The sequence below is a fragment of the Coregonus lavaretus genome (assembly GCF_964263955.1).
Source record: "Coregonus lavaretus genome assembly, chromosome: 31".
NCBI classification, from domain to species: Eukaryota; Metazoa; Chordata; class Actinopteri; order Salmoniformes; family Salmonidae; genus Coregonus; species Coregonus lavaretus.
The window spans coordinates 34,046,256-34,190,434 of NC_140018.1; the positions used below are offsets into that span (position 1 = coordinate 34,046,256).

A 144,179-nucleotide genomic window follows, 5' to 3' on the forward strand; every position below is an offset into this window, starting at 1 on the left:
AATTTGCGTACTCCAGTGCTTTTTGGGCTGATCATTAGTGCTGAGCGATTAGTGCTTTTTGAGTTAAGTTTGGTTTCAGTTCGATAACAAAAAAATAATCACGAGTTTTGATTTCGGTTTCGATTATTTTTTTAAACATTAAATGCACTATGCATTATGTGAGTTGAATTCTGTAACAACACAGAATAAAACAATTAACAAAATCCCATGATGGTAGTGACTGCCCATGACTGCTTGTCACTTACTATAAACTGTGTGGTTTGAGCCCTAAATGCTGATTGGCTGACAGCCGTGGTATATAAGACCATATATCACTGGTATGACAATTTTTTTTTTTACTGTTGTAATTATTTTGGTAACCAGTTTTTAATAGCAATCAGGCACCTCAGGGGTTTGTGGTATATGGCCAATATACCACGGCTAAGGGCTGTATGAAGTACAGTACATGGCCTGCTCGTCGAACATCTCATTCCAAAATCATGGCCATTACCATGGAGTTGGTCCGCCCTTTGCTGCAATAACAGCCTACACTCTTATGGGAAGGCTTTCCACTAGATGCTCAAACACTGCTGCGGGGACTTGCTTCCATTCAGCCACAAGAGCATTAGTGAGGTCGGGCACTGATGTTGGGCGATTAGGCTCGCAGTCGGCATTCCAATTCATCCCAAGTTATTCTACACTGATCTCGACAAACATTACATTTATATTTACGTCTTTCAGCAGACACTCTTATCCAGAGCGACTTACAAATTGGTGCATTCACCTTGTAGCCAGTGGGATAACCACTTTACAATATATATATATATTTATTTATTTTTTGGGGGGGTGGGGTAAGGGGGGGGGGGGGGGGTAGAAGGATTACTTTATCCTATCCCAGGTATTCCTTAAAGAGGTGGGGTTTCAAGTGTCTCCAGAAGGTGGTGAGTGACTCCGCTGTCCTGGCGTCGTGAGGGAGCTTGTTCCACCATTGGGGTGCCAGAGAAGCGAACAGTTTTGACTGGGCTGAGCGGGAACTGTGCTTCCGCAGAGGTAGGGGGGCCAGCAGGCCAGAGGTGGATGAACGCAATGCCCTTGTTTGGGTGTAGGGACTGATCAGAGCCTGAAGGTATGGAGCTGCCGTTCCCCTCACAGCTCCATAGGCAAGCACCATGGTCTTAGCAGATGCAAGCTTCAACTGGAAGCCAGTGGAGTGTGCGGAGGAGCGGGGTGACGTGAGAGAACTTGGGAAGGTTGAACACCAGACGGGCTGCTGCATTCTGGATGAATTGTAGGGGTTTAATGGCACAGGCAGGGAGCACAGCCAACAGCGAGTTGCAGTAATCCAGACGGGAGATGACAAGTGCCTGGATTAGGACCTGTGCCGCTTCCTGTGTAAGGCAGGGTCGTACTCTCCGAATGTTGTAGAGCATGAACCTACAGGATCGGGTAACCGCCTTGATGTTAGCGGAGAACGACAGGGTGTTGTCCAGGGTCACGCCAAGGCTCTTCGCACTCTGGGAGGAGGACACAACAGAGTTGTCAACCGTGATGGCGAGATCATGGAACAGGCAGTCCTTCCCCAGGAGGAAGAGCAGCTCCGTCTTGCCGAGGTTCAGCTTGAGGTGGTGATCCGTCATCCACACTGATATGTCTGCCAGACATGCAGAAATGCGATTCGCCACCTGGTTATCAGAAGGGGGAAAGGAGAAGATTAGTTGTGTGTCGTCTGCGTAGCAATGATAGGAGAGGCCATGTGAGGATATGACAGAGTCAAGTGGCTTGGTGTATAGCGAGAATAGGAGAGGGCCTAGAACTGAGCCCGGGGGGACATCAGTGGTGAGAGCACGTGGTGTGGAGACAGATTCTCGCCACGCCACTTGGTAGGAGCGACCGGTCAGGTAGGACACAATCCAAGAGTGAGCCACGCCGGAGATGCCCAACTCGGAGAGGGTGGAGAGGAGGATCTGATGGTTCACAGTATCAAAGGCAGCAGACAGGTCTAGAAGGACAAGAGCAGAGGAGAGAGAGTTAGCTTTAGCATTGAGGAGAGCTTCCGTGACACAGAGAAGAGCAGTCTCAGTTGAATGACCAGTCTTGAAACCTGACTGGTTTGGATCAAGAAGGTCATTCTGAGAGAGATAGCAAGAGAGTAGTTGTTGACATCGGAGGGATCGAGTGTAGGTTTTTTGAGAAGGGGTGCAACTCTCGCTCTCTTGAAGACAGAAGGGACATAGCCAGCGGTCAAGGATGAGTTGATGAGCGAGGTGAGGTAAGGGAGAAGGTCACCGGAGATGGTCTGGAGAAGAGAGGAGGGGATAGGGTCAAGCGGGCAGGTTGTTGGGCGGCCGGCCGTCACAAGTCACAAGATTTTATCTGGAGAGAGAGGGGAGAAATAAGTCAATGCATAGGGTAGAGCAGTGTGAGCAGGACCAGCAGTGTCATTTGACATAACAAACGAGGATCTGATGTCGTCAACCTTCTTTTCAAAATGGTTGACGAAGTCATCCACAGAGAGGGAGGAGGGGGGAGGGTTCAGCAGGGAGGAGAAGGTGGCAAAGAGCTTCCTAGGGTTAGAGGCAGATGCTTGGAATTTAGAGTGGTAGAAAGTGGCTTTAGCAGCAGAAACAGAGGAAGAAAATGTAGAGAGGAGGGAGTGAAAAGATGCTAGGTCCGCAGGGAGTCTAGTTTTCCTCCATTCCCCATTCCATGTTCTGTGAGTTCGCAATGAGTCGTCAAGCCACGGAGCAGGAGGGAAGGACCAAGCCGGCCGGGAGGATAGGGGACATAGAGAGTCAAATGATGCAGAAAGGGAGGAGAGGAGGGTTGAGGAGGCAGAATCAGGAGATTGGAGGGAGAAGGATTGAGCAGAGGGAAGAGATGATAGGATGGAAGTGACTGCCCAGGAGAGAGCGAAGGTTGCGACGGCGCATTACCATCTGAGTAGAGGCAGAGTGAGTAGTGTTGGAGGAGAGCGAGAGAGAAAATGATATAAAGTAGTGGTCGGAGACTTGGAGGGGAGTTGCAGTGAGATTAGTAGAAGAACAGCATCTAGTAAAGATGAGGTCAAGCGTATTGCCTGCCTTGTGAGTAGGGGGGGACGGTGAGAGGGTGAGGTCAAAAGAGGAGAGGAGTGGAAAGAAGGAGGCAGAGAGAAATGAGTCAAAGGTAGACATAGGGAGGTTAAAGTCACCCAGAACTGTGAGGGGTGAGCCATCCTCAGGAAAGGAACTTATCAAGGCGTCAAGCTCATTGATGAACTCTCCAAGGGAACCTGGAGGGCGATAACTGACAAGGATGTTAAGCTTGAATAGGCTAGTGACTGTGACAGCATGGAATTCAAATGAGGAGATAGACAGATGGGTCAGGGGAAAAAGAGAGAATGTCCACTTGGGAGAGATGAGGATTCCTGTGCCACCACCCCGCTGACCAGATGCTCTCGGGGTATGCGAGAACACATGGTCAGACGAGGAGAGAGCAGTAGGAATAGCAGTGTTTTCAGTGGTAATCCATGTTTCCGTCAGCGCCAAGAAGTCGAGGGACTGGAGGGTAGCATACAAACCATTTTTGTATGGACCTCGCTTTGCGCACGGGGGTATTGTCATTCTGAAACACAAAAGGACCTTCCCCAAACTGCTGCCAAAAAGATGGAAGGACAGAATCGTCTAGAATGTCATTGTATGCTGTAGCGTTAAGATTTCCCTTCACTGGAACTAAGGGGACTAGCCTGAACCATGAAAAACAGCCCCAGACCATTATTCCTCCTCCACCAAACTTTACAGTTGGCATTGGGGTTGGTAGCGTTCTCCTGGCATCCGCCAAACCCAGATTTGTCCAACGGACTGCCAGATGGTGAAGCGTGATTCTTCACTCCAGAGAACGCATTTCCACTGCTCCAGAGTCCAATGGTGGTGAGCTTTACACCACAACAGCCGACGCTTGGAATTGCGCATGGTGATCTTAAGCTCCCGATGAACAGTTCTTGTGCTGACGATGCTTCCTGAGGCAGTTTGGAACTTGGTAGTGAGTGTTGCAACCGAGGGCAGACAATTTTTACTCGCTATGCGCTTCACTCCCGGCGGTCCCATTCTGTGAGCTTCTGTGGCCTACAACTTTGTGGCTGAGCCGTTGTTGCTCATAGACTTTCCACTTCACAATAACAACACTTACAGTTGACCGGAGGAAGATCTAGCAGGGCAGAAATTTGACGAACTGACTTGTTGGAAAGGTGGCATCCTATGACGGTGCCACGTTGAAAGTCACTGAGCTCTTCAGTAAGGCCATTCTACTGCCAATGTTTGTCTATGGAGATTGCATGGCTGTGTGCTCAATTTTATACACCTGTCAGCAACGAGTGTAGCTGAAATAGCCGAATCCACTAATTTGAAGGGTTGTCCACATACTTTTGTATATACAGTGCCTTGCAAAAGTATTCATCCCCCTTGGTGTTTTTCCTATTTTGTTGCATTATAACTGGTAATTTCAATGGATTTTTATTTGGATTTTATGTAATGGACATACACAAAATAGTGCAAATTGGTGAAGTGAAATGAAAAAAATTACTTGTTTCAAAGAGTTCTAAAAAATAAATTACGGAAAAGTGGTCAGTGCATGTGTATTCACCCCTTTGCTATGAAGCCCCTAAATAAGATCTGGTGCAACCAATTACCTTCAGAAGTCACATAATTAGTTAAATAAAGTCCACCTGTGTGCAATCTAAGTGTCACATGATCTGTCACATGATCTCAGTATATATACACCACTAAGCAAGGGGAACCACCAAGCAAGCTTCACCATGAAGACCAAGGAGCTCTCCAAACAGGTCAGGGACAAAGTTGTGGAGAAGTACAGATCAGGGTTGGGTTATAAAAAAATATCAGAAACTTTGAACATCCAACGGAGCACCATTAAATCCATTATTACAAAATGGAAAGAATATGGCACCACAACAAACATGCCAAGAGAGGGCCGCCCACCAAAACTCACGGATCAGGCGGAGGGCATTAATCAGAGAGGCAACAAAGAGACCAAAGATAACCCTGAAGGAGCTGCAAAGCTCCACAGCGGAGACTGGAGTATCTGTCCATAGGACCACTTTAAGCTGTACACTCCACAGAGCTGGGCTTTACGGAAGAGTGACCAGAAAAAAAGCCATTGCTTAAAGAAAAAATAAGCAAACACGTTTGGTGTTCGCCAAAAGGCATGTGGGAGACTCCCCAAACATAGGGAAGAAGGTACTCTGGTCAGATGAAACTAAAATGTAGCTTTTTGGCCATCAAGGAAAATGCTGTCTGGCGCAAACCCAACACCTCTCATCACCACGAGAACACCATCCCCACAGTGAAGCATGGTGGTGGCAGCATCATGCTGTGGGGATGTTTTTCATCGGCAAGGACTGGCAAACTGGTCAGAATCGAAGGAATGATGGATGCCGCTAAATACAGGGAATTTTTTTAGGGAAACCTGTTTCAGTCTTCTAGAGATTTAAGACTGGGACGGAGGTTCACCTTCCAGCAGGACATTGACCCTAAGCATACTGCTAAAGCAACACTCGAGTGGACCTCATTCCAATTGAGAATCTGTGGTATGACTTGCTGTACACCAGTGGAACCCATCCAACTTGAAGGAGCTGGATCAGTTTTGCCTTGAAGAATGGGCATAAATCACAGTGGCTAGATGTGCCAAGCTTATAGAGACATACCCCAAGAGACTTGCAGCTGTAATTACTGCAAAAGGTGGCTCTACAAAGTATTGATTTGGGGGGGTGAATAGTTATGCACGCTCAAGTTTTCAGTTTTTTTGTCTTATTTCTTGTTTGTTTCACAAGAAGAAAATGTTTTACATCTTCAAAGTGCTAGGGATGTTGTGTAAATCAAATGATACAAACCCCCAAAAAATCTATTTTAATTCCAGGTTGTAAGGCAACAAAAGAGGAAAATGGTGTGTATATATATATATATATATATATATATATATATATATATATATATATATATATATATATATATATATATATATATATGTTTTACATCTTGGTGTGGACACCAGAAACAAAATTGTAGACCTGCACCAGGCTGGGAAGACTGAATCTGCAATAGGTAAGCAGCTTGGTTTGAAGAATCAACTGTGGGAGCAATTATTAGGAAATGGAAGACATACAAGACCACTGATAATCTCCCTCGATCTGGGGCTCCTGTCAAGGGCTGATGTGGATGTGGTGTTGGAGTCAGGCGCAGGACACAGAAGCTTAGTCCAACAGACTTTACTTGTCAGAAACACGACAATACAAAATAACGGGCCTCAACAACAACGGAGGCGAGCGATTACGCATACTGTGCGTAAATACACAAAATACAAGAGATAAAGCAAATAGTGTATCCGTACTCTAAATATACGAGAGCAAAATACACAGCACCAACGGACAGGCGGACAACAACACACAACTACAAACAAAACCAAAGGAAACTTATATGTGACATAATCAATACGTGATATAGAACAGGTGCACTAATCAGACAAAACCAAACAAACACAGATAACATCAAACAGTAGCAGCTAGTACTCCGGGGACAACGAACGCCGAAGCCTGCCCGAACAAGGAGGAGGAGCAGCCTCGGCGGAATCCATGACAGCTCCACGCAAGATCTCACCCCGTGGGGTCAAAATGATCACAAGAATGGTGAGCAAAAATCCCAGAACCACACGGGGGGACCTAGTGAATGACCTGCAGAGAGCTGGGACCAAAGTAACAAAGCCTACCATCAGTAACACACTACGCCGCCAGGGACTCAAATCCTGCAGTGCCAGACGTGTCCCCCTGCTTAAGCCAGTACATGTCCAGGCCCGTCTGAAGTTTGTGCATTTGGATGATCCAGAAGAGGATTGGGAGAATGTCATATGGTCAGATGAAACCAAAATATAACTTTTTGGTTAAAACTTAACTCGTCGTGTTTGGAGGACAAAGAATGCTGAGTTGCATCCAAAGAACACCATACCTACTGTGAAGCATGGGGGTGGAAACATCATGCTTTGGGGCTGTTTTTCTGAAAAGGGACCAGGACGACTGATCCGTTTAAAGGAAAGAATGAATGGGGCCATGTATCGTGAGATTTTGAGTGAAAACCTCCTTCCATCAGCAAGGGCATTGAAGATGAAACATGGCTGGGTCTTTCAGCATGACAATGATCCCAAACACACCGCCCGGGCAACGAAGGAGTGGCTTCGTAAGAAGCATTTCAAGGTCCTGGAGTGGCCTAGCCAGTCTCCAGATCTAAACCCCATAGAAAATCTTTGGAGGGAGTTGAAAGTCTGTGTTGCCCAGCGACAGCCCCAAAACATCACTGCTCTAGAGGAGATCTGCATGGAGGAATGGGCCAAAATACCAGCAACAGTGTGTGAAAACCTTGTGAAGACTTACAGAAAACGTTTGACCTGTGTCATTGCCAACAAAGGGTATACAACAAAGTATTGAGAAACTTTTGTTATTGACCAAATACTTATTTTCCACCATAATTTGCAAATAAATTAATCAAAAATCCTACAATGTGATTTTCTGGAATATTTTTTCTCATTTTGTCTGTCATAGTTGACGTGTACCTATGATGAAAATTACAGGCCTCTCTCATCTTTTTAAGTGGGAGAACTTGCACAATTGGTGGCTGACTAAATACTTTTTTCCCCCACTGTATACACAAAATACTCTAATTTCAAAAGGGGAAGATTTCTTTTCTTTTTTTTAAGATTAATGAAAAATAAAACACTGATATACCTTCATTATATATACAGTGTTTTATTTTTCATTAATCAAAAAAAAATCTTCCCCTTTTGAAATTTGAGTATTTTGTGTAAATCGCTGACAAAAAACTATTATTAAATAAATGTTAATCCCACTTTGTAACACAATAAAAATGGAAGAAATCAAATAGGGGTGTAGACTTTCTACAGGCACCAAACCCCCTATTGGCTAAACAGGCTAAATAAGTGATTAGGTAGAAACACTTGTTCATTGACTTACTGAAAGTATTCTATTGTAATTGTAGGCTACTTGCTGATAGATTATTTTAAATATTATTGCAACAGTAGGCCTACCTATTCAATAACCTCACATGGGGTTACTCACCACAATCCATTGAATAAATAATAAGAAGTTCATAATTTGGCCTTGCATGGACGAAAATATAGCCACTGGAAGTGATGCTGATAAATTGAAATAAATTTGCCACATTTTATAATTAAAATTCCTGTCTGTACAGAAATAAATGAAATCATTAAAAATACTAAACCAGAGAGCATAATTTAGCCACAGAGAATGAGTAGCTTCTTTTAAAAAATTGCTATGCATTGTTTTGTCACATCACTTAGCGCATTTTGATTAGATTTTGATTAGATTTCATTTAACTATTTAAAATACATAATGATGCCACACCAGGCAACATTTACATACAGTGATTCAAAAGGCACTCGCACATCTGAGCTATCTTTGTTGCAGGTGCATGGTAACAGTTCATTAAGATGAGAATTAATAAGAGACCCACACACTGCTCTTGCTAGTATCACCGCTCCCCAACCAAGCCCTACGTATTGGTCTTTCTTATTTTTTCACAACAATTTCATAACAAAATTGCTGAGGATTATATACACAAAAAGTCAAGACTTGTTTTCATTGTGGTCCTTCAAAAGCACATAGGCCTACAGTCGGGAAGCCCTCAATTGGGCAGCCCACACAGCAAATATCAAACAGCTGATTGTTGAGTTGTGGTTGTCATTGTGGCTGTAAATTAACAGCAGGCAGAAGCTAAAAGGCCTTCCACAATATTTCAAAATACAATTGCGCGAAAAAACATTTTGGATCAGTGATTGCCACTGGAAAGTTGGTGGACTATTATTTCCTTGTCATATTGTAGAATGTCTCCACTCTTTTCATTGGCCTATGCTATTGGTTTTAAGACAGTGTCATTCGTTTTATTGATCTCAGTATGTCAGTGTCAGAGTAGCCTGTAATTTTGGTCATTGTTGTGGTATTACATTTTTTTATTGTAATGTCTCCAGTCATGGAAAATGACGTAGAATAGCATGGATTTATTTTAGAAAATGCCTTTTTTTTTGTACTGGCAAATACGATATGTGCATGCAATGTTTTATTATAAGTGTTTTTTTTTTTTTTTTTTGTTTTTTTTTCACACCTCTGGTTGCAGCAATGCTCACACCATTTTGTTTCACCAAGCTGTTGAACAATAATGTGATGAACTGAGATTTTAACTTTCACTGGTTACCAGTACCACCCAGTCAGAATAAATAAAAATGACCCAAAAAATGTTGGTAGTCAATTTCCGATTTCTATACTTTATTAAGAAAATGTGATGAATCAATGGCAGATGATAAATAATTCCAACTCAAATAAATACTTATCTTCAAATCAATCTGAAGTGAATAAATCAAAAAGAGTTTCAATGAACTCAGTGAAATGCTTTTAAAATCTGTTAAACATTTACAGTACCATCTCATAATGTTTCAATCAACTCATTTCTCTACAACATAAAGATTATTCAGTAAATCACTAACTTGTGATCCACATAACCCTCACCAAATATGCTCTATGCTTGAGGATGTCCATTCCCAGCGGACAAAATGTGCCATGTGACGTCATAACGATGTTGTTTTCTGGTTATAAATTGGTTTTCTGGTTGAGGAGATGGCAAATAAGCAGATTTAAAACCAAGTAAAGACATATTTTTTCATGATGTCTAGACATCATATTTTGGTTGTTATCACAGCCAGATGTAGACATATTTTTCTGGATGCTAAAAAGGCATTTAAAAATCAATTTTCAACTAACTGAACCAAAGACAAAAGACATCCTAATGTCATGATTGTAACCCCTTTTGCCTGCTGGGTTACAAGCCAAACTAACCAATACCCTGTGCAAGTGATGTCATCTTACCTCATACTTCCCGGGGTTGTCATGTCCCATGTTCCAGGTCTTTTGAATGGGCTTCAAGATTATATCATCAAATTTATGAAAACGCAGTCATTTAAGATGTATATAACATTATATTCATATTTGTGTATTTTTTTACTCATACCCGATGTCTTTTATCAAAATATTTGACACTCAAGAAGTAAGACACCGCCTAAAGTTAGAAAAGTCTAATTTGAACTACATCTCCTGCAGTGTTGTCAGCATGCTGGTACGTGCCTGCTCGAGAACAGTAAGAACCCGTTAGTTACAAGCCGTTTTATGTGGTTAATATTAGATTGTGTTTTTGTTTTTTTACTGAGCGCTTGTCAGCCAGTACTTTTTGAAAATGCAAAAAAATTGAAAAATTTAGACTTGTAGTTCAAATGAAATGGTTGTAACTATTCGTCTTTGTGCTTCTTCTTCTACACATACGCTGAAACCCGGCATATGGTAAGTCAATTCATATGAAAATACATATACATTTTCATATGAATTTGACGATGCAAATCTGAAGCCAATTATTAGCCTACAAAACAAGGATCCCGGAAGTAAAAATGCATGTCACTTTCATAGGGTTTTATAAATCTCCCTATGACAACATTTACAGTGAGGGAAAAAAGTATTTGATCCCCTGCTGATTTTGTACGTTTGCCCACTGACAAAGAAATGATCAGTCTATAATTTTAATGGTAGTTTTATTTGAACAGTAAGAGACAGAATAACAAGAAAAAAATCAAAAAGAATGCATGTCAAAATTGTTATAAATTGATTTGCATTTTAATGAGGGAAAAAAGTATTTGACCCCCTCTCAATCAGAAAGATTTCTGGCTTCCAGGTGTCTTTTATACAGGTAACAGGCTGAGATTAGGAGCACACTCTTAAAGGGAGTGCTCATAATCTCCGTTTGTTACCTGTATAAAAGACATCTGTCCACAGAAGCAATCAATCAATCAGATTCCAAACTCTCCACCATGGCCAAGACCAAAGAGCTCTCCAAGGATGTCAGGGACAAGATTGTAGACCTAGGCTGGAATGGGCTACAAGACCATCGCCAAGCAGCTTGGTGAGAAGGTGACAACAGTTGGTGCGATTATTAGCAAATGGAAGAAACACAAAATAACTGTACATTTCCCTCGGCCTGGGGCTCCATGCAAGATCTCACCTCGTGGTGTTACAATGATCATGAGAAAGGTGAGGAATCAGCCAGAACTACACGGGAGGATATTGTCAATGATCTCAAGGCAGCTGAGACCATAGTCACCAAGAAAAGAATTGGTAACACATTACGCCGCGAAGGACTGAAATTCTGCAGTGCTCGCAAGGTCCCCCTGCTCAAGAAAGCACATATACAGGCCCGTCTGAAGTTTGCCAATGAACATTTGAATGATTCAGAGGAGAACTGGGTGAAAGTGTTGTGGTCAGATGAGACCAAAATCGAGCTCTTTGGCATCAACTCAACTCGCCGTGTTTGGAGGAGGAGGAATGCTGCCTATGACCCCAAGAACATAATCCCCTCCGTCAAACATGGAGGTGGAAACATTATGCTCTGGGGGTGTTTTTCTGCTAAGGGGACAGGACAACTTCACCGCATCAAAGGGACGATGGACGGGGCCATGTACCGTCAAATCTTGGGTGAGAACCTCCTTCCCTCAGCCAGGGCATTGAAAATGGGTCGTGGATGGGTATTCCAGCATTACAATGACCCAAAACACACGGCCAAGGCAACAAAGGAGTGGCTCAAGAAGAAGCACATTAAGGTCCTGGAGTGGCCTAGCCAGTCTCCAGACCTTAATCCCATAGAAAATCTGTGGAGGGAGCTTAAGGTTTGAGTTGCCAAACGTCAGCCTCAAAACCTTAATGACTTGGAGAAGATCTGCAAAGAGGAGTGGGACAAAATCCCTCCTGAGATGTGTGCAAACCTGGTGGCCAACTACAAGAAACGTCTGACCTCTGTGATTGCCAACAAGGGTTTTGCCACCAAGTACTAAGTCATGTTTTGCAGAGGGGTCAAATACTTATTTCCCTCATTAAAATGCAAATCAATATATACAATTTTTGACATGCATTTTTATGGATTTTTTTGTTGTTATTCTGTCTCTCACTGTTCAAATAAACCTACCATTAAAATTATAGTCTGATCATGTCTTTGTCAGTGGGCAAATGTACAAAATCAGCAGGGGATCAAATACTTTTTTCCCTCACTGTAAGAGCATGACATCTATAAGAATAAATTATGTAGGTACCAAAAACTCAGGTGAGTAAGCATCAATTCAGTTATTCAATTATATCTAATGCACTGGTATCCAGTGCCCTAAAGCATACAATAATGTTATAAAGTGCAGCAGTAAATACGATTAGACTGTCTACTACAGTATACACAGTGAGCCCACATGCACTGAGTAAAACCCTATCATGAAAACAAAACAAATGAATAACAAACATACAGTAAAACAATTATATGGATGAAAAAAAGCATTATAAAGAAAATTACAATACTTTTTACAAAGTATGATAGGTCTTGAAGTTTGAGAGTAAGATAAAGTAAGTAACTAAAGCAGATCAAAAGTCTTCGGCTTGAAACTGAACTTCAGTTACAGACACGAGACAGAGTCGACTGAGTTTTTAGAATACTTTAACAGAAAAAATAGGTTCTTCCCTAGTAAGTACATTGGTTAAATAGGGTATCCATATTATCAATATATTTACATTTATTTTATTGATGACTACTGGGAGTTTTTATTGATGATTACTGGGAGCAACACGTCATATCTCTTTATTATTTGTGAAAAATAAAAACTTCACTCACCAAACATAAAATCAGGTGTGGCTTATCATTATGCACAGTTTCTTAAAATTCATAATCCTCTGTTTCGCATTAAAATATGTCTCTCACAGTGTAACGTCCTCTTATCATTCAAACAATCTCCCAATATCGAAGATCAACAACTTCAACCTTAAATACGGTAAAATGTGAAAGGATGCTGAAAATATTGCAAGGATATAGTTCAGGGGTTAAGTGTCAGGGGAAATCAAATCACCACAGGATAGGGATCCCATGAGGACTGTTAGTTGAGCACGCCTGATTTAGATATTCTAAAATAGTGCCAGAGTATTAGAGTCCTTCCATGTGGTAGACAAGAGGTGGGGCTTGGTTTTATAAGCATTGCATCCTCCAGGCCTCTAGATGGAGCTGCGCCGCTTGCTGTGTCCTAGTCTGTATGGGGTGAGACTGTGTAGGCCCGTGGACACAGAGCTGATGGTGGAGTGGGGGTGGTGCATGCTGCAGACGCAGCCATTTGAGTGAAGGGGGTGGAGGGGGTCGGAGGAAAAGGCCTCCCCCTGCTCCATGTATGTGTCCGAGGTGGACAGGTCCCGGGCGATGATCATGGGGATGGAGTACTGTAGCTTCTCCCTGCTTTTGTACCACAGGCAGGAGCACATGGACTGGAAGTGGAGCACTTCCGCGTACACGTTACGCAGCCCCCGTCCCGCTCCCCCCATACCACTGTTACCTGGGCCTCCCCCTCCTCCCCCTCCTCCCCCACCACACCCTGAGGCAGCTGAGGAGGAGGAGGGCAAGTCGGGGGCGCTGCGCAGGTGGTTGTGGCCTCCCACCTGGCCGTTCCGGGAGAGGATGGCGCGCTGCTCGGCGTCCCGCTTCTCGTCCTCCGCGTTCATGGTCATGAAGCGCAGCACGACCAGGTTGAGGAAGGCTCCGATCACGGTCAGGCCGGTGAGAATGTAGATGAAGCAGAAGGCCACGTACTTGGGGTTGGTCTGCAGAGCGTGATCCTTCTGCAGTGCCACGTAGTCCCCGAAGCCGATGGTGGTGAGCGTGATGAAGCAGTAGTAGTAGGCGTGGAAGAAGCTCCATCCCTCGAAGTAGGAGAAGGAGAGTGCTCCAATGCACAGCGTGCTCATGCAGGAGATGAAGCCAATGGCCACCATGTTGACCATGGAGACCTCGGTGCGCCGCATGCCAAGGCACTTCTTCAGGCGGTGCAGCAGGTAGCGCACCAGGGTGTTGATGCGCTCGCCCAGGCTCTGGAACATGACCAGGGTGAGAGGGATACCCAGCAGGGCGTAGAGCATGCAGAACACCTTCCCTCCATCCGTGCTGGGGGCTGCATGGCCGTACCCTAAGACAGAGAGAGAGACAGGAGTAGAGAGTCAGTGGGGTGGAACAGACTAAATGAAGTCAGTTGAGTTATTCAATTGAGTTCGTTGAGTTACTTAGTTGAGTGAGTGAGTTGCGTTAGTTAGGCAGTCGAGTTAGTTGAGTTACTTATATAGTTGAGTTAGTCATTTGAGTTAGTCAGTTGAGTTACTTAGTTGAGTTAGTCAGTTGAGTTGGTTGAGTTACTTAGTTGAGTTACTTAGTCAATTGAATTAGGGTTGAAGGTCGAGAGTGCCATGGTTTTGAAATTCAACACAATTTCATATTCTTAAAACAGTCCATCTGATTAATTTTGAGGGGCTCCACAATGGACAGCGGCAGAATGCAAGGGAGTTATGAATGTGCAGCAGTAGTGGTGGTGAGATTGGCTCAGTGTTGATGTTGTGTGGGAGAGAGACCTTGAATTATTCATAACGAATAATCAGTCTCTCTGATGTTTGGCAAGTATAGACCACTAAGGACAGTTGCTTCTAATTAGCCACTTACATTGGTTTGGATGAGATGGACTTGCTATCAATATGAATGCTCTCTCTTACTGAAGGAAGATCAGTTAAGGGTATTGTTCTTGATCATTTTACTGCTAGGTGTACAAGGTTTGTATCATTAATTACACAGATACTGCATAATGGAGATTTTTGTTTTGTTTATGCTAGGGTGTTACCAGGCCAACTGAACAGGCTTTGACATGATTGATCCAGGCCAAAGAAAGGCAGAAGAGAGACTCCCAAATTAAGCAGAGAGCCCAACTCTAGTCCAAGCAATAATGAAATATGATTTTACGATTAGCACAATTCTTTTAAAACTTAACTTTTAAAAGATCAGAAACTGATTTTTGTGAACTTGCACTTACTGATAGAGCCACTTAAAACCACTTGGAATGATAGAATAAAGGGTTTTTCAACACTTCACAGCAGTTCCTAAGAAATGACTCATTCCATGGGTACACCAGCTGAACTGACCACTCGTTCAGTGGGTTTATAAGCATGAGCTGCCATGCACCCTGGCACATTTCAGGTGAAATATCATTCAGGTTGAAAAATCTACCTTTAACCGATTATCAAAAGTGCAGCCAACCTCCATCCCACACACATCCCGTCCCCCACACGTGTAATTTAACATGGTTGTCAAGGGAAATATATTTCCACGTGTGGCGGACCAGTTAAATGCAAGAGCCTTGCAACCCGGTGTTAGATAACAATGGCGCCGGAAAAGACTGTCCAATTGTTTGAATGTAATTACTTTGCTGTTTCATTTAATTTCAAGGGCTCTAGTTTTATTGTCACACCAACCTGTGCGGATAACTCAACTGTCTCTCTGAAGGCAAATTAGTTTAAATCCTCACCCTCCGCTCTGCCTTGAAAGGGAAAGCCGTCCTGGGCTTTGGCTCTTCCTCTCTGAAGTGAGAAGCCATAACTTTAACCTCCTGACGACACTTAGCTATTTTTAGTTTAATCTACTGTACATTAAAGCATTCATCTTCCTATCCTGATACTTCTCATGTTATTTTCAGATAAGTTTTCCATCTCTATCTTTCTTCACCTTGTCCTATAGGGCAGATGAAGAGGCTTTACGGTGTCCTACACTAACATACTTTTAAGATAATTTACAGCATGTACAGTGAGGGAAAAAAGTTTTTGATCCCCTGCTGATTTTGTACGTTTGCCCACTGACAAAGACATTGTCATGAGCCCTCTCACTCCACCGGGTTACCACCTTAATTTGTTTCCACTATCTTCCACTCTGCTCACCACTCTCTCTACTCAGCCTAACTAGCTCCACCTGTCCCTGCTCTGCTCTGCTCTAATTACTCTGCCAGCTGCGCTGCATTACCCACTAACCTCTCCCAGTATTTAAAGCCCTGTCTTTCAGCTCTCCTTTGTCAGATCGTCTGCAAAGCTCACACCCGGAACCTGTTTGCTCGTGCTTCTGGCTCACCCTTGTTTTGTGACCCCGGACCTGCCTGATTCTTGGATACTCTTCTGCCCCAGGAATACCAGACCTGTTTTCTGCCATAACGACTCCTGACTACTCTTCGATCCCGGTAACTCTGACCAGCCTTCTGCCTTGCTACAACGTATTTGGATTTCCCTTGAACTGTACTTCTGCCTTGTTTCATCCGCCCCGTTGTGTCTGTGTTTCCCCCCCCCAGGACTTCTGGACCACCCACCACCGGCGTCATAGGACGCATCGCTGCCACTGGGGGGGGCACAGACCCAGCACATTGGACGGAATCCCTGTTATTCCCAGTAACCCCTGGAGCCTTCACTCACTCCCTACTTCCCTTTTCCCTTAAGTTTTAATAAACTTTCTGGTGTGACGCAATTGTGGTCCTCTGGTCGTCTGTCTGAACCGTGACAGTACGATCTGACCATCATGGACTCAGCGCACACTTCCCCCGACATGGAAACCGACGAACCTGAGCAACCCACCGCCATGCTACGCCTGGAACACACTGAGAGAGGGCTAGCCCGCATGAGCGGCGACATCACCTCTCTGCTTCAGGTCGGCCACCAACAGCATCAGCAGTTCCAGCAGCACCAGCAGCAGTTCCAGCAGCAGCAACAACAACTCGCCATGATCATCCAACTCCTCACCAACCTTACCCCAGCCACTCCGCCCACCGGCCCGTTTCCAGGCAGTCTGCCCACCAGCCCTGCCCCCGAGTTACCTGCCCCGGTCATTGCAGCCGCTGCTCCGGAACCCAAGATTGGAAACCCCGAGCGGTTCAACGGCGATTCAACCCAGGTCCGGCCATTCCTTACTAGCTGCCGACTTCAGTTCTCCTTGCAGCCAAGGACCTTCGCCACGGAGGGGGCTAAAGTTGGGTATGCCATCACTCACCTGACGGGCCGAGCCCGACTCTGGGGAACAGCAGAGTTCGAACGTCAAACCCCCGCATGTGCAACCTTCGACCTGTTTGCTGAGGAGATGCTGAAGGTGTTTGACCTGGATTCACCAACCGCAGAGGCGTCTCGTGAACTGTTCAGTATTCGACAAGGCAGACGTACAGTCGCAGACCATTCCATCGACTTCCGAACCCTGGCAAGACGAAGTTCTTGGAACACACCATCGTTGGTGGACGCGTTCTTCCATAGCTTGGCTGACTATATCAAGGACGAGTTGGTCTCCCATGAACTGCCTTCCACTCTTGATGAAGCCATCGCACTGACTGTCCGGATCGACAGAAGGATACAGACCCGTCGTCGTGAGAGGGGGCGCCAAGGTCCACCAACTACCGGCATTCGGAGAGATCCGACTGGGCTCCTGTCATCTACTGCCACTCACCCAAGTCAGCTTGATCAGTCTGAGCCTATGGAGATTGGGCGAGCCTCTCTCACTCCTGCAGAGCGCCAGCGCCGCTTCACCTCAAACCTCTGCCTCTATTGTGGAGGTGATGGACATCGTGTGGTAACCTGCCCTTTAAAAGCCGAAGCTCACCGGGCATAGGGGGAGTCCGGTTGAGCTCAATGACCATCCAGTCCTCCGACCGCAAACCCCTGCTGCAAGTTCACCTCCGCCTCTCTGACTCAACTCACACCCTGGCTGCTCTGGTGGATTCTGGCGCCGAAGCCAACATAATGGACATCAAGCTGGCACGCCAACTGGGACTGGAGAACCTCCGTTTGACACCTCCTATTCCTGCCCGGGCACTGGACGGACACTTACTCGGATCGGTCACTCATGTCACGGCCCCGGTCTCGATGGGTCTGTCCGGAAACCATCAAGAAACTATCCAGTTTCACCTGCTCCCCTCTCCAGGCCAACCCCTCATCCTGGGTTACCCATGGCTCCGCCGGCACAACCCTCAGCTCGACTGGGTGACCGGGGTGATCAGGGAGTGGGGAGAGGACTGCCACCGAACCTGCCTGCTTGCTGCCGCACTACCCCCTCGGCCAGTACCTACTAACTCCGCTCCTGACCTCTCCAATGTCCCAGAATGCTACCATGGTCTCAGAGAAGTGTTTAACAAAGCAAGAGCCACATCTCTGCCCCCTCACCGACCGTACGACTGTGCCATCGACCTCCTCCCTGGAACAGCCCCTCCAAAGGGCCGTCTTTATTCGTTGTCTGCTCCTGAAAGAAAGTCCATGGAGGACTACATCAATGACTCTCTGTCCGCAGGATTAATCCGTTCATCTTCATCTCCTGCTGGTGCTGGCTTCTTCTTTGTGGGGAAGAAGGACGGATCTCTTCGCCCCTGCATCGACTACAGGGGACTCAACGACATCACAGTGAAGAATCGTTACCCTCTGCCTCTGCTCACCTCTGCTTTTGAGTTGCTCCAGGGAGCCACTGTTTTTACCAAGTTGGATCTCAGAAACGCTTACCACCTAGTGCGGATCCGGGAGGGAGATGAATGGAAAACCGCATTCAATACACCAACAGGCCACTACGAGTATCTGGTTATGCCTTTTGGCCTCACCAATGCTCCTGCTGTGTTCCAGGCTCTAGTGAATGATGTACTGCGGGACATGTTAAACAAGTTTGTCTTCGTTTACCTGGATGACATCTTAATCTACTCCAGAAACCTGTCTGAACACACCCGCCATGTCCAGCAAGTCCTTCATCGTCTTCTGGAGAATTCCCTCTACGCCAAGGCAGAGAAATGTGAGTTTCACGTCAAGACAGTGGCCTTCCTGGGGTACATAGTGGCAGAGGGAAGTATCCAAATGGATCCTGCCAAAGTATCAGCAGTCACTTCATGGCCAGTTCCGGAGAACAGAAAGAAGCTGCAACAGTTTCTGGGGTTTGCTAACTTCTATAGAAAGTTTATCCGGAACTACAGTACCGTTGCTGCCCCTCTCACTGCTCTAACCAGCACCAAGCAACCCTTCACCTGGACCCCAGCAGCCGACAAAGCCTTCAGTACCCTCAAGGTAAGGTTCACCTCCGCTCCCATCCTCCAGATGCCTGATGTGGACCGGCAATTCATTGTGGAGGTGGACGCCTCGGATGTGGGAGTTGGTGCTGTGATTTCTCAGTGGGCTGCGGAGGATAGGAAGCTCCATCCCTGTGCCTTTTTCTCACGTCGGTTGTCCCCCTCTGAGTGCAATTACGACATAGGGAACCGAGAGCTGCTGGCTGTGAAGCTTGCCTTGGAGGAGTGGCGTCACTGGCTGGAGGGGTCCACCATTCCATTTCTCGTTTGGACCGATCATAAGAACTTGGAGTACATCCGCACGGCCAAACGGTTGAACTCCAGGCAGTCCCGCTGGGCCCTGTTCTTCACCAGGTTTAATTTCACTCTGTCATACCGGCCTGGATCACGCAACACCAAGCCAGACGCCCTCTCCCGTCAATTCCAGAAGGATGACACCCCCTCCAAGGATCCTGTGTCGATTCTGCCAAGTCCCTGCATCGTAGCAGCTCTGACCTGGGCTGTTGAGGAACAGGTGCTGGAAGCTCTCCGTAACCAGCCAGGTCCCAGCACTTGCCCAGCTGACCGCCTTTTTGTCCCCGAAAACCTGAGGTCCCAGGTCGTTCAGTGGGGACATGACTCCCGCCTAGCTTGTCACCCTGGCTCCACCCGCACTTACAACCTGCTCGCCCAGAGGTTCTGGTGGCCCTCTCTGAGAAAGGATGTACGGGAATTCGTCCAAGCCTGCCCCATCTGCAACCAACACAAGTCGTCCTGCCAGCCCCCAGCCGGATTGCTGCAGCCCCTGCCTGTGCCCAGACGTCCCTGGTCTCACATCGCCCTTGACTTTGTCACGGGGCTGCCCCCTTCAAGTGGCATGACCGTCATTCTCACCATAGTTGACCGATTCAGCAAGATGGCACACTTCATTCCCCTCCCCAAGCTCCCAACCGCCAAGGAGACCGCCCAGGTGGTCCTGGAACACGTCTTCCGGATCCACGGACTGCCAAAGGATGTAGTTTCTGACCGTGGTCCACAATTCTCCTCCGCTTTTTGGAAGGAGTTCTGTCACCTGCTGGGAGCCACAGTCAGTCTGACTTCCGGATTCCATCCCCAATCCAATGGGCAGTCAGAGCGGGCAAATCAGGAGCTCGAGAAGGCACTGCGATGCATGACTTCACGCAACCCCCACTCCTGGTCGCAGCAATTGACATGGGTGGAGTACGCACACAATTCTCTGACCTGCTCTGCCATCGGTATGTCCCCTTTCCAATGTGTTTATGGATACCAGCCTCCTCTATTTGCCAGCCAGGAAGGGGAGGTTACTTGCCCATCTGCACTTGCTTTTGCCCGTCGATGTCGCCGCACCTGGTCACAAGCCCGAGCCACACTCCTCAGATCTGTTGCCAGCTACACTACCGGGGCCAACCGTCGGAGAATTCCTGCTCCCACCTACCATGTTGGTCAAAGGGTGTGGTTGTCATCAAAGAACCTGCCACTCAGGGTGGAGTCGCAAAAGCTGGCACCTCGGTTCATTGGCCCATTCCCTATCATAAGAGTGATTAGCCCAACTGCTGTCCGGCTCCAACTGCCTAATTCCATGAGGGTGCACCCCACTTTCCATGTGTCTAAGATTAAGCCCATTCATGAGAGTCCGCTGGTCCCTGCTGCGCCTTGTCCTCCTCCTCCACAGCTCGTCGATGGTGGTCTGGTTTACACCGTCCGCCGCCTGCTTCGGTCCAGACGGAGGGGTAGGGGTCTCCAGTACCTCATTGACTGGGAGGGCTATGGACCTGAGGAAAGGACCTGGGTGCCAGCTAGTCGGATTGTGGATAGGACTCTCATCACCGCCTTCCACCAACGGCATCCTGATCAACCTGCAATCCGTAGGGGCCGCCCCAGAGGGGTCCCTAACCGTCCTGCCCGCTCGGCTTCCTGTCCTGTGCCTGATCCTGTCTCGGGACCTGTCCCATCTCCCGACCACGGCCCTCCGGCTTCCTCCGAGGATGAGGACGTTCACTCGGACCGTTCGGAGGAGTTCTAGCCCTCCTCCGGCTCCCCTCCTCCCGCCCGGCGTGGTGTTGCTCTTGGGACTTCTGGGGCCGTCCCTTGGGGGGGGGGTTCTGTCATGAGCCCTCTCACTCCACCGGGTTACCACCTTAATTTGTTTCCACTATCTTCCACTCTGCTCACCACTCTCTCTACTCAGCCTAACTAGCTCCACCTGTCCCTGCTCTGCTCTGCTCTAATTACTCTGCCAGCTGCGCTGCATTACCCACTAACCTCTCCCAGTATTTAAAGCCCTGTCTTTCAGCTCTCCTTTGTCAGATCGTCTGCAAAGCTCACACCCGGAACCTGTTTGCTCGTGCTTCTGGCTCACCCTTGTTTTGTGACCCCGGACCTGCCTGATTCTTGGATACTCTTCTGCCCCAGGAATACCAGACCTGTTTTCTGCCATAACGACTCCTGACTACTCTTCGATCCCGGTAACTCTGACCAGCCTTCTGCCTTGCTACAACGTATTTGGATTTCCCTTGAACTGTACTTCTGCCTTGTTTCATCCGCCCCGTTGTGTCTGTGTTTCCCCCCCCCAGGACTTCTGGACCACCCACCACCGGCGTCATAGGACGCATCGCTGCCACTGGGGGGGGCACAGACCCAGCACATTGGACGGAATCCCTGTTATTCCCAGTAACCCCTGGAGCCTTCACTCACTCCCTACTTCCCTTTTCCCTTAAGTTTTAATAAACTTTCTGGTGTGACGCAATTGTGGTCCTCTGGTCGTCTGTCTGAACCGTGACAGACATGATCAGTCTATAAATTTAATGGTAGGTTTATTTGAACATTGAGAGACAGAATAACAACCAAAAAATCCAGAAAAATGCATGTCAAAAATGTTATAAATTGATTTGCTTTTTAAAACATGACTTAGTACTTGTGGCAAAACCCTTGTTGGCAATCACAGAGGTCAGACGTTTCTTGTAGTTGGCCACCAGGTTTGCACACATCTCAGGAGGAATTTTGTCCCACTCCTCTTTGCAGATCTTCTCCAAGTCATTATGGTTTCGAGCCTGGCTGTCAGGGCGTGTTGTAGGTGTAGTGTAGGAATCAAACGCAGGACGCAGACTGAATGTTCCAAAGGCTTTATTTCTGGCCCAACACAGGCAACAGGACAACTAAGCCCGACAGCAAAACCCGCACGAAGGCGAAAGGTAAATGCGCACTAACAGGTGCGACAAAATGTAACGGTGCACACACAAGTGCAAAATAAGCTCCAGCACAGTGGAGAAATACGCTCAACCGAGCAAAACACAACACTGACGGAAACAATCACACACAACACTAGACAAACACAACGAGAAACTTATAGGACACTAATTACGTCAAAACAGAAACAGGTGTGGAAACAAACAGACAAAAGCAAACGAACATGAAACATCTAGCGGTGGCAGCTAGAATTCCGGAGACGACGAACGCCGAAGCCTGCCCGAACAAGGGAGAGAGGCAGCCTCGGCCGAAACCGTGACAGTACCCCCCCCTTGACGCGCGGCTCCAGACGTGCGCCGACTCCGGCCTCGGGGACGACCAGGGGGACGCGGCGCAGGGCGCGTCGGATGCCTCCGATGGAACTCCGTCAGGAGCGACGGGTCCAACACGTCTCTCCTCGGCACCCAGCACCGCTCCTCCGGACCGTACCCCTCCCACTCCACTAGATACTGGAGACCCCCCATCCGACGTCTCGAATCCAAGATGGATCTCACGGAGTACGCCGGTGCCCCCTCGATGTCCAACGGGGGCGGAGGAGTCTCCAAGATCTCATCTTCTTGGAGTGGGCCCGCTACCACCGGCCTGAGAAGGGACACATGGAACGAGGGGTTAATACACTTATACTCCACAGGTAGCTGTAATCTATAACATACCTCGTTCAACCTTCTCAGGACTTTAAATGGCCCTACAAACCGCCGACCCAGTTTCCGACAGGGCAGGCGGAGGGGCAGGTTTCTGGTAGAGAGCCAGACTCGATCACCAGGTGCGTACACCGGTGCCTCACTGCGGTGGAGATCAGCGCTCGCCTTCTGACGTCGGAGGGCCCGCTGCAGGTGGACGTGTGCAGCGTTCCAAGTCTCCTCCGAGCGCCGCGCCCACTCATCCACCGCAGGAGCCTCGATCTGGCTCTGCTGCCAGGGTGCCAGAACCGGCTGGTAACCTAACACACATTGAAATGGAGTTAGGTTAGTGGAGGAATGGCGTAGGGAATTCTGGGCCATCTCGGCCCAGGGAACGTACCTTGACCACTCCTCCGGCCGGTCCTGGCAGTATGTTCTGAGAAACCTACCCACATCCTGGTTTACGCGTTCCACCTGCCCATTGCTCTCCGGGTGGTAACCCGAGGTGAGGCTCACCGAGACCCCCAACCGCTCCATAAACGCTCTCCAGACTCTGGAGGTGAATTGGGGACCCCGATCAGCCACAATGTCCTCGGGTACCCCGTAGTGCCGGAACACATGGGTAAACAGTGCCTCGGCAGTTTGCAGGGCCGTAGGAAGACCCGGCATGGGGAGCAAACGACAGGCCTTAGAGAACCGGTCCACAACGACCAGGATGGTAGTATTCCCTTGGGAGAGGGGAAGGTCTGTTATAAAGTCCACTGATAGGTGGGACCATGGCCGTTGTGGAACGGGCAGGGGTAGCAACTTACCCCTAGGTAGATGTCTAGGCGCCTTACACTGGGCGCACACCGAGCAGGAGGAAACATAAACCCTCACATCCCTTGCCAACGTGGGCCACCAGTACTTGGCACTAAGACAGTGCACTGTCCGGCCGATACCCGGATGTCCAGAGGAGGGTGACGTGTGAGCCCAATAGATCAATCGATCCCGAACCTCGAGCGGAACGTACTTCCGACCCTCCGGGCACTGTGGTGGACTAGGGTCGGTGCGTAACGCCCGCTCGAGTTCAGCATCGACCTCCCACACTATCGGTGCCACCAGACACGACTCAGGCAGTATGGGAGTGGGCTCCACGGACCTCTCCTCCGCGTCATACCGCCGAGACAGCGCATCTGCCTTGCCATTCTGTGACCCAGGGATGTACGTGATCTTAAAAGTAAACCTGGTCAAGAACATACTCCATCTTGCCTGGCGAGGGTTCAGCCTCCTCGCCGCCCAGATGTACTCCAGGTTATGGTGGTCCGTCAAAATGAGGAAAGGGTGTTGAGCCCCCTCAAGCCAGTGCCTCCACACCTTTAGAGCCTGTACCACGGCTAACAGCTCCCTGTCCCCTACGTCATAGTTCCGCTCCGCCGGACTGAGCTTCTTAGAATAAAAAGCACAGGGGCGGAGTTTAGGTGGCGCGCCAGACCGTTGTGAAAGCACGGCTCCTAAACCGGCCTCCGACGCGTCCACCTCTACTTGGAACGGCAAAGAGGGATCCGGATGCGCCAGCACCGGGGCCGAGGTAAACAGGTCCTTCAGCCTCCCAAACGCCCTGTCCGCCTCGGCCGACCACTGCAGACGCACCGGACCCCCCTTCAACAGAGACGTGATGGGAGCTGCCACCTGTCCAAAACCCCGGATAAACCTCCTGTAGTAATTTACAAACCCCAAAAACTGCTGCACCTCCTTCACAGTGGTTGGTGTTTGCCAATTACGCACGGCCGACACCCGGTCTACCTCCATCTTCACCCCTGACGCAGACAACTGATAACCCAAAAAGGAGACCGACTCCTGGAAAAACAGACACTTCTCTGCCTTCACATACAGGTCGTGCTCCACCAGCCTCCGCAACACCCTGCGCACCAGGGCCACATGCTCGACACGGGTAGGTGAGTACACGAGAATGTCATCAATGTACACCACCACCCCCTGCCCCTGCATGTCCCTGAAGATCTCATCCACAAATGATTGGAAAACTGATGGAGCGTTCATCAACCCGTATGGCATGACCAGATACTCGTAATGGCCCGAGGTGGTACTAAAGGCTGTTTTCCATTCATCACCCTCCCTGATGCGCACCAAGTTGTACGCGCTCCTGAGATCTAATTTCGTGAAGAAACGCGCCCCATGCAACGACTCAGTCATGGTCGCAATCAGCGGGAGTGGATAACTATACTTCACCGTAATCTGATTGAGACCACGGTAATCGATGCACGGACGCAAACCACCATCCTTTTTCTTCACGAAAAAGAAACTCGAGGACGCGGGGGAAGTGGACGGCCGTATGTATCCTTGTCTCAGCGATTCGTCTATGTAAATCTCCATAGCTTTCTTCTCCTCCTGAGACAGAGGATACACATGGCTCCGTGGGAGCGCAGCTCCTGCCTGGAGGTTTATCGCACAATCCCCCTGCCTATGGGGTGGCAACCGCGTCGCCCTCGCCTTACTAAACGCAATAGCCAAATCCCCATACTCAGGTGGAACGTGCAATGCGGGCACCTGGTTTGGACTCTCCACCGAGGTAGCCCCTACGGAAACGCCCAAACATCTACCCACACACTGAGCAGACCACTCCATCAGAGCCCTCTCCTGCCACGAAATCGCTGGGTTATGGGTACTCAACCAGGGCATGCCCAGCACCACCGGATACGCAGGAGAGTCAATCAGGAACAGCTGAATCATCTCCTGATGATCCCCCTGCGCACACATCCTAAGTGGCGCCGTGACCTCCCTGATTAAGCCCGTACCCAACGGACGACTATCTAGGGCGTGAACGGGAAAAGGAACATCAACAGGAATGAGGGGAATCCCTAACGCTAAACAAAACTTTTTATCAATGAAATTCCCAGCCGCGCCTGAATCTACCAGCGCCTTATGCTGGGAATGAGGTGCTACCTGTGGAAAACGTACAGGCATACAAAAATGGGCAACAGTGAGCTCTGGGTGAGTGGGGCGCCTACTCACCTGGAGGGAATCCCCAGTGCGGGACCTGTCGTCATCTCCCCTAGGAGGCCATCCCCAGCACCTAGCCGCGGTGTGTCCTCCCCGACCACAGTTGGTGCAGTGGATGGACCCCCTAGCCTGCCGACTCCTCCTCTCTCTAGCGCCAGCGCCCCCGAGCTCCATAGGACAAGGCTCGGAGACGCTGGAGGGTGGAATGGACGGACCCTCCGCAGGACGTCCGCGGGTAGCCAGCAGGGTATCCAGCCTGATGGACATATCAACCAGCTGGTCGAAAGTGAGGCTGGTGTCCCTACAAGCCAGCTCCCGACGGACGTCCTCTCGTAGGCTGCATCGGTATAGATCGATGAGGGCCCGATCATTCCACCCTGCATCTGCCGCCAGAGTACGGAATTCGAGCGCGAATTCCTGGGCACTTCTCCTCCCCTGCCGGAGGAAGACCAGACGCTCCCCCGCCGCTTTCCCCTCCGGGGGATGGTCAAACACCGCCCTGAAGCGGCGGGAGAACTCGGTGTACGTAATCGTCGTGGCGTCGATCTTCCTCCACTCCGCGTTGGCCCACTCCAACGCTTTTCCGGCCAGGCAGGAGATCAGGGCGGACACGCTCTCATGCCCTGAAGGTGCCGGGTGCACTGTGGCCAGGTATAGCTCTACCTGGAGCAGGAATCCCTGACACCCAGCCGCGGTCCTGTCGTAGGCCCTCGGGAGAGATAGTCGGACTCCTCGAGGTTCCGGCGCTGGAATGGGCAGGCTGGCCGATGGTGCTGGCAGGGCGGGCGGCGGTGGAGGCGAACCCCAGCCTCGGAGTGTGGTAATCACCTCCTGCAGGGCGGTCCCCATCTGCAGGAGCTGCTCTTGCTGGTCCCGAACCTGGGCTTCCAGTCTCGTCTGGGCTGCTTCGGCTCCTGCTGATTCCATTGTTGGTGTGTGATTCTGTCAGGGCGTGTTGTAGGTGTAGTGTAGGAATCAAACGCAGGACGCAGACTGAATGTTCCAAAGGCTTTATTTCTGGCCCAACACAGGCAACAGGACAACTAAGCCCGACAGCAAAACCCGCACGAAGGCGAAAGGTAAATGCGCACTAACAGGTGCGACAAAATGTAACGGTGCACACACAAGTGCAAAATAAGCTCCAGCACAGTGGAGAAATACGCTCAACCGAGCAAAACACAACACTGACGGAAACAATCACACACAACACTAGACAAACACAACGAGAAACTTATAGGACACTAATTACGTCAAAACAGAAACAGGTGTGGAAACAAACAGACAAAAGCAAACGAACATGAAACATCTAGCGGTGGCAGCTAGAATTCCGGAGACGACGAACGCCGAAGCCTGCCCGAACAAGGGAGAGAGGCAGCCTCGGCCGAAACCGTGACACTGGCAACTCGAACCTTCAGCTCCCTCCACAGATGTTCTATGTGATTAAGGTCTGGAGACTGGCTAGGCCACTCCAGGACCTTAATGTGTTTCTTCTTGAGCCAAATGTTCATTGGCAAACTTCAGACGGGCCTGTATATGTGCTTTCTTGAGCAGGGGGACCTTGCGAGCACTGCAGAATTTCAGTCCTTCGCGGCGTAATGTGTTACCAATTATTTTCTTGGTGACTATGGTCCCAGCTGCCTTGAGATCATTGACAAGATCCTCCCGGGTAGTTCTGGGCTGATTCCTCACCATTCTCATGATCATTGCAACTCCACGAGGTGAGATCTTGCATGGAGCCCCAGGCCGAGGGAGATTGACAGTTATTTTGTGTTTCTTCCATCACGCACAGAGACACTGAAATAGTTAGTTAATAAATTCTCTTAAGACTTTTATACAGGTAACAAGCTGAGATTAGGAGCACTCCCTTTAAGAGTGTGCTCCTAATCTCAGCTCATTACCTGTATAAAAGACACATGGGAGCCAGAAATCTTTCTGATTGAGAGGGGGTGAAATACTTATTTCCCTCATTAAAATGCAAATCATTTTATAACATTTTTGACATGCGTTGTTCTGGATTTTTTTGTTGTTATTCTGTCTCTCACTGTTCAAATAAACCTACCATTAAAATTATAGACTGATCATTTCTTTGTCAGTGGGCAAACGTACAAAATCAGCAGGGGATCAAATACTTTTTTCCCTCACTGTATCTCTTCATCCACAGTGCTTACGAGGACACAAATGTGGCAGGAGATTCACTGCCTCGATTCTCATTTTCAACCTCCTTCAATATCTCTCTCTCTCCCTCCCTCTCTCTCTCCCCCTATCTTTCCCTCCCTCCTCCCCCCCTCTCTCATGCAAATTAAAGGATGACTGGATTAGCAAGTGGGCTATTCCATGTAAAAGTCAACCTGAGCATGCACAAATAAAGTAAGTCATTTCCAAATGAAACTAAGTTCATAGTTATCCTTAAGGTCTATATGTTGTAGTTCAGGCTTTATTTGAAAATTGTAATTAGGAATTTGTCAATCATATTTCATGGCTTTTAGAAAGGGCTCAGATAGCTTGTTTTTCCACTCAGAGCTGTCCCCCTGTTGGGGAGAGTGGGGTAATTTGAGCCATTTTTTACATTCAGCATTACTCCGTCAAGGGAAATATACTATTCTTTCTAACAAAGATATCTACATATATTTCAGGATGTTGCATATCCCTGGAAATGTATAGAACAACTGATGTATAGAACAATCTCAAAATGATCAACTTGGTTTAGATACAAGCATCATGAAACCTCTAACGCTATCATTTCATTTGGGGAAAATCTGTTTTTTGGACCTAAATTGCATACCACGTTTTCCATCTGGTTTCTTACTTCACAGACTCCATGAAATGATGACCTCTTCCTAAATATATCCAAATTAATTTTGTGTATGGTTTCCTAGAAACATGGGTGGCTCAACTTACCCATTTGGCTCAACTTACTCCACTCTCCCCTATAAGTTGTGAAGAGGGTAGCTGTTAATGGATAAATACAGACCAAATTGAAGTGTCTTGAGTTTTGTTTGCATGTTCTATAGTCTTGTAAAGATAGGGGGTGACTGGGACAGGTAATGTATAAATCCATAGTATTTTAAGAAAAGGGTTTTGTAAAAGTTGCACCTTACATCAGATCATCTTGAAACGTTCTATTTGAAGCTAACTTTCATCCATGTTTTATATGGTCTATAATTGGTTTCTCTCTTTTCATTATCCTTTTCCAGCGTTATGATATCCATAACATCCATAATGGTTGTGGATGTGATGGATATTGATATATCATATCTTAGCTTCAGGAGCTTGTGTATCCACCACATATTGTGTGCTTGTTCTGGCATGTATTCTTTAGACCTTTACTGAAGCAATTGTTGATATATTGAAAAGTATGTGTTCTAGCTAAGATTCTCTTGGAAAATACAGTGGTCATAAATTATTGACACCCTTTATAAAGATTAGCAAAAAATACTGTATAAAATAGATAATATATTGAATGCAACATTTTTTTTGATAAATGATATTATATACTAATACAATTTATACTTTTTTCTCTCAAATGTTCTCAAAATGTTCACCCTTTTTCAATATCTTTCAATACCTCACCTTGCGAGGATACTTGCACTGAACCTTTTTTGAAAATGTTTTATGAGATTGGAGAACACTTGGGAGGGATCTTAGACCATTCCACCATACAGAATCTTTCCAGAGCCTTGATATCCTTCATCTGCGCTTATGGACTGCCCTCTTCAATTCAAACCACAGGTTTTCAATGGGGTTCAAGTCCAGACACTTAGATGGCCATTGCAAAATGTAATTTTTTTGGTCAATTAATAATTTCTTTGTGGAGTTTGATGTGTGCTTGGAGTTATTGTCTTGCCAGAAGATCCACTTGCAGCCAAGTTATAGCCTGGCTAAAATGTCCTGGTACTGGGTAAAGTTCATGATGCTGTTGACCTTAACAAGGGCCCCAGGACCAGTGGAAGCAAAATAGCCCCATAACATCAAAGATCCACCACCATATTTTAGTGTAGGTATGGGGTTCTTTTCTGCATATGCATCTTTCTTTCAACGCAAAAATCAACCAATGGTGTGCGTGGCCAAAGAGCTCTATTTTCATGTCATCTGACCATAGCACCGGTTCCAATCCAAGTGCCAATGCCGTTTATCAAACTTAAGGGGTTTACATTGTATGACGTAAATAATGTAGCTCTTTAGTCATGCACACCAGTGGTTGGTTTTGCATTGAAAGAAATATGCATATGCAGAAAAGTGGATTAGCAGTATAGGCACATGTATATTGTTACATTTGCATATTTTGTTAAAATATTTAAAATGTATATATATGGTCATTAGCAAACTTCAGACGGGCCTGGACATGTGCTGGCTTGAGCAGGGGGACCTTGCGTGCGCTGCACGTTCTCCCCACTGTATATATGGGGAGAACGTGCAGCGCACACAAGGTCCCCCTGCTCAAGCCAGCACATGTCCAGGCCCGTCTGAAGTTTGCTAATGACCATCTGGATGATCCAGAGGAGGAATGGGAGAAGGTCATGTGGTCTGATGAGACAAAAATAGAGCTTTTTGGTCTAAACTCCACTCGCCGTGTTTGGAGGAAGAAGAAGGATGAGTACAACCTCAAGAACACCATCCCAACCGTGAAGCATGGAGGTGGAAACATCATTCTTTGGGGATGATTTTCCGCAAAGGGGACAGGATGACTGCACCGTATTGAGGGGAGGATGGATGGGGCCATGTATCGCGAGATCTTGGCCAACAACCTCCTTCCCTCAGTAAGAGCATTGAAGATGGGTCGTGGCTGGTCTTCCAGCATGACAACGACCCAAAACACACAGCCAGGGCAACTAAGGAGTGGCTCCGTAAGAAGCATCTCAAGGTCCTGGAGTGGCCTAGCCAGTCTCCAGACCTGAACCCAATAGAAAATCTTTGGAGGGAGCTGAAAGTCCGTATTGCCCAGCAACAGCTCCAAAACCTGAAGGATCTGGAGAAGGTCTGTATGGAGGAGTGGGCCAAAATCCCTGCTGCAGTGTGTGCAAACCTGGTCAAGAACTACAGGAAACGTATGATCTCTGTAATTGCAAACAAAGGTTTCTGTACCGAATATTAAGTTCTGCTTTTCTGATGTATCAAATACTTATGTCATGCAATAAAATGCAAATTAATTATTTAAAAATCTTACAGTTGAAGTGTACCTATGATAAAAATTACAGACCTCTACATGCTTTGTAAGTAGGAAAACCTGCAAAATCGGCAGTGTATCAAATACTTGTTCTCCCCACTGTGTATATATATATATATATATATATATATATATATATATATATATATGTATATATACAAAACAATCGTATATTTGTGTCTAAATTCAACTGGTAAAGGTTGATTTGGATATAAATAAAGATTTGAAAAAATTACCTATAAGGATGTGGTACCTGGCCCAGTAGACTGTACTATTTAGGCTGCCTGTAATAATGCAATCCTAAGGTACTATACCTTCTGCTGACATTTAAAAAAACATTCTAAATGACATCAAATGTGATGATAGATTTTGATCAATAAATCTTTAAGATTTGAATGTCCATTTCAGAATCTGTAACATCCATAACGGAGGGTGAAACATCCATAGCGGTTGTTTTTCCTTTCTAAAGTAATAATGGAAATTACAATCTTTTCAAAATGATCGTTTTTGTGTTCAGCCAAGCCTTTTCTTCCAAATGGCAATCCATGTTTGAGCTAAGACTTACAAACTCAGACTTTTGCTAATTGTCTCCCCAAAAATCTTGTCCATTTCATGTAACATCCATAAGGCTTCTTATTTGCTTTATTTTTCCAACATGCCACTATTTAGAAATCCTATTTTTTGGATATACACTCCCCCCAAGGGGTACTATAGATACACACATCAAAGGTTTCATTAACATTGTGTTTGTCCATTCTGTGCGAAATTAAAGTAGCCTAGCTAAGCCTTCTCCATAATCGATAAGAGTTTGCACATGTACACCATTAGTATGTGTTATTTGTTTCCACAATGTATAGGAAATAAACTGTTGAAACAAAAATAATAATGAATTGATCGACACCAAAAAGTATGAAGTAAAGCGCAATATTTTCATGTTTTAAGCTTTAATTTGTTTTTCTATGTTTCATTCACTAAATATACTGAATGTAAAGGCTCAGTCAACCAGGGCCGTTTTGTCAACAACGCCACCCAACAGCCAGTCCTTAGATTCAATCAGATAGCCGACATCCGCATAGCTGATGTTTTGGCTGACGGAGCTGTAACTGCGTTGGTGCTGTCAAATCTGTGAGCAGCTGCTCTTGATCATTGTCACGAAGCCACACCCGTCCCACTCGCGTTAGAAGTTCAGAATGAGAAAGTGTATTCAATATAGAAATAATGATGCTGAAATTGAAAATCATTATTTGAATAAAATCAGGATTTCTATCAGCCTAATCGAGGTGTAGATTACATCTCACATTCCAGTGTTCGAACTTGTAATTAAGGCTGCATGGGATTTCTCTTAATGCGACTCTGTGCAGCCAATGGCAATGTCTGCTTTAGGTATAATGTCAGGAGCCACTTGTGGATTTGACAGCTTTAACACAGTTCCACCTCTGACACCGCCAAAACAACCGCTATGCGGATGTTGGCTAAAGCGGATCTGATTGAATGGAGCTTCTAATCTCACATTGTGGCACCACATGTCACTGGAAAGCGATGTGATGTAACCTGGCACAGGTTGAAACCTGGCAGCCGCAGCTCCATCCATCTCACACAGTTTCCCTCAGTCCATTGATACGCTCCTTGTTGTCAACTCTGACAAGGACTATACAGCCAAGGGATGATGATGGGAATACTGCACCAACTGATAAACAGGTTTCGTTGTCAATAACCTTGGGTGGGACCTTGGATGGTCTTTTCAAGAACATTGCACTACTATCATTGTCATGCAGATTCCTCATTCCTCCTTTGCGATCTTAGAAGAATCTGCTCGTTCCTCATTTTACACCACATGCTGTATTCATAATTCAGCACAGCCCCTAGTCAAGGCTGCTGTTGTTACCTTACATCTGGACGACTGTAACTCCCTCCTGGCCAGGCGATCCACATGCACCATTAAACCTTTAAGCAGCAGCTCATGCAGAATTCCTGATGCCTAGTCTGTTGGTGTTCATCTTAGACCAATGTTTTCAAGGTTCCATTCCCCAGTCCCTCACCTGAGGTTTATGAATGTGAATGGCTGTGTAGTGGCAACATAATTACATATGGAAATGAAAGTATTTTATGTGTCCTCTGGATATGGTCCTTCACCCTAGACATACAGTAAACTGTAAGCTACGGATGACTATAGAACTGCTCTGTAAATTATTGTGCAGACCTAGGTTTTGTTAGTAAGTACACTGGTGGACTCTTTACTGCACTGTGAGTCCTTCAGCCTGGGTATATTATGATAGGACAAGTATAAATACACTGTCCTACTCTAACTGTACTCTGTACTCCAGGAGCCCCTGCAGTTAGTATGGAGAGGCCCCCGTGACAACACAATACCGTCCTTTACCCCATGTCCCCTCGCCATGACATGATGACTTTGCCATCCTGAGTCAGGATGTGTCAGTGGCTCTGGCTGACTCTGGCTGGCACGCAGTTGTTCCTCCAGGGCTCACTCAAATTGTTCAAACTGATTGGAGTCACTGGGAGAGGAGAAGTGGAGAAGTGCACCATCACCCTCTATGGCAGGTAAAGAGTCCACTCGGCCGTGCACAGACCTTTCAGAGGGCAGGTGCACAGACCTTTCAGGGGGCAGGTGCTCAAAATGAAAAAAGCCCCCACTTAATTAAAAAAATATTACAATACATTCACAGATTTCACAACACACTGTGTGCCCTCAGGCCCCTACTCCACCACTACCACATATCTGCAATACAAAATCCATGTGTACGTGTGTGTATAGTGTGTATGTTATTGTGTGTGTGTGTATGCATGTGTCTGTGCCTATGTTTGTGTTGCTTCACAGTCCCCGCTGTTCCATAAGGTGTATTTTTATGAGTTTATTTCAATCTAATTTTACTGCTTGCATCAGTTACTTGATGTGGAATAGAGTTCCATGTAGTCATGGCTCTATGTAGTACTGTGCGCCTCCCATAGTCTGTTCTGGACTTGGGGATTGTGAAGAGACCTCTGGTGGCATGTCTTGTGGGGTATGCAGTTATAGCCCCCCCATTGGGGCATGGACTCTACAAGGTGTTGAAAGCATTCCACAGGGATGCTGGCCCATGTTGACTCCAATGCCTCCCACAGTTGTATCAATTTGGATGGATATCCTTTGGATGGTGGACCATTCTTGATACACATGGGAAACTATTGAGCGTGAAAAACCCAGCAGCGTTGCAGTTCTTGACACAAACCGGTGCACCTGGGCACCTACTACCATACCCCGTTCAAAGGCACTTCAATCTTTTGTCTTGCCCATTCACCCTCAGAAGGGCACACATACACAATCCATATCTCAATTGTTTCAAGGCATTACAATCATTTTTTAACCTGTCTCCTCCCCTTCATCTACACGGATTGAAGATGATTTATCAAGTGACATCAATAAGGGATCATAGCTTTCAGCTGGATTCACCTGGTCAGTCTATGCCATGGAAAGAACAGGTGTTCATAATGTTTTTGTACACTCAGTTTGTCCTAATTTAACTATATTATATAGTTTTTGAATTCCAAACAAAACAAGACACATCAAAGAGATGCTGCAAATGGGGCACAAGAGCAGATTTTCTCATAATACAATTTCCACAGTGTGAAGTGGCCCAGAGTAAGGAGAGAGGACTTGATAAAAGTCACAAGCACGCAGGTGCACCCTGCACACCCCCCTCTCTTTATTCCTCTCTGTCCCCCGCCTTTCATTTGGGGAAATTATGTAATTCTGGGGAAATCATTTTACACAAGACCCTGCAGGCAGCAACGAAGCAGTTCTTGATTGGTGTACCCAAAACAATTAAGTTGTTATATTATGGTGATTCAGCCTCATAGATAAGTTAACAAACGTTGCAGTTTAGTGTGTAGGCTAGGTGAAAGATTTTGTGAGGACAACACTATATCCGTCATATATGGGGCAGCAGAGAAAAACTCCAAAAAGTAATCCCATCAGATAGGCAAAGGATTAGAAAGCATTTCAACAAGACCAACTAGCAGTATTGTATTGAGTGTTTGACTCAGACTTCGGCCGCCATAAAAGTCTAAGTCTGCCTGCCATTTTATCCTTAAACCCCACAAAGCCTCAACCTAGTCTTGAGGTACAGTGGGACTTTGGTTGTAAAAATGTGTTCACAAATTTTAATCCCCCATATTCATTTTACCAGGCCTGTGCTCGGTTTTACTCAGTTTTGAGCCATATTAACCTTCACACAGATTTTCTAAATTAAATTCCTAATATCTCCCAAATGTTTTTCCTACAAAACCTGGAGCAGGGTTTTAAACGATGTGATCTGTGTTTGGTTACCTTTTGTGGCTGTGGCAGCTCGTTAAGTGGTTCAGTCTTGTGTACAGATGAGAGTGTATAGACTAGTTTCCCTCGTCGTGACGTGTGCTTTCCGAGGTACCCACCTGATGCATCTAACCGTCTTGATTATCCTGATTAATTGGGTGGAGATAAACTTTGATGGCATAATGTGCCTGTTAGGGTCCCCTGACTCTGTCACTCTATTACATTTCCATTGATTACAGAGCACATTTTGTTCTCGCCAAAGAGATGAGGAACACAACCCATTTATCAACCCACAGAGCACGTACAGTACATCACCTTGCAAATGGGCCAGGATTCACAAAGGGGGTGAATCTATCAAAGGAGAAATTTGTGGAAAGGCTGAGGTGCAGTACAGACAGACCCACGTCTGGCAAAGAGCTGGAAATCAAAGAACCTTGGCCATGAGTTCAAGACATAACATGAAATTGCAAACATTAGGCAATGTCTAATAGACATTTCTTATTTTGAGGTATTACGTAATGGGTATTTTCAAATGGCAATGTAAACAAATGGGACTTGAAAAGGACAACCAGTATAAAGATTACGTAACAAGACATGATACACACATCAGGGTTGGGGTCAATTCCAATTTAATTTGAAATTCCTGAATTCACTCATGAATTGTGTTCATGCAGAATTGAATTCAATTCTTATGAAATTGAAGTTATGGAATTTGAATTGAACTGGAATTAGACTGGTAAAACATTTAATCTTTATGAAATGAATTATAATTCAGTATTTTCACAGTTAATGGAATTAATGCACATCATTTCAACATTGGATATCAATAATGACAAGTGATAGTTTGACTCTCAAATCCATATATAGGTGTGAGACCTGCAAATTTTATACAGAGAATGCCCTGAATCTTCCATGCCATTTGAGTTTGAAAATGATAGTAAAATTCTAAGTCCTAAGACCGCCAGCGCGTATGACAAAATCAACAGTACAAAACCAATGATATTGATCTGTTTTAAGCAATCCATTTCGTGCATACTATAAGCGTTTATACTGACATCCGTAATCTGAGGTAAAAAGGATGTGCAATTACCCTCAATTCGATGTGGTCAAAATGTGAGGTTAGTAACACATACTGTTCAAGTACAGGAAATTAGCGCAATGTAAAATAATAAAATATGTAAAAATAAATCAAAATATCTATTTAGGCAGATAGTGTACACATACAGTGCCTTGAAAAAGTATTCATCCCCCTTGGCATTTTTCCTATTTTGTTGCATTACAACCTGTAATTTAAATGGATTTTTATTTGGATTTCATGTAATGGACATACACAAAATAGTCAAAATTGGTGAAGTGTAACGAAAAAAATTACTTGTTTCAGAAAATTAAAAAATAATAATAATGGAAAAGTGGTGCGTGTATACAGTGGGGAAAAAAAGTATTTAGTCAGCCACCAATTGTGCAAGTTCTCCCACTTAAAAAGATGAGAGAGGCCTGTAATTTTCATCATAGGTACACGTCAACTATGACAGACAAAATGAGATTTTTTTTCTCCAGAAAATCACATTGTAGGATTTTTTATGAATTTATTTGCAAATTATGGTGGAAAATAAGTATTTGGTCATTAACTAAAGTTTCTCAATACTTTGTTATATACCCTTTGTTGGCAATGACACAGGTCAAACGTTTTCTGTAAGTCTTCACAAGGTTTTCACACACTGTTGCTTGTATTTTGGCCCATTCCTCCATGCAGATCTCCTCTAGAGCAGTGATGTTTTGGTGCTGTCACTGGGCAACACAGACTTTCAACTCCCTCCAAAGATTTTCTATGGGGTTGAGATATGGAGACTGGCTAGGCCACTCCAGGACCTTGAAATGCTTCTTACGAAGCCACTCCTTCTTTGCCCGGGCGGTGTGTTTGGGATCATTGTCATGCTGAAAGACCCAGCCACGTTTCATCTTCAATGCCCTTGCTGATGGAAGGAGGTTTTCACTCAAAATATCACGATACATGGCCCCATTCATTCTTTCCTTTACACGGATCAGTCGTCCTGGTCTCTTTGCAGAAAAACAGCCCCAAAGCATGATGTTTCCACCCCCATGCTTCACAGTAGGTATGGTGTTCTTTGGATGCAACTCAGCATTCTTTGTCCTCCAAACACGACGAGTTGAGTTTTTACCAAAAAGTTATATTTTGGTTTCATCTGACCATATGACATTCTCCCAATTCTCTTCTGGATCATCCAAATGCACTCTAGCAAACTTCAGACGGGCCTGGACATGTACTGGCTTAAGCAGGCGGACACGTCTTTCACTGCAGGATTTGAGTCCCTGGCGGCATAGTGTGTTACTGATGGTAGGCTTTGTTACTTTGGTCCCAGCTCTCTGCAGGTCATTCACTAGGTCCCCCCATGTGGTTCTGGGATTTTTGCTCACCGTTCTTGTGATCATTTTGACCCCACGGGGTGAGATCTTGCGTGGAGCCCCAGATTGAGGGAGATTATCAGTGGTCTTGTATGTCTTCCATTTCCTAATAATTGCTCCCACAGTTGATTTCTTCAAACCAAGCTGCTTACCTATTGCAGATTCAGTCTTCCAAGCCTGGTGCAGGTCTACAATTTTGTTTCTGGTGTCCTTTGACAGCTCTTTGGTCTTGGCCATAGTGGAGTTTGGAATGTGACTGTTTGAGGTTGTGGACAGGTGTCATTTATATGGATAACAAGTTCAAGCAGGTGCCATTAATACAGGTAACGAGTGGAGGACAGAGGAGCCTCTTAAAGGAGGCTCCTGAGTGGCGCAGTGGTCTAAGGCACTGCATCGCTGTGCCACTAGAGATCCTGGTTCGAATCCAGGCTCTGTCGCAGCCGGCCGCGACCGGGAGACTCATGGGCAGCGCACAATTGGCCTAGCGTTGTCCAGGGTAGGGGAGGGAATGGCCGGCAGGGATGTAGCTCAGTTGATAGAGCATGGCGTTTGCAACGCCACGGTTGTGGGTTCAATTCCCATGGGGGACCAGTATATAAAAAAAAAATATATATATATGTATTCACTAACTGTAAGTCGCTCTGGATAAGAGCGTCTGCTAAATGACTAAAATGTAAATTAAAGAAGAAGTTACAGGTCTGTGGGAGCCAGAAATCTTGCTTGTTTGTAGGTGACCAAATAATTATTTTCCACCATCATTTGCAAATAAATTCATTAAAAATCCTACAATGTGATTTTCAGGATTTATTTTTCTCAATTTGTCTGTCATAGTTGACGTGTACCTATGATGAAAATTACAGGCCTCTCTCATCTTTTTAAGTGGGAGAACTTGCACAATTGGTGGACTAAATACTTTTTTTCCCCACTGTATGTATTCACCCACTTTGCTATGAAGCCCCTAAATAAGATCTGGTGCAACCAATTACCTTCAGAAGTCACATAATTAGTTAAATAAAGTCCACCTGTGTGCAATCTAAGTGTCACATGAACTATCACATGATCTCAGTATATATACACCTGTTCTGAAAGACCCCAGAGTCTGCAACACCACTAAGCAAGGGGTACCACCAAGCAAGCGACACCATGAAGACCAAGCAGCTCTCCAAACAGGTCAGGGACAAAGTTGTGGAGAAGTACAGATCAGGGTTGGGTTATAAAAAAATATCAGAAACTTTGAACATCCCACGGAGCACCATTAAATCCATTATTACAAAATGGAAAGAATATGGCACCACAACAAACCTGCCAAGAGAGGGCCGCCCACCAAAACTCACGGACCAGGCAACGAGGGCATTAATCAGAGAGGCAACAAAGAGACCAAAGATAACCCTGAAGGAGCTGTAAAGCTCCACAGCGGAGATTGGAGTATCTGTCCATAGGACCGCTTTAAGCCGTACACTCCAAAGAGCTGGGCTTTACGAAAGAGTGGCCAGAAAAAAAGCTATTGCTTAAAGAAAAAAATAAGCAAACATGTTTGTTGTTCGCCAAAAGGCATTTGGGAGACTCCCCAAACATATGGAAGAAGGTACTCTGGTCAGATGAGACTAAAATTGAGCTTTTTGACCATCAAGGAAAATGCTATGTCTGGCGCAAACCCAACACCTCTCATCACCCCGAGAACACCATCCCCACAGTGAAGCATGGTGGTGGCAGCATCATGCTGTGGGGATGTTTTTCATCGGCAGGGACTGGGAAACTGTTCAAAATTGAAGGAATGATGGATGGCGCTAAATACAGGGAAATTCTTGAGGGAAACCTTTTAGTCTTCCAGAGATTTGAGGTTCACCTTCCAGCAGGACAATGACCATAAGCATACTGCTAAAGCAACACTTGAGTGGTTTATGGGGAAACATTTAAATGTCTTGGAAAGGCCTAGTCAAAGCCCAGACCTCAACCCAATTGAGAATCTGTGGTATGACTTAAAGATTGCTGTACACCAGCGGAACCCATCCAACTTGAAGGAGCTGGAGCAGTTTTGCCTTGAAGAATGGGCAAAAATCCCAGTGGCTAGATGTGCCAAGTTTATAGATACATGCCCCAAGAGACTTGTAGCTGTAATTGCTGCAAAAGGTGGCTCTACAAAGTATTTTGGGGGGTGAATAGTTATGCACGCTCAAGTTATTGTTTCACAATAAAACATATTTTGCATCTTCAAAGTGGTAGGCATGTTGTGTAAATCAAATGATACAAACCCCCCCAAAAACTGTAATTCCAGGTTGTAAGACAACAAAATACGAAAAATGCGAAGGGGGGTGAATACTTTCGCAAGCCACTGTGTATATTTCGAACTAGTTTAACAGAGTAAAAAAATTCACAATTTACCCGGGCGCTCTAGAAAGACCTCCCATAGTGACTGTGCAGCAGCCCGTTCATTTGCCCTGCCTACTTATTGTAACCTGTCAAGCCCTAGTATTGATATTATTCTATTCATTGATATTTCAGACCACATTGTATGGACACTACAATTGGATAAATACAGCTTTATTGGACAATCTCACTGCTAAATATGGCACAGAAACCTGAACATTTATGTTAAACTGCAATCAAGATTAAAGACCAGTAAACTGAGGAACAGCCTCTCTCCCATGTCTCCGCAGCACAAACTCAATATCTTTGCCTACGCACACCATTTATATATATATTTTTGTAATTATTGGAATCCTATAGGATATGTTTGACTAGGGCTTTTTTTAAAGAACAGTAATCAACCTGTGATCTGCCGTCTTCAAGTCCTGTAGGCTACTTAGTCTGCTGTGCCACCAGGATCCTAATGTTTGTAGTGGATTTCCCTTTGTCCTGAAATCCTTAAATGATGATCCAAGCTATGGCTATATGTCTTTGTAACTTACATAGGCACATTCATGTACACCTCACTGCAATATGACATGCAATCATTTTACATGATTTTTTGTTTGTAGGGAAAATAAAAGTGAAAACATCCCACCTTTACAGTATTACTTATTTTCTGGATTTAGTTATCCTCTCTTTTCAAAAACAAAGACTGAAACCTGGAAGTTAGAGTAAAAGTGTAAACAGCTTTATATGTGTGTTAGTCTCATCCCAGTGGTGCAGTGGATGAATTCCTGGGTGAACACTCCGTAGTTCCCAGGTTCGATCCCTGCTTGTGACTATCAACAAAATACTGTTTGTACAATAAATGTTTAATTAATTGTCAGGTGAGTCCAAATAATTGCTTATGTGTTTCTACATGGATTGTTGTACGACTAACAGTAAGATAACACTAACACAAGAATGAAACCTCTATGGACTCTTCAACATATTATTTTATCATTCTGGGAACATGGTCCCAGTCGGTATTCACGATATAATAAGGAATTCCCATCGACCATGCCCACAAATTGGGGAAAACCAACATTCTTTCCCATTGACCCCCATTGTAAATGAGGCAACTTCGTTGTCAATTTTTTTGTAATACAGAAATAACAAAAAATGCCGAAAAGCTGCTATATTGTTCAATGTACATGTAACCAGGTAAAAAATCCAGACCTACGGTTTGCAGTGCTCCCACGTAGGGAAATACTTGTAGCTGTATAGTCTCTTTTTTGTATTATATATATTTTTTATTTAGGGAGTACATAATCTTTAATATTGAAGATAGATTTTGGCTTCCATCAATTTAATTGTCTGCATAATTTCCAATCCCCCATATATTTATTTGGTAAATATACAGTGCATTCGGAAAGTATTCAGATCCCTTGACTTTTTCCACATTTTGTTACATTACAAACACAATACCCCATATTGACAAAGCAAAAACAAGTTTTTAGACTGAAATATCACATTTACACAAGTATTCAGACCTTTTACTCAGTACTTTGTTGAAGCACCTTTGGCAGTGATTACAGCCTCAAGTCTTCTTGGGTATGATGCTACAAGTTTGGCACACCTGTATTTGGGGAGTTTCTCCCATTCTTCTCTGCAGATCCTCTCAAGCTCTGTCAGGTTGGATGGCGAGTGTCGCTGCACAGCTATTTTCAGGTCTCTCCAGAGATGTTTGATCTGGTTCATGTCCGGGCTCTGGCTGGGCCACTCAAGGACATTCAGACACATGTCCCGAAGCCACTCCTGTGTTGTCTTGGCTGTCTGCTTAGCGTCGTTGTCCTGTTGGAAGGTGAAGCTTCCCCCCAGTCTGAGGTCCTGAGCGCTCTGGGGCAGGTTTTCATCAAGGATCTCTCTGTACTTTGCTCCGTTCATATTTCCCTCGATCCTGACTAGTCTCCCAGTCCCTGCTGCTGAAAAACATTTTAGGGATGGTGCCAGGTTTTCTCCAGACGTGACGCTTGGCATTCAGGCCAAAGAGTTCAATCTTGGTTTCATCAGACCAGAGAATCTTGTTTCTCATGGTCTGAGAGTCCTTTGGGTGCCTTTTGGCAAACTCCAAGCGGGCTGTCGTGCCTTTTACTGAGGAGAGACTTCCATTTGGCCACTCTACCATAAATGCCTGATTGGTGGAGTGCTGCAGAGATGGTTGTCCTTCTGGAAGGTTCTCCCATCTCCACAGAGGAACTCTGGAGCTCTGTCAGAGTGACCATCGATTTCTTGGTCACCTCCTTGACCAAGGCCCTTCTCCCCCGATTGTTCAGTTTGGCCGGGCGGCCACCTCTAGGAAGAGTCTTGGTGGTTCCAAACTTCTTCCATGTAAGAATGATGGGGGCCACTATGTTCTTGGGGATTTTCAATGCTGCAGAAATATTTTGGTACCCTTCCCCAATACTGTCTCTGAGCTCTTCGGACAATTCCTTTGACCTCATGGCTTGGTGTTTGCTCTGACATGCACTGTCAACTGTTGGACCTTATACAGACAGGTGTGTGCCTTTCCAAATCATGTCCAATCAATAGAATTTACCACAGGTAGATGATCAATGGAAACAGGATGCACCTGAGCTCAATTTTGAGTCTCATAGCGAAGGGTCTGAATACTTATGTAAATAAGGTATTTCTGTTTTTCAATTTTTATAAATGTGCAAACATTTCTAAAAACCTGTTTTGGCTTAGTCATTATGGGGTATTGTGTGTAGATTGATGAGGAAAAACATTAATTTAATAAATTTTAGAATAAGGCTGTAACATAACAAAATGTGGAAAAAGTCAAGGGGTCTGAATACTTTCCAAATGCACTGTATATTGTTTTTTGTGGTGTGGTTTTCATATAAGCCCTTGGGCATCCAAACACACCTGCACACCGTTTTTATTTTATTTGTTTTTATCTGTATTGTTGTCGATCGCTTGTTTTCTTTGGTGCAAATATATACAACTAAAACAATGTTCCCACAATCAAAACAAATGTGTTAGGAACTTTTAAAGAGTATAGAAAATGTGTTCTGGGAATGTTCTTGCAACATCTGGTGAATGTTTTTTGCACCCTAAAATAAACATTGTATAATAATCTACACAACTTGACAGTTTTATGTTTTGGAAACATATTTTTTGTGAAGTTCACAACAGACTTTTAAAAACATCCTGGATACATAAAAGAACAGACTAAATGTCTTCTGGGAACGTTCTTGCAACATCAGGCGAATGTTTTACACAATCATTGTATAATCATCAGCATAACTTGACAGTTTTTGTGCTATGAGAACGTTTGCCACAACCTAACGAATGTTCTGGGAACATTTTGGTTTGCTAGGTTGTCACTGTGACCTGCTTACACATGACCTACTGTATCTGAGATAGTTAGTGTAATCTAGAAGCTTTTAACAGCACACCCATTTAACAAATGTTATCAACCCTGTCTTCAAACCTCAACTATCTCTAAACTCTTATCATGTATCATCCAGACCATTGTGTTTTAGCCTGGTGCACCAGTCCGTTTGTGCTTCAGCCAACGCATTTATTTCTGCTCATTTATTGTACCATGCTAAACATGTACGGTATGATATGACAACGAATATCTACAGCATGTACAGTATGGGACCAAGGCTAGTTGCGCTTGCCTAGCAACCGTATCACTCTATGGTAGGTGCTCTATGGTAGTTGCTCTAAGACTTCTTCTCCAAGCCCATTAAAACCTGAGTGAAGCATTCCCAGGCATAATGCCAGTCTCCCCCCTCACCACTTTAAACCATAGACCCCAGAGGAGACCCGCCATCAATCTCTAATCACGGACAACTCAAACACCAAATGACTCCCTGATTGTTTATTCATGCACTCCAACACGGCGCTGACCCATCCCTCTCCCCATCTCTCTTCCCCCTCCCCTTCTCTCCATTAGCCCAGCGAGCTTTTGACCCATAAGAGACCCCTGCAACACAACTGCTCTCACAGGGTTCACCGGTGGTGTCCACGTCTGCACTGTGAGACAAAGAATGCAGGGAATGAAGTTTTGTTGGAATTATAATTACATTCAAAAGTGAAAGAGTTTAATAATGTATCCTGAGTAAAAAAAAAAAAATACTAACTTTTACTGGCTTTATTAATGTTCAATCAGCTAAAAGAGGAAAAAAGCTTTTTAGAAGTAGAATATCTAAAACATTAATTATGTGATATAATTGCAATTTAGAGTACTTCTACAGTGGGGACACAATGATCCAGGATAAAACATTGACATTAATATTTATTTAACTTGGGTCCAACGTCATTCATTCAGTTGATTTTTGATTAACTCCCTAACTGAAAATGCAGGATATTATTGGCCTTCATATTGATATCGGTTGATAATGGTGTAACGACCCTAGCCTTCGTAAGCCTGTTATGAAGACATCCTGGGTTCTATCCCTGTTTTGGACGATACTCTCCCTCTGTTCGCTACAATGGCAAAAAATATGATAGTGTATTCGATTGCCGATATTCTGCCACTCATGCAGGAAGACGTAGTTGCTGAGTGAAAATGTGTGGATCATGACATTGACCATGACAACATTTTGATAAATATCAAAGTTATATAAAATTCCATGCCATATCAGTTTTGGGATCCGACATAACAGCTAACTTGCCAGCTACACCGGATACCTACCTTTTGCAGAGTGTGAGGCACCCATATTAATTTCTATGAAAGCTGGGCATAGGCACTTTGGCTCCATGAAAGGCTTGCGCTGCTCAGCATAAAAATCATATTTTTGTTTCTATTTTCAAGATTTCGCCTCCTGTAGCTCAGTTGGTAGAGCATGAAGCTTGCAACACCAGGGTTGTGGGTTCGATTCCCACGGGGGGCCAGTATGAAAAATGTATGCACTCACTAAAACTGTAAGTCGCTCTGGATAAGAGCGTCTGCTAAATGACTAAAATGTACATTTTGACATGCAACTTACGACCAAGAACATGAGGACAAAGAGGCTTGCTCTCTGCGCATGCCAGCAAAAAGTTACTCTTCCAGTGTAGCAGGTAAAAAGCCTATACTGTTTTCTCGATGTCCTTATGTAGCTCTCATGTAAGAAAACAGTGGTTATCAGAATCCCCAGAACAGAATAATTAAGCCATCAATTGTGGATCCCACTGAGTTGTTTCGTCATCAACTCCCTGGTTCAGCTCATTCATCCTCAAACAACCAGACATGACAAACACCAGCCCAGCGGGAAAAACTGGTTGAAAGGACGTCATTACAACCAGAAACTGTTAGAACAGGTTTTGCAAACTGGGTCCTTCAATGACAAAACCAACCTCTTGCATGTATCTGTTGACGCTAGAAGCTAGTGCTTCAAATCCACGGGTACACATTTAAGTGACCTCAGCTGATGGGAGTCAAGGGCCCGGGGCCAGGGGCCAGGGGCCGAATGGCTCTCATGTTTATGCCAGCCAGTGATCTGTGGCCACAGGGGCCCACGCAGGTCCACCAGCTCACACAGACTCTCACAGTCTTACACAGAGACCAGGCCATTTATGTCTGTAAGCTGATGTGACGGCAGAGGAGAGACAGCACATTGGCAGTGGCGCTGTTTGGGTTAGGTTTAACTCAGTTACCCCTCCTGCGGGCTCTGGGCTCCTATGCTGGGCCCTTCAGCGTCCATGTTGCTCCCATCCACCCCACAGCTGAGTAATGTCATCATCTTCATCACAGCCCCAAAGAGACAGGAAGGAGTGGGGCGGCTAGATCAGAGAGTCGTGATTTGGCTGGCGCACCCCCGTCCACACCCGCCTATACCACCCCCACACACATCTGTGTAAAGACACACACACACACACACACACACACACACACACACACAGCTAAAAAATAACAAATGCAACCCGTGCATGTACAGGCTGTGTCCGTCTGTCCTCTAGTAGTCTAGACCAATAGAGTAATCAGGCCCATTATTTCCTGCAGTCACTTTGAAATAAAAAAGAAATAACGACAGGGGTCTATTTCCATACGCTGTCTCCCAAGGTTCCTTTTCAGGGGATATGAGAGGAAACCTTGGCAACAAGCAAAGCATTCCAAACCGAGTGTGAGATCCCAGGAAGATGAATCAGTCACATGGATTATAGACCTGACACACAGTCGACAGGAACACGTTGTCAGTATAGGGCCCAGTGGACATTTAAGGGGCTCAGGGACATAGAAGAGTTGAGTAAAGACAGTAGAGAGATGGGTAAGAGAGGGGGAGGTGAGAGGAGGTGATAGGAGAAGAAAGATTGAAAGAACAGAGAAAATGTCCAAGAAGTGGACACATTTTGATTACATATAGTACCAGGTCAGAGTCTACAATAGAGTCCAAATAAATCATGTTCTATAGTTCTCTTTCTATTTGCATAGAATGGAATAGTAGTAGTTACTTTAAAGGGATAGTTCAACATTTTGGCTATTAAGCCCTTTTTTCTGGTGAACTCATGGATACCATTTTTATGTCTCTGTGTGCAGTTTGAAGGAAGTTGAAGGTAGTTTCTGGAGGCATTGCTAACTAGTGTTAGCGCAATGACTGGAAGTCTACAGGAGCAGCTAGCATGCAGAGACATACAAATGGCATCCATGAGTTTGTGTTATGGCACTGGGTATGTCCTTGAAAGCAGATGTACACGCTTGACTGAGTTCTACATTAAAGGACCTTAAATGGATACGGTCATATCAAACTATCATATAATATTTGCATAAGTCACTTTATTTTGCTTCGGGTTTAAAAGCCATCCCTTGTGGTGCAGAGCTGGCAAAGCCCCAAGCCTTCTGGCCATTGTAAACACTACACTACTAGCATTGCCAATATTGGTCCGAACATTCCAAAACAAGTTAGCAGACATAAAAGTACAGATTTAAGTCATTGGGTCTGACCAGGAAAAACACCTGGTAACACTTTAATTAACGTTGACAGGTATAATGTTTTATCACTTGTTATAAGCATTTATGAGCCCTTATATTGTCTTATTATAAGGCTTGTAACGTTTTGCAATTCCTCGATGAACTAAACATAGCTGTTATTTAGGTAACACATTAGTTAAAGCTGACATATAACATTCTTTATTACTATTTATAAGCATGTATGGGCCTTTATAATGTCTTATAAGGCTTAGAATATGTTATGGCTCTCTATTTAACACATTTTTAGATGCCTGACATCATAGAGGAGTCATAATGCATTCTAAAACTGTTATTTCCCACATCGAGTAATGAGTTGTCCATGCCTTCCTGTAGTGTCAGCATAGCCATGTCACCGATGACATGTGGGGCTGAACAGTGATGTGCACAACAGTGTTATGCACATTAGCCTTGAACACATACACCAGGCTATTTATGGCAGGCACCTACCTGTGAACACCCGCCTGTGACACACAGGATCGCTAACATGTCACGCATATGGAAATATACGGAGCCAAGCAATGAAGCAATCTTGACAGGCCGGCTGTAATTTTACATGGTTATTTTATGCCTGCCTGGTGATCGAGTAGTTTTCCCTGTGCAGCCGGTTAATGTTTTATTCAATCAAAAGCTCTTTTTAAAAATAGCTTGTGCTTGTCTCTCACTCTCTCTCTCTCCAATGCTCTCTCACTCACTCCCCCTTTCACTCCTCTCTCTCTCTCTCTCGCTCTCTCCCTCTCTCTCCAACGCTCTCTCACTCTCTCCCCCTTCAGCTCCTCTCTCTCACCAACTCTCTCTCTCTCCCCATCTCTCTTTCTCTCCTTCCCTCCATCTCTCTCTCCCATCTCATTTGGTGAGGGCGGTGCCCTTGCTCTATTGCGGCATGTCTAATGCAGACATCCAGCTGCACCAGCTGATTCCTCCGATACACTCTTACACGAACGGGAGAGAGATAAGGGATGGATGCTCCCTGGCACAGGGCCGGCCAGCGAGTCGCTTGGCTTTCAGGAACAGATGCCTGTAGCAAACCGACATCTGCTATGGGCGAGGGGAGGCACTGAAGGAGAGACTGGCAGACACACCCCGATCCCTTGGATCACTTTACTCTCACCACAAAAATAACAATTAAAACAATGTAGAGCTGGATGAAAGATAGGGTGATATGGTTTCCAAGGTTGATATGTAGCCAATAGTACTCACACCTTCACTGGATGTGGTGGGTGCAGGGTTAGGGGGGTCTGGGGATTGGGATGGAAAATGGACCCACAGTGAATGGTTGAGTGGTTGGACCCAGTGCCAGCAGGTCTCTTCAGGAGTGGATGGGTTCACTGAGACTTTGGTTTGCATCAGCACATAGACAGACAGCCATGACAGTTGGTTAGGCTACAGGCTTTTGGTAGGACCCGCCCCGGGGCATCTACTGTACCAAAACAAACACACACACAGGTGACTCATCACTTACATACACACACGCAGACAGCAGGCAGGCAAGCTGCCACTGGCAAGCACGCATGCAACCACACATACACACACACTTAACCATGACAGTTGGCTGTATGGCAAAGGTTCTATATCAGAGTCATGGATACCCAAACCCTCTCTGCACTTGTTCTCTCACTGGGCTATGAGCCAAATGTAAACGCTATCACATAGGGTTGCACAAGCCTATTATAGGGCATCCTGCATAATGACTAGTGACTTCAGATCCAATTAAATCACGTAATGGATCTTATTTTATATGAACCGCAATTGTTCCTCCTATGTTTATAGTCTAATACATGCCAGGTCTTCTTTTGTTTCCCTAAATATCCTTATGCAAATATAAAAAGAAGATGTAATACAGTGATGTCAAACCAAATTAATTGTTCCTTCGCTGCCGATTGTCTTGTCGTTTTTATGTCCTCTCTTCAATCTTGTACATCTTATCCCAAAAAAAGAAACCTCATCTTATGCTAAATGTTCTCGATCTATTTCACAAGGCAGTAATGAAACTGATCAATCAGGAACATAACGTGCGGTGAACAACGATCTGTTTCGAAGAAAGGGATATTTTGTTGTGTGTGTGGCCTAGCTCTGGTCCAGAGTGTTAGTGTGGCTTGCTGTTCAGGAAGGCTCAGCGTCAGCAAGCCGCACTAATGTTCTGGACCAGAGCTATGTGTGGCCCCGAGTCAAGCTGCATTGTGAAGTCTCCATCTTACCTCTATGAGATAGCCCATCTAGCTAGTGCCGCAGGCTACCCATATGCCAAGTGGGGATGGACAGGGAGGAAGAGAGATGGCTTTGGCAGGCCCAAACTCACACCTGATCTGCATCCTAGGATCCTTGTCCTACATTACCAGGGACAAGCCCTGACCCTGACACCCTTTTTTCGCAATCACATGTCAAATGTGTAACAAGGCAGGGAATAGAGGAATAGACATGCCACTTTCACCGCTTCTTTCCCACCCACAGCCATGATATCACAGTGATATCCAATGGAGGTCTCCAGCACCACATCTGGGTTCAAATAGTATTTGTTTTCCTTCAAATACTTTCAGCATTTGATTGAGCCTGCTTGGAATGCCACGTGGCCAGGGTTTGCACTTTTTGGACTATTCCATTGTGTTCCATTGTGCCAAGCATGCTCAATAAAGTGCAGCTAAAGTATTTGAACAAATACACAAACATAAACAAATACTCTCCGTGCCATGGAGGACACCTGGTAGGTCCAAAGGCAGATGATATCCAAAGCCTCGCAGACTCAAACAACACCCATTGATTCAGATTCAGATTGTTTAATAGTCAAATGTACAGGGTTGCAGATTGCAGGGTACAGTGAAAATCTTAGGCTTCACGCTCAAACATGCAGGACTAGTAAAATAAAAGAATGAAGATGGTAATAAAAACTATAGAAATAGAAATAGCACTATACATAATAACAACTGTAGCAGTGATGAATACATAAATGTCCATTGGGGTGGAGGCAGAAAAAAAGACTGTTGATGGGGTAGAATGACCATAGGGGGAGTATTTGTATTTATTAGGGATCCCCATTAGCTGTTGCCAAGGCAGCAGCAACTCTTCCTGGGTTACCAACACATTAAGGCACATACATTACATATAAAACAAAATATAAAACAGTACATCATATAACATTATTACACCACTACATATCTACAATACAAAACGTATAATACCACCATACAACAATATTACAATGTACGTGTGTGTAGAGTGCGTGTGCTAGCGCTTGTGTGCGTATGCGTGTCTGTACTTTGTGTGTGTCTCTTCACAGTCCCCGCTGTTCCATAAGGTGTATTTTTACCTGTTTTTTAAACCTGATTCTACTGCTTGCATCAGTTACCTAATGTGGAATAGAGTTCTGTGTAGTCATGGCTCTATGTAGTACTGTGCGCCTCCCATAGTCTGTTCTGGACTTGGGGATTGTGAAGAGACCTCTGGTGGCATGTCTTGTGGGGTATGCATGGGTGTCTGAGCTATGTGCTAGTAGTTTAAACAGACAGCTCGGTACATTCAGCTTGTCAACACTTCTTACAAAAACAATAAGTGATGAAGTCAATTTCTCTTCCACGTTGAGCCATGAGAGATTGACATGCATATCATTAACGTTAGCTCCCCATGTACTTTTAAGGGCCAGCCGTGCTGCCCTGTTCTGAGCCAATTGTAATTTTCCTAAGTCCCTCTTTGTGGCACCTGACCACACGACTGAACAGTAGTCCAGGTGCGACAAAACTAGGGCCTGTAGGACCTGCCTTGTTGATAGTGTTGTTAAGAAGGCAGAGCAGCGCTTTATTATGGACAGACTTCTTTCCATCTTAGATACTGTTGTATCAATATGTTTTGACCATGACAGTTTACAATCCAGGGTTATTCCAAGCAGTTTAGTCACCTCAATTTGCTCAATTTCCACATTAATCATTACAAGATTTAGTTGAGGTTTAGGGTTTAGTGAATGATTTGTCCCAAATACAATGCTTTTCGTTTTTGAAGTATTTCGGACTAACCTATTCCTTGCCACCTATTCTGACGTATATAGTGTTGAGTCATCCACATACATAGACACACTGGCTTTACTGAAAGCCAGTGGCATATCGGTAGTAAAGATTTTTAAAAGTAAGGGGCCTAGACAGCTGCCCTGGGGAATTCCTGATTCTACCTGGATTATGTTGGAGAGGCTCCCATTAAAGAACACCCTCTGTGTTGCACCATGTGTTGTTGGTCATAAAGCACAGCCTACCACCCTTGCTCTTGCCAGAGAGAGCCCACTTCCTATCCGCTCTACTCTACGGTAGGACTCCCAAGCAGCTCGGCTCCTCGCTAAAGAAGCTAGTCCATTGATCTGCTGTCTCAGGTAATTCGGGGAGGTCGGGTGGACTGTGAGTACCCAGCAATTCGTATTCCAAAAGTTCTAACCAGGTGTATGTAGTAATGCACAAAACAAACTGATAAGAAAATTTGCCATCAAAGCCATCACCCCGGTCAGGTCTGCTGAGGGCAATATGCTTTTCAAGGGCTGTCAAAAGATCTTTGAGAGATGGGCAGAGCACTTTAATAACCTCCTTAACCACACCAACCCCACAGACCCGCTCATCCTCGACACACTCTCAGACATCCCGCCCATTCATGAACTCGACACCCCACCACAGTTTTCTGAGATCCACAAGGTGGTCAAATGCATGAAAAACAATGAAAGTGCTGGACCCGACGACATCCTTCACCGCTTGCATCTTTTCATCAAGTCCACCTGGCTGTCTGAAACCATCCCACTGGAATGGAAGATTGCAAATGTTGTAGTTGTCTACAAGAAGAAGAGTGACAAAGCGTGATCCGCCCGCAAGTTCTCTGGCTAACTCAGCACAGGATCGGCCTCCACGCACGAACGCCAGGAACGCTAACCCACCCCTACCCCAACCACAAAAGGAGCATCGTCATTATTGTCTTTGATGGATAGCTAAGATGGTGTGTGTGTGTGTGTGTCCCCACTGCCTATGCCTGTGTTTGTTCCTTTCAGTCATTTAGAATCTCCGTCCTCTCTCAGCATACAGGAGTAAACAGTGTTCAACTGTCATTGTTATTGCTATTATCATTAGTGTGTGTGACGGTCTCGTACATTAACATTGTCTCACCCAGTTTAAATCAAATGCAAAAACAAAATGGAACATACAGTTGTGCATGGACTCATGCATGGACTCACTGGAGCCGCTTCAAGAAGAAGCGGCTCCAGTGGGCACGCGATCACTAACACTGGACAATTGAGGAGTGGAAAAACATCGCCTGGTCTGACGAATCCCGGTTCCTGTTGTGTAATGCTGACAGTTGGACCGCAGAGTGAAGCAAAAGCAGCCAACAAGTGCTCAGCATATGTGTGAACTCCTTCAAGACTATTGGAAAAGCATTACTCATGAAGCTGGTTGAGAGAATGCCAAGAGTGTGCAAAGCTGTCATCAAGGCAAAGGGTGGCTACTTTGAAGAATCTCAAATATAAAATACATTTGGATTTGTGTAACACTTTTTGGGTTACTACATGATTACATATGTGTTATTTCATAGTTTTGATGTCTTCACTATTATTCTGCAATATAGAAAACAGTAAAAATAAAGAAAAACCCTGGAATGAGTAGGTGTGTCCAAACCTTTGACTGGTACTGTACATACACACACAGTTCCAGCTGCAGGAAAGACGTCACTTGCAGAATACATACACTGAGTGTACAAACATTAGGAACATCTTCCTAATATTGAGTTGTATCCCTTTTTCCCTCAGAACAGCCTCAATTCATCGGGGCATGGACTCTACAAGGTATCGAAAGCATTCCACAGGGATGCTGGCCCATGTTGACTCCACTGCTTACCACAGTTGTGTCAAGTTAGCTGGATGTCCTTTGGGTGGTGGACCATTCTTGATACACACGGGAAACTGTTAAGCGTGAAAAACCCAGTAGCGTTGCAGTTCTTGACATAAACCGGTGCGCCTGGCACCTACTACCATGCCCCGTTCAAAACATATTTTGTCTTGTCCATTTACCCTCTGAATGGCACACATACAGAATCCATGTCTCAATTGTCTCAAGGCTTAAACATCCTTCTTTAACATGTCTCCTCCCCTTCATCTACACTGATTGGAGTGGATTTAACAAGTGACATCAATAAGGGATCATAGCTTTCACCTGGTCAGTCTATGTCATGGAAAGCAGGTTGCAGTTAGCTTAGCTGTTAAGAGCGTTGGGCCAGTAACTGAAAGGTCGCTGGTTTGTATCCCCGAGCCGGCAAGGTGGGAACATTTTCTGTTCTGCCCTTGAGCAAGGCAGTTAACCCTCAACAACTGCTCCCCGGGCACTGATGACATTGATTAAGGCAACTCTCTGATTCAGAGGGGTTGGGTTAAATGTGGAAGACAAATTTCGGTTGAATGCATTCAGTTATGCAACTGACTAGGTATTCCCTTCCCTTTTTTTAAAGAGCATGTTTTGTACACTCAGTGTATATTCACAGGTCTAAGTGAGCAGAGGGAGTATACAGACACGCACGTACACACACAAACACACACACACACACACACACACACACACACACACACACACTTGCGGCACAGTAAGACAGAATGAGGTGCTTTAGATAATTCCGAATTTCAGATCAACTGCAATTGAACGTGTCTGGAAAAATAACCAGCAAGAGGGCTGGAGATTAAATATGTATATGTGGGGTATATTACCTCTCTCAGGCGCTGCCTTACAACTTGTGGACACAGACTTAGTTGATAGTGACACTAGCACTGCCTGCAGTTTCTGAAACCATCTACAGAAAAAAGCAGTTTGTAATATTCTCCCTTTTCGTTTATACAATCTAGCATGGACTCTCTCCATCTCCATAGTTCCTATCCTACTACAGTGTTTCACAAACCTCTTTCCAAGTACCCCCAGCCAAATCCACCTATTTGATGTGTTCTATTACAAGCACACCCGATTCAACTGGTTAACTAATCCTCAAGCCCTTGATTACCTTAATCAGGTGTGCTGCTGATACTTCAACTGTTTAAAAAAGTGGAACTGGCTGGGGGTACTCGAGAAGGGGTTTGTCCTACTCAATTGCTACCTACAATTTGTTATTGACTGTAGGCTACTGTACAAGTTTCCAATATCTTTCCCTTTCAGGTCATGGGAGGAGAAACCTTACCCAGGAACCAAACCTTATCCCAAAGACTGTCATTTGATTACTGCGAGTGTTACATCCAATCATCCCTCAACGGCCAGACAAGAAGAGGTTCACATTGCCTAGCCCTAGGATATTTTCTGTTCGGTGGCTTTCAATCAATGGCTACTGATATTTACACTAAAACCTTTTCCTGATGTCTACGACACAAATCTAAAGGAGAGTTTGAGATACAGGTTTAACATTTTAAATGCTCTGTACGTCAAGGTACAGTGTAGTTATGTTCCATGAAGGACAGTTTATAGAGAACATTACCTGCCAAAAACAATTGTAAGGTATCTAAAAACTCTTCCTCTGTAAAATCAATCAAATGTTAAACATATTTTTGGACGACAAGCTTTACTCGTTGCCAGAAAGCAATTTAACGCGTGGTGTACTTTACTGAGTTTCTGTGACCTGTGCTTTCTAGACGTATCTTGTTTCTGTGATGGCGCTCTTTTAATCACAAATTTCCACTCGAAGGATTAGCACATAAATCATATTGCTATACCTATCCATGAGTCACTGAGAGGAAAGTGTGTGTGTGTGTGTGTGTGTGTGTGTGTGTGTGTGTTTGTGTTTGTGTGTGTCTGTACAACCTCTGGGTAGACAAGCGGCCCATAATTCAATATTCTGGGTACATGACATTATGTCCGTTGTTTCATTCAGAAAACGCCACATGGCAAACCAAGTTCTGAAACCGGATTAAACAGACTGAACTTGTGGGGTCGAAAACAACAATATTAAGTTGATTTGCCCGAGCAATGGTTAAAAGTAATGGTTAAATGCCTAGGTAAAATACTTGCTGGCATGAAAATAGGAATGAATGATCAGTTCCTGAGGGACATTGCAGAACGGCGCAAAGTTCTGTATCCAATCTTCAAGGAAAATAGATTAAAAGGGAAGCGTGTTGCTCTCGTTGTCGATAAACTGCATGTTGACATCCAAATGTTCCGCAACACAAAGACTACTCCATGCCTATTCTGAATGTTCTAATTTAGGAGTAGAATAATGGAACAACCAATACTAGCCATGGTAGGGATTGTAATAATAAAGCACATTTATAGTATTTATAGTATTTTATAAAGGGATAAGACGGTATTACAAGAAAAGATAACAAGCAAAATAATACATCTTCAAATACAACTAATTAGAACACAAGTACTCAATCAACATAGTGGAGATAAAAACATAGCGAACAGAAGACATAGAAGGCACAGTATGTGGGTATGTGTGGATGTATTGTGATGGAAGGTGTGGTGTGCGTTTTTGTGTTTGAAAAAGTGTGGCGTTAAGTGAGTGAGAAAGGAAATGGTTGCATATCCCAGAACCAACGTGTGTCTGTGAGCAGGGGTTGTGAGAGAGAGCTTTCAATTTTGTACAGATGAGGGATATACATTTTAAAATAAAGTATACATCTAATCTATTATTTTATTGTCCTATCATGATGGAATGATCCCCAACCCTATATCCTAGACACCCACCTGAGTGACCCATACACCAAAGAGAAGTCCCCATCTGTTTTATGGCCCTGCTGTGAGTTGCCTATGCAGCCAAAACAGAAAGATAAATGTGGTCAGAGACCTACTTGAGCAGCACCGAACCCCTCAAGATTCTGAGCCTGCCTGGCAGGGTTGGTCCTACAAAGCCAGAGCCCTCTGAATGGAGAGCATAATATACAAGGAAATTCTCAAAGCTGCTAATGAGAACCTTGACGACCTTGTACCTAGCCGGTGGGGATTCCGGTGGGGTACCCCCACCCCGGTAGTGGCAGTGCTGGCAACACTGGCTGCAGTAACCCATGGGGAGGGGGTCACACTCAAACAATCAGAGAGGGGGAATATTATTGTGGCCCTGGTGGCACAAAATAATCAAAGGTCTGACTGCACAGAGATGCTTGGGCAAAATGGTTACAACGGGGGACCAGAGTGTTTGTGGATGTCCATCACCTAGGACTTGACATATATTAATCAAATCTCACATTGCTGTCCATTTTTGCTCAATCTTGCATGCTTTCTCAAACAGCTATAACTGTATATGCATTCATAAATCAGGTCCTTTCTTGAGTTGGGCTCTGGGATGTAACAACCATTGAGCATCTGATCTTATGGTTGATTGTGGTGGAAAGGGGTGGAGTGTGTTAGAGTGTGTGCGTGTGCGTGTGTGTTATCCCACATCTGTTGCAAGGGGGTAAGGATGTTAGGGAGAATATAGGATGAACCACAATAATTGTTTGCTAAGATAATAATTGCTTGACAAAAATGTAATGTAATACAATGGCAATACGGGTTATAGGTAACAATCCTACGCATTAACTGCCAACATTATTACGCATATTAATTGATAATGATGGAAATTAACATATGCAAGATATTTGAATAGATATATATTTTCAAATAGCTACAGTTGAAGTTTACATACACTTAGGTTGGAGTCATTAAAACTCGTTTTTCAACCACTCCACAAATTTCTTGTTAACAAACTATAGTTTTGGCAAGTCGGCTTGGATATCTACTTTGTGCATGACACAAGTAATTTTTCCAACTATTGTTTACAGACAGATTATTTCATTTATAATTCACTGTATCACAATTCCAGTGGATCAGAAGTTTACATACACTAAGTTGACTGTGCCTTTAAACAGCTTGGAAAATTCCAGAAAATGATGTCATGGCTTTAGAAGCTTCCGATAGGCTAATTGACATCATTTGAGTCAATTGGAGGTTTACCTACGGATGTATTTCAAGGCCTACCTTCAAACTCAGTGCCTCTTTGCTTGAAATCATTGGAAAATCAAAAGAAATCAGCCAAGACCTCAGAAAAAAAATTGTCTGGTTCATCCTTGGGAGCAATTTCCAGACACCTGAAGGTACCACGTCCATCTGTACAAACAATAGTACGCAAGTATAAACACCATGGGACCACGCAGCCGTCATACCGCTCAGGAAGGAGACGCGTTCTGTCTCCTAGAGATGAACGTACTTTGGTGCAAATCCATCCCAGAACAACAGCAAAGGACCTTTTGAAGATGCTGGAGGAAACAGGTACAAAAGTATCTATATCCACAGTAAAACTAGTCCTATATTGACATAACATGTAAGGCCGCTCAGCAAGGAAGAAGCCACTGCTCCAAAACCGCCATAAAAAAACCAGACTACGATTTGCAACTGCACATGGGGACAAATATCGTACTTTTTGGAGAAATGTCCTCTGGTCTGATGAAACAAAAATAGAACTGTTTGGCCATAATGACCACCGTTATGTTTAGAGGAAAAAGGGGTAGGCTAGCAAGCCGAAGAACACCATCCCAACCGTGAAGCACGGGGGTGGCAGCATCATGCTGTGGGGGTGCTTTGCTGCAAGAGGGACTGGTGCACTTCACAAAATAGATGGCATCATGAGGAAGGAATATTATGTGGATACATTGAAGCAATATCTCAAGACATCAGTCAGGAAGTTAAAGCTTGGTGGCAAATCGTTCTTCTAAATGGACAATGACCCCAAGCATACTTCCAAAGTTGTGGAAAAATGGCTTAAGGACAACAAAGTCAAGGTATTGGAGTGGCCATCACAAAGCCCTGACCTCAATCCTATAGAACATTTGTGGGCAGAACTGAAAACGCGTGTGCGAGCAAGGAGGCCTACAAACCTGACTCAGTTACACCAGGTCTGTCAGGAGGAATGGGCCAAAATTCACCCAACTTATTGTGGGAAGCTTGTGGAAGGCTACCCGAAAAGTTTGACCCAAGTTAAACAATTTAAAGGCAATGCTACCAAATACTAATTGAGTGTATGCAAACTTCTGACCCACTGGGAATGTGATGAAAGAAATAAAGCTGAAATAAATCTCTTCTCCTGCGCCTGACTCCTTCAACACCACCTCATCACAACTATTATTCTGACATTTCACATTCTTAAACTAAAGTGGTGATCCTAATATACTTCTCCCATGGGCAAAGAAACTCAAAAGGTGTGATGATATTAACAGTAATTTCGATCTGAATGTGCAAATTGTCCAAACAGATCCGCAAGGTAGATGGATTATTTTAAATATGTGATTGGACCATAAACAGATATGGCTCATTAACCTTTACGGACCAAATAATGATGATCCACACTTCTTTGACAATATATATAATAAATTATCAACCCTGCAAGCAATACAAGACTCTATTATTATGGTGGGAGATTATAATACCGTTTTAAATAGCTCAATGGACCGTAAAGGAAATCACACTACAAACTATCACCCTCATGCTCTTAAGGAAATCGTGAATGTCATGGATACATTAGAACTCGTAGATATATGGAGGCTTAAATATCCTGATCTAGTGAGATATACATGGCGGAGACTCAATCAAGCTAGTCGTCTTGACTTCTTTCTTATGTCATTCTCATTGGCACCAAAAGTTTAAAAAGTGAATTTCCACGTGGGCGAGGATATTGGAAATGTAATCAAAGCCTATTGGATGATAACTTGTTTTTAACTAGGACAGAGGAATTTATAACTGATTTTTTCCGACATAACATAGGTACAGCAAATCCCCTTATTGTATGGGACACTTTTAAATGTGCCTTTAGAGGCCATGCAATTCAGTACTCATTTCGAAAACAAAAGCAATTTAGGTCAAAAGAGTCCATACTAACAAAGGAAATAGAAGGTCGAACAGAACAGATAGATAGCAATAAAAACTGTAACATAGGCTCAGAATAAATTAGAGGAAAAACAAAAAGAAATGGAGAAACTTATTCAAGAAAGATCAAGTGTAATGTATTATAAAAATAAAGCAAACTGGATGAAATATGGGGGGAAATGCACCCAAAACATTTTTTATCTTCAACATAGAAATGCTACCAAAGAATTTACTGAAACTGCTTACAAATGACGGAGTCACCCATGATTCACCAAAATATATTTTGAAGGAGGAAACAAAGTACTTTAAGCATATGTTTTCGTTTCAGTCGCCTCCTTCTCCTCTAACTGAAGCTAATTGTAGAGATTTTTTTTCTATTGATAATGTAAAATTAACAGCCATACAGAAAGACTCATGTGAAGGTGAAATTACAGAGGAGGATCTTCTGAATGCAATTAAAGACTTTAAGTCCGGAAAAACTCCAGGGTTGGATGGCATACCAGTCGAGGTATACCCAACCTTTTTTGATATACTCAGAGGACCGTTATTAGCATGTTTTAACCACTCCTATGTACATGGTAGGTTATCAGACACTCAAGAAAGTCTGATTTCATTATTACTGAAACAGGATACAAGTGGAAAATATAAAGGTCCAGTCCATTTTAAAAATTGGAGGCCCCTTACACTTCAGTGTTGTGATGCAAAAATTCTAGCAAAATGTATAGCGCATAGAATTAAAAAGGTATTGTTGGACATTATTCACTCTAATCAGACTTTTTCATGGACGATACATTGGAGATAATATAAGGCAAGTACTAGAAACAATAGAACACCATGAAAAATCTGGGAAACCAGGCCTGCTATTCATAGCAGACTTTGAAAAGGCATTTGATAAAGTACGACTGGGGTTTATATATACATTCCTGGAGCATTTACATTTTGGAGAATCTCTTAAAAAATTGGTTAAAATCATGTATAGTAACCCTAGGTGTAAAATAGTAAATAATGGCTAAATAATGGAAGTGATGCAGACAACTACGTTGATGGAAGTTACAATCTATCTGCAATATTAAAGCTGATCTACCCCCTAAAAAAAAGAATACACATTTAAAAAATACTGTGTTTGTAAATTATGTCTGAGTGTTGGAGTGTGCCCCTGTCTGTCCGTAATTAAAAATAATACAACAAATATATATATATATATATACATTTTTTATTTGCCCGACTCTGCAGACGGTGCATTGTATTTACTTATCCCTTGGATTGAACCTGCATTTGTGAGTGTCTCATAGAGGGATTTGGATCCTATTTTGTCTAGTTTAAAGCTGACCAGATCCAAGTTGGCAATGATTAATTTCCTTTAAGCTCTCAGTGGGTGACATGAGAGGTGTTTCATTTTGACACTCCATTGTGTGAATGTGTGTGTTTTCCCTCTATTTGACGAAGGCCATTTTCTGCCATGCCAGGGCTATGCCAGGCTTGTTGCTGGTACAGTAGTAGGAGTGGATACTGGTTGTTCTATAGTGCCACTGACACTCAAGGCTCCAGGGCTCCTTGTCACTTTGAATCTATGTTTAAATGTTTCCTTTATGTAAGGGCTTGAGGAAGCAAGGGCTAGGAGGCCACTATTGTCTCTTAATAATACCACTGATAATATAACGCTCACTCATCATGCCTCCGCAAGTACTCATCATTTTATTTTCTAAAATTAGGATAAGTGCCTTGTCATCTTTTGGAGGCAGTGTTTTGATTCAGAGTGAAAGAGGAGGGTACTGCTAATGGGGGTGAGGTGGTGGCATCCAAATGGAATAGTTCAAAGAATGTTTGAATATGATGTCTGAAAGGGATAGATAGTTCAGCGAAATTGTATATTTTGGTATTTGTTTCCTTACCTTGAAAGCAGTCTATGGACAAGGAGTGACTGCAATCCACACTTTGTTTCGCTAAACAAGCCACTAATATTAGCATTTTCAGGCCAAATAAATGATAGCCAATGCCTTTTGAGCATGTTTTAAATGTCGTGCCCATGACTGCTTTCAAGGTAAGGATACAAAAATCGAAATATGTAATTTCGCTAAACTATCCCTTTAACCCTTTACACTCGTGGGAATTGGCCTATATGGGTAGGGCTCAATTGAAATGTTTCTTACAGAATAAATATGAAAAGCATATGCATAACCATATTAGCAATTGAAATGGAACAGTTGGGAGATTATTGGAAAAGTATTAGACCAAAAGTGAGGACACAACAGTTCACCTGACACCAGACTGAATCCAAACATTACACTGTTGATTGTATGTGCATTTTACATTTACTGTACTTTTTGCCACTGCAAATACTCTGAATACATTCAGTAACATGATACAAATATTCCTGGAAAATCTGGGGTAGGTGCAACATAAAACAAAAACATTACAAGGGTTTGAGTAAGAGGACTAACTGGTGTCTCCAAGTGGCCACACACCTCTCCAAAGTGTGCACAGTTCCTAAGTAATTTCAATGCACTTTTATGTCTTCAACTATAAGGTGCTTTTTTGAGCTCTCCTAGCTGTGCCGTTAAGGATCTAGAGCAAGCACACTTATAGTTGTTTTGTTTGGAACACAACCCTGCATCCCTGCCATCACACACTTACTGTTGTTTATGCAATCCCAAAAACGGTCCATTATAAATCGCAATCAGGGTCAGGTGGACATCATTTGACCGCTTGTCTATTGCCAACATGATTAGCTAAGTAATACAATATGGCATTACAGTGTTAGGCTTTCACAATGTAGTTCAGGGAAACAGATCATTCTTTTGGTGCGCATGGAAAGGAAACTTTAGTGCATTCAAGTGCGTGTTTCCACTGCAAATTTTCTTCATAATAGACAAACATAGGATCATTCTATTCAGAACAACCCAGGGTAACTTTACATCAAACATAGTGATCATAAACGTTGACACTGTATATGACATGAGTTTTATGATATGGAAATGTGAAGTGCACATTTGGACTCCGAGGTGTTTGGCTTTCTTGTATGACATCAAAGCAGTATTTATTATAATCTTCAACGTCTCATCTTTCAAAATACATAGTCCTCTTAATTTATACCATTTCCCTCACTCAGACAACGTAAATGTTGCTAAGGTTGCCCAATTAGCAGGAGGGATAGGAGCAACTGCTTGTTGCGCGAGGTGCTCAAGTTCAGAACAGCTGTCAGTCAAAAAATCTGTTGATTAGCAAATGGTTTTACCAATTTGACTTCAGATTCTGACGTTTATCCACGTTGCTCCAAACATCAAGGGTTTTTGACACCCTGGGTTGCTCCTGCTCAGCATCATCCTTCCGAGGGTCGTGTGTTCAATCCCAGTGGTATACATTTGTATTTATTTTTTTACATTATCCCAAACCTTAACCCTTAACTTAAACATTCGGAATGAATGCCTACATTTTACAGTGTAGTTGTTTTTGTTTTAACCCTATCCAAAACAATCATTAACTTCGGTATTAGGATGAATGAAGGACGACGCTGAGCAGGAGGGGAGTAGCAACCCAGGGTGTGAAAAACACTTTGAAATGTGATGTTTGGCGCAACTTCTAAAATGTATGTTTAAGTCGTTTATACAAGATACTAAGTCGTTCAAAAGATACTAAGTTGTTCGGACAAGATAATTCCAAGAGTCTAAGGGGGTTTTTACCTTGGGATTCAGGGCTTCTGTAGGTTAGGTTTACAATAAGGGTTAGGGTAAAGGTTAAGGTTAGGGTTAGGATAAGGGTTAGGGCTACGGTTACAGTTAGTGGATAGTTAGTTGAAATGTTGTTGACAGTTATTGAACATCAACTGAACATGTACAAACCATCTACTTGGGCCAATCCAAAGTGTTACCGAATACGTTAATTACGGTCATTTTTTATATTACAAACAGTAAAATATTGTGAAACATTTCACTGTAGCATACTGTAAATGATGGTGCATTGTGGGAAAACTTTGTGGGTGGGGAAATAATTGCTGTATTTCAAATTGTACTGTAATTCCATCCCACAGAATACTGTACCGTACCATATTTTTGGAGCGCCAAAAACCTTTTGACCACTAGTGGGTGCATGGTATTGTTGTTTCTGGCTCATTAACATATTTTCAGGCATGCCTTGTAAGAGGCTTTATTTGTTGCACCAGTTAGTGAGAGTGCTATACTTGTCAGGGCGTGTTGTAGGTGTAGTGTAGGAATCAAACGCAGGACACAGACTGAATGTTCCAAAGGCTGTATTACTGGCCCAACACAGGCAACAGGACAACTAAGCCCGACAGCAAAACCCGCACGAAGGCGAAAGGTAAATGCGCACTAACAGGTGCGACAAAATGTAACGGTGCACACACAAGTGCAAATAAGCTCCAGCACAGTGGAGAAATACGCTCAACCGAGCAAAACACAACACTGACGGAAACAATCACACACAACACTAGACAAACACAACGAGAAACTTATAGGACACTAATTACGTCAAAACAGAAACAGGTGTGGAAACAAACAGACAAAAGCAAACGAACATGAAACATCTAGCGGTGGCAGCTAGAATTCCGGAGACGACGAACGCCGAAGCCTGCCCGAACAAGGGAGAGAGGCAGCCTCGGCCGAAACCGTGACAGTACCCCCCCCTTGACGCGCGGCTCCAGACGTGCGCCGACTCCGGCCTCGGGGACGACCAGGGGGACGCGGCGCAGGGCGCGTCGGATGCCTCCTATGGAACTCCGTCAGGAGCGACGGGTCCAACACGTCTCTCCTCGGCACCCAGCACCGCTCCTCCGGACCGTACCCCTCCCACTCCACTAGATACTGGAGACCCCCCATCCGACGTCTCGAATCCAAGATGGATCTCACGGAGTACGCCGGTGCCCCCTCGATGTCCAACGGGGGCGGAGGAGTCTCCAAGATCTCATCTTCTTGGAGTGGGCCCGCTACCACCGGCCTGAGAAGGGACACATGGAACGAGGGGTTAATACACTTATACTCCACAGGTAGCTGTAATCTATAACATACCTCGTTCAACCTTCTCAGGACTTTAAATGGCCCTACAAACCGCCGACCCAGTTTCCGACAGGGCAGGCGGAGGGGCAGGTTTCTGGTAGAGAGCCAGACTCGATCACCAGGTGCGTACACCGGTGCCTCACTGCGGTGGAGATCAGCGCTCGCCTTCTGACGTCGGAGGGCCCGCTGCAGATGGACGTGTGCAGCGTTCCAGGTCTCCTCCGAGCGCCGCGCCCACTCATCCACCGCAGGAGCCTCGATCTGGCTCTGCTGCCAGGGTGCCAGAACCGGCTGGTAACCTAACACACATTGAAATGGAGTTAGGTTAGTGGAGGAATGGCGTAGGGAATTCTGGGCCATCTCGGCCCAGGGAACGTACCTTGACCACTCCTCCGGCCGGTCCTGGCAGTATGTTCTGAGAAACCTACCCACATCCTGGTTTACGCGTTCCACCTGCCCATTACTCTCCGGGTGGTACCCCGAGGTGAGGCTCACCGAGACCCCCAACCGCTCCATAAACGCTCTCCAGACTCTGGAGGTGAATTGGGGACCCCGATCAGCCACAATGTCCTCGGGTACCCCGTAGTGCCGGAACACATGGGTAAACAGTGCCTCGGCAGTTTGCAGGGCCGTAGGAAGACCCGGCATGGGGAGCAAACGACAGGCCTTAGAGAACCGGTCCACAACGACCAGGATGGTAGTATTCCCTTGGGAGAGGGGAAGGTCTGTTATAAAGTCCACTGAGAGGTGGGACCATGGCCGTTGTGGAACGGGCAGGGGTAGCAACTTACCCCTAGGTAGATGTCTAGGCGCCTTACACTGGGCGCACACCGAGCAGGAGGAAACATAAACCCTCACATCCCTTGCCAACGTGGGCCACCAGTACTTGGCACTAAGACAGTGCACTGTCCGGCCGATACCCGGATGTCCAGAGGAGGGTGACGTGTGAGCCCAATAGATCAATCGATCCCGAACCTCGAGCGGAACGTACTTCCGACCCTCCGGGCACTGTGGTGGACTAGGGTCGGTGCGTAACGCCCGCTCGAGTTCAGCATCGACCTCCCACACTACCGGTGCCACCAGACACGACTCAGGCAGTATGGGAGTGGGCTCCACGGACCTCTCCTCCGCGTCATACCGCCGAGACAGCGCATCTGCCTTGCCATTCTGTGACCCAGGGATGTACGTGATCTTAAAAGTAAACCTGGTCAAGAACATACTCCATCTTGCCTGGCGAGGGTTCAGCCTCCTCGCCGCCCGGATGTACTCCAGGTTACGGTGGTCCGTCAAAATGAGGAAAGGGTGTTGAGCCCCCTCAAGCCAGTGCCTCCACACCTTTAGAGCCTGTACCACGGCTAACAGCTCCCTGTCCCCTACGTCATAGTTCCGCTCCGCCGGACTGAGCTTCTTAGAATAAAAAGCACAGGGGCGGAGTTTAGGTGGCGCGCCAGACCGTTGTGAAAGCACGGCTCCTAAACCGGCCTCCGACGCGTCCACCTCTACTTGGAACGGCAAAGAGGGATCCGGATGCGCCAGCACCGGGGCCGAGGTAAACAGGTCCTTCAGCCTCCCAAACGCCCTGTCCGCCTCGGCCGACCACTGCAGACGCACCGGACCCCCCTTCAACAGAGACGTGATGGGAGCTGCCACCTGTCCAAAACCCCGGATAAACCTCCTGTAGTAATTTGCAAACCCCAAAAACTGCTGCACCTCCTTCACAGTGGTTGGTGTTTGCCAATTACGCACGGCCGACACCCGGTCTACCTCCATCTTCACCCCTGACGCAGACAACTGATAACCCAAAAAGGAGACCGACTCCTGGAAAAACAGACACTTCTCTGCCTTCACATACAGGTCGTGCTCCACCAGCCTCCGCAACACCCTGCGCACCAGGGCCACATACTCGACACGGGTAGGTGAGTACACGAGAATGTCATCAATGTACACCACCACCCCCTGCCCCTGCATGTCCCTGAAGATCTCATCCACAAATGATTGGAAAACTGATGGAGCGTTCATCAACCCGTATGGCATGACCAGATACTCGTAATGGCCCGAGGTGGTACTAAAGGCTGTTTTCCATTCATCACCCTCCCTGATGCGCACCAAGTTGTACGCGCTCCTGAGATCTAATTTCGTGAAGAAACGCGCCCCATGCAACGACTCAGTCATGGTCGCAATCAGCGGGAGTGGATAACTATACTTCACCGTAATCTGATTGAGACCACGGTAATCGATGCACGGACGCAAACCACCATCCTTTTTCTTCACGAAAAAGAAACTCGAGGACGCGGGGGAAGTGGACGGCCGTATGTATCCTTGTCTCAGCGATTCGTCTATGTAAATCTCCATAGCTTTCTTCTCCTCCTGAGACAGAGGATACACATGGCTCCGTGGGAGCGCAGCTCCTGCCTGGAGGTTGATCGCACAATCCCCCTGCCTATGGGGTGGCAACCGCGTCGCCCTCGCCTTACTAAACGCAATAGCCAAATCCCCATACTCAGGTGGAACGTGCAATGCGGGCACCTGGTTTGGACTCTCCACCGAGGTAGCCCCTACGGAAACGCCCAAACATCTACCCACACACTGAGCAGACCACTCCATCAGAGCCCTCTCCTGCCACGAAATCGCTGGGTTATGGGTACTCAACCAGGGCATGCCCAGCACCACCGGATACGCAGGAGAGTCAATCAGGAACAGCTGAATCATCTCCTGATGATCCCCCTGCGCACACATCCTAAGTGGCGCCGTGACCTCCCTGATTAAGCCCGTACCCAACGGACGACTATCTAGGGCGTGAACGGGAAAAGGAACATCAACAGGAATGAGGGGAATCCCTAACGCTAAACAAAACTTTTTATCAATAAAATTCCCAGCCGCGCCTGAATCTACCAGCGCCTTATGCTGGGAATGAGGTGCTACCTGTGGAAAACGTACAGGCATACAAAAATGGGCAACAGTGAGCTCTGGGTGAGTGGGGCGCCTACTCACCTGGAGGGAATCCCCAGTGCGGGACCTGTCGTCATCTCCCCTAGGAGGCCATCCCCAGCACCTAGCCGCGGTGTGTCCTCCCCGACCACAGTTGGTGCAGTGGATGGACCCCCTAGCCTGCCGACTCCTCCTCTCTCTAGCGCCAGCGCCCCCGAGCTCCATAGGACAAGGCTCGGAGGCGCTGGAGGGTGGAATGGACGGACCCTCCGCAGGACGTCCGCGGGTAGCCAGCAGGGTATCCAGCCTGATGGACATATCAACCAGCTGGTCGAAAGTGAGGCTGGTGTCCCTACAAGCCAGCTCCCGACGGACGTCCTCTCGTAGGCTGCATCGGTATAGATCGATGAGGGCCCGATCACTCCACCCTGCATCTGCCGCTAGAGTACGGAATTCGAGCGCGAATTCCTGGGCACTTCTCCTCCCCTGCCGGAGGAAGACCAGACGCTCCCCCGCCGCTCTCCCCTCCGGGGGATGGTCAAACACCGCCCTGAAGCGGCGGGAGAACTCGGTGTGTGATTCTGTCAGGGCGTGTTGTAGGTGTAGTGTAGGAATCAAACGCAGGACGCAGACTGAATGTTCCAAAGGCTGTATTACTGGCCCAACACAGGCAACAGGACAACTAAGCCCGACAGCAAAACCCGCACGAAGGCGAAAGGTAAATGCGCACTAACAGGTGCGACAAAATGTAACGGTGCACACACAAGTGCAAATAAGCTCCAGCACAGTGGAGAAATACGCTCAACCGAGCAAAACACAACACTGACGGAAACAATCACACACAACACTAGACAAACACAACGAGAAACTTATAGGACACTAATTACGTCAAAACAGAAACAGGTGTGGAAACAAACAGACAAAAGCAAACGAACATGAAACATCTAGCGGTGGCAGCTAGAATTCCGGAGACGACGAACGCCGAAGCCTGCCCGAACAAGGGAGAGAGGCAGCCTCGGCCGAAACCGTGACAATACGGTACCAATTTAACTGGTATATGGTAGTAGTGGCCCATCAATTTACAATTTATAGGGGACAGATTGGAGAGGTAACAAGTCGTAAACCTAAAATTAATGTTTGAGCATTTGCCATGTCCTTTGTGACAGAAATATGTAGTATTTACCTGATTTGTTGGATATTTAACAATTATTTACTTAACAAACAGAAAGACATTTCTGTTCTACTAATGCTGTGTTTCATGGTCTCCACTCTAACTCCCTGCAGCTAATCTGGGCATATGGTCACTAGAGATAGCTTGAGCTGACAATTGATTTACAGCCTGCTTTCCATAGGCAAGATGTGGTGTATGTTTAACCAAGATAGAGAGAGCATGGAGGAGAAGATTATTGCTTCATTATTGCAATGATTAATCAATGTTAAATAAAGATGATCGCTTGAAAAGGTGTTTAAGTCTCTCTCAGTACTGACATTTCCACGACACCTTTCATCTGTTTTGCCCTGTAGTCGCTGCCAGTTTACGCATAATGTTGCACAACAATTTAAGTCAACAAATCATCATTTTAGTCAAAATATTATATATTTGGGCATGAAGTGACAAATCCAAACTGCCCACTTCGTGCAAATCCGTGTGAATGAGGTGTCAGATGTTACCACCCACCAGCATGGTCTTGTTTATTAATCAGAAACAGCTGCAAAGTTATTCCTTGTCGCGACTTAGATGAGCCAAACAGCCTTGTGTCCACTTGGCGGCCTAAGCCACAGAGCAAATAAAAATCGTGGGCAATTATTATTATATATATATTTTTTTTCTCCAGAAACTCAAAAGTTTGGACACTTACACATTCAAGGGTTTTTCTTTATTTTTACTATTTTCTACATTATAGAACAATAGTGAAGACATCAAAACTATGAAATAACACATATGGAATCATGTAGTAACAAAAAATGTGTTAAACAAATCAAAAAATATTTAATATTAAACAAATCAAAAAATATTTGATATTTTAGATTCTTCAAAGTAGCCACCCTTTGCCTTGATGACAGCTTTGCACACTCTTGGCATTCTCTCAACCAGCTTCATGAGGTAGTCACCTGGAATGCATTTCAATTAACGGGTGTGCCTTGTGGAATTTGTGGAATTGATTTCCTTCTTAATGCGTTTGAGCCAATCAGTTGTGTTGTGAAGATTGCCCTATTTGGTAAAATACCAAATCCATATTATGGCAAGAACAGCTCGAATAAGCAAAGAGAAATGACAGTTCATCATTACTTTAAGACATGAAGGTCAGTCAATCCGGAACATTTCAAGAACTTTGAAAGTTTCTTCAAGTGCTATGATGAAACTAGCTCTCATGAGGACCGCCACAGGAAAGGAAGACAAAATAAATGCTTCATTGAGTTCAAGTAACAGACACATCTCAACATCAACTGTTCAGAGGAGACTGCGTTCGGCCTTCATGGTCGAATTGCTGCAAAGAAACCACTACTAAAGGACACCAATAATAAGAAGAGACTTGCTTGGGCCAAGAAACACGAGCAATGGACATTAGACCGGTGGAAATCTGTCCTTTGGTCTGATGAGTCCAAATTTGAGATTTTTGATTCCAACCGCTGTGTCTTTGTGAGACGCAGAGTAGGTAAACGGATGATCTCCGCATGTGTGGTTCCCACCGTGAAGCATGGAGGAGGAGGTGTGATTGTGTGGGGGAGCTTTGCTGGTGACACTATTGGTGATTTACAGTGAGGGAAAAAAGTATTTGATCCCCTGCTGATTTTGTACGTTTGCCTACTGACAAAGTAATGATCAGTCTATAATTTTAATGGTAGGTTTATTTGAACAGTGAGAGACAGAATAACAACAACAAAATCCAGAAAAATGCATGTCAAAAATTTTATGAATTGATTTGCATTTTAATGAGGGAAATAAGTATTTGACCCCTCTCAATCAGAAAGATTTCTGGCTCCCAGGTGTCTTTCATATAGGTAACGAGCTGCGATTAGGAGCACACTCTTAAAGGGAGTGCTCCTAATCTCAGCTTGTTACCTGTATAAAAGACACCTGTCCACAGAAGCAATCAATCAATCAGATTCCAAACTCTCCACCATGGCCAAGACCAAAGAGCTCTCCAAGGATGTCAGGGACAAGATTGTAGACCTACACAAGGCTGGAATGGGCTACAAGACCATCGCCAAGCAGCTTGGTGAGAAGGTGACAACAGTTGGTGCGATTATTCGCAACTAGAAGAAACACAAAAGAACTGTCAATCTCCCTCTCCTGGGTGAAAGTGTTGTGGTCAGATGAGACCAAAATGGAGCTCTTTGGCATCAACTCAACTCGCCGTGTTTGAAGGAGGAAGAATGCTGTCTATGACCCCAAGAACACCATCCCAACGTCAAACATGGAGGTGGAAACATTATGCTTTGGGGGTGTTTTTCTGCTAAGGGGACAGGACAACTCAAAGGGACGATGGACGGGGCCATGTACCGTCAAATCTTGGGTGAGAACCTCCTTCCCTCAGTCAGGGCATTGAAAATGGGTCGTGGATGGGTATTCCAGCATGACAATGACACAAAACACATGGCCAAGGCAACAAAGGTGTGGCTCAAGAAGAAGCACATTAAGGTCCTGGAGTGGCCTAGCCAGTCTCCAGACCTTAATATCATAGAAAATCTATGGAGGGAGCTGAAGGTTCGAGTTGCCAAACGTCAGCCTTGAAACCTTAATGACTTGGAGAAGATCTGCAAAGAGGAGTGGAACAAAATCCCTCCTGAGATGTGTGCAAAACTGGTGGCCAACTACAAGAAACGTCTGACCTCTGTGATTGCCAACAAGGGTTTTCCCACCAAGTACAAAGTCATGTTTTGCAGAGGGGTCAAATACTTATTTCCCTCATTAAAATGAAAATCAATTTATAACATTTTTGACCTGCGTTTTTCTGGATTTTTGTTGTTGTTATTCTGTCTCTCACTGTTCAAATAAACCTACCATTAAAATGTATTTGAATTCAAGGCAAACTTAACCAGCATGGCCACCTGTCACGCCCTGGCTCTGGGGACTCTTAAATGTTGAGCCAGGGTGTGTAGTTTCTATGTTTAGTTTTCTATGTTGAGTTTCTAGATCATGTAGATCTATGTTGGCCAGGGTGGTTCCCAATCAGAGGCAGCTGTAGCTCGTTGTCTCTGATTGGGGACCATACTTAGGCAGCCGTTTGGCACCAGTCTGTGTGGGATCTTGTTCCGTATAGGTATGTTATTAGTCTACCTTGGACTTCACGTATCGTTTGTTTGTTGTTTTGTTCGTGTTCAGTACGTTAATAAATATGTACGCTTATCACGCTGCGCCTTGGTCCGTCTCATCCGTAAATGATCGTGACACTACCACAGCAATTTGCAGCAATACGCCATTCCATCTGGTTTGCGCTTATTGGGGCTATCATTTGTTTTTCAACAGGACAATGACCCAAAACACACCTCCAGGCTGTGTAAGGGCTATATGACCAAGAAGGAGAGTGATGGAGTGCTGCATCAAATGACCTGGCCTCCACAATCACCCAACCTCAACCAAACTGAGATGTTTTGGGATGAGTCGGACCGCAGAGTGAAGGAAAAGCAGCCAACAAGTGCTCAGCATATGTGGGAACTCCTTCAAGACTGTTGGAAAAGCATACCTCATGAAGCTGGTTAAGAGAATGCCAAGATTGTGCAAAGCTGTCATCAAGGCAAAGGGTGGCTACTTTGAAGAATCTCAAATATAAAATATATTTTGATTTGTTTAACACTTTTTTGGTTGCTACATGATTCCATATTTGTTATTTCATAGTTTCGATGTCTTCACTATTATCCTACAATGTAGAAAATAGTAAAAAATTAAGAAAAACCCTTGAATGAGTAGATGTGTCCAAACTTTTGACTGGTACTGTATGTAAATGTAATATTTCAATTTTTAATAAACCAAATTTACCAAAGAAATGTTTTTGCTTTTTCATTATGGGGTATTTTGTACAGATTGATGAGTAAAAAACAAATTTTATCAATTTCACCAAGTGGTGAAGGTTGGCTACAACACCTCCGCCACACTGATCCTCAACACGCATGCTCAGGCCCCTCCTGTACTCCCTGTTCACCCATGACTGCGTGGCCATGCATGTGTCCAACTCAATCATCAAGTCTCTGACAACACAACAGTGGTAGACCTGAATACCAACAACGATGAGACAGCCTACAGGGAGGAGGTGAGAGCCCTGGCGGAGTGGTACCAGGAAAATAACCTCTTCCTCAACGGCAACAAAATTAAGTAGCTGATTGTGGACTACAGGAGACAGCAGAGTGAGAACGCCCCCCATCCACATCTACGTGGCCGCAATGGAGAGGGTCAAAAGCTTCAAGTTCCTCAGCGTGCACATCACTGACAATCTGAATTGGTCCCTTCACACAGACAGCGTGGTGAAGAAGGAGTAACAGCACCTCTTCAACCTCAGGAGGTTGAAGAAATTTGGCTTGGCCACTAACACCCTCACGAACTTCTACAGATGCAACATTGAGAGCATCCTGTCAGGCTATATTACCACCTGGTATGGCAATTGCACCATCTGCAAACGCAGGGCACTCCAGAGGGTGGTGCGGTCAGCCCAACGCATCACAGGGGGCACACTGTCTACCCTCCAGGACATCTACAGCACCCGGTGTCACAGGAAGGCCAAGAAGATCATCAAGGACCTCAGCCACCCGAGCCATGGCCTGTTCACACCATTACGCTTGTAACGCCAGGGTAGTGGGTTCGATCCCCGGGACCACTCATACGTAAAAATGTATGCACGCATGACTGTAAGTCGCTTTGGATAAAAGCGTCTGCTAAATGGCACATTATTATTATTTTAGAAGGCGAAGACATAGCAGGTGCATAAAAGCTGGGACTGAGAAACGGAGAAATCAAATCAAATAAAAAATGTATTTGTCACATGCGCTGACTACAACAGGTGTAGACTTTACCGTGAAACACTTACTTACAAGCCCTTAACCAACAATGCAGTTTAAGAAATAGAGTTAAGAAAATATTTACTATATAAACTAAAGTAAAAAAAAAAGTAAAAAAAAAGTAATACAATAAAATAACAATAACGAGGCTATATACAGGGGGTACCGGTACCGAGTCAATTGTGCGGGGTACAGGTTAGTCGAGGTAATTTGTACATGTAGGTAGGGGTAAAGTGACTATGCATAGATAATAAACAGCGAGTAGCAGCAGTATAAAAACAAAGGGGGGGGTCAATGTAAATCATCAGGGTGGCCATTTGATTAATTGTTCAGCAGTCTAATGGCTTGGGGGTAGAAGCTGTTAAGGAGCCTTTTGGACCTAGACTTGGCGCTCCGGTACCGCTTGCCATGCAGTAGCAGAGAGAACAGTCTGACTTGGGTGACTGGAGCCTCTGACACCACCTGGTATATAGGTCCTGGATGGCAGAAAGCTTGGCCCCAGTGATGTACCGGGCCTTACGCACTACCCTCTGTAGTGCCTTACGGCCGAGCAGTTGCCATACCAGGCGGTGATGCAACCGGCCAGGATGCTCTCGATGGTGCAGCTGTATACATTTTTGAGGATCTGGGGACCCATGCCAAATCTTTTCAGTCTCCTGAGGGGGAAAAGGTGTTGTTGTGCCCTCTTCACAACTGTCTTGGTGTGTTTGGTCCATGACAGTTTGTTGGTGATGTGGACACCAAGGAACTTGAAACTTTCGACCCGCTCCACTACAGCCCCGTCAATGTGAATGGGGTTGTGTTCGGCCCTCCTTTTCCTGTAATCCACTATCAACTCCTTTGTCTTGCTCATGTTGAGGGAGAGGTTGTTGTCCTGGCACCACACTGCCAGGTCTCTGACCTCCTCCCTATAGTCTGTCTCATCGTTGTCGGTGATCAGGCCTACCACTATTGTGTCGTCAGCAAACTTAATGATGGTGTTGGAGTCGTGCTTGGCCACGCAGTCGTGGGTGAACAGGGAGTACAGGAGGGGACTAAGCCCGCACCCCTAAGGGGCCCCCGTGTTGGTTGAGGATCAGCGTGGCAGATGTGTTGTTGCCTACCCTTACCACTTGGGGGCGGTCCGTCAGGAAGTCCAGGATCCAGTTGCAGAGGGAGGTGTTTAGTTGCAGGGTCCTTAGCTTAGTGATGAGCTTTGTGGGCATTATGGTGTTGAATGCTGAGCTGTAGTCAATGAACAGCATTCTCACATAGGTGTTCCTTTTGTCCAGGTGGGAAAGGGCAGTGTGGAGTGCGATTGAAATTGCGTCATCTGTGGATCTGTTGGGGCGGTATGTGAATTGGAGTGGGTCTAGGGTTTCCGGGATGATGGTGTTGATATGAGCCATGACCAGCCTTTCAAAGCACTTCATGGCTACTGACGTTAGTGCTACAGGGCAGTAGTCATTTAGGCAGGTTACTTTCGCTTTCTTGTGCACAGGGACTATGGTGGTCTGCTTGAAACATGTAGGTATTACAGACTCGGTCAGGGAGTGGTTGAAAATGTCAGTGTAGACACTTGCCAATTGGTCCGCACATACTCTGAGTACACGTCCTGGTAATCCGTCAACATTCACAAGGCCCCTGCAGCCTTGTGAATGTTGACCTGTTTAAAGGTCTTGCTCACATTGGCTACGGAAAGCGTGATCACACAGTCGTCTGGAACAGCTGGTGCTCTCATGCATGCTTCAGTGTTGCTTGCCTCGAAGCGAGCATAAAAGGCATTTAGCTCGTCTGGTAAGCTCGCGTCACTGGGCAGCTCGCGGCTGGGCTTCCCTTTGTAGTCCGTAATAGTTTGCAAGCCCTGCCACATCCGACGAGCATCAGAGCCGGTGTAGTAGGATTCAGTCTTAGTCCTGTATTTATGCTTTGCCTGTTTAATGGTTCGTCTGAGGGCGTAGGTGGTCTAGAGTTTATTTTCCTCTGGTTGCACATGTGACATGCTGGTAGAAATTAGGTAAAACTGATTTAATTTGTTTACAGACCGATTATTTCACTTAAAATACACTGTATCACAATATTCCAGTGGGTCAGAAGTTTATATACACGCGTTCTGAGAAGAAGACCTCAGAAAAAAAATGGTAGACCTCCACAAGTCTGGTTCATCCTTGGGAGCAAGTTTATTTGTTGTGTACACAGATTTGCAGATGTTATCGCAGGAGCAGCAAAATGGCTGTGTTTCTTGCTGCAACAGTGTAGTACTACCCAGCAAAAATAAATAAAAAATACACATACATTTAGAAATATCACAATTCCTGAAATTTTATCCTAGTAAAAATTCCCTGTCTTAGGTCAGTTAGGATCACCACTTTATTTTAAGAATGTGAAATGTCAAAATAATAGTAGAGAGAATGATTTCTTTCAGCTTTTATTTCTTTCATCACATTCCCAGTGGGTCAGAAGTTTACATACACTCAATTAGTATTTGGTAACATTGTCTTTAAATTGTTTAACTTGGGTCAAACGTTTTGGGTAGCCTTCTACAAGCTTCCCACAATAAGTTGGGTGAATTCTGGCCCATTCCTCCTGACAGAGCTGGTGTAACTGAGTCAGGTTTGTAGGCCTCCTTGCTCGCACACACTTTTTCAGTTCTGCCCACAAATGTTCTATAGGATTGAGGTCAGGGCTTTGTGATGGCCACTCCAATACCTTGACTTTGTTGTCCTTAAGCCACTTTTCCACAACTTTGGAAGTATGCTTGGGGTCATTGTCCATTTGGAAGACCCATTTGCGACCAAGCTTTAACTTCCTGACTGATGTCTTGAGGCTTCAATATATCCACATAATTTTCCTTCCTCATGACGCCATCTATTTTGTGAAGTCCACCAGTCCCTCCTGCAGCAAAGCACCCCCACAGCATGATCAAATCAAATCAAATCAAATTGTATTGGCCACATGCGCCGAATACAACAGGTGCAGACATTACAGTGAAATGCTCACTTACAGCCCTTAACCAACAGTGCATTTCTTTTTAACAAAAAAAGTAAAAATAAAACAACAACAAAAAAAGTGTTGAGAAAAAAAGAGCAGAAGTAAAATTAAATAACAGTAGGGAGGCTATATATACATGGGGGTACCGGTGCAGAGTCAATGTGCGGGGGCACCGGCTAGTTGAGGTAGTTGAAGTAATATGTACATGTGGGTGCTGCCACCCCCGTGCTTCACGGATGGGATGGTGTTCTTCGACTTGCAAGCTACCCCCTTTTTCCTCCAAACATAATGATGGTCATTATGGCCAAACAGTTTGTGTCATCAGACCAGAGGACATTTCTCCAAAAAGTATATTTGTCCCAATGTGCAGTTGCAAACCGTAGTCTGGCTTTTTTATGGCGGATTTGGAGCAGTGGCTTCTTCCTTGCTGAGCGGCCTTTCAGGTTATGTCGATATAGGACTAGTTTTACTGTGGATATAGATACTTTTGTACCTGTTTCCTCCAGCATCTTCACAAGGTCCTTTGCTGTTGTTCTGGGATTGATTTGCACTTTTCGCACCAAAGTACGTTCATCTCTAGGAGACAGAACGCGTCTCCTTCCTGAGCGGTATGACGGCTGCGTGGTCCCATGGTGTTTATGCTTGCGTACTATTGTTTGTACAGATGAACGTGGTACCTTCTGGCGTTTGGAAATTGCTCCCAAAGATGAACCAGACTTGTGGAGGTCTACAATTCTTTTTCTGAGGTCTTCTCTGATTTATTTTCATTTTCCTATGATGTCAAGCAAAGAGGCACTGAGTTTGAAGGTAGGCCTTGAAATACATCCACAGGTACATCTCCAATTGACTCAAATGATGTCAATTAGCCAATCAGAAGCTTCTAAAGCCATGACATCATTTTCTGGAATTTTCCAAGCTGTTAAAGGCACAGTCAACTTAGTGTATGTAAACTTCTGACCCGGCAGGAATTGTGATACAGTGAATTATAAGTGAAATAATCTGTCTGTAAATAATTGTTGGAAAAATTACTTGTGTCATTACTTGCATGGAGCCCCAGGCCAAGGGAGATTGACAGTTATTTTGTGTTTCTTCCATTTGCGAATAATCGCACCAACTGTTGTCACCTTCTCACCAAGCTGCTTGGCGATGGTCTTGTAGCCCATTCCAGCCTTGTGTAGGTCTACAATCTTGTCCCTGACATCCTTGGAGAGCTCTTTGGTCTTGGCCATGGTGGAGAGTTTGGAATCTGATTGATTGATTGCTTCTGTGGACAGGTGCCTTTTATACAGCTAACAAGCTGAGATTAGGAGCACTCCCTTTAAGAGTGTGCTCCTAATCTCAGCTCGTTACCTGTATAAAAGACACCTGGGAGCCAGAAATCTCTCTGATTGAGAGGGGGTCAAATACTTATTTCCCTCATTAAAATGCAAATCAATTTATAACATTTTTGACATGCATTTTTCTGGATTTTTTTGTTGTTATTCTGTCTCTCACTGCTCAAATAAACCTACCATTAAAATTATAGACTGATCATTTCTTTGTCAGTGGGCAAACGTACAAAATCAGCAGGGGATCAAATACTTTTTTCCCTCACTGTAGCTAGCTAACTATTTTCTTGCTTATTGTGCAGTGGAGGATAAAAATACCTGTATGCCTATGGATGTGTAGCTAGCTATGTAGCCGATCTGTGTATGGACCCTAAAACGTTTGGTATAAATATTAGTTCAGAACCTAGCTATGAACCTCAGCTATCATAGCCAGTTGTATCAACTTCAAAACAGTCTGAATGACATTAATGAAGCCTATGGATGGAGTAGAATATAATATAACTTTGTGCCAAGGATGCAAGTCGTATATACATGTAGCTATTACCAAGAATGATTTCCCCACATTGTAGCCTGTACATTGAATATATTCACTGATCATGTACTCTACCTTGAGACATTCTATTTCAGTCATATCCAATACCAGGAGTATCAAACTCCAGTCTTTTAATTAACACTGTCTGCATGTATGTATTACAATTATACACTTCAACAGTGTTTACCAATCCTGGTCCTGGGACATCAATGGTTACACATTGTAACTATGCAACTGACTACAAACATGATTTAACTAGTTAAAGGCTGATTTGTAATTCATATATACAGAAACAGAATTTAGAAAACAGGAACACTACACTTCCTATGCATCATGTAAATACTCTAAAACCGGTTCATCTCACTATCTAATTTTCTTCATCTGCATTTATCTGAGGACACAGGATAGGTGTAGTATTTCATCAAATGAGACTTAATTTCAACCAGTAGAGAATGTGAAACGCTTTATTGACAGTTAATTATCCCAAGTGTTAAAAATACATAATACATGCATTATAAATATTCTAATTGTAATATTATATGATAAATACAAGTTAAATCTGTACTTCCATGAACATCTGGTGTGCATTATAAAAACAGAGGAAGAAAGAGGAGGTGGGGAGAGAAGTGTGAGAAAGAGTGTAAAAGACAGAAAGGGAAAGAGGTAAGAACAGAGGAGCAGGGAAGGCAGCATATGATTAATGGATTACAGTGCTACTAAACTTAATGTTCTCTCAGTTCATCACAATTACATAATAGTGTCTCTAGCGGTGTCTCCTAACCAGCCTTGGGCCCCCAGCTGGCCTCAAGGTTATCTTAAGAGCGGGTGAGGTGGCGATGATGGGACTGGGGGTTGGCACCCTCTCTCACATCAAAACATACCTGCAGATGAATGACAGATGGAGAAAGAGATAGCATGATTAAGCGTTGTGTTCTTTTTATTCTAACACTGTCAGTCATCATAATCATCAGGAGGTGAAATGTAAAACTGACCTTGTATCATAAACTCTGGGACTGCTACATCTCCCTGTATTTCAATGTAAAGCATCCCTTTAATAATACTTCCTGTTGACCCGACCAAGTGACCTCTCACCTCTGATCATGCTGTGCCCTCTGTGTCAGCCAGTTCAGATGCGGGAGGGGTTCACCGACACAGCTGATATAACCTAGAGGATTTAGGGAGAAGGGGGGAGAGGGATGAAGTGAAGGAGAGAGACTGTTATTGAGAAAATAAGGTAGTTAAAGAGACAATGTTCAACAGGAATATGTGTGTGTGGTCTCACCTGGTGTCCAAACTAAGTGGCTGCAGAGTACATTATACTGAAAAACATGCACAGACACATGAGGACAAACAATATAGCGTAGATATATAAATATAAATAATGAAGTGTCTTACTATTCTCCATAGTTGGTCCTCTTGCCTATTCTTTGAAGGTGGAAGGAGCCACAGTTATACACCTGAGCCTGCTTACTGCACAACACAACCCATCAATCAGATTGATATACGAGTGTGTAGGTGTGGGTTATAGGGTGTCTAATTGTTCTACATGTTTTCAATATGGGTGACTCTTAAAAGAGTCTGTTTTGTTTTTGTACAGACATCACCCTTACCAGAACAGCCCCCTCACCTGAGAAGTAGAAATCAAAAGGAGAGAAACTGGGAATTGAATAACTGCAGTTGACATAGTTAAGTAAATGGAAGAACACGCTAATTGCAATGTGGATGGCTCTTAAAAGAGCATTTTGTTTTGCGTAGTGTAGTCTATGGTGTTGAAGATCTCCCGCACATGGATTGCCTCCCGTGCTGCGTTGTTGGCCCCCATCCATGAAACATCCTGCAGAGCATCAGACTTCTCCTCTGGCACATGGCGGCAAACTGCAGATCCCCTCCTGGTCCTCGTGTCCGTCCTCATTAAATTATGCAGGACACAGGTAGCCTTCACACGCCTGAATTCCCCCAGGAGGCAGTCCCAGGTGGCCCTGGTCACCCAACCTTGCAGTGCCTTACACGGTAACTGTAGGCTATCGTTTTGAAGGAATCTCTAGTTACAAGGTATCTGTAGGAAAATGGAAGAATGTCATTATTAGACTTTTACATCACCAGGTCATTGTGGATTACTAAAGTATATTATCCCTTATAACAAATCATGATAACATTGGATAGATAGATGCATGTGCACACACGTGCATGTGTAGCATGTGGCAATAGCAGGATCATACCAAGAATAGCATCAGAAATGAATACATAAATACCACTTGAAGCTTGATGATGACTTGATAATTTGATTCAGCTGTGTAGTGCTAAGGCAAAATCAAAAATGTGCACCCCTTTCAAACCCTAGGACCAGGACTGAGAACCATTGCTCTTCATTGGGACCTCTTCATCTGCAGACAGGCGTTCACAGCTCTCTGTATTTGAGGACAGAAAACCTCACAAGAAACAGACTTCATTATGCTCAAATTAGACCGCACTAAATATTATGTTACTATTATCTCTGTCCTCACTTCTAGGGACTGGAACTACACAAAAGTACCTGCCCTATCCAGAATAGCCTACTCTCTCACTTTGACAGATGGGGCTGCTATCCTTTCACCCTCCTCCATGGCTGTTAGCTAGCTACCTACTAATGCATTTGGAGTTTGTTTTTTACAGTGATAAATACATCAAGATAGCTAGCTAATATGAAGTTAGGTAGCTGGTCAAATTTAATTAACTTAGCTATCTATACAGTATGTAAAGTTGGCTTGATTGCTAGCTAGCTACTTTAGCAGCTCATTTGAGTTAGCATGCACTGTAGCTAGTTAGCTAATAATACATCGGTTTTTTTACATTTTCAAAATGTATTTACTTACTTGAATAGGTTCTCCTAGCCATGTGGACGATTGGAAACAGGGCAGCAAAGTCTGTCACCAGAGCGGTTTAGAGCATATTACTATTTACCTGTGAATATATTCATGAAATGGAGAATGGATTAAACTATTTACCCATTTAATAACCAGACCTTCATACAACTTGCTATGCTGAATTTTTAACGCACAATCGAACGTGCTGCTATATGCTGCCATATGCTGCCAGCATGCCCACAAGTGAGCCACTCTGGGCGGCCGAAGCGGCACGCGGCAATTTACCGCGTGCTAGTGTACACGAGCCGTACACCATATGTATACCCACTTATTTTCAGTGAGCATTGCGTAAACTCACTTTTTAATCCCTACTGATGCGTATCAAAGTAGTGTAGTGGAGGTATACGATTTATCAATGATGTAGTACAATAGAGAAATCATGCACAATATAGCCTACACAATTGCAAAGCACGTGGAACTTTTTGGCAAAGTTTGAGTATACCCACTTCTCCAAGCACCACTACACCACTGCATAGGGCTGATATAAGACAGCAGTCACAAAAAGCATGATGTTAAAGGATAAGCAGTACAAAAACACAACCATTAAGCATTTCCCAATCGAAATGTACAACAACTACTTCACATTGCAAAAAACATTTCAAGTTTAGCCCACAAAGTAACCGGTGACCTAAAGTTTAAAGTGGATCTGAAAGCGTTTTAACTACTTTGCAGATATGAAACAAACAGACAATCATAATACAGAGGGTAGTGCGTACGGCCCAGTACATCACTGGGGCCAAGCTTCCTGCCATCCAGGACCTCTATACCAGGCGGTGTCAGAGGAAGGCCCTCAAAATTGTCAAAGACTCCAGCCACCCTAGTCATAGACTGTTCTCTCTGCTAAGCGGTACAGGAGCGCCAAGTCTAGGTCCAAAAGGCTTCTCAACAGCTTCTACCCCCAAGCCATAAGACTCCTGAACAGCTAATCATGGCTACCCGGACTACTTGCACTGCCCCCCCACCCCCACCCCATCTTTTTACGCTGCTGCTACTCTGTTAATTATTTATACATAGTCACTTTAACTCTACCCACATGTACATATTACCTCAACTACCTCAACTAACCGGTGCCCCCACACATTGACTCTGCACCGGTAGCCCCCTGTATATAGCCTCCCTACTGTTATTTTATTTTACCACTTTTTTGTTGTTGTTGTTTTATTTTACTTTTTTATAAATAAATAAAAATGCGTTGTTGGTTAAGGGCTGTAAGTAAGCATTTGACGGTAATGTCTACACCTGTTGTATTCTGCGCATGTGGCGAATAACATTTGATTTGATTTGGAATATCAGTCAAAAATATGAAATGCACAGTTTATGCTACAAAACCAACTTCATAAGAGTTTTTAAAAATAGGTTCTATTTGACTCAATGTTCCATGATGTCCACTAAGGCCTTGTTGGCAGAATAGATGGATGCAGTTCAATGCATGATTCATATAATTCACCTATGCATTTCTTGGTAGTCCAAAAAATATTGCTTTCAGGTTGTAAATCACAGCTGGCCTGGTACATTGTTTGCTGCCTCCATTCGGGATGCACTATTTCAGTTTCAATGACTCAATATTCTGGACAAAAACTGACTAATGTAACTAAGGCTGGGAATGTCAATACAATCAAACTAGCAAGGGCAATGATCAAAAGTCAGTAATAACGTGGCTAATATGCTAGCATATCTATTTATGTAGCAAGCTAAAAACACGGAGCCTAATGTTAGCTAGATAGCTAGCTAGCTGCTAGAAGGATGTCATGTCATGCTATTGGAGGAGTGGGTGGGTGACTGACTATTTCCCCTCATATCATTTTTCGGTGGCTATACACAGCTAGAGATGCAGATGTCATTTGGTTAGCTAGCAAGAACTTGTACGACTCTTGTCCAGTTAGCATATCTCTTGCGTTTGCAAATTCACTCTGGCTATCTACTCCGATTTCAGATCACTGTGCCAGAGTGCAGAACAACTGTTGAATTTACGAACATGCAACACCCACTGAATATGATCGGTGTCAGTAAACATAGACAAAAAAAGTAATAGTTAGTCAAGAATGCTCTAGATAACATGTAAACAGCCTAACCAGCTCTGCTATGGCGAGTAAAATGGTCAGAGTGATGTGTTCTCTCATTTGTGTCTGGAAGTAGCTAGCTAGCAAGCTAGACAACTTTATCCAGTTAGCTTGGGTGCTTGATTGGGACAAGCATGCATTGGCAGGCCAGTTGCAGAAAGACGAGGAGGCTACAATTCCCCATCTTTTATCAGTGGAATTTTGATGGCCAACTAGCTGAAAAGGTTTGAGAGGGTTTATCTAATGTTCCTTCGTTAGATTTTAGCTCATCTTGCTCTGGCTAGCATTAGTTGTTTATCTTGTTGTTGTTGATGTGCATAACTGAGGGAGAGAGAGCCTACCTTTTCATGGTTGTTTGATCAATAGGACTGTAAAGTTCCCAAATGTAAGAGGACTCCCCTGGTGTTTACATATTTGCAGAAATCCATTTCAGGTGTATTTTGTGGCTTTTGGCCAATGCGTTCTAATGACTGTTGCAACTGCCTGTAAACACACAATCCAGTTCAAAGTGAATGATGGCAGGCCCGTGTGGCAAATGGCTTGTTTGTATAAAGGCCTACTATAGCTCTGATTGGCTATAGCGCACCGCTCTGTGTAGACTCCGGTCCTGAATAAGACAGATGTCTGTATATTGCTATAGAATTTTCACAAATGCCTTAGTATATGTAATTCCCAAACATTCTAAGAATTTATTAACGTGGAAATGACCATATCAAAGTGGTCGCTTGTCAGAAAAAGTTTTTAAAAGTGTCATATTCTTCCTGGGGGTGTATATGAACAGATTTTAACAAGATTTCATGTTGTTAAAATGCTGTCAGTTCCACTTCAAATGCAACAATGTTTCACACACATAAGTTATTTTCAAAGAGATGGCTAACAGCAAGCGCGCTGCAATACAAAACACAGTTCCACTTTGAAACTTAACTTCTTGTTGAAAGTTATTATTGAAAAGGGAGAAGCTAACAAATTAGCAACAACAACCTCTTTGATAACACTTGCTGCAGCAGCTGCAAACTAGCCGACAGCAAAAGCTTGCTAACTAGACCGTGGGAAAACTACTCCTCTGTCACGGATTCCGCCGAGGCTGCTCCTCCTCCTTGTTCAGGCAGGCTTCGGCGTTCATCGTCCCCGGAGTACTAGCTGCTACCGTTTGATGTTATCTATGTTTGTTTGGTTTTGTCTGATTAGTGCACCTGTTCCATATCACGTATTGATTATGTCACCTATAAGTTTCCTTTGGTTTTGTTTGTAGTTGTGTGTTGTTGTCCGCCTGTCCGTTGATGTATCTGTTTGTTCTATTTATGGAACAAGTATTTTTACGCACTGTGTTGCGTAATCGTTTTGCCTCCTGTGTTTTCGAGGCCGTTTGCTTTTGTTCGCTATTCAGTAAAGTTGTTTTGACTGAGCCTCTGTGTCTTGCGCCTGACTCCTACACCGCATCCACATCAGCATTTGTGACAGAACAACACACCATTCATGGAGTCAGCAGGAGCAGCGGCGGCGACCGAGTCGCTGGAGGATCGGGTCAGCTGCCAGGAGGCCATGATCCAGCAACTCGGCTCCGCCATGCAGGAGGCAATGAACACCCTGCGCCGATGGGAAAGGGGAGGCGTGCCCACACCTCCTCCTACGTTACCACCACCATCGGCCAGCCCCACCAGACCAGCTCCGGAATCCAGTGGGATTCGGCCAGGCGCCCTCGGGATACGAAAGCGTTTCCGCCCTCATCTCCTGTCTCTCAGGCAAGGCGTTAAAGTGGGCCAACGCCGAATGGAGGGGAATAGACCCCGCCACCACCAGCTACGTGGAGTTCTCCCGCCGCTTCAGGGCAGTTTTCGATCACCCTCCTGAGGGTAAAGCGGCGGGGGAGCGTCTGTTCCACCTCCGACAGAGGAAGAGGAGTGCACAGGAGTTCGCCCTGGATTTCCGGACTCTAGCGGCGGATGTGGGGTGGAATGAGAGGGCCCTCATCGATCACTATCGGCGTAGCCTGCGTGAGGACGTTCGTCGAGAGCTGGCCTGCAGGGACACCAATCTGTCCTTCGACCAGCTAGTGGACATGTCCATCCGACTGGATACCCTGCTGGCCACCCGCGGACGTTCCGAGATGGGGCCGTCCATTCCATCCCCCAGCACCTCCGAGCCGAGCCCAATGGAGCTCGGGGGTGCTGGAGCTAGAGAAAGTAGGAGAGAGAACCCGAGGGGGGCCGTCCCCTGCACCAGCTGTGGCCGTGGAGGACACACTGCGGCTAGGTGCTGGGGAGGGTCTCCAAGGAATCGAGGCAACAGGTCGCGCACTGGGGAGTCATTTCAGGTGAGTAGGCGCCCCACTCACCCAGAGCTCTCTGTTGTTCACTTGTGTATACCTGTGGTATTTCCTCAGGTTGCATCTCATTCCCAGCATAAGGCGCTAGTCGATTCAGGCGCAGCTGGGAATGTTATTGATCGGAAATGTTGCTCTAAGTTAGGGATTCCCCTCCTGCCAGTTGATGCACCCTTTCCTGTCCATGCCCTAGATAGCCGCCCGTTGGGATCTGGGTTGATTAGGGAGGTCACAGCGCCACTGAAGATGAAGACGCAGGGGGGTCATGAGGAGATTATTCAGTTGTACCTCATTGACTCACCTGCGTATCCCATGGTGCTGGGGCTTCCTTGGCTAATCACCCATGACCCCACCATTTCGTGGCAACAGAGGGCGCTCAAGGAATGGTCTGGCCAGTGTGTTGGGCGATGTTTAGGTGTTTTCGTTGGGGCGACCACGGTGGAGAGTCCGAACCAAGTGCCCGCAATGCACATTCCCCCTGAGTATGAGGATTTGGCACTCGTGTTCAGCAAGACGAGGGCGACGCGTTTACCACCTCATAGACAGGGAGATTGTGCGATAAACCTCCAGACAGGTGCGGCGCTTCTGCGGAGCCATGTGTATCCTCTGTCTCAAGAGGAGACGGCGGCTATGGAAACCTACATAGCTGAGTCCCTGAGACAAGGATACATACGGTCCTCCACTTCCCCTGCGTCCTCGAGTTTCTTTTTTGTTTAGAAAAAGGATGGAGGTTTGCGCCTGTGTATTGATTATCGTAGTCTGAATCAGATCACTGTGAAATACAGTTACCCTCTACCTCTGATTGCGAGTATGACTGAATCATTACGCGGAGTGCGTTTCTTCACAAAACTGGATCTCAGGAGCGCTTATAACTTGGTGCGCATTAAGGAGGGAGATGAATGGAAGACGGCATTTAGTACCACCTCAGGTCATTATGAGTATCTTGTCATGCCATACGGGTTAATGAATGCTCCTTCAGTCTTCCAATCATTTGTAGACGAGATCTTCCGGGACCTGCATGGGCAGGGAGTGGTAGTGTACATTGACGACATCCTAGTGTACTCTGCTACACGAGCCGAGCATGTAGCCCTGGTGCGCCGAGTGTTGGGTAGGCTGTTGGAGCATGACTTGTATGTCAAGGCAGAGAAATGTCTGTTTTTCCAGGAGTCCATCTCCTTCTTGGGTCATCGGTTGTCCGCGTCAGGGGTGAAGATGGAGATTGACCGGGTGTCAGCCGTGCGTAACTGGCAAACCCCAACCACTGTTAAAGAGGTGCAGCAGTTTTTGGGTTTTGCCAATTACTACCGGAGGTTTATCCGGGGTTTTGGACAGGTGGCAGCTCCCATTACGTCCCTGCTGAAGGGGGGCCCGGTGCGTTTGCAGTGGTCGGCTGAAGCGGACAGGGCGTTTCGTAAACTTAAGGACCTGTTCACTTCGGCTCCGGTGCTGGCGCACCCGGACCCCACTTTAGCGTTCCAGGTAGAGGTGGACGCGTCAGAGGCCGGTATTGGGGCAGTACTGTCGCAACGCTCCGGCACGCCTCCTAAGCTCCGTCCCTGCGCTTTTTATTCTAAAAAGCTCAGCCCGGCGGAGCGTAATTATGACGTAGGGGACAGGGAGCTGTTAGCCGTGGTTCAAGTCCTAAAGGTGTGGAGGCATTGGCTTGAGGGGGCTCAACACCCTTTTCTCATTCTGACTGACCATCGTAACCTGGAGTACATCCGGGCAGCGAGGAGATTGAACCCTCGTTTGGCTAGGTGGAACATGTTCCAGACCCGGTTCGTTTTTAAGATCACGTACATCCCAGGGTCCCAGAACGGTAAGGCAGACGCCCTGTCCCGGCAGAATGACACAGAGGAGAGGTCCATTGAGCCCACTCCCATACTGCCGGAGTCTTGTCTGGTGGCACCGGTGGTATGGGAGGTCGATGCGGAAATTGAGCGGGCGTTACGCACCGACCCTACTCCCCCAGAGTGTCCAGTGGGTCGGACGTACGTGCTGCTCGAGGTCCGTGATCGTCTCATCTATTGGGCTCATACGTCACCCTCCTCTGGACATCCAGGTATTGTCCGGACAGTGCACTGCCTTAGTGTTAAGTACTGGTGGCCAACATTGGCTAGAGACGTGAGGGTTTATGTCTCCTCCTGCTCGGTGTGCGCGCAGTGTAAGGCGCCTAGACACCTGCCCAGGGGGAAGTTACAACCCCTGCCCGTTCCACAACGGCCGTGGTATCACCTCTCGGTGGACTTTGTCACGGACCTTCCCCCCTCTCAGGGGAATACCACTATTCTGGTCGTTATGGATCGGTTCTCTAAGGCCTGTCGTCTCATTCCAATGCCGGGTCTCCCTACTGCCCTACAGACCGCTGAGGCCTTGTTCACCCACGTCTTCCGGCACTACGGGGTTCCCGAGGATATAGTGTCTGATCGGGGTCCCCAATTCACCTCTAGAGTCTGGAGGGCGTTCATGGAACGCTTGGGGGTCTCGGTTAGCCTTACCTCGGGTTACCACCCGGAGAGTAATGGGCAGGTGGGGAGAGTGAACCAGGATGTGGGTAGGTTTCTGAGATCCTATTGCCAGGGCCGGCCGGAGGAGTGGTCGGGGTATATCCCCTGGGCAGAGATGGCTCAGAACTCTCTCCGCCACTCCTCTACTAACCTGACCCCCTTTCAGTGTGTGTTAGGTTATCAGCCGGTTCTGGCACCATGGCATCAGAGCCAGATCGAGGCTCCGGCGGTGGATGAGTGGTTTCGTCGCTCGGAGGAGACGTGGAACGCTGCCCACGTACATCTGCAGCGGGCCATCCGCAGGCAGAAGACGAGCGCCGACCACCACCGCAGTGAGGGTCCAGTCTACGCCCCTGGAAATCGAGTCTGGCTCTCGACTCGAAACCTGCCCCTTCGCCTGCCCTGCCGGAAGCTTGGCCGGCGGTTTGTGGGGCCATTTAAAGTCCTGAGGAGATTGAATGAGGTGTGTTACAGGTTGCAACTGCCTAATGACTATCACATTAACCCCTCATTCCATGTGTCTCTCCTCAGGCCGGTGGTAGCTGGTCCACTCCAGGAGAATAAGAGAAGAGAGACCCCTTCGCCCCCACTGGACATCGAGGGGGCTCCGGCGTACTCAGTCCGGTCCATCGTGGATTCGAGACGTCGGAGGGGGGGTCTACAATATCTCGTGGAGTGGGAGGGGTACGGTCTGGAGGAACGGTGCTGGGTGCCTAGGAGGGACATTCTAGATCCATCCCTCCTGACTGAGTTCCATCGTAGTCATCCTACGCGCCCTGCTCCACGTCCTCCTGGCCGTCCCCGAGGCCGGGGTCGGCGCACGGCTGGAGCCGCGCGTCAAGGGGGGGGTACTGTCACGGATTCCGCCGAGGCTGCTCCTCCTCCTTGTTCGGGCAGGCTTCGGCGTTCGTCATCCCCGGAGTACTAGCTGCTACCGTTTGATGTTATCTATGTTTGTTTGGTTTTGTCTGATTAGTGCACCTGTTCCATATCACGTATTGATTATGTCACCTATAAGTTTCCTTTGGTTTTGTTTGTTGTTGTGTGTTGTTGTCCGCCTGTCCGTTGATGTATCTGTTTGTTCTATTTATGGAACAAGTATTTTTACACACTGTGTTGCGTAATCGTTTTGCCTCCTGTGTTTTCGAGGCCGTTTGCTTTTGTTCGCTATTCAGTCTTAAGTAAAGTCGTTTTGACTGAGCCTCTGTGTCCTGCGCCTGACTCCTACACCGCATCCACATCAGCATTTGTGACATCCTCGCTTTTGCACACTGACCTGTTGGCCTTCAAGAAGCCAGAAGTTTACATACTTTTTGTAAAAACGGTCCCACCCATTAAGTCAAAATGTGATTGGTTAATTCCACTGTCACTCCAACATTTTGCCCTAATACGGTTCAATGGCAGATGCCTTTATCTAGCTTCTGATGGCCTAGCCAATGGCTGACTTGGCTAGATTTATCTCCCCAGAGACAAAAGAAAAATTCTGAATGGATATTTATTTCTCTTCAGTGTTAACCCTTTCCTTTCCCACACAAATTGAAGAGATTAAATCAGAACATCATTGAAAATAATAAAAATAATCATTATTATTATATTATTATAATCATTATTTTATAATAATCCTTAGCCCTTCTCTGAAGGCGTAGAAGGCCCATTGTTCCCAACTGTGTTTGGGTTAGTAATAGTGGCTCTGTTTTCCCTCAGCATGCATTTTTTCACTATTTTGAATGTCTAAAAAATCCATATGTTCTTCTGAAATATGAACACAGAAATACTGGACATTTTGAACTCTTATTATGTTGGTGATTTGGCAAAATTACAATCATGGTCTTGAATTGGACTGGCATTTTTCTGGTCTCGGTCTTGACTCGGTCTCGGACCCCTTGTCCCCCTTCCGGTCTCGGTCTTGACTCGATCTCGGCCCCCTGCCGGTCTTGGTCTTGACTCAGACTCGATTTGCTCCGGTCTTGGTCTTGAATCGGTCTCGCTTTAGGTGGTCTCGAACACAACACTGGTATCAGCAGAGGGAAGTCTGATTCCTGCTAGCAGCCTGACTTAGACTTACTCCTCTACTCCCTTCATGTCTTCTCTCACTTCATTGCTTCAGACAGGCATTTAAACTGAGTTATTAGTAACATGCTGGAGCCAATCCTTCTCAGGAGGTGGATACTGAGACTGTTTCCAATGGCGGAAACACATAATGTAGATCTTTAGCAGGTTAATAATATGTCAGGATGATTTGAGTCGTTTTGAGAAATGGGTCTCTCAGGGGGAACGGAACAGAGATTTACTCAAGAGAGGAAGACACTCCCCCTGTTTTGTTCACCAGATTTATGGGTTTATCATAAATGTGGAGAGGTTCACTGAAATATTTTCCATGGCCATACTTAGATGTCCTCTCAGAGGCGTTTACAAAGGATCACTTGCTGCCATTTTGCTTTTATCCTTGATCCTTATAGTGAATAGATGCCAAGGACCCAGACATATAAAGGTTCTGTATATAAATAAAGGCTAAACATGCTGACCTCATCATCTGGAAAGTCATTCTACAGATTCTACAGAAAATAACAATGATGCTTCACATGATGCTGATGCATACTCTATGTTTCTTTCATCAGTCTATATAAATCAGAGTTTCCCAAACTTGGTCCTCGGGACCCCAAGCGGTGCACGTTTTGGTTTTTGCCCTAGCACTACACAGCTGATTCAAATAATCAACTAATCATCAAGCTCTGATCATTTGAATCAGCTGTGTAGTGTCAGGGGGAAAAACAAAACGTGCACCCCTTGGGGTCTCAGGGACCGAGTTTGGGAAACGCTGATATAAATTACTGAAGATAAAGAATAAAGCTCATTATAAAGCTAATATCTTCATTTCTTGCTTTGTCCGGACCGCAATTACTCCATATAAAGACACTGTGGTTTACAAAAAAAAGACATATTAAGTGAATGGCCATTTCTTTTATTTTGAGGAACTTTTGGTCAGTGTTTCCAGGTTATGCAGTGTGTGTGTGTGTGTGTGTGTGTGTGTGTGTGTGTGTGTGTGTTTGTTTGTGTGTGTGTTGTGTGTGTGTGTGTGTGTGTGTGTGTGTGTGTGTGTGTGTGTGTGTGTGTGTGTGTGTGTGTGTGTGTGTGTGTGTGTGTGTGTGTGTGTGTGTGTGTGTGTGTGTGTACACTATACAATATACTGTAAGAGGAGGTGTGTGGATGAGAGGCCAGTTGAACAGTGCAGCTCTGGTGTTGTCATCAATAGTTAATGGCGAATTGAAAAGCCAAACACTGTGTCACTGCTAGCCGTTGGGTTCACAATTACAGCATGCGGTTTCAGCTGCCTGGATCGTGTTTGCATGCAATTAGTCCTCTACATGTGATAGGGTTATCACCACCCTGGGTCACCAGGCACAACTGCCCCAAGTCACCCAATACGGAGCCAAGCCGGAGGTGGGAACCGGAGGCTGGGGGTGAGGCTGGGGATAAGGGTGATGGTATGGAGGGGTTGGGGTGTGAGAGAGAGCCAGGAAATGAAAGTGAGGGTGAGGTATAAAGATAAGGGTGGTGTGTGTGTGTGTGTGTGTGTGTGTGTGTGTGTGTGTGTGTGTGTGTGTGTGTGTGTGTGTGTGTGTGTGTGTGTGTGTGTGTGTGTGTGTGTGTGTGGGTGGGTGGGATCAAAAGCTATATTACAATATTAAGTTGATTTACCCAACTCTGCAGATGGTGCATTGTATTTACTTGAGATAAAAGGTGATACTGGGAGATGTGTGAGGGATGAAGTTGAGTGTATTTCCCCATCAAGTAGTCTACATTTCTCTTTTGGCAGTAGAAACAACTTTCATACCTAAATATTATGTTGAGATGATTTTGTTTAACATATAGACTATTACCTGTTGAGACTTTTATAAGACCATGCTTTGGTTAGGCTGAACATTTGCACCTGATACCACTGAACAGCCATTATTCCAACGCCTCTTGCGAAGATTATGATGGCAACCTGTTAAAGATAATATTTGTTCTGCGGTGGTGATGGATTGCTTTGTAAGACATACTCCATAGCACTGTTTAGAGAAGTCCAGTCAAAAAAAGTCCAGTCAAAAAATCTTAATGATTTACAAACCTACTGCAAACTCTCATAACCAGGCCGGCCCTAGGCATAAGCAACCTTTAAGGGCCCCCAACAAAAACACACACATATATATATATATATATATATATATATATATATACACTACCGGTCAAAAGTTTTAGAATACCTACTCATTGAAGGGTTTTTCTTAATCTTTACTAATTTCAACATTGAAGAATAATAGTGAAGACATCAAAACTATGAAATAACACATATGGAATCATGTAGTAACCAAGAAATGTAGTAACCAAAAAAGTGTTAAACAAGATATATTTTATATTTGAGTTTCTTCAAATAGCCACCCTTTGCCTTGATGACAGTTTTGCACACTATCGGCATTCTCTCAACCAGCTTCATGAGGTAGTCACCTGGAATGCATTTCAATTTCAACAGGTGTGCCTTCTTAAAAGTTAATTTGTTGAATTTATTTTCTTCTTAATGCATTTGAGCCAATCAGTATACAGAAGATAGCCCTATTTGGCAAAAGACCAAGTCCATATTATGGCAAGAACAGCTCAAATAAGCTAAGAGAAATGATAGTCCATCATTACTTTAAGACATGAAGGTCAGTCAATACGGAATTTTTAAAGAACTTTGAAAGTTTCTTCAAGTGCAGTCGCAAAAACCATAAAGCGCTATGATGAAACTGGCTCTCATGAGGACCGCCACAGGAATGGAAGACCCAGAGTTACCTCTGCTGCAGAGGATAAGTTCATTAGAGTTACCAGCCTCAGAAATTGCAGCCCAAATAAATAACAGACACATCTCAACATCAACTGTTCAGAGGAGACTGTGTGAATCAGGCCTTCATGGTCGAATTGCTGCAAAGAAACCACTACTAAAGGACACCAATAAGAAGAAGAGACTTTCTTGGGCCAAGAAACACGAGCAATGGACATTCGATCGGGGGAAATGTGTTCTTTGGTCCAGATTTGAGATTTTTGGTATTTCCCACCGTAAAGCATGGAGGAGGTGGTGTTATGGTGTGGGGGTGCTTTGCTGGTGACACTGTCTGTGATTTATTTATAATTCAAGCACACTTAACCAGCATGGCTACCACTGCATTCTGCAGCGATACGCCATCCCATTTGGGTTTAGTGGGACTATCATTTGTTTTTCAACAGGACAATGACCCAACACACCTCCAGGCTGTGTAAGGGCTATTTACCAAGAAGGAGAGTGATGGAGTGCTGCATCAGATGACCTGGCCTCCACAATCCCCCGACCTCAACCAAATTGAGATGGTTTGGGATGAGTCGGACCGCAGAGTGAAGGAAAAGCAGCCAACCAGTGCTCAGAATATATGGGAACTCCTTCAAGACTGTTGGAAAAGCATTGCAGGTGAAGCTGGTTGAGAGAATGCCAAGAGTGTGCAAAGCTGTCATCAAGGCAAAGGGTGGCTATTTGAAGAATCTCAAATCTTGTTTAACACATTTTTGGTTACTACATGATTCCATATGTGTTATTTCATAGTTTTGATGTCTTCACTATTATTCTACAATGTAGAAAATTGTAAAAATTAAGAAAAACCCTTGAATGAGTAGGTGTTCTAAAACTTTTGACAGGTAGTGTACATTTATCTTTTTTTTAAATAGGGTCTCAACTATTTGAATACACAAGGTGAATAGTTGAATAGACAAGGTTCAATTTCTAAATTTGGTTGTGCATCAGCAGTTTTTCTCTTGTTATGTCAGTCACTCAATTAGCTCATCTCAGAAAAAACAATGTTTTGTCTAGCCAGCTATAATGGTCGAGTTAGCGACCGGGCATGCAGGGAACATGCCCAGGGGCCCTGACCTCCAGGGGGCCACACTTTGATTTTGTTAGTCACTCTAACTCAGATATCATAGTAGTATGGCATAAGTCATGGCAAAATGTGTAGAATTGCAGGAAATTAGCTTGAAAACTGCAAAAATGTTTCTCCACCCTATTACAAAATGTGTAGATTTGCAGAAAATTTGCTGTAAACTGCAAATGTTTCTCTCTATCCCATGTTTCTCTCTATCCCATGGTAAAATTGCTAAATCTTCTCTTCACCTCATGACAAAATGTGTAGAATTGTAGGGGGGGGGGGGGGAGCGACATGTCGCTTAGGGCCCCCAAAAGGCTGTTGCTCTGTTTCATACCAATCAACCATTTAGAAATATTCTGTAACCTCATTGTAAATGTGTCTGTTTGCTTTAGACAAGCCTATGCAAATAATAATAATAATAATAATAATAATAATAATAATAATAATAGCCTAATAGACTGAAGCAAATGTGATTGTTTGTCAACTAAAAATAGCATGAAACGTGATGGACTAAATGTCATCTTCAGCCTTCATAGCCTAGGCTACTAAGGTGTTTGCTTTGATTTGTGCAACACATTCAAATGCAAGACGTCACTGGTATAACAAATCTTACCTATGGTCGTGATCACCGTGATTGCAAAGTAAAAAGATCCAGCGAATTTCCACTGTACCCCGGCTTTGTGAGGCTTCAGCTGCAACACCACCCTCTCCAGCTCATCGAAGTTGAGTTGAGACAGATTGTATGTGTTCATAAGCTCTTGTTTTCGGTCGTACACTTTCTTCTTCTGGGTCTTCTCCTTCTTAGATTCCAAGGCATCGAAGACAGCCGCGCCGACTAACAGGTAGGTGAACGTGCAAATGATGAGAGCGAGGGTCCTCACGTTTTGTCTCTTCATGGTCAAGGTGAGTAAACGGGCTCCAAAAGTTTGAACGCGGATCTTGATGATGGGGAGCTCGGCTGGTTCATGGCTAGGCTGTCTCGATAGACAGGGACAGTGGCGCGATGAAAGCTCTCTGATGACCTTATTTGCCGAAGCGCACATTTACTCTCGGAGCTGTTCGTTTCAGCACCACCCACTCCTACTGCGAACCCCCCTCCCACTGCATGCGTTCTGAGTGTGCGTGCTCAGGGTCTGTGCGTATGTCTGCAGAGAGCAGAGGCACTGCATCGCAGTGCTAACTGTGCCACTAGAGATCCTGGTTCGAATCCAGGCTCTGTCGTAGCCGGCCGCGACCGGGAGACTCATGGGCGGCGCACAATTGGCACAGCGTCGTCCAGGGTAGGGGAGGGAATGGCCGGCAGGAATGTAGCTCAGTTGATAGAGCATGGCGTTTGCAACGCCAGGGTTGTGGGTTCGTTTCCCACGGGGGGGCAGTATAAAAATATATGTATTCACTAACTGTAAGTCGCTCTGGATAAGAGCGTCTGCTAAATGACTAAAATGTAAATGTACTGTAGACGGCAAGTTTTTTGATAATATCACCATTTGATAAAATAGTGCTGTTGTTGGACATTGCATTATAGGAAAAAACATCCCACTGGTCACACCAAGTCATTTCAACGTGGAGAGGTGATATTTGGTTGAGACGTTGATCAATGAGATGCCAACCTTTATTCACCCACTAAAGAAAACAGCCAGAAGTTTGTTGAATTCCCAATGTGTTATCACTATGGTGTAAACCATCTAACAGCACAACCAAATTCCAATGGTTGTCATCTATTGTAAACAAAGTTCAAATGAAAATACAATGTCAGATATTTTGTATTTATACTTATCACCTGTGCTTCATCTGTAGTAACACAACCAAATGACCTGGATTGGTGTTGAGATTACATTAAAAGTACATAGTGCAAGTGATCATTGCTGTTCAAGATTCTGCACAGATTTGAACAGCAATTGTGAAGATTGCCACAGACCTGTGACCTTTGCATGCTTTCCTGAACATGCAGGCTTTCTATGATTACATAAGAAGACACTTATAGTTACAGTAGGCTGACCCGAAAATGTGACCATGGATGTGTTAACCATTTTAAGGTTGAATAACTACTGTTACATTAGTTTGTAAGAAAACCTTAACTTTAGGCTAGTTACTGTATTATACAAATATTAATGAATTGTGTTTGGTTGACAACACAACCAAATATCAACATTTAAAGGATATCTAATGTTTGGATAGTTTTATCTCAGCCACTGGCTTAATCCTATTCTTTAACTTTTATTTTTGGTTTAGTTAGAGACATGAATCCAACATATCATTTTTTAAAACTTGTAAACAAGTTAATGGGCTATTTACTGTATTGCAAAAGTGATATTGAATTGTGTTTGTTTGTCAACATATTTTAGTTTGGCTACAAATTCATAATTTAAATGTTGGATTCACATCTCCGTCTCAACCAAGAATCAAAGTTGAAGAATAGGACTAAATCAAATCAAACATTTAAAGTTTGATATGATTTAGTCCTATTCTTTAACTCAGGTTTTTGGTTGAGATGGAAACATGAATTTAAGCCAGACTAAGTCAGTGGCACAGATGGAACTATCCAAACAGAAGATAAATCTCCTTCAAATGTTGATATTTGGTTGCGTTGACAATTAAACACAATTCAATATCCAGTTTGCAACAAATGAATAATTGATATGTTGGATTCACGTCTCCATCTCAACCAAACATAAAAATCAAAGAATAGGACTAAATGTAATCGAATCAAACTTTAAATTATATTTTAAATAAAGTTTGATTTGATTTAGTCCTATTATTTAACTTAGATTTTTGAGATGTAGAAATGAATCCAACATATTAATGATTAATTTAAAGATTACATTTGAAATCATCCAAAGGTTATTCTGAGAGACAGAATAACAACAAAAAAATCCAGAAAAACGCATGTCAAAAATGTTATAAATTGATTTGCATTTTAATGAGGGAAATAAGTATTTGACCCCTCTCAATCAGAACGATTTCTGGCTCCCAGGTGTCTTTTATACAGGTAACGAGCTGAGATTAGTAGCACACTCATAAAGGGAGTGCTCCTAATCTCAGCTTGTTACCTGTATAAAAGACACCTGTCCACAGAAGCAATCAATCAATCAGATTCCAAACTCTCCACCATGGCCAAGACCAAAGAGCTCTCCAAGGATGTCAGGGACAAGATTGTAGACCTACACAAGGCTGGAATGGGCTACAAGACCATCACCAAGCAGCTTGGTGAGAAGGTGACAACAGTTGGTGTGATTATTCGCAAATGGAAGAAACACTGTCAATCTCCCTCGGCCTGGGGCTCCATGCAAGATCTCACCTCGTGGAGTTGCAATGATCATGAGAACGGTGAGGAATCAGCCCAGAACTACACGGAGGATCTTGTCAATGATCTCAAGGCAGCTGGGACCATAGTCATCAAGAAAACAATTGGTAACACACTACGCCGTGAAAGACTGAAATACTGCAGCGCCCGCAAGGTCCCCCTTGTCAAGAAAGCACATATACAGGGCCGTCTGATGTTTGCCAATGAACATCTGAATGATTCAGAGGAGAACTGGGTGACAGTGTTGTGGTCAGATGAGACCAAAATCGAGCTCTTTGCCATCAACTCAACTCGCCGTGTTTGGAGGAGGAGGAATGCTGCCTATGACCCCAAGAACACCATCCCCACCGTCAAACATGGAGGTGGAAACATGCTTTGGGGGTGTTTTTCTGCTAAGGGGACAGGACAACTTCACCGCATCAAAGGGACGATGGACGGGGCCATGTACCGTCAAATCTTGGGTGAGAACCTCATTCCCTCAGCCAGGGCATTGAAAATGGGTCGTGGATGGGTATTCCAGCATGACAATGACCCAAAACACACGGCCAAGGCAACAAAGGAGTGGCTCAAGAATAAGCATATTAAGGTCCTGGAGTGGCCTAGCCAGTCTCCAGACCTTAATCCCGTAGAAAATCTGTGGAGGGAGCTGAAGGTTTGAGTTGCCAAACGTCAGCCTCAAAACCTTAATGACTTGGAGAAGATCTGCAAAGAGGAGTGGAACAAAATCCCTCCTGAAATGTGTGCAAACCTGGTGGCCAACTACAAGAAACGTCTGACCTCTGTGATTGCCAACAAGGGTTTTGCCACCAAGTACTAAGTCATGTTTTGCAGAGGGGTCAAATACTTATTTCCCTCATTAAAATGCAAATCAAGTCATAACATTTTTGACATGCGTTTTTCTGGATTTTTTAGTTGTTATTCTGTCTCTCACTGTTCAAATAAACCTACCATTAAAATTATAGACTGATCATGTCTTTGTCAGTGGGCAAACGTACAAAATCAGCAGGGGATGAAATACTTTTTTCCCTCACTGTATGTATTGTTTATTTTCAGTTGAACCCTGGGTTGAATTGAAACAATAGCTGTGGATGACATCGCAAATGCTATATAGCCCTAAATAGTATCACTGATGATTTAATGACTTATACAGCGCATTTGGAAAGAATTCAGACCCGTTGACTTTTTCCACATTTTGTTACGTTAGTCTTATTCTAAAATTGATTAAATTGTTTTTTTCCCCCTCATCAATCTACACACAATACCCCATAATGACAAAGCAAAAACAGGTTTTCAGACATTTTTTTGCAAATTTATAAAAAATTAAAACTGAAAAAGTATTCAGACCCTATACTCAGTACTTTGTTGAAACACCTTTGGCAGCGATTACAGCATCGAGTCTTCTTGGGTATGACTCTACAAACTTGGCACACCTCTATTTGGGGAGTTTCTCCCATTCCTCTATGCAGATCCTCTCAAGCTCTGGCAGGTTGGATGGGGAGAGTCGTTGACAGCTATTTTCAGGTCTCTTCAGAGATGTTCGATCGGGGTCAAGTCTGGGCTCTGGCTGGGCCACTCAAGGACATTCAAAGACTTGTCCCGAAGCCACTCCTGCATTGTCTTGGCTGTGTGCTTAGGGTCGTTGTCATGTTGGAAGGTGAACCTTCGCCCCAGTCTGAGGTCCTGAGCGCTCTGGAGCAGGATTTCATCAAGGATCTCTCATTACTTTGCTCCATTAATCTTTGCCTCAATCCTGACTAGTCTCCCAATCCCTGCTGCTGGAAAAACATCCCCACAGCATGATGCTGCCACCATGCTTCACCGTAGGGATGGTGCCAGGTTTCCTCCAGACGTGACGCTTGGCATTCAGGCCAAAGAGTTCAATCTTGGTTTCATCAGACCAGAGAATCTTGTTTCTCATGGTCTGAGAGTCTTTAGGTGCGTTTTGGCAAACTCCAAGCGGGCTGTCATGTGCCTTTTACTGAGGAGTGGCTTCCGTCTGGCCATTCTACCATACATGCCTGATTGGTGGAGTGCTGCAGAGATGGTTGTTCTTCTGGAAGGTTCTCCCTTCAGAGTGACCATCGGGTTCTTGGTAAAGGCCCTTCTCCCCCGATTGCTTAGTTTGGCCTGGCGGCCAGCTCTAGGAAGAGTCTTGGTGGTTCCAAACGTCTTCCATTTAAGAATGATGGATGCCACTGTGTTCTTGGGGACCTTAAATGCTGCAAAAAAAATTTGGTACCATTCCCCAGATCTGTGCCTCGACACAATCCTGTCTTGGAGCTCTACAGACAATTCCTTCGACCTCATGGCTTGATTTTTGCTCTGACATGCACTGTCAACTGTGAGACCTTATATAGACAGGTGTGTGCCTTTCGAAATCATGTCCAATCAATTGAATTTTCCACAGGTGGACTCCAATCAAGTTGTAGAAACATCTCAAGGATGAACAATGGAAACAGGATGCACCTGAGCTCAAGTTCTTGTTTCATAGCAAAAGGTCTGAATACTTACAGTGAGGGAAAAAAGTATTTGATCCCCTGCTGATTTTGTACGTTTGTCCACTGACAAAGACATGATCAGTCTATAATTTTAGTGGTAGGTTTATTTGAACAGTGAGAGACAGAATAACAACAAAATAATCCAGAAAAACTCATGTAAAAAAATTTATAAATTGATTTGCATTTTAACGAGGGAAATAAGTATTTGACCCCTCTGCAAAACATTACTTAGTACTTGGTGGCAAAATCCTTGTTGGCAATCACAGAGGTCAAACGTTTCCTGTAGTTGGCCACCAGGTTTGCACATCTCAGGAGGGATTTTGTTCCACTCCTCTTTGCAGATCTTCTCCAAGTCATTAAGGTTCGAGGCTGATGTTTGGCAACTCGAACCTTCAGCTCCCTCCACAGATTTTCTATGGGATTAAGGTCTGGAGACTGGCTAGGCCACTCCAGGACCTTAATGTGCTTCTTCTTGAGCCACTCCTTCGTTGCCTTGGCTGTGTGTTTTGGGTCATTGTTATGCTGGAATACCATCCACGACCCATTTTCAATGCCCTGGCTGAGGGAAGGAGGTTCTCACCCAAGATTTGACGGTACATGGCCCCGTCCATCGTCCCTTTGATGCGGTGCAGTTGTCCTGTCCCCTTAGCAGAAAAACACCCCCAAATCATAATGTTTCCACCTCCATGTTTGACGGTGGGGATGGTGTTCTTGGGGTCATAGGCAGTATTCCTCCTCCTCCAAACACGGCGAGTTGAGTTGATGCCAAAGAGCTCGATTTTGGTCTCATCTGACCACAACACTTTCACCCAGTTCTCCTCTGAATCATTCAGATATTCATTGACAAACTTCAGACGGCCCTGTATATGTGCTTTCTTGAGCAGGGGGACCTTGCGGGCGCTGCAGGATTTCAGTCCTTCACGGCGTAGTGTGTTACCAATTGTTTTCTTGGTGACTATGGTCCCACCTGCCTTGAGATCATTGACAAGATCCTCCCGTGTAGTTCTGGGCTGATTCCTCACTGTTCTCATGATCATTGCAACTCCAAGAGGTGAGATCTTTTATGGAGCCCCAGGCCAAGGGAGACTGACAGTTATTTTGTGTTTCTTCCATTTGCGAATAATCTCACCAACTGTTGTCACCTTCTCACCAAGCTGGTTGGCGATGGTCTTGTAGCCCATTCCAGCCTTGTGTAGGTCTACAATCTTGTCCCTGACATCCTTGGAGATCTCTTTGGTCTTGGACATGGTGGAGAGTTTGGAATCTGATTGATTGATTGCTTCTGTGGACAGGTGTCTTTTATACAGGTAACAAGGTGAGATTAGGAGCACTCCCTTTAAGAGTGTGCTCCTAATCTCAGCTCGTTACCTGTATAAAAGACACCTGGGAGCCAGAAATCTTTCTGATTGAGAGGGGGTCAAATACTTATTTCCCTCATTAAAATGCAAATCAATGTATAACATTTTTGACATGCGTTTTTCTGGATCTTTTTGTTGTTATTCTGTCTCTCACTGTTCAAATAAACCTACCATTAAAATTATAGACTGATCATTTCTTTGTCAGTGGGCAAACGTACAAAATTAGCAGGGGATCAAATACTTTTTTCCCTCACTGTATAAGGTATTTTTGTTTTTAATTTTTCATAAATTTGCTAACATTTCTAAAAACCTGTCTTTTCTATTGTGTGTAGATTTATGAGGGAAAACATTATTTAATCAATTTTAGAATAAGGCTGTAATGTAACAAAATGTGGAAAAAGTCAAGGGGTCTGAATACTTTCTGAAGACACTGTATGTGCAGACAATTAAAGAGTTTATTTTCTCATCAGTAGGCTACACTCATTACATTTTAGCTTCAAGACAAAAGCACAATTAGCCTATTAAAAATGAATGATTAACCCTCTCATACCAATATAAAAGCACAGTAGGCCTACCTTACACTATTACAACAAATCAGACTGCATTTTTATCAATATCATGCAAATCATTACATGTGGTAAAAGCAAATTGGGTATAAGTGAATTCACCACGACAAGCTGTTTTATATGGCAGCTCATACCCGCCACCAAAATCATGGCCAGGGGAAATGTAACATCGTGTTTTTATAGCTATGTATCAAATTTGGTTTATATTCACACTTCGGGTGGCTAGGCTAACTAGGCCTTTTTAATCCAAAATTATTGACTGAAATTAATCAATCAGCACAATAGTGATGACATATTGTATGAGTATCTTTTTAATTACAGATGCAAAGGCCTACACTATGCAACCCTGCATACAGCGAGCTCAGCTTTGTTCGTTTTTGTCCAATTGCAGTTGTTGTCTCTTTGTCTGTGTATGTCACGCCCTGACTCAGGCGACGTTTATTTGTTGAGTCAGGGTGTGGTTTTCCTTGTTGTGTATATTCTTTGTGGTTATGTTCTATGTTGGATTTTCTATATTTTAGATCTAGAATGTGTAGATCTATGTTGGCCGGGGTGGTTCCCAATCAGAGGCAGCTGTAGCTCGTTGTCTCTGATTGGGGACCATACTTAGGCAGCCTTTTGGCACCTGTTAGTTGTGGGATCTTGTTCCGTGTAAGGTATGTTTGTGTGTTACCTTGGACTTCACGTTTCGTTGGTTGTTTTGTCACGTGTTCATTCGTTAAATAAACATGTATGCTTATCACGCTGCGCCTTGGTCCTTCTCGTTCGTAAACGATCGTGACAGAAGATCCCACCAAAATAGGACCAAGCAGCGTGTTCAGGAGCAAACGCCGGGAATTAAACAGGAGGTTACTTTAGTAGATGTCCTCCTCGGTTGGGGGAGAATCACGGAGGAGGAGGCCGTCCGCTACCGGAAGGCGATGAAGGAGGATGCCCAGGTAGGAGAGGAGAAACAGCGCCAACAGTGCCGACGACGGAGACCCGAGAGGCAACCCCAATAATTTTTTTGGGGGGGGCACACGGTGTGGACGACAAGGCAGCAGGAGGCAGCGACAGGGCGGATCTGCAGGTTAGGAGAGGAGGCCACCAGGTTACGGGGGCTATTGGTCCAGAGGGAGCAGGAGTTATTTGGTCAGAGGGAGGAGCTACAGGAGGCTATAAGGGAGAAGGAGAGTGTAGAGGCACGGCGAGAGGAGCTGGTTAGGCAGCAGAAGGAGCGGGGGTTTATAAAGGAACCCAGGCCCGCTCCTCGCACCAAGCAAGTGGTGCGTGTCGCCAGTCCGGTCCGGCCGTTCCTGATCCCCGCACTAAGCCAGTGGTGCGTGTTCCCAGTACGGCCCGACCCATTACTGCTCTCCGCACAAGGCCAGTGGTGTGTGTTCCCAGTACGGCCTGACCCGTTCCTGCTCCCCGCACTAAGCCAGTGGTGTGTGTTCCCAGTACGGTCCGGCCCGTTCCTGCTCCCCGCACTAAGCCAGTGGTGCGTGTTCCCAGTACGGCCCGACCCGTTCCTGCTCCCCGCACTAAGCCAGTGGTGCGCGTCGCCAGCCCGGTCCGGCCTGTTCCTGACCCTCGCACCAAACCAGTGGTGCGCGTCGCCAGCCCGGCCCGGCCTGTTCCTGCCCCTCGCACCAAACCGGTGGTGCGCGTCGCCAGCCCAGCCCGGCCTGTTCCTGCCCCTCGCACCAAACCAGTGGTGCGCGTCGCCAGCCCGGCCCGGCCTGTTCCTGCCCCTCGCACCAAGCCAGTGGTGCGCGTCGCCAGCCCGGTCCGGCCTGTTCCTGTCCCTCGCACCAAGCCAGTGGTGTGCGTCGCCAGCCCGGTCCGGCCTGTTCCTGTCCCTCGCACCAAGCCAGTGGTGCGCATCGCCAGCCCGGTCCGGCCTGTTCCTGTCCCTCGCACCAAGCCAGTGGTGCGCGTCGCCAGCCCGGCCCGGCCTGTTCCTGCTCCCCGCACCAAGCTAGTGGTGCGCGTCGTCAGCCCAGTCCGGCCCGTTCCTGCTCCCCGCACCAAGCCAGTGGTGCGTGTGTCCAGTCCGGCACGGCCCGTGCCTGTTCCACCGGTGCCTGGCCCGGCACCGGTCAGCTGCTCCACTCCGGAGCCAGAGCAATCCGCTCCACCGGGGTCTAGTCCTACTCCGGTCAGCGGATCCACTCCGGAGCCAGAGCAATCCGCTCCACCGGGGTCCAGTCCAGCTCCGGTCAGCCGCTCCACTCCGGAGCCAGAGCAGTCCGCTCCACCAGGGCCTGATCCAGCTCCGGTCAGCGGCTCCACTCCAGAGCCAGAGCAGTTCGATCCACCGTCGTCGGGTCCAGCTCCAGTCAGCGGTTCCAGTCCAGACCCAGACGTCAGCCCCTCCCCAGGTTCGGGGTCTCACACACCAGGGTCCAGACAGGGCTTGGTACGTCGTGGGAGGAAGGAGAGGGGAAGCAGCGCGCCAAGGTCCAGACCAGGGGCGCAACAGGGAGGTGGAGAGTAAGTGGTGGTCACGCCCGGAGCCGGATCCGCCTCCGAGGTGGAATGCCCACCCGGCCCCTACCCTGTTATGTTTATGTGGCGCGGTCAGAGTCCGCACCTTTGGGGGGGGGGGTACTGTCATGCCCTGACTCAGGGGACGTTTATTTGTTGAGTCAGGGTGTAGTTTTCCTTGTTGTGTATATTCTTTGTGGTTATGTTCTATGTTGGATTTTCTATGTTTTAGATCTAGAATGTGTAGATCTATGTTGGCCGGGGTGGTTCCCAATCAGAGGCAGCTGTAGCTCGTTGTCTCTGATTGGGGACAATACTTAGGCAGCCTTTTGGCACCTGTTAGTTGTGGGATCTTGTTCCGTGTAAGGTATGTTTGTGTGTTACCTTGGACTTCACGTTTCGTTTGTTTTGTCGCGTGTTCATTAGTTAAATAAACATGTATGCTTATCACGCTGCGCCTTGGTCCTTCTCGTTCGTAAACGATCGTGACAGTGTCCAGGAGTTTTTCTTTAACCATACGACCTAATTAGAAAAATAAGTTGGTTAGGTTAGCCTACTACCACATCAGGAAAAACTCTGTGCCCCAGGAAAATAATTACCCCCACCACTCTGGGGCCTGTGGCAACACCTCTGAAATCACCACACAATGTTACAAATGAAAAAGCATAATCTACTTGTATGATCTACATTTTACATGTTTTTGGTGGTGGGGATGGGCTTCCATAGTTTTAAGTGACTCAGTGCAGCAGGCAGTTACTGCGACAATTTCAGACAATTTCAGAATGTAACAGGCTGTTACTGCAATTTCAGATAAAAACTCATTAAAACAAGTCTCAAATATTAGGAGAAATGCCAATATATTTCAGCGGTTTCAGAAACATTGCTCTGCTATTACCATTTATACTGTAGGAGTGTTGTCTCAATTGAGTTTACACTGGCCTGCTTCAAGAAGAGCAACTGTCGTGCTGGTGTCATATGCTACCTCAGGAGGTAGTGGTTGAGACATAGCAAGCACGCAAGCTTACATTTGTGTAATAGGCTATGTGTAGTCGATGGTATTTTTACGAAAAGTGTAGTAAGTGTGAAGAGGCTCTAAGATTAATTTATTGAAACCGTTATATCAACTGGTTATATTATATAATTGAACACAGTCTTCAGAAAGGCAGTATATATATATTCAGTCAATAAAAAACAAGTGCCATTTGAAAATAATTAATTGAAACCATAATGAGCTTTGTTACCTGCTCGGCCCTGGCGGGGTCACAGCAGCGTTTTGCAGTGGCAAAAGATGTGATGCGAGATTGCTCCTGCTTGTCCCCCTCCAAGAGCGTTTCTTTGTGCTTGATAAGCATATGTTTGTCTCGGAGCTAGTTGTGCTGTGATAAGAGAGCTTGATAGTGATAGGGAACCTAAATAGCATAAGCCTTACCTGGCGCGGAGGCCAGGTAGCCTACATCTGTTCGCACTCGAGCGTGCGCGTTCACACAACAGTGAGAAGATGGAGAAACCAGACATGTACTCCAAATGAAAGACAATGAAGAAATGTACATAAAACTGTTGAATATAATTAAATAAAACACAACTTCATTTTCAAAAGTGTTAGCAGTTTGTGAGCTCTCCAAACAACATGGACTCGAATGAGAACATATGCAGTATTAATAATACATTGAATGAACAGAAATGACCATAACCAAACATTCTAGATTAATGGGGAAATGCCAATGATTAACGGTAGCCTACATTTACTACTGGTGATATTTTTTTATTCATTAACATTGACAAACAATTCACACCATAAAAACTATGAAAGCTCACGAATTGGCGGGAGTGAGTGCGCCTTAGTGAAGAGAGACGTGCCTAGGTGTCTTCGCCACACAGTATTTGAAAAAAATGTAATCTCTGGTTATTTTTTTTTAGTTTTGACGTCCGTTTGAGTACTCGAGTAGGCCTACTCAATTACTCATGTCCATCCCTATCCAGTACCAGGACATTTTAGCCAAAAACCTGGTTGCCTCTGCCAGGAGGCTGAAACTTGACCGCAAGTTGATCTTCCAGCAAGACAATAACCCCAAGCACACGTCAAAATACATGAAGAAATTGTTAATTGACCACAAAATCAACATTTTGTAATGGCCATCTCAGTCTCCGCACTTGAACCCAATTGAAAACCTGTGGTTTGAATTGAAGAGGGCAGTCCATAAGCACAGACAAAGGATATCAAGGATCTGGAAAGATTCTGTATGGAGGAATGGACTAAGATCCCTCCCAATGTCTTCTCCAATCTCATAAAACATTTTAGAAAAAGGCTCAGTGCCATTATCCTCGCAAGGTGTGGTATTGAAAGGTATTGAAAACAGGGGTGCCAATAATTTTGACCCCAATCTTTTTTTAGAGAAAATCTTGTATAAAATAATATATATTTTTGGGAGCATACAATATACTGTAGCTCCTTATTTGTATTATTTAATTTATACAGTCTTTTTTCCCACCCTTTTTAAGGGTGCTAATAATTTTGGATCAGACTGTACATATAGTGCTTAAGACACAAAATTCTAGGCGAGTAGTACCCTGTTCCTGTTCACAAGCAAGCTGTAATTTCTGCTCTCTTACAGTTGCTGCTCAGCTTGGCTTTAGCTCAAGGCTATTTTCACACCTGCCAAAATATCACTGAACTTTTATTTAATCCACAAGACACTTTGCACCGTACTGGACTCTGTACTCTAATGTACTTTACTCTACTCAACTCAACTAAACTCTACTATAGTTGAAGTGTTCTGTTGTTGTTTTTCAGAAAACATTGCTCTGCCAGTTTAAATTCAACTGCCCCTAAAAAGAAACTATCCCTTTGAAAACGGCCTATGTGGCATCGATATGAGTCAGAAACATTTATTATAGTATCACAATTTACTACAATGTGTACAGTGGCTTGCGAAAGTATTCACCCACCTTGGCATTTTTTCTATTTTGTTGCATTACAACCTGGAATCAAAAATGATTTTTTGGGGGTTTGTATCATTTGATTTACACAACATGCCTATCACAAAAAAACGGAAAACTTGAGCGTGCATAACTATTTACACCCCCAAAGTCAATACATTGTAGAGCCACCTTTTGCAGCAATTACAGCTGCAAGTCTCTTGGGGTATGTCTCTATAAGCTTGGCACATCTAGCCACTGGGATGTTTGCCCATTCTTCAAGGCAAAACTGCTCCAGCTCCTTCAAGTTGGATGGGTTCCGCTGGTGTACAGCAATCTTGAAGTCATACCACAGATTCTCAATTGGATTGAGGTCTGGGCTTTGACTAGGCCATTCCAAGACATTTAAATGTTTCCCCTTAAACCACTCGAGTGTTGCTTTAGCAGTATGCTTAGGGTCATTGTCCTGCTGGAAGGTGAACCTCCGTCCCAGTCTCAAATCTCTGGAAGACTGAAACAGGTTTCCCTCAAGAATGTCCCTGTATTTAGCGCCAACCATCATTCCTTCAATTCTGACCAGTTTCCCAGTCCCTGCTGATGAAAAACATCCCCACAGCATGATGCTGCCGCCACCATGGGATGGTGTTCTCGGGGGGATGAGAGGTGTTGGGTTTGCGCCAGACATAACGTTTTCCTTGATGGCCAAAAAGCTCAATTTTAGTCTCATCTGACCAGAGTACCTTCTTCCATATGTTTGGGGAGTCTCACAACATGGCTTTTGGCGAACACCAAACGTGTTTGCTTATTTTTTTCTTTAAGCAATGGCTTTTTTCTGGCCACTCTTCGGTAAAGCCCAGCTCTGTGGAGTGTACAGCTTAAAGTGGTCCTATGGACAGAAACTCCAATCTCCTCTGTGGCGCTATGCAGCTCCTTCAGGGTTATCTTTGGTCTCTTTGTTGCCTCTCTGATTAAAGCCCTCCGCCTGGTCCGTGAGTTTTGGTGGGCGGCCCTCTCTTGGCAGGTTTGTTGTGGTGCCATATCCTTTCAATTTTTTTATAATGGATTTAATGGTGCTCCGTGGGATGTTCAAAGTTTCGGCTATTTTTTTATAACCCAACCCTGATATGTACTTCTCCACAACTTTGTCCGTGACCTGTTTGGAGAGCTCCTTGGTCTTCATGGTGCTGCTTGCTTCGTGGTGCCCCTTGCTTAGTGGTGTTGCAGACTCTAGGGCCTTTCAGAACAGGTGTATATATAATAATATAATAATATGCCATTTAGCAGACGCTTTTATCCAAAGCGACTTACAGTCATGCGTGTATACATTTTTGTGTATGGGTGGTCCCGGGGATCGAACCCACTACCTTGGCGTTACAAGCGCCATGCTCTACCAGCTGAGCTTCAGAGGACCACATACTGAGCTCATGTGACAGATCATGTGACACTTAGATTGCACACAAGTGGACTTTGGTTAACTAATTATGTGACTTCTGAAGGTAATTGGTTGCACCAGATCTTATTTAGGGGCTTCATAGCAAAGGGGGTGAATACATATGCACGCACAACTTTTCCGTAATTTATTTTTTTGAATTATTTGAAACAAGTAATTTTTTTCATTTCACTTCACCAATTTGGACTATTTTGTGTATGTCCATTACATGAAATCCAAATAAAAATCCATTTAAATTACAGGTTGTATTGCAACAAAATAGGAAAAACGCCAAGAAAATAGGTTAATTTTGGTCATAAAGTTAGTCTCGTCTAAAACTGAGTTTGGAACATCAGCGCTTCACAACGAGTTACTGAAGGTTGGGTTTGGATTACAATTATGTCAACAAATCATCATGCTCCCTTTTGCCAAGCTCCACGTGCAAATCGCCCCTCCACCCACTTCGCTTCCCTTCATTGAATGGGGCTCTGTTGTTTCATCGCCCCCAACGTGTTCAAAGGATCACAGGCCCTATATGAATTAATCATGCCTCCACAGCCAATGTTCTATGGTTTGCTGGCTAGTATTTGGAATAGGTGCTTGGAGTTTATCTGTCTCCAAGTCTGCACCAGTAATACTAGTTGGTATGCAATGACCGGTGGTGGTGAGTATAACCAGAGATACTGGAATATAGCTAATGATCTCTCTGGTATAATTTAGCTAACAACGTTAGCTTGATAACGTGATTTGCTGGTTTTGTAGGTAGCTATCTTTTGATAAAGCGAGGCAGGCTAGCTAAAATTAGCTAGCGAAGCAGGCTAGCTAACGTTTTAGCTAACATTAGTGTAGCTAGCGTAGAATCCCGTATTATCGGCATATTCAACAGCGTTTAAGAAATATATTACCTTCAACAGTGTTATCTTGTGATCAAGCCTTCAATGTTTTGTGATTATTGGTGTCGTAAAAATGTTAGCTAACGGTTTAGCAATTAGCAAGTTTGACATTTCATTTGAAATATCACTGTTATCTGCTTTTGATAAGCGGTTTAGCAAAAAAATACGTCCCGTATTATCTGTATACGGCCCCCAGTTATTGGGCACCTTACTATTTTGTTCAATTACAAGATATATCCGTTTAATTTTGTTGAAAAAAGAGACACCAACCACGTACCCGAAGTGTTTACTAGATAGTTGACTAGTTGGCTAGTCTTCCGGTAAAAAATAATGATTTGCCTGTCAACTTTTCATTGCGTAGCCCGGTGCGCCCTCTTGTGGACTCTTAAAAAATTGTTCTTCACCAACATATTCAGTGTTGTAACCAAATGAAATATGAGTATTAATAATTTACATCAAATACACTTTAATTTCAGTTATGTGCATTAACATAAAACAGTGAAAACACTGTTGGAGTTTGTGTTGCAGAGGTGCACTTGGAAAGTAAAGGAAGAAATACACAAGATGGGTTCAAAAAATATATATATTATATTTTAGACATTTATTTTTTTGAACAAATAAATAATTTCATATGAACACAAACAAAACAAACAATTAAATCTCGACCTCCATCCCTATATTGTCACAAAAATCACAATAAAAATCCAGCTCCACCGCTACCTCTTGATCCCACTGCACACACCTGCAGTGGAACCAGTGCTGGCAAAAGTCACAGCCAGTGGCGGCTCCTGAAAAAATTCTCAGGGGGGGCAATTTTTCTGATGATTTAGGTGACCTACACACATTTTAAAAAAGATATGTCCAGCAACAACATGAAGACAGGGGCAGCATATAAGTCAATACTGATATACACATTACTTGCTTCAAAAAGGCCTCATGGTTGAATTGGAAATATGTGCACCTGAGCAAGCAGGAGCTTTTGATAGAGGCTACTGAAAACATTGATGCAAGTTATTGGTAATAAGAAATTTTTATAGACTTCCATATTCTGCCCTCTTGTATAGATTTGTGAAAATGAACAGTGATAGACATTTTGCCTGAAAACAGAATTTGAAAATAATTTCTAGAAAAGGTAAACACAGCTATCTGTATGGCTTTGTAAATATGAACAACCATATTCTGGCCAATTGTATAGATTTGTAAAAAAAATTGTTTACTTTTTTTAAAATGAAAAATAACTATTTGAAACAACATCAACTGTGAACTGATTTGGGCGTGTGTGTGTTAAAGAGACAGACAGGGAGGGACAAAGAGAGAGAGAGGCTACATTACTTGTACTGAAACTGTTCTCTTCTCTCTTTCAATGCAGCAAAGCGGTCAATGACTTTCTCATTGAAATCAGGCATGCTGAGGACTAGTTTACTAGTTACTTTTTAGCTTGCTGCATGATCAAATTCAGCTGATGCGCATAGCAATGCACGTAATGGCCTTTCTTGAAATGCTCACGCACCTTTTGCCTTCTCTCGCCTCATCACACTGGCTCCATCGTAAGCTTGCGCAATGAGTTTGACTTTCACGTCGTCGGCAAAAAGACCGTTCAGTCTCTCCAAAAGCACACTGGCGATTGAGACTGAGGTTGATTCCGAGATGGGAAGGAACTCAAAAAAGCGCTCCTGCACTTTGTGGTTGTCTCTTTGATGTGAACTTCTTTCAAAGAGACAATCGAGTTGCACTGAACGCTATAGCCATCTTGATAGTAGTACGTGAATTGATTGATGCTGCTACCCGCTCTTTTCTTAGTTACGTTCATGGTTACGTTACGTATGACGAAAGCGCGTAAGTGCAAGCCCTCAGAAACCCATAGAGATTGTATTGAAAGCTCTGAAATTTGAAAAAAATAGATTTTACATGGGAGTCTATGACAGACTTCTGGGCGATTTTCAACCTGACTGAAATCGCCCCAAAAGGGGGGGGGGGGCATTTGAAGCACGACTTTAGCCTGATTGGACATTTAGTGGCAGTGTGGCACTGTGGCAGATCAGACGTCTAGATTACAACACTGATAACTACTGTTGCCGTGATATAATTGATTCGAAAAAAAATCCCTTCGTTTTCCCGTTTGGCAGTGCGTCGCCCATATCGCCCTATTGAACACACCGCCCCTGGTCACAGCACACCCATGGCACCTCGGATCTACACTCCTGAGAGGACCTTGCAGGCGGATCACGCTCCCCGCAGCGAGCACAGCAGGTGGTGTCTTCTTTTATAAAAAATTAAATAATAATACAAAAAATTGATTAAAATATGGTTTTGCAAAATGTAGAAGTTCTTCAACAACAATAGTAATTGATACAACTGAGAGAGCGAGAAAAACAGATTATGAAGTACCTGAGAGTGGTGCCATGGGTGGTGTGACAGATGTGACCGGTGTAGCTTTTCTCTTCCTTTTCTGTGCTGCAGTTTGAGAAAAAGTAGTGTTAGACAGAGCATGTTGCATGAAAACCCTTTTCAACTTTTTTTACATCAATACCTCTGGAGGAAGCTGCAGAGGTTTTGGAGGAGGCGGAGATGACTTGAGGGCTGGTGCTATGTACTGTAGATATATAAAGATATATATATATTTTTTTTACATTGCTGTTTTATAAAACAGATAACAAACAGTCATTTTTTCATAATTTAACATGTGTTTACCTGTGGAGGTGGTGGTATTCAAATTGCAGGGGGCAGAGACACCAGACGAGGCTGCTATGGTGGTGTGACCAGGGGAGACGGAGGAGGCAGTTGGTCCAGAGGAGGCCGTGTTGGTGGTGACAGACATGGGGGGTGGTGTGCATTGGGGTGGTGGTGGACAAAACCGCCGACGATGGCTTGGAGGAGCTGGTGTTTGTAATGGTGGGGTTGAGGGGCCGACGATGGTGTGGCCGGGAGAGTAGGCATGTGGCCTTCTTCTGCAGCTGGGGACTCCGGCGGCTCCTACAGGTGTTGCACACTGGGAGGCACTTGCAGCTGTCAGGAGTGGTTCCAGCAGGGGGTCCAGCAGAGGCGATGGCGTCAATGGTCTCATCCATGGCAGCCCTCTCCTGTGCCCTCTGTGTTCTGAGGGCTGCCCGACGCTCTTTCTCCTCTGCCCCGGCCCTCTCCTTCTCACCCCTCTCCTGCCACTGGCGCGTGTATTCCTCCCCGGTGAGGCATGTGGCGACCACAGGGAGTCTTCTGTATCGGTCCAGCCGATACTTCAGGACAGTAAGGATGTGCCCCAGGTCCTTCGCTATCAGCCCCCCCTCTATTAGGGGGTGCTCTTCTAGAGCTAGGGATAGGACTGGAGCAGCGGCTGGGACTGGGGCAGGGGCTGAGGGTCCTCCTGTGGTCGCTGGGGAGGAGGTGCTGATGGATGGCACAGTGCTGCTGGTTCCAGTAGAGGCGGTGTTGGGACCCGGTAGGGTCCGAGACGGCATTAAACGGGACCCTTCAATGGCTGAAGGGTCAAAAGGGAAGAGGCCACACTTCTTAAACCCTTCCACCACATAGCGCATGTCCTTGCATCGCTGGTACAGGTAGCGGAATACTCTGGCAAATTCTGATTTGTTTACCATGTAGGAGTGGTCAAAATGGCTAAGGTCTCCAGCTACCTTGGAGAACTCAGCCTTTAAAGGGCCAAAGTATGCCACGTCCAGCGGCTGCAGGACATGGGTGCAGTGTGGTGGAAGACAAAGAAGTATAACCCCTTCCCTTAGTGCCACCTCGAGCACTTCCGGGTCCATGTGGCTCTTGTGCCCATCGAAGAGGAGAAGGAGAGGGCGCTCTTTCACTGCATACTTAATGAAGTGCTGAAACCACTTCCTGAACAGGTCCCCGTCAATGTAGCCACTGCTTGACCGTCCATACAAGGCTTGGGGGGGGCCTCCCAGTGTGTAGTGGCCACCGGGGAAACACTTGGGGTAGATGATAAACGGGGGGACGTCCTCCCCAGTTGCGTTGAAGCAGGCCAGCACTGTGATGTGCTCCTTGGTCCCCGGAGCCTGCTGGTACACGTGTTTTGCGCCCCGGGGAGCCAGCACTTTGTGCCTGCTCTGGTCGCTACGAAACCTAGACTCATCGCAGTTATAGATTTGTCTGGGTTTCTCCCTCAACCCACTCTCCTCCAAGTGCTTCTCATAAGAAGTGAAGAAGGTGTCCATCGTCGGACGTGTGGCACACTCAGCTCTCCCCCTATCCAGGGTGTCCGGCCTCCTCATGCTTAGGTTATTGTGCCTCCTCCTGAACATTTCCCACCACCTCTTCCCCAGTGGTGAGATTGTTTCCCCTGGGTGCCGAAACCTACAATAGAATAGAATATATAATTGTCCATCCAGGATGAAAATGTTTGTTTTGGCATCACCATACACATCCACATTTACATCACACACATTGAGAACAGTCAGTCCACCAATCTACATACATAAACACATAGAACACCAAATACCTGCGTATTTTGTCGGCGTATTTCATCAGCCTCTGTCTGGTGAAGGGGAACCCATGGCTGGCGCAGTAGATACAGTACTGCACCAGATACTTTTCATCCTCTGGTGCAAGCAATGTGGGTGGTCCACTGCGACAACCATGGGTCACCCGGCCGCTCAGCCTGTCCGCCAAGGTCTGCGGAGGTACACCATGCACCTTGGTAGATAAGAAAAGAAAACTGTTACTAGCAGATAAAATTCACATACACATGGTAATCTCCTAAAAACAAAAGATGCTAACCTTGGCAGCCTGGCGGATAGCCATCCCTGCCCCGCAGTCCTCCATGGCATGGAACATGTCCACCTCACTCCACTGCTTCCTCTTGACTTTCTCCATGCTGCAGTGGTAAATACATGTAGCTAAATAACTTGGCATACTATACACATTTTAGAAAGATAACTCAATCTGAATATGTATAAACATTTACATTTCAAAGCTAAAATGGTATAAAAAAATACCTGGTTTGATAAACTAGTAGGTTAATTACCCAGCCAAGCAGATACAACTAGTAGAGTCATTTTTGAGTGCATTATCAAAAAGCTTTGTCTTTTCTTTATAACAAAATGCAATTTACCACTTGGCTGTCGATTATATCCCCCTGTCACGGGCTCCAGTTGCCTCATAAGAGAGGAAGTACATTGTTTATGAGGATTGCCTGCTGCAGTTGTTTGACAAATGTCCAGTTTGCAGCCGAACATGCAACATAGAGAAGACCAGCAAGGGGACCCTCAGCATCACACAGACATGCCCTCGCTGTGAGGGAACAGGGAGGACACTTGAATCAGGTTGGTGACATTTGACCTGGTGAAAGATCAAAATTGTTTAGAGTTTTGTCCCAATTCACCTTCATAACCTAGCTTGGTGGAGCCAGCCTGATCGCTGGCTCCACCAGGCTAGGGTATTAAAGGTGAATGCAGTGATCTGGTTGGTTCCATCATGTTAATCAAAACCACCATTGATAATGTAATCAGTGCTCTGTGTGTGTATTTGTGTGTGACCGACCAGTATCTTTGATGAGGGGCCAAGAGCTGATCGACTCTGCCATGCCCATCAAACAGGTGCTGGCAAAGACCTTACCTCCAGCCTCACCTCTTGCCTGCTCATCAACAGTCGTCGATGGGGAGACCAGAATTAGGGAGGTTTAGTCTGACCTGTTTGTTTGTCAGATATCACCTATACTATCTGCCACTGGTAATAGAACAGTGTTCACAGATGCATCTATGGAGCCAGTACTTGGAGAATTGCAAGATGATATGATGGAGTCCAGACTGATAGACGGGCTTGATACTGAGACCTGGCACTTATTTTTATTGAATGGTATCAGTCAATATGGGGAGAGAGAAACCCTGTGTATTATGCACCAGGATCAGGGAACTCCTGTTGTATATAGGATACCACACAGGAAGGTATGACCACTCTGACATGTTTTGCCAAGGTAGCCCCATTACCACCAGACAAAATGCCGATAGGCACAGTATCTGTATCGGCTGGGAATTACAAAGAAACATGAAAGGTGCACATTGATGTATTAGCATAACACTGCTTCTATGGTATTATGTAAAGGGTTGTTTATTGTACATGGACTTGTTACTATATTTGAAAGTGATCAAAACACTTAGTTTAGAATATCTACATAAATTCAGCAATTGCATTCTTCTCAAATTACTCTACAGACCTATTTAAAGCTTCCTCCGGCATCTCACCATACATCTGCCTGTAGTTATTGAACTCAACCTGCAGGAGGTTTGTTTGTTGTGATTGAGTGGGGGGAAACAGCTGCTGGCAAGGTTCTGACAGATGGGTGTGTCTTGGGGATGGCAAGGACACACCCAAGAAACGGCCACATCAAACCACACCCCCAAGCCAACTCACGTTTGGCTTCTGTGATGGTCGCCAGCATCTCTTGAGGAGCAAGACAAAAAAAATGAGGCCAAACCAACGGGTGCAGTTTAAAGCTTTTGATGTATGGTTAAAATGTTGCCATAGAAACAATGACAGAAAGTAATTGTATTTTCATCTTCTGATGAAATTAATTCAGAACCGAAAATTTTAAAGAAGACTTCTCAACGTCATTTTGCTCACTGGGATGTGAATGTTTGGCCCACCCTGTTTCATTTATAATTTATGGAAGTTGAAGACATGTACTTGGCGGGTTGTCTATAAACCAAATAAAGGTACATCTACAAGCATCAGCCAACAATGAGACGCCACTCCTAAATTATTAGGATCGTCAATCACGTTTATGGGGGTTCAGTTTGAGGTAAACATGGCAGGCTCTAGATTAACTACTAACAAACACAGAGTGACAACATCTTATTTTCCATTGAGCAAAGTTCTGTACACTCTTTGACCTCCCATTCAGAAGAAACTTTCAATTTTCCCTTCCCAAATACCGATTCTCTTTACAAGACGTATAAAATAAATAATACAAATACTGAGGTATATTGTAGCAAAAAAAGGGGGAAATTATATTATTTTATAAAAATTTAAACTTTCCAATACCACACCTTGCGAGGATAACGGCACTCAGCCTTTTTCTAAAATGGAGAACACATTGGGAGGGCTCTAAGACTATTCTTCCATACAGAATATTTCCAGATCCTTGATATCCTTCGTCTGCGCTTATGGACTCTTCAAGTCAAACAATAGGTTTCTAAATTCAGAGACTTAGATTGCCATTGCAAAATGTTGATTTTTGTGGTCAATTAACCATTTCTTTGTGGATTTTGATGTGTGCTTGGGAATATTGTCTTGCTGGAAGATCCACTTGCGGTCAAGTGATAATGTTTATATATAAATTCCAGTTGTACTTTCTCAAAAGCCTTTTCAAAGTCAGCTATGACTACCAGGCCTGGTTTCCCAGATTTTTCATAGCGTTCTATTGTTTCCAGGACTTGTCTTATATTATTTAAAAAACCTGTCTGATTGGGATGAATAATATCTGACAATACCTTTTTAATTCTATGCGCAATGCATTTTGCTAGAATTTTGGCGTCACAACACTGAAGTGTAAGGGGCCTCCAATTTTTTAAATGGACTGGATCTTTATATTTACCACCTTTGTCCTGTTTCAGTAATACTGAAATCAGACCTTGTTGAGTATGTGATAATCTACCTTTTTTGTAGGAGTGGTTAAAACATGCTAATAACGGTCCTCTGACTACATCAAAAAAGGTTTGATATACCTCAACTGGTATGCCATCCAGCCCTGGAGTTGTCCCGGACTTAAAGGCTTTAATTGCATCAATAAGTTCCTCCTCTGTAATTTGACCATCACATGAGTCTTTCTGTACAGCTGTTAATTTTACATTATTAATAGAAAAAAAAAACATCCTTACAATTAACTAAAGTTAGTGCAGATGATGGAGTAAACTGAAACGAAAACATGTGCTTAAAGTACTTTGTTTCCTCTTTCAAAATATTGTTTGGTGAATCATGGTTGACTCCGTCATTTGTAACAAGTTTCAGTGAATTATTTTTGGTAGCATTTCTATATTGAAGATTAAAAATAATTTGGTGCATTTGTGCATATTCCATCCTGTTCGCTTAATTTTTATAATATATTACACTTGATCTTTCTTGAATAAGTTCCTCCAGTTCTTTTTGTTTTTCCTCTAACTTATTCTGTGCCTCTATGGTACAGTTTTTATTGGGATCTACAGTGGGGAAAAAAAGTATTTAGTCAGCCACCAATTGTGCAAGTTCTCCCACTTAAAAAGATGAGAGGCCTGTAATTTTAATCATAGGTACACGTCAACTATGACAGACAAATTGAGGGAAAAAAATCCAGAAAATCACATTGTAGGATTTTTTATGAATTTATTTGCAAATTATGGTGGAAAATAAGTATTTGGTCAATAACAAAAGTTTCTCAATACTTTGTTATATACCCTTTGTTGGCAATGACACAGGTCAAACGTTTTCTGTAAGTCTTCACAAGGTTTTCACACACACTTGCTGGTATTTTGGCCCATTCCTCCTGGACTGGCTAGGCCACTCCAGGACCTTGAAATGCTTCTTACGAAGCCACTCCTTCATTGCCCGGGCGGTGTGTTTGGGATCATTGTCATGCTGAAAGACCCAGCCACGTTTCATCTTCAATGCCCTTGCTGATGGAAGGAGGTTTTCACTCAAAATCTCACGATACATGGCCCCAGATTCAGTCTTCCCAGCCTGGTGCAGGTCTACAATTTTGTTTCTGGTGTCCAAAATTGTAGACCTGCACCAGGCTGGGAAGACTGAATCTGCAATAGGTAAGCAGCTTGGTTTGAAGAAATCAACTGTGGGAGCAATTATTAGGAAATGGAAGACATACAAGACCACTGATAATCTCCCTCGATCTGGGGCTCCACGCAAGATCTCACCCCGTGGGGTCAAAATGATCACAAGAACGGTGAGCAAAAATCCCAGAACCACACGGGGGGACCTAGTGAATGACCTGCAGAGAGCTGGGACCAAAGTAACAAAGCCTACCATCAGTAACACACTACGCCGCCAGGGACTCAAATCCTGCAGTGCCAGACGTGTCCCCCTGCTTAAGCCAGTACATGTCCAGGCCCGTCTGAAGTTTGCTAGAGTGCATTTGGATGATCCAGAAGAGGATTGGGAGAATGTCATATGGTTAGATGAAACCAAAATAGAACTTTTTGGTAAAAACTCAACTCGTCGTGTTTGGAGGACAAAGAATGCTGAGTTGCATCCAAAGAACACCATACCTACTGTGAAGCATGGGGGTGGAAACATCATGCTTTGGGGCTGTTTTTCTGCAAAGGGACCAGGACGACTGATCCGTGTAAAGGAAATAATGAATGGGGCCATGTATCGTGAGATTTTGAGTGAAAACCTCCTTCCATCAGCAAGGGCATTGAAGATGAAACGTGGCTGGGTCTTTCAGCATGACAATGATCCCAAACACACCGCCCGGGCAACGAAGGAGTGGCTTCGTAAGAAGCATTTCAAGGTCCTGGAGTGGCCTAGCCAGTCTCCAGTTCTCAACCCCATAGAAAATCTTTGGAGGGAGTTGAAAGTCCATGTTGCCCAGCGACAGCCCCAAAACATCACTGCTCTAGAGGAGATCTGCATGGAGGAATGGGCCAAAATACCAGCAATAGTGTGTGAAAACCTTGTGAAGACTTACAGAAAACGTTTGACCTGTGTCATTGCCAACAAAGGGTATATAACAAAGTATTGAGAAACTTTTGTTATTGACCAAATACTTATTTTCCACCATAATTTGCAAATAAATTCATAAAAAATCCTACAATGTGATCTTCTGGATTTTTTTTTCTCATTTTGTCTGTCATAGTTGACGTGTACCTATGATGAAAATTACAGGCCTCTCTCATCTTTTTAAGTGGGAGAACTTGCACAATTGGTGGCTGACTAAATACTTTTTTCCCCACTGTATTTGATACATCAGAAAAGCAGAACTTAATATTTGGTACAGAAACATTTGTTTGCAATTACAGAGATCATACGTTTCCTGTAGTTCTTGACCAGGTTTGCACACACTGCAGCAGGGATTTTGGCCCACTCCTCCATACAGACCTTCTCCAGATCCTTCAGGTTTTGGAGCTAATATTATTATTATTGGAGCTGTTGCTGGGCAATACAGACTTTCAGCTCCCTCCAAATATTTTCTATTGAGTTCAGGTCTGGAGACTGGCTAGGGCACTCCAGGACCTTGAGATGCTTCTTACGGAGCCACTCCTTAGTTGCCCTGGCTGTGTGTTTCGGGTCGTTGTCATGCTGGAAGACCAGCCACGACCCATCTTCAATGCTCTTACTGAGGGAAAGAGGTTGTTGGCCAAGATCTCGCGATACATGGCCCCATCCATCCTCCCCTCAATACGGTGCAGTCATCCTGTCCCCTTTGCAGAAAAGCATCCCCAAGAATGATGTTTCCACCTCCATGCTTCACGGTTGGGATGGTGTTCTTGGGGTTGTACTCATCCTTCTTCTTCCTCCAAACACGGCGAGTGGAGTTTAGACCAAAAAGCTCTATTTTTGTCTCATCAGACCACATGACCTTCTCCCATTCCTCCTCTGGATCATCCAGATGGTCATTAGCAAACTTCAGACGGGCCTGGACATGCGCTGGCTTGAGCAGGGGGACCTTGCGTGCGCTGCACGTTCTCCCCACTGTATATATATATATATATATATATATATATATATATATATATATATATATATATATAGATATATACAGTAGGGGGAAAAGTATTTAGTCAGCCACCAATTGTGCAAGTTCTCCCACTTAAAAAGATGATAGAGGCCTGTAAGTGTTTTGTTGCACACTGTGGGGCATGTTAGAAATAGCTTTATCTTCAATATTCAGGTCAATCTACTGAACCAAGACTGAGCCCTATCCTACATCCTGCCATTGTGGTCCAAAGACTCACAGGCTCTGAAATAGTTGACACGATCAATGAATCAATGACATTTTATTCCAAAAAGGTGCCTCTTAAAAATGCTTCTCCCACATAGCCCTGACGGTTGCGATAAGTCAAAACTAGAAGAATGTCCACAAAGCAGTAAATCATTTCACATTAGTGATAGTGCTGTCGTGCAAAACAGGCATGAAATGTCTTAGGAGTAACATGGCATTTACAGGATTGTATTTTGGCAAAGATAAAGTGTAACAAGGGCCAAGCTCTTGTGGGGGTCCTTCAAGCACTCCACAAGTAGAACAATCACCTATCCTTTCCTGAACAGATGTGCTATATAAAACCAGAATTGGGAACCAGGTAGCATATCATTTGACCCCTAAAGCTTTCTGCAATATAGCAAGCAGTATTCAGGCAGTAAGCGTATGAATATACATAAACACAGCAAAAAGTAAGGCACATCAGATGAAAGCATAGCTCTCGAGAACCCAAGGGGGCCCAAGATGGCTTACAGCTGGTCCTCGTCTTGGGTTCTCAGCTGATGGTATGGAGGACAGCAGGCTCCATGTGAACTACAATCCCAACGCTCTGTTTTAACGTTTAGAGACGTTATTAATCCTCGCTAGCAATACGGTTTTGGAAACCTTTGGAACTTAACTTTCATATAAGTAAGAAAGAATCTTTCAAATACAAAATATACACTTACTGTGCGCAGTTTAGCAATGTTGCACCTGGCTGTTTTTAGACACCGCCTCAGCTACGACACATCCTCTCACCTTGCGCTCGCATTTCCATTGGACTATTCCATTCCACATTTCCGTCTGGATCGCATGTGTTTCTCAAAATACAGCCGGGTGCAACTTTCCTAAACTGCATACAATAAGTGTATCTTTTATATTTGAACAATTATTTCTTATATGAAAGTTAAATCCACTCAAAAACGATATTTTGGTATTTTATACATTACTCTACTGTTGATACAGTCCCTAAATGTTTTGCAGTCAAGATTTCAAGATATTGGACTTTCAAGAAGCAAAGTGTCACTGGCTACATCATCATGATGATGCAAAATGCACAGAAATAATAATTTTGCATCATCATGAAGTCCAATATCTTGAAAACTTGACTGCTGACATGCAAAACATTTTGGGACTGTATGAACAGTGGACTAATGAAAAAGGTACCAAAAGAGTGGGTTTTGAGTGGATTTTCCCTTTAAGTTCCAAATGTTTCCAAAACTGTATCACATGCTAGGTGTATTTGCGTTTAGACAGAGCACAAGGGTAAAGGGGACATCCAATGGCTCAGTATAATGCAATGGAATTGGAGTCATGAAAAAGGGTTAATGAAAGCTTTGAGTAATGAAATTGTAGCAATAGAGCAACAGAAATCTTGAAAGAACTAAAAATGTAATGCAAACAAGCTTTCAGTATTGGTTATGGCCAGCAATCAAAGCAACTCAATTGTCAATATTCAATTCAATCAATAGTCCAGAGTTCAAAGGTCACAAAACCAAAATGAGATTGAGGCCAATCAAAAAGTATCAAATGTCGTTTAAATCCAAGATCCTAAAAAAATATGAAATTTCTGTTGAATTGAAATGCAGGAGAATCAACAAAGGAAAAATTGATCCAATATGCTCACCACTCCTTGGTGATGATAGGAAGTTTGTATGTGAGAGTCCAGTAGTTCCCCTTTTCCAGGGAAGATAAACCAAAATAACAGGTTTTTATAGCACAATTACTGTTTTCAAACAAACATTCACCCATTCTTTTTCACATCACAGACATTTTGCTCTCTCTTGGGTAATTCCACGGTAACGGAATTGCTCATTTAAAATGTATGCCAAACAAAAACCATTTATTTCAAAGTTTTACATACCAAACAACTTTATGCATAAGGACTACTTTTAACAATTTACACTGAAAATCTAAAACATTTATTTCCTGGAAGAACTGTGCAGAATATTTGTAAAATCTCCCTCCGTTTTTGATGTGATCACTTTTTCCCAAAACTCTGTTGAATATCTGCTCCGAATTAAGATACAAAGATGTCGGCAGAAATAATGGGGTGTGACATGACATGACATGACACCTTGAGTTAGAAAAAAACTATTGTGGTTATTGAACTACAGTAAGTGAAGTGGATTTACACTCGATAACAGAATTGCGGGAATGGAATTTCATCATGGGTCCCTGATCTGTGCTACACAGAAATGCATAATTCTGGATATGAATGCATATGTGGATATTATTCTACACACTGGTTATTATTTTTATGAGTTCCACTACCAAACAATACCAAATCTGAACCAAACATGGACGTCTATGTTTCACAAGTTTGGACATCAAAGAACAGCACAGTAGAGCACAGTAGAGTACAGTACAGAACAGTAGAGTAGAGTTCATTACAGTACAGTATAGTAGAGTACAGTACAATAGAGTTCGGTACAGTATAGTATAGTTAAGTACAATACAGTACATTATAGTGTACTCAACTATATTGCGCTCTACTGTGTACTGAACTCTACTCCACTCTACTCCACTTCTACTCTGTTGTACAGTACAGGACTGGGGCCGGTTGCACCAGTTGGGTGTAAAATAGTTGGTCTTAAATGCTAGGTTGGGTGTAGCTATGTCCGACTTTGTGATCAGAATTTACACCTGTTGCACCAACCAAAAATAAGACTAGTCATAGCCAATGTTTAGTCTAGACTGCACACGTGCATGGGCGCGCAGTAGCCCGAGACTGCCTCGCAGCTCCCCTGGGACTGCAGCGCAGAATAAATATCAACCCACAGAGAGAAGCATGAGATTTAACTTCACTCAACTTTCTAGAGCAGTGGTCACCAACCGGTCGATCGCGATCGACTGGTCGATCTCCAAGGCATTCCTAGTCGATCGCCAAACATTTCTGTAAAAAAACCAACGATAAAGCCTTGTGTTCCTCCTTTTTTTTATTCGTCCCGGGCTGTTGCCGGTAATTTCACCCGATTCAGCTGACCTGCATGCCGGGTAGACGAACTATTGCCATTTTGAACCATTTCATGTGTCTGAAGGTACAAACTCTGCCTTTGCAGTGGGCCCGGAGAGCAAACCAGGAGAGCAAACCAAGTGCACTATAGGCCTACCACTGGCCTCTTCGGATGGCTCAGATTACCGTGTCTGCAGTAACGTAGCAGGCATCAAAGAAAGCTACAGCAAAGCTGATGCTGTGAGATTTCAAAACGTTTAAAGCCATGACTAGAGAGAGACTGTCAACGAATACAGCAAAGAGTTGCTGTTTTTATGAGTGAGTTCATGTTTAAGTTCTTACTCAGCACTGTCAACACTTTTGTATTCAACGCTTTTATAAGCCATAAAATGCGTGTTCCTCCTATTTCCACTCAGCACTACAACAAGCACTGCAGCAGTAATGAATGAGTAGGAAAGTGTATCTATAGGCTTGCGTTGTTGTTATTATAAGCAGCTTGGGTCTTTTTTAAAATCAAGGAATATTTCACTTTCTCTGTTCATAGGAGTAACAACATGAATTTGTGCATGAGGCAGAAATAATGCGGTGCGACTCGAGTTTCGCCATCAGCTGGAAGACGGTGTCCCTTTTTGGTCAGTGTCAGTGGAGGAAAGGGAGAGCGGAGGGATGTTGAGAGGCGGACCCTCAGTCTGCTGCTCTCTCCCTCTGCTGTGACTGACCATCAGATGCAGGCTCCATCAGCCCAGTAAAATACAAATAAAAAGCAAATTATTTAAATGTATGCTCACTCAGCTGTACCTCACAAGTAATACAACAACGGATATATTACCGGTGTGATCATATAGCCTACCTCAAATTTTGAAATATAATTTAAAAAAATGGCCCAAACAACAATGCATTGGCAGGTCAATTCAAGCAAAGCTAATATGCAGTGATAATGTATTGGGCCTATAGCTTACTGCACAAACCTCATTGCTACAGTACTGTTTTTAATTGGTTAATGTTGCATAGGCTTAACTTTTTGATGTCATGAATTTATTTTAATCTGAGCGATAGATCTCGGCTTGCATTTTGACTCAGAAAGTGATCTTGACTCAGAAAAGGTTGGTGTCCACTGTTCTAGAGTTTTCTCTGTTAACACTATCAACGTTTCCCTTTACTGTGGCAATTGTGATCGAATCAAAGCAATATTATCCACTTTCAATGCAACATACCAAAACAAAACTAACTATGCAAGAGATTTTGTTGTAGGAAGAACGCATCTTGCGGCATAAACAATCAGAGCTGCACTAGGCCGACATATATGCAAATAGACCATTTCAATATATGGATCAGTGCCATTTAGTTTGAACTGGACTGTGTTTACATGAGTGGTCGTGAGTAGATGCGCTTTTTAGATCAAAGCCAGAGCTGCATGTAGCCACGTGTGCACATTTTGTTCATATCCTCTGCTAGTTAGTGAGTTATTAGCCCAGTTATAGATCATTTGTAGTCAGCAATAGGGGAGTGATTGCTTCCTACAAGAGCACAAAACGTGTACATTTCTAGACATCTTTGAAAAGCGAGTCAGTTAAAAAGCTTTTTTTGTCTTAAAGGGGCAGTATTGTATTTTGAGACAGGCTTGAATAAGCTAAGTAGCCAACAGGCAGATGTTAATGTCAAGCCCTGCATGTTTTTTTTACTAAAGTCTCATGGAATGTAGGCCTACACTGAACACCACATATTGGCTGCAACTGTAGGCTGAATGATAGAACAGCTATTTCCATGTTAAAATGTTATGGGATTCATTTTCTCCATTGTTTTGATGGTAGGCCACTCTGATAGGCCTACATTATGATCAAATAGCCACAGTACCCTACTTGGCCACTGTTAAAACTTTAACTTAAAGCGGGTACAGCCTCAGTGTTCACAGTAAACAGGCGCTGGAAGTTGCACAGAATTTTCACAACGTTCAAGTTTGCACTCAGCAGACCTGAAATTTGCTCAGTGCCGAAAACAATTAGAAGGAACATTCATCGTAGCTAAGTCAGGCATAAGCAATGCGTGTTCATGCGATTTGATGCTTTATAATGATGGTTGCTAGGCAGCGGCCGTTACTAGGCTGTTATCATCCTCGTGACAGTTCTAAAGTTTGTGAGGCATGTCACTTCGCCCGTCACTTCGCAAAGCCCACCACTATGCATTCACATTTTCTTAACCACAACTGGAGGGATGGATCAATAAATAATTACTGTGGGAATGAATATCACTGAATGATATTGGAATAAACTAGGCTTGTCACGTTTGTCATAATGAGTGGACTAAGGCGCAGCGTGATATGCGTACATCTCTTTTAATGAGTACTTAAACAATGATTACAAAACAACAAAACGAAACGTGAAGTCCTCGGTCATACACAAACCTACACGGAACAAGATCCCACAAATGACAAGTGCACAAAAGGCTGTCTAAGTATGGTTCCCAATCAGAGACAACAAGACACAGCTGTCTCTAATTGGGAACCACCCCGGCCAACATAGAAACACATACTAGATCGTGAACATAGAAAACGAAACCTAGAACCTAACACCCTGGCTCAACATACAAGAGTCCCCAGAGCCAGGGCGTGACAAGGCTAATGCAATTGAAGCCATGTATCAAATTGTTACTTACTGAAACTCCCAAAATCATCTAACCGTTTAAAATAATTTAAAGCAATAGCCGCGCCATCGCTGTCCCAATCAAAATTGTGATTTTTTGTTTCACTGAATCTCCGTCTGTATGCTATATTTGGTTATTTGATCTCTGGGCTGGGCAAATAAGTGGAGGGAGGGGTTGTCCAGACTTTTCAGACTCTTGCTTGGACCACCAGACAACAGTTATCAGCTGAACATAACAGTATGCCAGTAGAAGGGAGGACAGTTGCAGGTGAACCAAAGGTGGTTTGTGACTACTATTATTTCCCATTGTAGCCAATTCAATGATTTGTTAACAGGATTTGAGTTTTAATCACTTAAACAAACTTGATATCAGTAAATACATTATAACTTATTGATAGGGCTACCTTTACTTGAACTTTAATTATCCTCCCTCCTCATGATGGAGAGAAATTAGAAAATATCTTAAAGATATGTTGGTTTTTGGTAATGGAATTTCAAGGCACAAGGCAATGTTTCTTGAACTTACAGGATGATTTCTGTATTTTGAAAGTTACATATCTTGAAAACTTGATAACTGACAAGCAAAATATTTTGGGACTATGTCAACAATGGACTAATGAAACAAACACCAACATATAGTTTTGGGGTGGAATTTTCGGTTAATTGTTACACAGAAATGGTTTGATATTGAGATAAAACAGCTGCATTTGACCTTTAATACTTTTTCAGGTAGATGTTTTCTAATACACCTTTTCCATCTGTTTGACAAGAAATCAAAGCCTTTGCTTATTCCTAATTTTTAGGATGGAAAATTGATAATATAGATATCATTCGACACCCGATTTGACATGCTCCTATGAATTTCACATGTTGATGCTCATGGGTCCTTTCACATGGAAATGACCTCCTTCCTAATCACATGACCACATAATTAAAGTGACAGGTATCATTTTGACTAATCAACAGAATTTCAACCCAGTGGCATATGAATCATGGCATACAGGTAACTGCCAAAATAAAGAAAACACTTGAGTAAATGAGGAATATAAAATATATTGAAAGCAGGTGCTTCCACACAGGTGTGGTTGCTGAGTTAATTAAGCAATTTAGATCCCATCATGCTTAGGGTCATGTATAAAAATGCCGAGTTGCCCATTATTTTGGCTACCATGGCTAGAAGAAGAGGTCTCAGTAATTTTGAAAGAGGGGTCTCAAAGGAGCATAGGGGGTTTAAAGTGTGTGTGTGTGTGTGTGTCAGTCACCAGATCTCAACGCAATTGAACACTTACGGGAGATTCTGGAGTGGCGCCTGAGACAGCGTTTTCCACCACCATCAACAAAACACCAAATTATGGAGTTTCTCATAGAAGAATGGTGTTGCATCCCTCCAATAGAGTTCCAGACACTTGTAGGAATCTATGCCAAGGCACATTGAAGCGGTTCTGGTGGCTCGTGGTGGCCCAACGCCCTATTAAGACACCTTATGTTGGTGTTTACTTTATTTTGTCAGTTAGCTGTACATCAATTTATCTACTGTATGTGCACATTCAGTTTGCTTTAGTTTTTCTTTTTTTACCTAGGAATACATCCATAACCTTTAATTCAGTCTCACTTCACATTTAATCTGGAGACATTACGCTCCAAACACCAAGCTCGAGTCTTCAGGCCCCAGGCAATGTGGATTGGGGTCACGTCCTGGGCTGTGGCCATACGTCAGTGACCAGGCTTGCCCCTGGCTGGGGCGATAGGGGTTGACCGGGGCCCTTCATTACTACAATTTGGGCAGGGGACATGAAGTAGAAGCAGTGAGCCGGGGAAAGCCAGGGACATCACTCTTGGGAGTGTATTACTGTAGATAGAGACAATACAAACTGTAGAAGTACAGTACAGACACACTCATGGGAGAATTAAGGAAGTGTAACTTTGTAATTTTTGGGATTGGACTCTGTATACAAACACTCCTCTGTTACCTCAAGGGAACCTTTTACATGATAAATAGGACTGTACATCAATGACTTTACTAGGAAAACAAGACTACAGCTTATGAATGTTTTCATTATGCAATACCTCCCAAATGTACCGTACAGTCAGTCTTTGGAAGTGGTAAGGGTACATGGTAAGATGAGATAGTGTTAGTCACAGTTCATCAGATAGTCACATTTGCTTGCATCTCATTTCAGTCCCTGTTTAAAGGCCCACTGTAGTGTGAACTTGTCAAGCTGTAAAAAAAATTGGTCATAGGTTTCTAAAATGAGGTGACCAGACACACAATTTATTTCTAAGATACCATCTTATTGCTCTGTTCTTATCTATATTTGCGCAAGATTGATGTCACAAAGTCATTCATCAACAAAGACGAGCTCTGCAATCTCAAAGCAGCAGACGCAAGATAAATATAAGTTAAAGGCTGTGGAACCACATAACCACAAAGATAGGCTTACTTTACACTAATTTGAAAAACAAAGCACACTATCCTCCATTCCATCCATCCTCTCAAGCCTTCACTGCCTCCTTAAAGACCAACTCTTTGATTTAGAGCAGATTTCTCAATCCTTGCATCCATAGCTCCATCTACGAATTTAAGAATGGTTACATTTACCCAGCCCCATCCCTCAGCTTTATAGCAAACCAAGTGGCGGGCCTGACATTTTTCTGTTTTTCGAATTTGTAACGAAAAGGGAGATATGGAAAGAGGGTGAGATCCGGTAGTTGGTGGGGTGTTGTAAGCGGTAAGTTACCTCATTAACCCTCCGGATGACCTTGAAGAGCCCCACAAACCGGGGGCTCAGCTTCCAGCAGGGCAGGCGGAGCGGGAGGTTCCTGGTGGAGAGCCAGACGCGATCACCAGGATGGAACACGGGAGCCTTACTGCGGTGGTGATCCGCCTGCTCCTTCTGGTGGCGGAGGGCGTGCTGGAGCCTCACGTGGGCAGCATTCCAAACCTCCTCTGCAGCCGAAACCACTCATCCACCGCAGGGGCTTCGGTCTGGCTCAGGGTCCATGGCGCCAGGGCCAGCTGATACCCCAGGATGCACTGGAAGGGAGTCAGCCCGGTGGAGGAGTGACGAAATTAGTTCTGGGCGTACTCCGCCCAAGTAAGGAACCGGGCCCACTCCCCCTGCCGGTCCTGGCAGTGACTCCTAAGGAACCGCCCCAGCTCCTGGTTGGTCCTCTCCACCTGCCCATTGGACTGAGGTCGGAACCCGGATGTGAGGCTGGCCGTGGCACCCAGCTTCTCCATGAAAGCTTTCCATACACGTGATGTGAAGTGGGGGCCATGGTCGAAGACGATGTCCTCCGGAAGGCCATAGTGCTGGAAGACCTGCTGGAACAGTGCCTCAGTGACCTGGAGAGCGGTAGGGAGACCAGAGAGAGGAATAAAACGGCAGTATTTAGAGAATCTGTCCACAACAACCATAATAGTGGTGAAACCATCAGACAGAGGGAGATCAGTAATGAAATCTATGGACAGATGGAATCAAGGCTGCTGAGGCACGGGAAGGAGCTTCCCTGTTGGAGGGTGCCGGGGAGATTTTGTTTGGGCATGACTTTGTGTACGGGAGCAGTAATGAGGAAGGGACGGCTTTCTTGGTGCAAGGGTCCCACTGTGAGGGTGAGTGGTGCTGTGATGTGCGTGATAGTGCCGGATCCCAATGATTGTTTATCCAAGGCTTGGACCGACCGGAAAAGGAGAGGAGAGCAGGTACGTGGTGATGTTCAGGGAGGAGACGAGGGCCTGGTCGATAAAATTCCCTGCGGTACCGCAGTCCAAACGTAGAGATAATACCTGAGGGACAGCCAGCGAAATGGAAACCAGGAAGGGTTTGGCGGAAAACAATGAATGAATACTCACGCCTACCCAGGGAGACGGATGATCACAGGGCCGTCCCTCTGCCCCAGTGGACTTTGGGTTGGGACGCACCAGACACCGCTGGAGCTGGTGCCCCTCCTGGCCGCAATAGGGACACAGCCCCAGCCATCTCCGGCAACGTCGCTCTGCCGCAGAGGGGTGTGTGACCCCATAGGTTCAAGCTCTGCCTCAGGATGGCCAAAGGAGGAGGGCGAGGGGGGCGCCGGTGCTCCCGAAGAAGGTTATCCAGATGGATGGCCATCGTGAGGGGCGCGTCCAGGGAAAGGCTGTCGTCCCGGCATGCCAACTCCGTCTGTACCTCCTCGCGCAGTCCTCTTCGGAATAGGGTACGGAGCGCCGGCTCATTCCATCCGCTGGAGGCTGCCACGGTCCAGAAGGTGAGGATGTACTCCGCAGCGGTCTGGGCACCCTGCCGGAGTGGAATAGTCGCTCACCTCCCTCTCTACCCTCCGGTGGATGGTCGAAGACCACCCTGAACAGAGCCATGAACCCCTTGTAGGAACCCAGCTCTCCTATCTCCCAGACGGCCGTAGCCCACTCCAACGCCCAACACAGTCAGCAGGGAAATGACAGTGGCAACCTTGGACCTCTCGGTGGTGGGGGATCCCATCTGATGGGCGAAATAGAGGGAGCACTGGAGAAGAAAGCCACGGCATTTGGATGGAGTCCCGTCATACTTGTTCGGGAGGGACAGTTGGGCATCGCTGACCTGGGCGGACTGCTGGGTAGGCTGAGGGACTGGCTCGCTGGGATGACTCGCGGTAGAAGACCCTCGACTATTTGAAGGTGAATCCTCTTGGGTGGTGTTGAGGCGGTGGAGGACCTCGTCCATAGCCGCACCCAGTTGCGCCAGCTGATCATGGTGTTGGTGGAGTAGGTGTCCCTGTTTGTCGACCGTCTGGGAGATGTCTTTCTATTCTGCTGCTTCCATATTTAGAGGCAGTATTCTGTAACGTATACGCAGGAAGTCAGGAAGCAGGTGCAGAAAGTGAGTTTAATAATAATAAACGTGAAGAAAATTCAAAACAGGAGACGCGTACAAAATGTAACCAAAACCAATACTGCCTGATGACTGAGGCTACAGAGGGCTATATGAAGGGAGAGTAATCAGGGTGGTGATGAAGTCAAGGTGTGTGTAACGATGGGGAGCAGGTGTGAGCAATTTTTTTTTAATTTTTATTTATTTTTTGGGGGGGGTCACCGCATGTGACCCCAATTATGTTTTCTAGGTGTGCGCAATGTGGGTTGCCAGGACCGATGGTTAGCAGACCGGCGACGTTGAGCTCCGGAGGGAGGGAGCAGGAGTAGGCATGACAGAATCACAGACTGACCATTTAAGGCTGGGGGATCCTAAGTACTATGGAGACAAAAGCGGCGAGCCCACCCAACAGAATCAGTGTCACACTGTATTTGTAGCGTGTCCCTTTAAACTGTGGAAAAAGCATGGAGTGATTCATTTTCCTTTCACATGAGCAGGCCTTCAGTTTGACGGCACATACTTTGAAGCATGTCCTTTGAGATATGCAATGGCACCTCAGCCACTGGCTGTGGAGTTCAGGTGCAGAAACAACAGCTCTGGACAGGTCACCGGGCACCGCATGTGACCCCATGTGAAGTTTGGTTTTGTGAGGGTCGTGACCTTACAACAAAGTTGTAAAACTATGCTTCATAAGGCATTATACATCCTTGGTCATACGGCTCTATGAATGTAGTCATACACTGAACAAAAATATAAATGCAACATGTAGAGTGTTGGTCCCATGTTTCATGAGCTAAAAAAAAAATTCCCTGAAATGTTCCATACGCACAAAAAGCTTATTTCTCTCAAATGTTGTGCACAGATTTGTTTACATCCCTGTTAGAGAGCATTTCTCCTTTGCCAAGATAATCCATCCACCTGACAGGTGTGGCATATTAAGAAACTGATTAAACAGCATGATCATTACACAGGTGCACCTTGTGCTGGGGACAAATAAGGGGGGAAGGGGGGGTGCTGAGGAGTTTTTCTGTGTGTAATAAAGGCCTTTTGTAGGAGTAAACTTATTCTGATTGGCTGGGCCTTGCTCTTCAGTGGGTGGGCCTGGCTGCCAAGTGGGTGGGCCTATGCCCTCCAGGACTCACCCATGGTTGCACCCAAGCCCAGTCATGTGAAATCCATAGATTAGGGCCTAATTTATTTATTTAAATTGACTGATTTCCTTATATGAACTGTAACTCAGTAAAATCTTTGAAAATGTTGCATGTTGCGTTTATATTTTTGTTCAGTATAGATGTTAGCAGTTGCTTACGCCTATGCCATGCATGATAATGCATTATGCATAGCTTATAATGCATTATAAATCAGTGGAGGAAGCTGAGGGGAGGACGGCTCATAATAATGGCCGGAACAGAGCAAATGGAATGGCATCAAACACATAGAAACCATGTGTTTGATGTATGTGATACCATTCCACTAATTCCGCTCCAGTCATTACCACAAGCCCATCCTCCCCAATTGAGGTGCAACCAACCTCCTGTGTTATAAATGCACTTTCAATGCATTATGAAGAGAGTATTCATACCCAATGTTCTGCCGATTACCAATGTTTTTCCAAACAAATACACACTATGTCTCCTTTATTTTATGATTTATACCCTGGCTGCAACAACAACAACAACTTGTGATGTGATTCTGTCTAGTCTAGTCGAACTGTCATCAGTGTGTCTCTGGGTTGTAAAAACACTAAACCCAGTTATGTTTGGCCTAGTTTTGCGAGTTGTGGTGACATGCTCACAGCCCACGATCAGTCTCTTTGATGCCCACAGACAGCAGATCTGAGATGCAAAAAAACAAAATGGATTCTAAGCTCATTTTAGCTCTCATCATGCCATACTAAAGCTGTGTGGGGTAAATAAATTAACGTGTCAACTCAATGGCAACATATTTTTTGCACTTTAAATGTTTTCTTTCTGTTTAAAGGTCTTCATATTCATAAATTTCATTGAACACATATCTTTTCATATCTTGTCCCCAATGTAAAACATATAGCCTAACAGTAATCGCATTTTTTGATCTTATCCAAAAATATATCATGGGCAATTTACACACTAAACTATCCTCAATGTCCCATATACAAAACCTAGTTGAGTCTTTAAAGGGTATTGGGCTATTGATTTAGTTGTGTTAAAACGAACAAGGACAGAGGACACAAATTCATATATTTACCTGAAGCCAAAATGCACTTTATGTTGTGCCCATTCAGGCAAAAACGCCTCCATCTCTAACACACACACACACTTTTTAAGTTTTCTGGATTTTCTTGTCATTTCATGGTCTATCTAGGGTCGTGCGTCGGGCACTGTAAATTAGCGCAAGCTAACGTGATATGGTGCAAGGCATCTTACTTACCACGTTTCCATCAACAGTTTTTATGCGAGTAAAGTCATACAGTATTTTATAAAATATACAACAGCTGTGATGGAAACAGGAAGTTTCGGTACAATTTTTTAAATGCAGACAAATAATTTGTCTGTTTGACATGGTGGGATCTGACATGGTGTTGGTTAAATTAATTATGCGAGAAATGGAAACACCTTTATGCGCAAATACTGATATAATAACCATCATATCGAAATAAACTTGGAGTCATGCGATGATATGGTGTGTGGTCCTCCCACTACGACTCCGGAAACCATGCAGTTTATTGGGCCTGCTGATTAAATCAATTGTGATGAACTTCACAAGGTGGTGAAAGTGCACAGTGATGAGCTTGATTATCTTTTCCAATAAATATTGAGGGTCTTATTCTGGTGGCATGATGATCAATGCTTGACTGCCATTTGACAAATAAAAATATTTTCACTCTTATCCATATAATAATCTCCTCATGTAGACTAGCCTACCTACACAGCCTACCCTCATTGTATATGCCAGCTGTTGGCTAGAGTGCACATGCCAAGACCAGAGTCCATTTGATATTTAACGCAACCGTTTTTGTGACAACTATCCGTAGAGTTGAAAAAGCAATGAAAACACATTGAACGTTCGATTTTTATTCGGTACATGAAAATTTAAGCGAAAAATTATATTTTCTGTGCTCTACATCAACATGCACTGATTTTTATCCTGAACAAGTTCATTTGGTGGAAACACACCACTGAAAGGAAAATGCGCATATTAGAATATTAAAATCTGTCGCCAATTGGATGGAAATCTAGCTACTGTTGTATAATTCTGTGTCAATGTTATTGCATCTGTCCCTACTCAAACGTTCATAATAATAACACACACACACACACACACACTTTCCCCCCCTCCACCCATGCGTCCTCCCTGCTCCTTCCTATAGATGGAAAGGCTTGAGGGTGCGAGGATGACTTAACGTTAATGGAGAGCACATTACATAAGGGCATCAGGACATCATTACCCCGATGCCAGCCAGGGAGAGAAGACGCCATCACTCCCATGTACCCCTCCCTCCACCAGCCCCAGCAGCCTGAGAGGGGTGCCCATCAGCCGCCCGCGTCTCATTACATGAAGTTCATTCTGGCCTTCAGCCTCCTGCTGACATTCAATTAAAGCCTTTAATTTGCCAGTCGTTCGCTCTGCTCTCTGCCACTCTCCCTCCCCGCCGCGGCCCGCTGTTGTCAGGTAATTATTTCGAAGTATGTCCTTCCGATTGTTGAATCTATTTATGAGCCATGCGCCGCGGTGGGTAAGAAACACCTGCCCCTTGCTGGCTTCTTGCCTGCCTCTCATCATGGCATTATGGATGGAAATAGGCCCTCAATGCTGTATTGTACGAATCATACCCAATCATACCCAACCTGTGAGAAAGGAGTCACGTGTACATTACTGTGTATGTGCCCTCTGTTCTGGGTCAATGTATAATCATTCCCCATTAAATTGTTTAATTACCGAAATTGATTACCTCATTTTAGGGTCTGGCATGCATTTTATGTCTAATTAAGTACTACCTTGACTGATTAAACACTTCAAGCTGGTTGCATCCAACTGACCTTCCCCAACACCATCTAAATGTAAATCCTCTTCAAATTCACATGTGCTTGCTGTTAAACTACTTAAAGAGACATTAACTCCAAAATCAAAGTTTTCCAGATGTTTTCAGACATCAATGTGGTCTTAGGTTGGGATAAATCAATGTCCCAGGCATCTATTTTGTAGACCCATCTATTTTATAGATCAACCTGTATGCCACAACCTCAAATGAAAGTAAAATATAAGCACCATATCATTTGATTGTTGCCATGCCGCCCTGGTAGCAGCCTAGACAGAGAGCCCCTGTAAATCTGTACATATTAAGTTATTTTGAAGTGGGGGTTTTATCCATTGTTTTTGGAACCAACATTTTGGTTTTTTATTTTTCATACTGGCCCCCCCGTGGGAATCGAACCCACAACCCTGGCGTAGCCGGTCGTGACCGGGAGACCCATGGGGCGGCGCACAAGTCGTCCAGTGTAGGGGAGGGAATGGCCGGCAGGGATGTAGCTCAGTTGGTAGAGCATGGCGTTTGCAACGCCAGGGTTGTGGGTTCGATTCCCACGGGGGGGCCAGTATGAAAAATAAAAAAATAATGTATGCACTCACTAACTGTACGTCGCTCTGGATAAGAGCGTCTGCTAAATGACTAAAATGTAAATTTTAAGGCACAAATCTGTACGATTTCCTGCTGTTCAATGGTAATTTAAATCTGTGATATACAGTACTTGACGTTATTGTACTATTGATGGTTATTAGTGACTGACAGCTAGGGTAAGCTCAGAACAGCTGCGCAGGCTTTAGCAAAGGTATCCCACTCTGACATGTCTGACATACGTTAATGAAGCACTCCACACATCTTCAGCACTACAGCTGTGTCTCACACGGTTGTCTGAACACATGCCTGTTTGTTTGTCAGTTTGTCCGTCTGGCTGTGCCTTCTGGCCAATATCCTTCACTCAGCAAAACAAGATTTCTCGCCACATGTTGGGGTTTACCAATGGTCCTTGCAGTACTGTATATGTTTTGTAAGATATATGATGTGAAGAATATTACAACACAAATAGTGTTCACAATTTTGAAGCAAGGTTCTCGGACCATTGTCTACTTCACACAAAGTCGTACTAAAAGCTTTTCCAATAATAATAAGTTGGGGGGTGCTTATATTTGTGTGTGTGTGAAATGGAAAATGTGTTTCTTGCGAATCCTAACTCCCCCTGAGACACCCGCAGAGGGTGGGGTCACAGCTAGGGCTGTGGCGGTCATTACATTTTGTAAGCCGGTGATTGTCAAGCAAATAGCTACCAGTCTCACGGTAATTGACCGTCAATTAACATAAACACATTTAGCATCTCCTGGCTTCCACACATAGCCTACAAGCCACTGATGCAGACCTTTGGAACATCTACATTAAAAAAGTATAATAAATCAATTTAATATAGCACAGAACAGAATAGCATACTTTGAGTTGTCCTTATGTTAGGCCCTGATATGGCTATGCCATATGGCTGTGGGCTACACTAGTTCATTTAGCAGACAAGATTTGCTTAGAATTCCGTGGCATAATTTTTTATTATTTTATAGTATGAAGAATACAACTGAACTTAGCTGAATAAAGTATAAAGGATATTGTCTCCAAACAATTTCCAAGGAAGTGCACACATGCGGCTATTCTGTGTTGAGCGGTTAACAAAGAAACAGATCCTCCTATATGCTTAATTTAGATGTATTTATGCTATTTTAGTTGTGATACAAATGTTGGGCTATATGTTTTGATGTTTGCTACATTCTAAGGCTGCATGATGCGACTAATGATGATTTGAAAAAAGTTGCATGAATGGCATGAGCTCTGATTTGTTTATTGCGCAGGCTGCACACACTTCATCAGTCTCTTATTCACAATTTGACAAGCACTTGATAATATTCTCACTAGGCCTCAAATTTCCCGTCGGCATCCCCCTTGTGTAGCCGTAATGCTCACCAAAAATCCATGCCTTTTGTGGCCAAAGTGGCCGTTGTGCCCTTGGGCTGAATATAATAGCCTAATTAAAATGTCCTTCTCCTGGATGCCGTGCTCCGAAGCACCTCTCACTCACATGGCTCTCTCAGATATTTCAAATCTTATTAGCCAATGCCCTTAATGTGATCGGGTCCTTCTCAAAGGCATCTCAGCTAAAATAATTATAATATGCCATTTAGTGTCAGTAGAACCGATGTGGATGTGGTGGAGGAGTCAGGCGCAGGACACAGAGGCTTCGTCCAACAGACTTTACTAGTCAAAAGTGCTAAATTACAATACACGGCCTCGAAAACAAACAGAGGCGAGTGAATACGTAAACCATGCGTAAACACTAAACAAACAAACAGAGCGTCAAAACGCAGCTCCGAAAATACAGGCAGACAACAACACACAATCTAACTAATACAAAACAAGGAACTTATAGGACACGTAATCAGGACACAAACAGATACAGGTGTACAAGACAGACCAAAGCAATCACACCACGAAACATACAACGGTGGCAGCTACTATTCCGGGGACGGCGAACGCCGAAGCCTGCCCGAACCAGGAGGAGGAGCAGTCTCGGCCGAAACCGTGACAGTACCCCCCCCTTGACGCGCGGCTCCAGCCGTGCGCCGACCCCGGCCTCGGGGACAGCCAGGAGGACGCGGACCCGGGCGCGTGGGATGCCCACGGTGGAACTCAGTCAGGAGGGATGGATCGAGGATGTCCCTCCTAGGCACCCAGCACCGTTCCTCCGGACCGTACCCCTCCCACTCCACGAGATACTGGAGACCACTCATCCGGCGCCTCGAGTCCAAGATGGTCCGGACCCTGTACGCCGGGGCCCCCTCAATGTCCAAAGGGGGCAGAGGGGTCTCTCCTATCTCATCTTCTTGGAGTGGACCAGCTACCACCGGCCTGAGAAGAGACACATGGAACGAGGGGTTAATATTTTTGTACTCAATAGGCAGTTGTAACCTGTAACACACCTCGTTCAATCTTCTCAGGACTGAAGGGCCCCACAAACCGCCGACCCAGCTTCCGGCAGGGCAGGCGGAGGGGCAGGTTTCGAGTCGAGAGCCAGACTCGATCTCCCGGTGCGTACACCGGTCCCTCACTGCGGTGGCGATCGGCGCTCGCCTTTTGTTGACGGATGGCCCGCTGCAGATGGACATGGGCAGCGTCCCACGTCTCCTCCGAGCGCCGAATCCACTCGTCCACCGCAGGGGCCTCGATCTGGCTCTCGTGCCACGGTGCCAGGACCGGCTGATACCCTAAAACACACTGGAAAGGTGTTAAGTTGGTGGAGGAGTGGCGGAGAGAGTTCTGGGCCATCTCTGCCCAGGGGATATACCTAGACCACTCCTCCGGCCGGTCCCGGCAATAGGACCTCAGAAACCTACCCACATCCTGGTTGACTCGTTCAACCTGCCCATTGCTCTCTGGGTGGTACCCCGAGGTAAGGCTCACCGAGACCCCCAAGCGTTCCATGAACGCCCCCCAGACTCTGGAGGTGAACTGGGGACCTCGGTCAGACACAATATCCTCGGGGACCCCATAGTGCCGGAACACGTGGGTAAATAGGGCCTCGGCGGTCTGTAGGGCAGTAGGGAGACCCGGCATTGGGAGGAGACGACAGGCCTTGGAGAACCGATCCACAACGACCAAAATGGTGGTATTCCCCTGGGAAGGGGGTAGGTCGGTTACAAAATCCACCGAGAGGTGGGACCATGGTCGTTGTGGAACGGGCAGGGGATGTAACTTACCCCTGGGCAAATGTCTAGGCGCCTTACACTGGGCACACACCGAGCAGGAGGAGACATAAACCCTCACATCCTTAGCTAACGTTGGCCACCAGTATTTCACGCTAAGGCAGTGCACTGTCCGGCCAATACCTGGATGTCCAGAGGAGGGTGATGTATGAGCCCAATAAATAAGACGATCACGAACCTCGAGCGGAACGTACGTCCGCCCCACAGGACACTCGGGGGGAGTAGGGTCGGTACGCAGTGCCCGCTCGATTTCCGCATCGACCTCCCATACCACCGGAGCCACCAGACAAGACTCCGGCAGTATGGAAGTAGGCTCAATGGCCCTCTCCTCTGTGTCATACCGCCGGGACAGGGCGTCTGCCTTACCGTTCTGGGACCCTGGGATGTATGTGATCTTAAAAACAAACCGGGTCAGGAACATGTTCCACCTAGCCTGACGAGGGTTCAATCTCCTAGCTGCCCGGATGTTCTCCAGGTTACGGTGATCAGTCAGAATGAGGAAAGGGTGTTGAGCCCCCCCTCCACACCTTTAGGGCCTGGACTACAGCTAACAACTCCCTGTCCCCAACGTCATAATTGCGCTCCGCCGAGCTGAGCTTCTTGGAGTAGAACGCACAGGGGCGGAGCTTAGGTGGCGTGCCGGACCGTTGTGACAGGACTGCCCCAATACCGGTCTCGGACGCGTCTACCTCTACTTGGAATGGTAAAGAGGGATCCGGATGCGCCAGCACCGGGGCCGAGGTGAACAGGTTCTTCAGTTTGACAAATGCCCTGTCCGCCTCAGCTGACCACTGCAAACGAACCGGACCCCCCTTTAGCAGGGATGTAATGGGAGATGCAACCTGTCCAAAGCCCCGGATAAACCTCCGGTAGTAATTAGCAAAACCCAAGAACTGCTGCACCTCTTTTACAGTGGTTGGAGTTTGCCAATTACGCACGGCCGACACACGGTCTACCTCTATCTCCACACCAGACGCGGACAACCGATAACCCAAAAAGGAGACGGACTCCTGGAAGAACAGGCATTTCTCTGCCTTGACATACAAGTCATGCTCCAACAGTCTTCTCAACACTCGGCGCACCAGGGCTACATGCTCGGCTCGTGTAGAAGAGTACACTAGGATGTCGTCGATGTACACTACCACACCCTGCCCATGCATGTCCCGGAAAATCTCGTCAACAAAGGATTGGAAGACTGAAGGAGCATTCATTAACCCGTATGGCATGACGAGATACTCGTAATGACCCAAGGTGGTACTAAATGCCGTTTTCCATTCATCCCCCTCCCTAATGCGCACCAGATTGTACGCGCTCCTGAGATCCAACTTTGTGAAGAACTGCGCTCCGCGTAATGACTCCGTCATAGTCGCAATCAGTGGAAGAGGGTAACTGTACTTAACCGTGATCTGATTGAGACTACGGTAATCAATACACGGGCGCAAACCCCCGTCCTTCTTCTTCACAAAGAAGAAACTCGAGGAAACCGGGGAAGTGGAGGACCGAATGTATCCCTGTGCCAAGGACTCGGCTATGTAAGTCTCCATAGCCGCAGTCTCCTCTTGAGACAGGGGATACACACGGCTCCGCGGAAGTGCCGCTCCTGTTTGGAGATTTATCGCACAGTCCCCCTGTCTATGAGGTGGTAGCCGTGTTGCCCTCGTTTTGCTGAACACAAGTGCTAAGTCCTCATACTCAGGGGGAAAGCGCATTGCGGGCACTTGGTTCGGACTCTCTACCGAGGTCGCCCCTAAGGAAACACCTAGACATTTCCCTACACACTGGGCAGACCACTCCATAAGAGCCCTCTGTTGCCACGCAATGGTAGGATCATGGGCGCTTAACCAGGGAAGCCCCAGCACCACGGGGTACGCAGGAGAGTCAATCAGATCAAACTGAATTATCTCCTCATGACCCCCCTGCGTCGTCATCTTAAGTGGTGCTGTGACTTCTCTGATCAGCCCCGACCCCAACGGCCGGCTGTCTAGGGCGTGGACAGGAAAGGGGGCTTCTACCGGCCGAAGGGGAATTCCTAACCTATGACAAAATGCACGATCAATAAAATTCCCAATCTACTAGCGCCTTATGCTGGGAATGAGGTGCCACCTGTGGAAATCTCACAGGAATACTCATGTGACCAACAGAGAGCTCTGGGTAAGTGGGGCGCCTACTCACCTGAAATGACTCCCCAGTGCGTGACCTGTTGTCCCCTCTCCCAGGAGACCCTCCCCAGCACCTGGCCGCGGTGTGTCCTCCACGGCCACAGTTGGTGCAGGGGATGGCCCCCCTCGGGTTCTCTCTCCTCCTCTCTCTAGCGCCAGCACCCCCGAGCTCCATGGGAATCGGCTCGGAGGTGCTGGAGGGTGGAATGGACGACCCCCACTCGGAACGTCCGCGGGTAGCCAGCAGGGTGTCGAGACGGATGGAGATGTCCACCAACTGGTCGAAGGATAGGTTGGTGTCCCTGCAGGCCAGCTCACGACATACGTCCTCTCGTAGGCTACACCGGTAATGGTCGATGAGGGCCCTCTCATTCCACCCCGCATCCGCCGCTAGAGTCCGGAACTCCAGGGCGAACTCCTGTGCGCTCCTCTTCCCCTGTCGGAGGTGGAACAGACGCTCCCCCGCCGCCTTTCCCTCAGGTGGGTGATCGAAGACAGCCCTGAAGCGGCGGGAGAACTCCGCGTAGGTGATGGTAGCGGCGTCTATTCCCCTCCATTCGGCGTTGGCCCACTCCAACACCTTGCCGGATAGACAGGAGATGAGGGCGGAGACGCTCTTGTATCCTGAGAGCGCTGGGTGTAGGGTAGCCTGTTAAAGTTCCACCTGCAGGAGGAACCCCTGACACCCGGCTGCAGAACCGTCATATGCCCTCAGGAGCGAGAGCCGAATGCCCCTGGGTTCCGGTGCTGAGAGAGGAGGACTGGCCGTTGGTGATGGGATGGTGTAAGAAGACTTGGGCACCTCCCCAGTAACCAACCGGCGCAGAGTGTTGGACACCTCGTCCATGGCGGACCCAAGTTGCCGGATCATGGTGTCCTGATAGCTGATCCGTTCCTCCAGCGACTTGGGTGTCGCAGCTGCTCCTGCTGACTCAATGGTTGGTGTGTTGTTCTGTCAGTAGAACCGATGTGGATGTGGTGGAGGAGTCAGGCGCAGGACACAGAGGCTTCGGCCAACAGACTTTACTAGTCAAAAGTGCTAAATTACAATACACGGCCTCGAAAACAAACAGAGGCGAGTGAATACGTAAACCATGCGTAAACACTAAACAAACAAACAGAGCGTCAAAACGCAGCTCCGAAAATACAGGCAGACAACAACACACAATCTAACTAATACAAAACAAGGAACTTATAGGACACGTAATCAGGACACAAACAGATACAGGTGTACAAGACAGACCAAAGCAATCACACCACGAAACATACAACGGTGGCAGCTAGTATTCCGGGGACGGCGAACGCCGAAGCTTGCCCGAACCAGGAGGAGGAGCAGTCTCGGCCGAAACCGTGACATTTAGCAGACGCTTTTATCCAAAGCGACTTACAGTCATGTGCGCATACATTTTTACGTATGGGTGGTCCCGGGGATCGAACCCACTACCCTGGCGTTACAAGCGCCACGCTCTACCAATTGAGCTACAGAGGACCACAGCTAAGAAGTAGGCTACAAGTGAAGACAGATAAATTGGGGACGCAATTGTGCGCGTCCCTCTTATCAAATTCCAAGGCACATATTGAAGGTGTTAGAAGAACTGTCCACATTTAGCCTAATTTTTTTCAGCCAACAAGACAAATAAGCCTAACGAACAGTAAAAGGACAGTTGTGGGATGCGATAGATCCCAAATTAATAGAACTACTCGCATCAAAAAAACGTTTAAAAGCAATTAGGCTGATGCGACAGATCAGAACGTTTAGCTTAACATTTTGATAAACTATTAGGCTATTTCTTCACATTGTAAGCGTAGGAATGCGCACACAGCAGTAGGCTATAAGCGTGAATGTTCCAAAATGCAATCAATTAGCGGGAAAATACTGTTCTCAAAAGTGACCGCAAATATGATTACGCATGTAATGCTTTATTATAAAGGCGCATTTTTAGGGGGAAAGTTATCTTCCCCAAACTTGAAACTCATGTGCCGCCTATGTATGCCAGTTAGGCTCTACACCGTTTGTAAAGCGTATTAATGTGCTTAATTTTAAGAAGTTATTTGGCCACTTTAGTTGTGATACAAACCTTGTCAAAACATATAGGCCTATGGGCTAGGCTACATGAGGTGTGCTACTATGATTTGAAAAAGTCACAAAAAAAAGGTGTGCTGTTTCTTGCCTTACTGCACACGCTGGGCATCATTCACAAGTGATAATATATCATTCACAAGTGATAGGCTAATATTGTCACCCATCAGACTATTCTTAATTTAATGTTGTCTTTACATATACTAAATAATATACAGTACCAGTCAAAAGTTTGGTCACACCTACTCATTAAAGGGTTTTTCTTTATTTTTTACTATTTTCTACATTGTAGAATAATAGTGAAGACATCAAAACTATGAAATAACACATGTGGTAACCAAAAAAGTCTTAATCAAATCAAAATATATTTGCGATTTAAGATTCTTCAAATTGCCACCCTTTGCCTTGATGACAGCTTTGCACACTCTTGGCATTCTCTCAACCAGCTTCACCTGAAATGCTTTCCCAACAGTCTTGAAGGAGTTCCAACATATGCTTAGCACTTTTCGGCTGCTTTTCCTTCTCTCTCCCAAACCATCTCAATTGGGTTGAGGTCGGGGGATTGTGGAGGCCAGGTCATCTGATGCAGCACTCAATCATTCTCCTTCTTGGTAAAATAGCCCTTACACAGCCTGGAGGTGTGTTGGGTCATTGTCCTGTTGAAAAACAAATGATAGTCCCACTAAGCCCAAACTAGATGGGATGGCGTATAGCTGCAGAATGGTGTGGTAGCTATGCTGGTTAAGTGTGCCTTGAATTCTAATTAAATCACAGATAGTGTCACCAGCAAAGCACCCCCACACCATAACACCTCCTCCTCCATGCTTTACGGTGGGAACTGCACATGTGGAGATCATCCATTCACCCACACCGCGTCTCACAAAGACTAAAGGAAAAATGTCCACCTGTCTAATGTCCATTGCTCGTGTTTCTTGGCTCAAGCAGGTCTCTTCTTCTTATTGGTGTCCTTCAGCAGTGGTTTCTTTGCAGCAATTCCACCATGAAGGCCTGATTCACACAGTCCCCTCCGAACAGTTGATGTTGAGATGTGTCTGTGACTTGAACTCTGTGAAGCATTTATTTGGGCTGCAATTTCTGAGGCTGGTAACTCTAATGAACTTATCCAATGCAGCAGAAGTAAGTCTGGGTCTTCCATTCCTGTGGTGGTCCTCAGCGCTTGATGGTTTTTGCGACTGCACTTGAAGAAACTTTAAAAGTTCTTGAAATGTTCCGTATTGACTGACCTTCATGTCTTAAAGTAATGATGGACTGTCGTTTCTCTTTGCTTATTTGAGCTGTTCTTGCCATAGTATTGACTTGGTCTTTTACCAAATAAGGCTATCTTCTGTATACCCCACCTACCTTGTCACAACACAACTGATTGGCTCAAACGCATTAAGTTGGAAAGAAATTCCACAAATTAACTTTTAAGAAGGCACACCTGTTAATTGAAATGCATTCCAGGTGACTACCTCATGAAGCTGGTTGAGAGAATGCCAAGAGTGTGCAAAGCTGTCATCAAGGCAAAGGGTGGCTATTTATAAATAACAACACATAATAACAAGATAACTAATAATGTAAGCATACTGTGTCCATAATAAGTATATAGGTTGTATGTTGGGAGCTTTTGGGAAAGAGCACAGTTAGAAAGATATGGCATATAGAAGCAAACCGGATGGACATCATGAAAATGATCGGAGAGGTTGAGAGTAGAAGAAGTTCAGGAGCAAAAACAAACAAAAAAACTAATAAAATAGAATTATTGTAAAATGCACTGTGTCCATAAGGTGTAGATAGTAAGTATAGGCTGGAAGTAGAGGCCTGGGCATTGTTGTTCACTAATTTACCCCAAGTAGGGAAAGGATGGCGGGGTTGAAAAGTAATAAAGGGGAGTATATATAAAAAAACATGGGGGATTGGAAGTGATGCAGACAATTACATTGATAGAAGTTACAATTAATCTGCAATATTAAGCTGATCTACCCCCAATAAAAAAATAAAAAAAAAAGGGTGGCTATTTGAAGAATCTCAAATCTCTAATATATGTTGA

The 144,179-nt window shown here is 44.9% G+C and overlaps 1 protein-coding gene and 1 long non-coding RNA gene across 2 annotated transcripts; both read right to left on the reverse strand.

Moving 5' to 3' along the window:
* Window positions 1-13,114: 13,114 nt before the first annotated feature.
* On the reverse strand, window positions 13,115-94,238 carry LOC311107110 (potassium channel subfamily K member 3-like; the record flags this gene model as incomplete). The annotated part of the gene is made up of 2 exons (XM_084149587.1): window positions 93,944-94,238; window positions 13,115-14,073 (listed from the first exon to the last, which is right to left on the reverse strand). Exons 1-2 carry the CDS (start codon window positions 94,224-94,226, stop codon window positions 13,115-13,117), a joined length of 1,242 nt encoding a protein of 413 aa, XP_084005713.1. The 5' UTR covers window positions 94,227-94,238.
* A 16,859-nt stretch (window positions 94,239-111,097) lies between these two features.
* Window positions 111,098-111,481, reverse strand: LOC311106602. Its single transcript, XR_014610342.1, has 3 exons — window positions 111,455-111,481; window positions 111,294-111,356; window positions 111,098-111,217 (listed from the first exon to the last, which is right to left on the reverse strand). It is a non-coding gene; the product is annotated as an uncharacterized lncRNA (long non-coding RNA).
* Between the last annotated feature and the right edge of the window lie 32,698 nt (window positions 111,482-144,179).